Source organism: Tauraco erythrolophus, chromosome 5, assembly GCF_009769465.1.
Source record: "Tauraco erythrolophus isolate bTauEry1 chromosome 5, bTauEry1.pri, whole genome shotgun sequence".
Taxonomy (NCBI): domain Eukaryota; kingdom Metazoa; phylum Chordata; class Aves; order Musophagiformes; family Musophagidae; genus Tauraco; species Tauraco erythrolophus.
Window position 1 is genome coordinate 51,933,406 of NC_141469.1, and position 144,179 is coordinate 52,077,584.

Consider the following 144,179-nt stretch of genomic DNA (forward strand, 5'->3'; position numbering starts at 1 on the left):
CAACTAAGCAGGAATGACTGAAACAGAAATGAGAGGAATCATGCACTGTGGCTAGGAAATCCTGGCTGAAGTTATATCTGAGTTTATCTGATGACTCTCTTGTTTTCAGTGTTCAAATGTAATTTAAATGGGGAAGTTCAGGTACCTAAACATAATGCCTTCGGAAATGACGGCAGTTGCTGGAGTCATCTAAATGTGTTGGCAGCTTTGACACAGGATTTATGGCAGGATTCGTGCCCTGCTGGAGCAGCAGCTGCAAGCCAGACGGGCTTCTCAGAGCATCGCAAATGACATTAGACAGCTCTTCTTATACTCAGGCACCTGAATCTCTCTAAATGTTCCTTTCTTGGAAATAAGTGTTTTAGAATCCATTCAACACTGCGTCTAAGTTACAGGAATGGTGGAGTTGCGTAATCAAATATAGAGCAGAAAATGACTGAAAGAAGGCGCCTCAGGCAGTCTTAACATGTCTCCTTGCAAGTATGCATCTTGAAATGGTCCTTAGAATATCAGACCATTTTTCCTACAAAACCCACCTCACATCCAGTCTTCGAAAGGCAGCTACTTCTGCAAACCTTTCCATCTTTTAATTACTGTGTACCTTTCAGACTCTGCAGTGAGTACGAAATTATTAATTTCCTCATAGAAAATTATTAATGAATACTAATGAACATCACTTCACAGTGCCTCTCCCTAAAAAAATCACCTCAATTCCCAGTTTACTGTGGTAGCTGTGATGTCAAAATCTTTAAAGTGAAAACAGGGACAGGTAGTGTGGACAAACCACCTTGATGTTGCACCTGTGTTGTGTCCATATGGGTCTTGCTGAGAATACACTGGAGTCCATACATTAACAGAAGGCTTGTCTGATTAACATGTTTCACAGTTGTATGCTGTATGGTCTCGCAACTTAATGAAGGTTTCAAAAGGTGTGTTATGTCACCTTATCCTAGAGAGGGGTTCTAACAGAAGGGGATGATAGAGTTCAAGTCATTAAGTTTACATTTGCAGCGTAAGCAAATCAGGAGTGGGAAGACAAAGTAGTGCGATGTAAGAGCTAGGATGGAGATAAATGATTCAGGTGAGAAGAGGTGGGCAGGGAAAGGGGAGGACAGGAGATGGATGGCTGTGGGAACACTTCCTTCCCAGCTCCGCAGCCTGGACACGTTGAAGCACTTCATGGTGACACACACTGAAATGCTACAGAGAGAGTGCTTTTAAGTGCAGAACAGAACTGTGTTTTGCCTCTGATTTGATCCTAGAATCTCTGTTTCCAATATTAAATTGATTAGTCCTAAAAGCTCCGCCTTAGGTCCAAAATGTCTGTTAGACTTAAAAGGCAGGGCGAGCCTCAGGGAAACTGGAGATGGTGGGGTGTGGTGTCTCAGCAGCAGCAATGAACCAGCAGAGAGGAGGAAGCTGAAGTGCCCACTCCTGGCAAAGCGGGAGATCCTGCCTGGATGGATGCCCCTGTGATGTCCCCGCTGCCACTGGCACAGGGCACTGAGAAGTTCTGCAAGGCTCTGGGTGAACCTTGAGATGCCACAACATCAAGTCCAGGGGAATAGACAAGGTCAGTACGCACAAGGCTTAAACCCTTTGCAGACTCAGTTCCCAGTCCTCTAGGGCAACATTCAGCTGCCTCAACTATAAGCCTATCCTTTTCGCCTGTAAACCACTGTCTCCTTCACAATATGTCTTGCCAGTATCTTCAAGGAATGAAGTGCGTCCCTTGGGGTGAAAAGAAAGTGTTGTAGAGACCAAGCTATGAAGTATGTGCATAAAGGCAGTTGAATGAAGGCTGTACAGGAACTCTTAATTTTCCCATTTCCTAATTTCTTCACTTAAATTTTTTGTAATGTGGTATTTGAAAGAAAAAAAACAACAACAACAAAAAACACATTTCCTATTTTCACTCAAAAAAATTCCAGACAAACCGCAGAAAGAAATTAATTCCATGATGTGACTCAGTTTTGACTCTTACCAGTGGGGTTCGGACCTTTTTAGATCCATAGCAAATCCTCTGCCCTCTTTCTGTTTTTACATTAAGGTGAAGGATTTTGTCTGCCATCTACACATCTCTGAGGCAGGAAAAGATTTGATTTCCTGTCCAGGAGGGCAATACGGTCTAATGGCCAGAGAATCCCTGTATCTCTTCATCTCCCCCATCTTCCCTATCACCTCTGCACACGTACTGCACTGTCCCTGCCAGTTTCTGTCCTCTCCCTTGCTGTTCCTGATTAAATTGCTTTAATAATTTTTGTTGCTTGTGTGAGGAAAGATTTTATGCCACATGTTGAGAAAAGACTGTTTGTTAGATTTCTGTTTTCTCTACAACGTTACGGTGTTGGCTTGGCGAAAGGCACACAGTGTTTGCTCCAGAAGGACATTTCCTGTGGCAAATTTAATATTGAATTAACAGGGGGCTAAACCCACACAGAGACTGAAGCTTCCCAACACTCAGTGTTGTAATGACTGATCAAATCCCAGGCTTTCCCTGAGACCCAGAACAAGGGTCCAAATTGTTTCCACAGCGCATTATGCTTTTAGACCGTGACGGCAGCCCTGGAGTGGTCCTCCAGACCCTTGGAAGGAAGGGCCACCTCTTCTGTCTGACATTAGCACACTGGGACATGGTCAGCTGGAGACTTTGCAGGGTGTCAGGGCCATTTACACCACCCTTAAGTGTGCATTAGCGAGAGGCAGACAGACACACCACAGATTGATCCTGGGAAAATTCATGCTGCTTCTTGCTTTTAAAAAATGACAATATTGTAGATATATTTCCTTGTGGTTTTTATCAGGCTCCCCTTTAGGAGAGCTGAACTCTTTAAAGCTACTGAGCTTTAAAGCTCAGTAGGGTGTTTGGTATCTTCCTTTTTCTCTCCTCCCTTAGCAATTTTTCATATGGTCATGTATTTCAGTGATTGCCGGGGCTCTCCAGGGCTACTGCCAAGAGGATCTAGGACCTAAACCACCTCCCAGTGCTCGCCTCAGTGTCACAGTATATGCAAAAGGATAGTTGCAGCTGCAAGGTTTGGCATGCACATCTGTGAGCAGTTGCGGGGAACCGCACTTATTGCATCCTTGAGGTTAGGACCTGAGCCAGCTTCCTCTCCAGGGCTTGAGCCCTCACCATGGGGCTGCACATCCCCCTGTGTCCAACTACAGCCCTTCTGATGGACGAGGCTGAGAGGAGCCTGCTCCAGCCACCCTTTGCTTGTGATTAGCATGGGAGGTGTGGACACGTGTGTCTCACCCCAAACAGGATGGGGATTTGAAGCTAATGCCTCACTGCCCCAGTGGTGCCAGTAAAGTTGCTTTCCTTGCTGTCATTTATGGGTCGTTTACTTAAACCTAGCAAGACAAGGTAGGAGAGGCTCTGCAGAAACTCTTTTTGGGACTTTACTGTGAATTAGGGCTGGTTCTGGGAAACTTCTGGTTATTTGTACATGGCCACCAGGAACTGTGGCACTGGCGAGAGCTGAACGTGGCTTTTGACATTCATCAGCAGGCTTCAAACTGATAGATAAATATGTAATAAGAACCAGTGGCAGGGAAATTGATGGTCAACGTGGTAAGTCTTGAAATGTGCAGATTTTTAAAGGTGAAAGTGATTTTAACTACTAGAAAACCTTGTCAGAGGATCGGTGAAACCAATAATAAGATTTTAATTTTTATTTTTAATCAGGAGTACCTGTTTTCTGAAAGAGATACTCCAGTTCAAATACGAACTGACTTGAAAATGTCTGTTAGTTTGGTCTGGTAGGTTCCACAAGACACCAGACCAGATGGTCACAACTGATCCTTGTTTCCTTATGATTACTTGGGAAAGAGATACTGGCTATTTCAGTGTCTCTGGGGAGTTAGATCAGTTCTTCTTTGCACCTTAAATGTTATTGTGTGAACTCAAATTGGGATTTGAATATAAGTGTGTAATGTTGTGCTTGTATCTTTCTGGAAATTCTTCAGCACTTCTTTCTGAACATCCTTCCCATAAGGGAGATGGATATCAGCTACCACCAATTACATGTAAATTTTTTTCAGTTCTTGCTAGTCAAAGCTCATCTCAATTGACGACAATAGATGAGAATTTCTCCTCTTGCCCCAACTAATCTGGCTTGTTTCCTCAAGCTCATTTCCAGTTTACTGAAACTCTGTTCCGTAACATCTTTCTTCCTCCAAAAGGAAGTCACAAAAATTAATATTGAAGACCTCATAACTTTCTTAGGCAAAAAAAGTACAGACAGATTTCTAAATCTGATGTGCTCTCCCACTTTGTATTTCTTCCCTTAGATTGTACTGGGAGTAGAGGCGAATGCGTTACAGCTACATTTGCTACAGACCAGCTGATCAGGCATCCGTGTGTTATCATGCGAACCTGTGAGGAATTTCCTGAGTATGAAAGATATCATATCAACTCACATTTATTATTTTGGTGAAATGTGAGTGTGATATTTTTAGATGCCTTTTTTTCAGTAATGCAGTCTTGGAGTTTATCATATGAAATGCAATTTTTATTTGCAAGTGGATAGCTAAAATAAGTTTTATTTTCCTTTTCTCTTTCTCCTTCAGTTTAAATAATTGGTTATTGCACATGCACAATCTGTGTTACTTAGAAAAATTGGACTGTACAGTATTTGTACTTTCATCTATAGAATTAAAGCAAAACCTGAGATCTTTGTGAGACCTTTTTCATGGCACTTATAGATAGCTGAACCATATTTGTTAATCTCTTGTTAAATTCCCCAGACAACACCTTCCCTCAGAAACTGACCTACCTATTTTCACATCAGCCAGTCAAGTTTTCTTATCTACGTGCAGTACAGATCCAGGCCACGTGATAATTTCCGTAGAGACATACGCAATACTTTTTCTCCACAGGAATGCTATTTACTTGAATCAAATGTTTAAAAAACAAATTGTAGCACATGTTAAAGCACAGTTTAGGAACTAAATTAAACCCACTATCTGTCTAGCCCAAACTTCTGGTTTAATAAATGGCCATCATGGCTTATTGAAAACAAGTGAAAATCTCCAGCAGGTAGTAATGACATAATGAACTGATCATAGTAGTTCTCACTATTTAGTGTTGGTATACGTTGCAATGCAGGACTCAGAACAGGAAGGAATGCCTGAATGATTTAATTATTTTTTTTTTGTAATCATGAAATCACATTCAGAAATGTGCCAAGTTCCATCTTAAAACCAGTTTCCTCTTTCCCACCAACTCAGTAGTTGATGGAGGCTGTTGGAGAACCTCTCTGCCGAGGATCAGCTTCCCTCACCTCTTTTAGCATCTCCACTGGCCATGTCTGCCTTAACGAGTTGGTGTGAAGCAATAGTACAGTTTGAAGTGAAATACTCTGATTGTTCCCATTTACTTTATGTCACTTTGTTTCCTAAAGGGAATCAAAAGCATAATAAGGAAATGATGCATAAGAAGGAACTTAAATCTGTTAGAAATGTGTTCTAACACTTGTGTATCATTGGTCCAAGGTACATGTATTCAATACAGCGTCATGAGATCCCCTAGGAGGTAAGTCCTTGAGAGTTCCTGTGACAGTTGATAGCATGTGCTAGAGCACAATGACCAAGAGCCACATGCACTCTACTTGGTGCTGACTGCCAGATGTGGAGTCTTCATTGCAATTGGACTCTCTCTGTCACCTTTGCCAACCAGACATTGCACCTAAGAGAACACCTAGTCCGCATCATGCCATAATGCTATGTGGGGTAAAATGGCATGTAGGCACATTTTGAATCAACCAATTCCTATTGGTTCGTTGTCCAGTGATGGGGCAGGCTGGAGACGTAGCCTGTTGTGTACAGTGAGATGTTTGTGCGTTATGATTGCCAGCCCTCAAGCTAGATAACCAGAGACACACCATGGATGAGATGCACAGTAAACACTAGTAGGATTCACCTGCTGTGCTCAGAGGTTCCGTCCACTGCCTTGTAGCACTGAAAGCAATACGAGATTCTTGAATTTTTCATCAGTGTAGACCCTGAAAAAAAAAAAAAAAAGGATCAATATTGCCATGGAGGCATCTCTCTGGCCTCCCTATGTAGACCCAGATCTCCACTTCCTCTCCTTCCCTGGACAATCATAAACAACCCTTCCCTCCACGTCCCACCCTGACTTCCCTGGCATGCAGAAGAGGTTGCAGAAGACAGTTTTGTCACCTGTGGCATAGAAAGAACATACCAGTCCCAGGAGCATTGCCCTCTTCAGAGTCAGGCTTTCCCCCTCCTCACAAGAAATGAGTTTATCCCAGTAATCCCACAGAGAAGCCTGTCCTTGACCACCTGAGGCTGCATTATGGGTAGCTGCTGGCAAGGGCATCGTAGCAAGTGTCCTTGCAGGACTGCTGGGTCTGTGTCTCTCTCCTCTACGATGAAGAGGAGGCTGCAAAAAACCTTCTCCTAACCCTCTGTGTCCGGTCCCCATACTGGAGCAGTTACAAGGCAGGTACATCTGGGACTCCATCCTGGAGAGAGCACTGCTGGAGTGGGAAGTATTTCAAAGAAGGAGAGAGAGAGGAGAGAGGCTAGGGAAACTGAGGTAGAAAAGGCGCCTGTTCCTGCATGTCTGGCAGCAGCTCCTGCCCGCTTGGTGACAGACCAGCAAAAGCCTGGAGAGGAGGTGGAGAGTAGGTGCAAGGGGCAGCTCTTCCTCTGTTTCTCAGTTTACAGCCCACGTTGCCCTTCTAAATCCCCTCCCTGACCTTAGGAGCTACAGACTACAGTGGCGCCCAGCAAATCAAGTTTTTCTGCTTTAGCATTTATATTTGACTGTAGGATTTCCCCAATTCAGATTTTCAGCCTTTGTTTAACGCTATGTAACTTCCTTGCTTGCGTGTCACGGTGGGGGGCACTGGCAGGGAGTCAGGGCAGGTTGGGTGGCCCATGGGCTGGGTCTGACATGAGGTAGGACAGCTACTCTTATTCCCCGAACATTTTCAGTCTTTGTATATGGGGTGGGTGCACAGGGTGTGGTCCAGGCAATTTTGGGAAGCTAGTTCTTGATCTTTGCTTTACTGTTACAGTTTTCTTCCTTACCTGTTCCTCTTTCTTTCATGCAGCTGGAGAACCTTTAGCTGTGTCTTTTAATATCCTTTGCAGGTCTGACTCAGCTTGACTTTTGGCAATACTCTTTACAGAACACATTTTTTTTTTGCTGATCAAATGCTTCTGCGATACTTCTGAGCTCTCTGCTGCTCTTAATATGACTTCTGAGATGCTGACTCAATTTGCTTAGTCTGGAGCCCTTCCTGAAAGATTTTCTTCTGCTTGGGATAAAAGTCGAAGATACTACGGCGCCTTTGGCTCTAATGCATTTCTTCCCATTCATGTCTTCTATTTCTTCAGCTGGTAGAATTCATTTCATTATACAAAAGTACCCTTTAGAAACGGAAAAACTTTAAAGTCTTCCACTGAATTTAAGCTGAATCAGGTTGCAATCACAAACCATTTTATAACCAGACAATATATAGGATACTTTAGATTTTCTGACATCTTCTCTATAATCTAAGCACCTTTCCTGCATGAAACATGAGGATCTTCCTGGATCTCCTTCCCCTTCTTGCCCCATTGTGAACGATTCAGACTCCCCCATGTTTTGCTCCCCAGGGATGTCCTGTGATTTCTCTTTGCTTTCCTCAGAAAATCCTGATCATGCACCTGACCATGAAACCTGGTGAAAAGCCTGCTGTCCTTCCTTCTGGCTGTAAACCAGGAGCATTTGATCTCTCATCCGTAAGTAGGAAATCAGCGTCACGCTGTAACGTGTTTCCCAGCTGCATGGGACAGCTGAAACCCATACTTGCATGCTGACCTGAGCTCGCTGGTCTGGGAGCAATGAGCTACATGAACCATCTTTTTTCTTTCCACAGGACTCCGACCCAAACATATCCTTATCCAGGCTTTTCCTGCTTTTTCCTGTGATCCAGTCAATTGGTTGCATGTATGGCAAGGCACAGCCCTTCCCACCCAAGGCAGGACTGGAGCTGTGGCTGGGGACCAGCGCTCTAGCTGTAAGACAATGCTGAGGGGGGCAGGACATTTTTATCTCATTTCCTGATGCGTCTACTAAGTCTCGACGGAAGATTGTGATTCTGAGGATGATGTCTCATCATTAGCAAATTAGATGCTGTAATCTGCTTCTAAATGAATCTTCTTAGGGGGCATTACTCAGGGTCAGATTAAAATTAAGTGAGGGAAAGACTGATTAAAATGTAAGGTGAGCTTCCGTTCTCTGTTTCTAGTGGTTGCAACACAAAACACTTGAAAGGGCAAAGATATTTTTAAACCACCCTTTTGTGGCCTGTCCCAGAACTGTCCCTAAATTATGATGCCTCACAGATCCTGTAGTGATGCGTATCTCCTCCTCTCTTCTGGGTTCTTCACGCTGACGGGGGACTTTAACGGCCACTGAAGACACTTGTCCTGGGGCAGCAATCAGCACCAAGAGTCCTTTCCATCCTTTTCTAGCCACACTAGCATTATCATGCGGGGTCATGGGAACTCGGGCTCACCAAGGATTTTGACTATGCTAGTGGTGTTTCTTTTAAAATACAGAATCCCAAGTTAGAAGATGCATTGTTGAGGGAGAAAACAAAGCTAATTCAAAGTCTTCTTGGCCTAGTTGTTTATTTATTCAGTTTTGCTCTGATTTCTGAGAGGGAAATAACAAAAACCAGCAAACAAGAGCCTGTGAGAGGCCGGTTGCACTTTATCAGGGACCCGGCTTATCCAGGGGCGTCTCATGGACGCTTTTGCGCTCCTTGACCCAGATCAACCTTTATTTACCTTTTGTAATCTCAGATTAATTCTGACTGGATTCAGATGACTGGGAGGCCACGCTGATGCCATTAGGGTAATATGGAGTTCTGCAAATGGACCAATAAAAAAATATTTGCTTTTAATTTTGACTGAAATAAATTACTTAGCAAGCCACTGTATTTCAAAGCTTTGTTACGGCAGATCAAAACTGTCCTCTTAATTAACTGCCATGTTAATTAATTAGACGTGTGTGAGCTGATGTTTAGCTGCAGTCAAAGAGCAGCATATTTATTTTTCTCATGCTTTACAAGCGGCATTAACATTTATAGTTTCTTGTCTCATGTCTGCTGCCTCATTTCATGAGCGAACATGAAGGTTGTTTACGACAAATAGTGTTTAAAACTATTCTGACGTGGTCTGCTTTCTGCTCCCTCCCTGTCCAGTGGCACTAGGCTTGTGGTCTTCTTCTGCTTCATGCCCACTGTCTGTCCATACGGCCCCAGTGCCACCAGGACAGCCTTACTGCAAGTGCCAAAGGGAGCGTCCCCAAATGCCTGAATAGAGCCTCCTTTACCTGAATTGATTACTCCAAGGCACTGATTCCCACCTCAGTACTAAACTCTGTACTTTGGTTTTTGCTTCTTCTGTTCCAGCTGCTAAAGCTCCTTATACTTTCGGTAACTGTAGGGGACGTTGCCTTTCCTCACCGCCGGCCGGTCTGCATGGGGCTCTCCCAGCTGATTACTACTGCCTTATTTAGAGCCCTCCTAATCTAATTAGGTGTCTCTCTGGAGCATACTAACAACAAAGGCCACACATCCAGAACTATTATTTGATGAACAGAACAAAGCCCGTTTGGTGATTTTTCCATTGAGGGCTTCTAATAGCTGAGCTCCATGTTTGCTGGGTGATATATTAGGTTTTCATGCCAGTGAGGCATGATCCAATTCATACCAGAGTCCATAAAAAGGCCCCTGCTGACATTTGGCTGGGGCTCAAGATCTACATCTTTATCAGAAAGCTTTGTTGTCTGCCAATTTTTTTTTGAGCCTAATGCACATGTTCGGGCAAAAGCAGGGACAACTGCAAGAAACATGCTAATGAAACCAGGCAAGTATATCAATAATCCAGCTTCAATCTTTTTACCTGAGCATTTGACACAACGGATTTTAGCCCTTTCTCTGAAATCTTTGAAAGATAGGTTTAAAATCTGGGTAATTTTCTAGACATCATGACGGCATTACTGTTTATTTCCAGGCTAGAAGATAATGCAGTTACAATTAAGAAAAGACAAACACTTGAAAATTTTCTGGTTTGTCACTTGGTCTGATAATGAAGTGAGATGTTAAAAAACAAAAGTAAGATCTTCCCAAGAAATGGCGATAGTTATTCAAGATGCAACGTTTTCTTCGCAAAGCCTGCTGGAAGTATATATCTCCATTGGAGAGTGCCCAATAGCTCCTGATATTTTTGTTGTCTTTCTTTTGAGTGTGGATTTGAGTTTTATTAAAAGTTTACTGCATCATAATCATGTCCATATCTACATAAAGTGCATATCATAAGATGGGATCAAATATATAACTAGTAGATGTAGATAAGTGTGTACATTGTAAGCTTCTCTATAAGACAATTTGAAGTGGGAAAAAAAAAAAGCAGGGATATCAACTATCAGGACAGGATGAGGACAGGTTCAAATGAGCCTGTGCTTATGAAAGTGGTGAATAAATCAAGAGAGACAAAACAAGCTGAACTCAAAGCACAGAAAAGTCGTTCTTCTTCATAATTTTAATCGCAAAACAAATGGGCTGCAAATCTAGTCCAGGATGCGCAGTTACGTCCTGCCAGCTATATGCAAAATGGCTATGGCTTTGTGAAAAGGCAATTGGAGAAAATATGTAGAAAGCTTTCATGATCAGGTAATAAATGGTCCAGGATGAATTAATTAGCTCTAGTAAATGATTGGAAGAAGTTACAGGTTGGTTTGCCTCTGATTTCCACTGGTATGAAGTAGGAGTAACTCCATGAATGTCAGTGAGCTAAATTAGTGAGAATAGGAGAAGAATTAACACCTCTAGAATGTTTCCCAGTTTCAAAGTCCTACTACATTTCAGCAGTGGTTTGGGATCCAGTGAGATCAAATGTGCTGTACAAATGTAAATGTGTCTTATTATTAAATGTCTGCTAATTTTATTCAGGAAAATAACCCTTGCTGCTCTGAGTTCAGCAGCGATTTGCATAATCTCAGGTAAGTGAAACAGAAATGTCTTTTAAGAATGAAGCTAAACCTTAAAGAGTTTAAAACTAGAAAGGACATGAAACTGTTCAAATTCATCTGAATTGTCAGGTGCTTTTCTTTATATTTCATCTTTCCAGGGGCATCTTACTCCAGCTAGGTGAAAGGAATGGAGGAGGGGAGAAGTTAGAAAACACAAACAAAAAACAAGCAGAACATTTGAAGGAGAAGTGGCATAAATGAAGATTGAAGAACTAAAAAATAAAAAACCACCTGTGAGAACAAGCATTACTCACTGAGTGTTTTAATATGTCACAGGGAAATTACGTTCACAGTGTCATAGATAGATGGTGATTTTTTTTTAAGGAAAAAAAAAAAAGAATCCTTGAACTCCATTCCAATGCCATCATTTTTGTTTTGGCATGTTTTCTGTCCTTTAGGATGTAGATGCCCCTTGACCATCCCACTAGGTTCTGCCTCTTTGTCTGAAATGTACTGACTAGCAGCAAGCACGAATGTGCGAAGGTCCGAACACAGGAAAAAATAAAAGCTCAAAATCAAGGATGGTACTCTCCTTGGCTCCACTGAAGCCATAATTTCCTCCAGGGAGTAAGATTATTGAACACAGCACAACCCTCCATGTACCCTGGGTGCTCCTGCCATCAACCAGTTGCTTCATATTGGTTCCTCCAAATTTAAAAATGGCAAAGAGCATTTATGAAAAGCTAGAAAGTATTGCCTGGCTTCAAATTGTTCTTCAATGGTCTTCAGGTCAAAAAAGGCGTTTGAGGTCCAGGTGAAGAAGGGTGCCACTGTCTCAAGGCTCTAAATATGAATGGCTGCTCTTTTAGGTTACCTTTTCCATCACTGACAAAAGCCTTCTTGAAACAAAATACTGAGCTTTCCCTTTTGCCTGTATTGTTTTAAAAGGCAAATGCAGATTACAATAGGAAGCTGTCTACTGTCACTTAGATACAACAAGTCCATCCTAAAAACCTTAGACAACTTGCTTCCTTACTCCAACTAGAAATATGTTCTAGGGCATTTGAAGATGAGAGCTTGCTTTTTAATTTCCACTCAAAATTATTCATCGTCACTTTCCTCTCATTTGTCCTTGTGTCAGTGTTGACATTTTACTTAAATAATTCTCTTTACTGACTATCTGCTGATAAGACATTTAACAGATATATACAGAGCAATTGTAACTCCATTTTCTAGTCTAAACCACCCATACTCTCTTATTCTGTTCTTGTAGGATGAGTGCTCCCCTTCTCTCTTCTTTTTGACAACCCTTCTTTGGCCTTCTCCCACTTGAAATTCACATTTTTGATGATGGGCTTGTACAAAGTAGTGCAGATCAGATCCTAACAGTCACTTGTACAACAGCATGAACACGTCTCCAACTACAAGAAATATTGAGCTGATGCACCCCACGATTACATCTGTCTTCTTCTGCCTCCATCACACTGATTGATCGCATTTATCCTGTGATTGCCTAAACATCCGGACTTCACATTCCTCAGTCTCTTCACCCTGACAGTTTTGGTTTTGTGTGCCCAGACATTGCATCAGGGATGACATGAGGTGTTAAGTATACAGTGTGTGATCACTGAATGAAGTCTGTTCATACAAGTCACCTGCCAGTGGTGAAAGTTGAATCCAGCCTAAGGAGAAGCTGACCATGGAATACTGCATTTCCTTTTTGTGGCTGTACCTCTCGTAAAGATCACAGACAGTTCCCATTTTCTGGAGCTGTATGTGGAGGAATCCCATACCAGAAGACAAAGTTTCTGCGCTGGCCGCTTCAGTCCTCCTTCCAGCCAGTGCAGAGGTCTTTCCCAGTGCTTTTCCTGGGGTTGCACAGCAAGTTCTATCCATGGGGCTCCTTTGCAAACTCTTCCTTGATCATTTTGGCTGCTGCTGTGCTAGACATGTAGCTTCATCAGAATAATATCCACCTCCTGCACTCCCATGCACACTTCCTCAGTGAAAACCTCCTGTCCATCTAGATCTCAGTAGTTTTGTCCCTGGCCTGTGTTTGTGGCTTTGGATCTTAATGTAACTCAAAGAGGAGGTTTGTTATTCTGACTGAAAAAGATCTGTTAAGGGAAACTGTAGAGGTCAGCCAGGCTTCATTTAACTTTTACAAGGGCAAAACTGCAAACCTGGGGGAAGAAGTACAATTCCTTTACTCAGAATGCTATTACCAAGCCACATGTACCTAGACAGGAACCACAGTAATACCATGAAGAATTCAACATGTTGTAGCATCAGGCTCTACTGCTGGTTTTAGAAGTTGTGCTGGCACTCAAGCTGCCTGGGTAGAAGTCTGGGACTTCGGGGATGAAAATTGTCACTACACTAAGAAATAGGAAGAGGTCCTTGACTGTAAGATGCTGGCAACAAGGAGGTTGCTTGTACAGCTATCGCTAAATCCTGCTGCATGACGTAATGTTCACAAAGATTGGCAAGTGCCTCATTTATGTTGCCTATGTTCACAGTGTTTAAAAACCCTGCATGTGCAGAGGCTGCATGGTTTCCTTGTCAAAATCCAAGGCAGTGCCCCGGGAACTGCAAGTGATAGATACTTGGTAGTTCAAATATGTTCGAGAAGATTTCCTGTTATCATCCTTCCTTGCCCCGGCTGTTCTGCTACTATGTTCTTACAACACAAGAGGTTTAGGCTCTTCAAAAATAAGGAGACCGTTATTATACTTTGGTAAATGTCCAGCATTGTTTCTAGAAATGTTACTTAGAGTGAGCCTCAGGAGTCTAGTCCAATCCTAGTGGAAGTCAAGGGGAAGTCAGATCTAGTTGACGCAGTGGTGCAAAATCAAGTTAGTAACTTGAAGTTAACAGTACACATGGTGAAGCTTGCAATATGTTGATGAAGAAGATAAGCTTAAGTTTCTTCATCATAAATCACAGTAGATGATAACCTAACTAGACCACAGCAGCAGTCCAAAGCACAAATCTCAAAGGAATAGCTGCTATCTGTTTGTATAATGTCTTATTTACCCAGCCATTATAAAGACAGTAATGATAAAATGGAAATGATAATGCTTTCCACATGAAGCAATGCCAAACATGAGTTTTAGGGAAGATAATGAGCTTGATGGGAAGGCAATTTTGAAAGGAGATTATAGATGGAAAGATCCATCTGTGGGGTCTAAAGTACCTTCCAGATCAGAAATGGTTCACTGGTGTGGACTTTATCTGATCAGATGTAGATGGTTACAGTGAAAACATCTGTATCTGAGCTGGTTGTTAAGCATTTTCGTTGGAAGAAAAGAAACACTTTGAGTGTATGATTGATTTAATCCTAAAGCAAATGTCTACAATGTTTCTGATGAATTACTCCCTAAAAATCCCTGGTTTACTCTGTCAGCTCTTAGGGGTTCCTAAACTGGTAGCCAGGAGGAACACATCTGTACTGTAGATATAAAGTTACATGAGACGAGCTTACTCCGGTGCCTGCAGCTCTTTGACAGTTCAGGAAACCTGGAATAGTTATTGCTATTCAACAAATAATCTCCTGCACTATCTACCTTGTGAACCATAAGGTTGTAGGACTTGTGCAGGATCTTTCCACTGGTTTTGCATCTTCTGCAAAGGGACAGGTGTGCTGCAAGTCATCAGATGCCACGACCTAATTTATTAGTGCATTGTACCCAACAGTCTTTCCTATCCTTCATCCAGATAGTAGTGGAAATTTTATATTAGAGCAAAAAAACAGACAACATGGAAAAGGCAAAAAGGAGTTTATGCTGCTTAAAATAAAAACAGATCAGTAGTATTTTGCTTATAAGACATCATGTGCATTCTTTCAAAGGATCTCATGCTTTTTTAAAACAGCAAATTAAGTGTAATTTCACATAGGGGAACTGAGGTTAAAGACATGATTTTCATGCTAGGTTGCCAGCTTGAGTACTGCATGGAGAAGAAGTGTGGCACTGGAGCCACAGAGGTGTATTCCTCAGTTGTGGTGTCAGTGTGAATCTACCCTAAAACTTGCAGGAAAAGATCAAGTTATTTTCCTACAGCAGAAATCACAGAAACAATTGTGCTCTTTCAGCAGACCACAGTCGACTGTTATACTGCAGTCCAAAAATCGAGGTATCGCAAGTATCGCAACTACTTGGGATTTGCAGTGCCCGTCTGCGCAGGAAGTAGCAAAGGGGAAAGAACACATATCTCCTGCCAAGAACAACGTAATTGAGGCATAACAGGAAATGTAAAGCACCAGAAGAGGAATCCATACTGAAAAATACTGGCTATGCTCAATGAGGGCCCAAACGGTACATGTACATAAATGATTTTATTGCACAGAAAAAGAAGCTGCTACTCTGAAGAAAAGTAGAGCTTAAGGGAAAACAAAATGGTATTTTTTCCTCTCTTTCACTTCTTACAGATGCAGCAGGTAATGAAAGATATTTCTCTTTAGGTAAGAATGTTGCTTTCTTTCCTTCCTGACTACTTTTCCTTTCCTCCTGGACTTCCATCCCATTTCAGGGTATTTTTCTTCAAAACACACTGTTATTGGAGAAGTGCCTCTTGAATCTCTAAGCGTAGAGGGGGAAGTGTTTTTTCTTTCCTACAGGTAAAATGGCACCACCTGAAAGCAATGCCACTGATTAACAGTGGGATGCTGCCCTTGCAAGAATAAATTTGAAAGGGAGTCTTGAGACAACCGTTTCAGCTCAGAGTAGATGTGGTGAGCGAACAGCTCTCCTCCCAGCTGAACACCACTCAGTTGTCTGGGGTGGACTAGCAGCAGAAGTAGGTGCTTGCAGATAGTGTGTATGGTACCAAATCTCACCACAAAAAAAAAAATAAAAAAATCCACACCCAGAGAGAAAAAGAATTACTCTAAGCAAAAAGGTGTTAAGAGGATGCTAGGGTGGCGTCCCCTGTACCAGAAAAGCAGTGACCTACACTCGGTGCTAACAGTGTGCTAGATCATACACGATCAAAATTTGTCTTTCCCAGGCTCTGAGATGTGAGAAGACAAACTGACTCCTGCAGCTTTAGCTGGAGGAGGAGAGGTCCATACTCACATGTCCAAAGGCAGGACTGAGATCCCACCATAAGGATTTTTCCAACTGCTCCCTCAGGCCCAGAAGGTGAGAACGACCTTGTTTTCTGTGCTCTACCTACTGAGGAAGCAAGCCCAAAACTGAGGGTTCACAAATGATCAACTAAAACCAGACAAACAAACACTGGTCTACCAGTAGCTATAAAAACATAGGGTTCCTATTATTTGTTATCCTCTCTTTTTCTGCTCTTCGAGGCTTATAGTATATGCATGGCCCCCATTTGAGCTTTTATCTACAGCCATTAGGAACTTTTCTTTTTTAAATGAATGCTGAGATTCACACATAATGACAAGAGCTGAGGAAAACATCAAATATCATGAGACATGTGAAAAACATCTTAAGTTGGCAGTACTGCACATAAAAAGAGACAGCTCTTGCCTTGAAGAGCTACAGTCCAAACATGAGACAAAGAGTGGTAGAAAGTAGCATTACCACAAGTTTACAGATACAGCAAGATTAAGGAAAAAAATTTGTCAAAGGTAAAACTGAGTACAAATCTGCTGCGGCTCTGTAGAACCCTAGATATAGAGATACATTTCTTCTTCATTATACAGCCTTAATTGTCATAGGGAAAATAAAATATTTTGCATGTTGCCAGAGGATTATGTTTTCCTTCCTAAACCAGGCAAATTAGGCTATTGTTGTGACAAATCATACTAACATATTGCTTCAGCGGGTCATAAGCTTCACAAACAGAATTTGTTGCATTACAGGATATTAGCATTTTTCAGTGAAACCAATGTTATACCACCCAGCAAAAGTAATTTTGAAATAGATTTAGTGAGTATTTCTCGGATTATTGGTATGGGTGTATGTATGGGTGCAAAACCAAGCAAAATCCCATGCCTCTCAGTTCCTCAAAGCATCAGGAAGGTGACAGACTGCGACTGTTCTCCTCGCATTGCTCTGCAGAGTATTCTCTAAGCACTGACCAGAGCATTGCACATAATAAGCCACTTTTACCCATTTTCACTACAGGGTTAATTCGCTTCAGTTTGCCAGATTATTTTAATCAGAAACCTAGCCAGTTCTCAGCTGTACCTTATTTTGACAGTCAATGACAACAGAGTGTTCCTTCAAGTTGTGGGAACATTGATTATGGTGGTTATAGAGATGAGATAAAGCTATATGTACTTGTTCTCTATTATTTAATGAGTCATTGAAATTAATAACTGTCATGTTCTTATCTTGCATTACAGTTGAGAAACACATTGGTTGTAGCCAACAGTAAGTTGAAAAGCTGGTTGTTTTGTTAATAGATCTGTTGCACTTGTGAGCTGTACAGTCATCGCTCAGTCCCCAGAATTTTACTTTGTGTTCTTTAAAAATCTCCTGATATCCAGAGGTTATTTTTTAATTACTTGATCATACCCTGTTTCACGTTAATGGAAGTGCATGCCTCTGTGTTAGTATTAACATAATTCAATTAATCGTATTTAAATTTATTTGCCGGTATTTGCATGGAATAATGAATTGATTAGCACGGCAGCATATGCCATCTTCATCAATGACTGGCATAAAAAATAAAACCAATACTGAAGTGAGACTTCAAAGCTTTAATTCATATAAAACCTCTGAACATTTTATTGATCAATGATCTTACAGTAGAACTACTGAATCAAATACAACCTAACAGTAAGTACACTGTAGCCCTTCATGGCACTTACCACTGTGACTTTTGGTGCAGTCTGATGCTCTTCCATTTAAGCTTTTATTCTGAGCATCAGACTATAAGTATGTGAACCAAAACTACGTAATAATTACTTCATGCTGCTTTTTCTTTATTCATATTGAAAAAATTGCTTCTGAAGTTTGGGGTGATTGTGCAAGAGCCTGTGCTGGTAGGACATGATGTGTGAAATGCAAACGTCTTCCTCTCTGCCAGAAGCTTGGCCCAGGTGACACTGAGTCTGCTTTGCTGGCTTCGTTCAGGGGAATTTGACCTTTTTAAACACACCATTGCCTCATCTTTCCTTCTAGCACTGTCCTGCATGAGCAGGACTCATGGCTTCATGCTAAATTCCCTGATAAAAGCATGCGGGGAAAGACTTGAAGGTGATAGAGAACTTTTAAGTCCTTTCTGAGGTTGGGTTTGTCTTTCTTCTTAGACCTAGTGGCTAAGTACCTCTGAAAATAGTTTCTTCAGTTGTACCGTAACAAATCTGCCACAGGTGAACAGGTAGTTACACACCAGTGTTCACTTGCCCTCCCAATTTGTGTGGCCCAGAGCTATTCCCACCTCCCCGTCCCCCACACACAGAGCAATACTCTGGTCAGTCTGGTAATCTCATTGCTACGAAGGAGGCCAAAGAATGTGCTTCCCTCAAGAAGTCAATTCGATTGATTTTTCTTTTCGTGTTTATTGATTACAAACCTGAAAGAACATTGCTTTTGTCATGGTTGCCTCAATAAGCGAAGATGAAAGGGAGACATAATAACAGTCTTCAGATATGTAAGGAGTAGATGGAAGGAGGACAGAGCAAACTCTTCTTTTCATCCGTGTGGACAGGGCAAGATGTTTAGGGCCTTAAACTACAATAAGAGCAATTTATGTTAGGCAAGAGGAAAACTGTTCTCAGCAATGAAACGTTGGAAAACATTGCTAAAGGAGGCAAGGGATCCCTAGCAATGTGCCTGGACAAACTTCTCCAGTGAATTGTCCAGGGGAAGCTGAAAGTGTCTTAGGACAGTGAGGCAGTGTAAACGACCTCTCAGGTTTCTTCCCAAGCCCTGGTGCCCAGTGGGAGATGGGCTCCATCCTTGGACTCTCCTGAGGTTTCACTACAAGTTAACGTCAAAATGAACGTGGCTTGCTTTCATCACCTGTAGCTAGATTTATTTTGCCAAGGTGTTACAACCAGCTGCTACATCAAGCAGCAGCGCTGGTGGCAGTCAGGCAGCATGACAAACAGGCAAGGAGGTGGCTGAAAGAATTTCTACCCTCTCTTTTCACTTCCTGGGACAATCCGCTCCTTCCGCAGCACCCATCCTTTCACTGTGTGTTCTACCTCCCACAAACCCAAGATCGTGCCCCCTGCCACCCGTCTACAGCTGCAACGCCCCTGCTCTGCTCCCCGTCGCGGTGGGCATCCTGCCATGCTCTCACACCCCTGTGTCCTGCCATGTACCCTCACTGCTGGGGGCTGCTGACGTTTTTGAGGTACCAGCACTACGTGTAGCAGGTAACTGTACTGCACTGGTCAATAGTACAGGATAAGAAAAAAGTAATACCCCTAGATGACTCCGTGTTTAACAAAAATTTTAAAAAATTAACAAAAATTAATTAAGCAGTACTAGTCAGAAGAACTTTCTACAAAGGAGGCTTTTGCCCACAATATAAAACTCTGAAGAGCATCCTACCATGTGGCGTTTTGCCACTGACTTGCATGGATGCAGGACAAGGAATCTAATGGAAGTCATTACCTTTGTGGTCTAAAAGACAAGAGAAATGCTGCTTTTCCACACTGGACTGTCCTGGCTCTCTGAGGCAGTACGCGCGACACCAGAACACTCTCGGTATTTTTCACTCTGTATCACTGCTGGGAGGACCTCCGGACCCACGTGCTTGGTGGCATCAGTGCAGCTTTGTGCATATCAGCTGGCAGCTGGGTGCCTGCTCCTTTCCTGACACAGCATGGTGCTTTCCCACACCTGCAGCATCTGGGCTAATATTTTTCTGTGTTAGACCATGCATTGGATGTTTTCGTATTCAAGGTGTTCCGGTTCTGGCACTGGAAGTAGCTCAAACTGGGACGGTGTAGTGGCTGTTGTCAGACGTCTCAACACCGTGTGTTGAAATGACATCTCGTCATCACATGCAGACAGGAAGCAGCAAGCGGGCAAGAGAGAAAGTATAACAAAAGGGATTTCTCTGCCTCTCAAGGGAACAGTCCATGTGCAAAATCCTGGCTGCTAAAAAGGTAGACAGCAGTGTTAGATGTGACAGCTTCGGGTTTTTAGTGCCATCTCCTTATCTGAATTTTCATTACATATCTATTAACTAGTATAATGTAAGTGAATGCAAACGTCACTTGAATATTTTCATAGGTTTCCATCGATTAGCTTTTTCTAAATAGTATAGTATTTCTACGTCTGCTTCCACCTGTATGCAGCTAGATTTTAGTTACCTCTATCACACTGGAAGCACATTGTATTTTGTCTCTGTTTCTCAATGGATATGTTTTTTAAAAACTAGGTATGATAAAAATGTGAATTAAAAATCACTGCTTTTTTACTTTACAAGTGGAATAAAAATTGTCAACATCCCCCTCCATTTCTGTTTCACCTCTGGATGTAAATTCACACATTCCTCTTTCGCTCTTAAAAAATTTCCATAAATTTACTTTGTGGCAGTTATAGTAAACTGTAGCACTTCAGAGAAGACCTTCTGTGTTTTCTTTTAACATGGATCCTGTTCCCAGTAAGATTTATGCATAAGCAAAAAAGAAAATAATGCTAGGTTTTTTGGTTAAAATTCCCCCAGATTTTAAGCACTAAACGGATTATAACCTGAAAACTTCTGAAAAATGAAAATCTCATGAGTTTTATTGAACTTACCGCCTTCCAAAAAATGTTGGCATTTTTTGAAGCAGACATTTTTGCAAAAAAGAAAATCATATGTAAAACTCCGTTTTCCTGACAAAAAAGATTTGGATGTTATGCTTGTCACCTGCTTACCCAGTTCCTCAGCCGCATTAGAAAATTATTCCCTTTAGTCAGAGGTACTGAGGGTTTCAGAGAGGAATAAACAAGCCCGTTGCAGAAAACACTCCACAGGCTGGAACTCAAGACTTGTCTCTGAAGAATGCTTTGTGCTGTTCTGTTGCTCTCTCTTGTATCTCTACTCTATATTTCCTTCATTTTATTTCAAGATTTATTTGGAGAGGGTTTTTGTGTCCCAAATAGAAGATATTTTTTTTTCTCGTACAGAATAGTTTGTGTGGGTATGCAGCAATTTCAGTCACAGCTGGAAGACAGAAACTGTAATTTTGTTTTACACAGAGACGTTTAGACACGATGAACACACCACGCTGGCGTGGGGCTGTGGAGAACATCTGCTGCAGCAGCAGTTCAGTGCACTAAGGGCGAACTGCGAAGCAAACTGGTTCTGGTGTAGAGGACCCAACGTTTGTGATATATGACTTTATTTATGTTTTACTTCAGGCTAGCCCTAGTCTGATCCATTCCCCTTTTTGTATGGTAGGACTTTATGAGCGTGCTCCTGATCTGCATTGTCTGGTTTAGGTTGATCCCAGAAGAATCCAGCTTGTGCTTTTCAACACTGCTAAACAGCGACGTGCAGTGCAAAACACCCTCCTGATTCAAATGGAAACACTACTGCCACTGCACCTCATGCTGCCTCAGGGTACACCTCAATACAGGAGTAATGAGCTCATCAGAAGAGTTCGATGGCAAGTATAGCCATTTTATTAATTTAAGCTATCCTGGTAAAAGTTCTTTTTCTTCCAAAACAAGCTGTGACGCTGTTACTAGTGTTCACTAGTACGTCTGTTTTGGTTGTTATAGTACAGCTATGTTAGTGACCCCTTTCTTATATATGGAAGGAGTGATCCTCATTGAAGAGTGATTTGGCTTCATCTCCAGCCTCCAGTGACACCCATGGGAAGTCGATATGAGGTAGGTGCCTAAGTACTCTCGTAGATCTCAGACGTGGACCCTTTGGCTGGTGTTAGGTGGTGGCAGGCAGTGGTTAGAGAATTGAAGATGTGACCACCCTAAACTGGGGCTTTCCAGACTGGTGAAAAGTGAAATGAACTCCACATCTCCCACGTTCATGGTGGCAACTTTCAGCCAAGTAGCAGCAACTTTTTACACTGTGATTACTTGATCCTTTGTGTTCATGGGGCTGCGGCTGCATTTCATGGGGTCATCCACAGTGGGAGACCCCGGTATCAGCTAGCGAAAACTCTCAGCTGAGACTGAGGGCGATTGCTCCACCTACCAGTGAATTAAATCAAAATGCAGTAAGACCAATTTCATTTCACATGAGAATGTCTACACAGGATTTTAACAAGGATTAATTCTCTTTTTATCAATTTACAGGTCTGGTGAGTTTGGCTAACGCAAACCCAATACCTCTATGACTCTATGCACACAGGCTTTTCTTCATCCTCTTCAGTCAGAGTGTAACCATGCTAATTTCCTCCACTTTCTCTGGCAGCGGGGAAATGCAGCCATGCTGCCACAAATTAAATGAATCCTTCATAGATAAGACAGTCATTGCAGCTTCCTGCATGAAGCCCAAAATTTTCATCCTATTTAATAATCAGACACTGTAAAATGGCATTTTAAATGTATTCACAGCTTTCAAACATCTGGTGCACTCTGCTGATGTGCAGCAGATGACTAACTTGTATTTATTTTGGTGCCTAATGCCACAGCCTGACTATTTAAGAGAGAATATATGAGAAAGAACATCCCAAACAAAGGCTTATTGGTGAACTTACCTGCCACTGCCCTTTACTGGTCTGTTGAAACACCATGTGTATGTTTGCATAGCTTGATCTGCTCAGCAGCAATCAAAGCCACCACTATCCTGCTATCATTAGTTTTTGCCTCATTTATGCAAAAATCCATTTACATGGGTAAGCAATAGGAATCTTACCTTTTCCTATGTTTCAAAACTGACAGCAAAGGAGAGAAAGTTTTGTCAGAACTGTTTAGTCATTTTGGAACACGAGCTATTCCTCTTAAGTTTTGGCTATGCCATTTAAATATTACATTATCTTTTTCAGTCTCAGTCTAAACATGAAATTTCTGATGCTTTAGAGTTTCTGCAAAAATAGTAGCACCATGTCTTCTCCCTTTATTTTAATAACTTCTATAATTGACTGCTTGAATGTGTGTGTATTTCAAATATATATTTTAACCTGAAAAGGAATCTCCAGGAGCAGGTACCAGTTTTGTGGAAGTTTGCATTTGGAGGTTAGTATGAAATTGTTTGTTCATACCAGTGAATGCAATCCTGGCATTCATGCCATACGGAATGGTGAACACGGATAGCTTCCATAACAATAAGAAACTCAGAACTTACCATTCATGTCTTCACTGTTAAAAAGAAGCTCAGAAAAAAAAAAAGCCCAAAACACCCGAAAAGTGGTTGTGTGGTAACTGAGATCATATGAACAGTCATACAGTTTGAGACCAAAAAATTTTATCTCCAGCAATGGTCAGTTTGAGATCAAAAAATCTTATCTCCAGCAACGGTCACTCTTGTTACTAAAACATATTATTTTAGTTTGACAAGATTTGTTTTCCATAAACCAATGTTGATTTTAAACAGTTTTATTTCTATCCTTAAAATCAAGTCCTATACTCACAAGTCAACGTTTTGTTTTGCTTCCAAATAGCTCTGATACACTTGCAATATCCAAGTTTCCTGCTACAGGTTTTTTAAATACTGACATGCCCTTGACTTTCTTCCAGTCTTCTGGAACTGCTGGAAGTTTTCCAGTATGCTGAAAATTAGCATTTCTGCTCCTTGGTTCTCTTCAGTTAGCTGTCTTAAAAATCACAGGTGCAGGTTATCCAGACCTGCTGATTTTAAATGTTTAATCTTTGTAGCTGCTGTTTAACGTCTTCTAGCTCCATGCCTGGAATCACAGTCCACAGAGAGAGCTGTTATATGATCAGATTTAAAGTAGCACAAATTTGCACACACACTGGACCACAATGCTTTATTGAACATAGCCCAGTTTGGAGATAAAAGGCTTAGCACTGTTTCTGAGAGCTTAGACTGGGCTGGTACACTGATCTACAGCATATATATATATCTCAAAATCTAGCTTGCCTTTCATTTTTGTAAATAAATAAGCTTTTTGCTGTGAGAACTGAAAAAAGTCCTGTGAATGTGAAATGGATGTGTGCCTGAAGCTGAAGGCAGCCTTGGACAACTTTGGACAACTTTGGTCTGTTGTAGTAAGATGTGAACTGTGATGATAAGCGACACTAATCCTTATCTCAGCACGGAGGTGCAAGATGAACTTGCTCTGGAAGAGGAGAGCCCACTTGACTTTTGTCAGAGTGTTAATATACCTATCCTGGTAGTACTTTCCACAAAGCCATGTAAGAGTTATGTCCCCAATGTATCTAACACAAAGGACTTTGAGCCGACATAGCTGAACAATTTCAAATGTCTTGATCTGGAGAAGGAACCTCACTGTCATATACCCTCTTTGATGGTGGTGTGCTTCCACCTTCTCCTCCTGCTTGCCTTAGCAGGTATGGTTTCCTCCAAGACATGGTGAGGACATTGGTAACCTGGCACATGGCTGTCTTTGTCTCCCCAGTCAGAGTGTCAGGTCCCTATCTGCAAGATAACACAGAAGTCAGCACATGTCCTGAACAAGAATCACATCCAGCTTTCCAGACAGAGCCAAATATCTTCTGTTCTGCCCCTACTCGAACAAACATACCAACAATCCAGCATGTCGACAGCTAACAGCCCCCCTGCCCAACACACACAGTTTTATTTGCAAGCAAATAAAGGGAGTTTAGTAAGTATAGGTGTTTAAGCATTATTCTAGACAGTCAACACTTTGTTGACGCCACAATTTGTGATGAGAAAAAAAAATAAGATGAATCTGGGTCACAGTTCAGGAACCGCTAAATATTATGTAATGTTGATGCTATTCTAGTTTAATGTGGTTTAACCTCAAATACTTAATGCTGGGCATTATGTGTTGTGTACAAAAACCAAAAAATGTCTCCTTTTAACATTCAAGACAAGACATCTGACTTAAAAATTTCCCAGCATGCAGGTCTTGCTGTAACATTTGCCTTTGAAGTGAAACAAAACTGCAGCTGATAAGGAATGTTTTGATCCAGCAGTTTCTCATGAGAAAATGCAGATTCCTAAACATGGAAAATTTTCATGGAAACACATGGGGCAAGAAGATAATCTAGGGCCAGTATAGAAATTCTGGGTCAGAGGGAGACCCCCTGGTTGAAGTGCTGAAGTGGTTGCAGTGCTAGCCAGAAGGAGAGGGATGAATGTCTTTCAGGTAGTATCCTCAAGTGTATCTCGGGCAATGAAATACAGTGAGGCAGAGCCAGCACAGTCAAGTGCTTGTTCAGTACTTGAGAAGGGCAGTTAAAGTACTAGATGGAAAGTTTTTCAACACAGAACTGGCTTTAGGTGTTGCTGATCAGCAGTGGGTAAATCTCTGGGTCTGACAATTGAATTCTGGTGTGAGTATCATTGAGCATTTCCTGTGAATGAGCTGTTGGCCTTATCTTGGCTAGGGAAACTTATCACGTCAAGTCATGTTTGCCACCTGCAACAAAGCAGTAATGCATTCCTTGTCCATGCTTGCAAGTCATTCAACAACCCCTCATATCAAAGAGGCTGCATATTATGGAGCTGAAGATCACCAGCTGGAATCAGTGGAATGAGACTGAAGGTGTTCGTGGAGAGACCTAAAAATTAACATCACCAAGGATGCTGTGGGAAGAGGGGTGGGAAGAAGCATCTTATGATTTTTCCTTGCCATGTCTCATCAAAGCAAGGTTGTCCTGCAGCCAGGCTTCCGTCACACATGCTGGTTCACCTCACTTGTAGCCACGGAGGTATTTGAGCCCCAGAGGCATAGCTAGGGCTGCACCAGAGCAAATTAGTCCAGCTGAGAGTCTAGCAGATGGCTGAATGACCTCTGTAGATGAGCTTGCTTCTGTCCTGCCAGCTCTGGGTGCAGACACAGCTAGTGCATCAAAGGGCATCTGTTTATTGAGTCCTTTCTGACAAATGCTATAGCCATGGAAAAATCCATCTTCAAAGCTCCCCTCCAAGCTTTGTATCAAAGGTAGTTGGAATAGGAAGCACTCAAGGCTGCATGTTTGCAAGATCTTGTTTCGAACAAGTCTAAGACTCCATAAAAACAGGGATAAACCACATTGGTAACATTTCTCACAGTTGGCTCTTATCCACACGGGGTCTTATTGCTGAACAAACTTCAAACAAGGGTACAAATAAATGTCCGTTCACATTCAAAAATCCCTCAGTCACAGCAAACTCATTTCCTGAGACACCTCTAAACCCTGAGACATTCCTGAATATCATCCCTAATCTGAGCAGCACGAGTTGGCTCACAGCGAGGTCTCCAGGTGGACAGAGAGGTAGATGCAGCTCCATCTCCAGCCCCACCAAACTTGTCCTGTATCTGAACGACGGGCCCTCAGATGAGTTTAAAACACTGAACCGCTTCTGGAGGTCAAAAAGTCAGCCCTCATTTTTAGGAAGAGTTGACCCCTTTGGTCTCTGGGCCTTACAATGCAAGAGCAAAAGTATTGTCTTCTTGACAGCTTCCTTTCCTCTCTTTTTTCTGGGAGGATACTTGTTTAGGAACACAATGTTTGTTTTCTCACCTCTTCAAACAATGCAGTCAGCCTTTTTCTTTAGGTAAAGCCTCTCTAATTGCAAACAGTTAACATCAATCATGGCAATTGTGTTAGAAGTTACCTGCCCTTTACCCGGCATTGGGAAGGTCTGTCCCGTTGAGCCCCGTACCAGGTTGGAGTGTTGACCATCCATAAAACCTCTTGCCTTGTTTGTTTACATCACAGAGGGGACTAAGTAATTCTGCAAACATTTCAAAGGTGAGGAATATCTCTTTTATTTACTTAAGTCATGATTACTGCACCGCAACGCTTCACTGTCCAAAACAACTACACCTGAAAATATGTATCTAATTTGATATATGTTCATAATAAAGTGTATTTAACTACAAAGATATGTATGTCTGAAGGTATAATTGCTACTGGAAGAACATCTGAGCCTTATTGCCACAGGGTCCGGAGACGCAGAAAATGCTCAGCAGTCCAGTGACATAATAGTGATTAATAATACCTGGATTTCTAAAGTATCCTTAACATACTTTGAGGGGGTTGCTCGGAAGGGTCTTCCTTTGAAAATTAGGGCTCCTTTTCAGACACGCAGACAGGAAAAGAGAAGAATATGTCTAAAAACTTGGTGCACTCTGCATAAAACGCGTTCATTTATTTATACTAATCATAAATGGTATCAACAATAATTCTATTCAATTCACACAGGATCAAGTAGAGGAATCTGATGTAGGGGATTTTGAAACAGCAAGAAAAATGAATGAGAATAAGCTGTGTGTCTGTCAGAGACCTGAAGGTGTTCCAAATAACAGAATCCTGTCAAATCTAGAACTCCTAATGGGTCAGGCAATAGTGATCTGGTTGAATTCATCAGCAAAGGAAATCATACTGTGATTGCATGTCTAGAACAGTTACAGAGTCTACACACTTTTCTAAAAAATCTTAAGTTCTCATGTCAGGACCACAGCTCTACAAACAAAGAATTACTGTTTTGGAAAGTTTTTCCCATGGAGGAGGAAAGGCTTTTCGATTCTGAAAATTTTATGGATGTCCAGTTTGGTTATGCTTAAGGCTTGCAGTTTTCAATTTGCATAGCAATATTTATGCCCAAGCTATTCTGAATTAATTTTGAGTCAGACTTTGTAAAGCACTGTATCAAATGTTGTTGCTGTTTTTAATTCAAATTACCGCTACCATGTTTTCTTCAGTTGCTAATTTACCAAAAGAATTAAGAGTTACCGAAGAAAAGCTATCAAGTTTTCCAAGAGAGATTTGATCTTTATGAGAAAATGCATGCATAAGTTCCATTCTTATTAAACACTGCTGAGCATCCAAAGATAATGAAAATTAGGCAATGTCTCTCTGATTTCAAATGTGTAACTCAGAGGCAAAGGGCGCTTTGAGGATGTATCACACAGACACTGGATCCTTGAGCTTGACATTAATCGCATTTTTTATGTCATGCTTCACGCTTGCTGTACTGTCACATTATTTGCGTTATGCAGTAAGCCCCAGTCATAAACAAATATATCCGAAAATCTATATGGCGAAGGCTCGAGAACTGCTTGAAGAAATAATTCACGCTACAACACTTAGATGCATTGGAAATCTGCTAGTAATTGTCGGAAGTGTTTTGAACTTTGCAGCAAATTCACTTCTCTCCCACCTTTTCCTTAGTAATCACTTCCCTTCGGTTGAAACTCTTACTATTTTAGAGAAGCCTGCAAAAAACATTCTGCAAAGCCATGTTACAAAGTTTTCCTCCGAAACTAGGTCTGCTGGAGACACACAACATATGCAGAGGGAAAGTTAATAAATTACAGTGTATCTGAATCCAAATACGATAGTGCCTGAAGAAGCTGTGAATGCCGAAGGATCTTCCTTGGCGCGTTATGACGCTAGATGCGGTCAAATCAGAAGGTCAGTGCCTTCTCCAGACAAGTGGAGGAGAAAGGTAACTTCAAATTTAAGTTTCTATATAAAATTTTCTGCAGGAAATATACGCTGCAAAATCAAGCTGCCCCAGGTGTGTGACAGCTTCACTGGCAGGAAAATGTAGGAATTTGGAAGCTAACCAAGCTTTTCTCAGGTCCTATGTTGGAACAGACATGGATCTTGGGGCTTGCCGCCCTCCTTTCCAGATTCAGAGGGCCAGAGCCCAGCCTTGTGTAGCATCTCATGGATTTACCTGTGTTTTGAGAAGGGCTTTTGGAAGGAGTCTCTCCTCGCTAGTTTCTATCTAGGAATTACGGAAAGTCTTTCAAAATGTGACCTTGCTGGTGCAGGAGTTAAAAAAAAAGTGATGAAACACCCTGCGTGGCTCACACGCACAATTACTGCCACCTTTCCATGTATGCATCTATGTTCCAGGCAGCAGCCACCAGTCCTACTCATTAAAAAGTTCCCATAAAATTTAAATCAATTTGAGCAGATGAGCTCTGAGCAATACTCCTGCCCACAGGCTCCGCCATCACATCTGCAGGAATAGACGTAATTATTAGCTTCCTTTATTCCAACCTTGCACCAGGGGTATGAGAGGCCAGGACAAACGATCATCAAGTCATTTACAGGGCAGCACTGCTTTCCAAGCTCGAGTGAGCTTGCAGCAGCTCTTTGCAGGGTCATCAAACCTGGCAGAAACTCAGCTGTTTATGCTAATATTTGAGGTTGCAGTGAGATTCCCATGGGGAAGCTCCCGCAACTCTGTCCTATGATATTAACAATGAAACAACGCTGCCAAAGTGCATCAACGAGCAGAGCGTCTGCTAGGATCATTATTTCTATAATCTGACATTAGTTTTAGTAAACTTCGTCTGCCTAATGTGCCCACTGGGATTTTGCAGAGGTTAAATCCTTCTCACACACAACTGCGGCCTTGGGTTTTGTTTGCAATTTAGAAAAATGGAACTAATATCATAGTTTCTTAATTAACAGCCTCCTAAAAATGAGAACAGGAATTACACCAGCTACAGATCTATATTAATATGATCATAATTTATATTATGTTACTAAATTATTTTTTGTTTTTTTTATCTGATTTGTGTGCTATCGCTTTAAAATGCGTACTGTGTGTTATTAGTATGCAACTTAATCTTTAGCACATTATCCGTAAGATTTAAACACAATGCATGTTCTCTTAATTTTGGTTATAGCTTCTGTGACATTTATACACTTTCCCTTTTTTCCTATGCTGATAAGTTAAAAATGCCCCCGAGCATTTTGCAGTTTATGCCTGTGTGTTTGTTTCCATGGAATTATATATCTCATGTTGCAAGGAAACATATTTACCTGGAGACTTAATAGCTGGGGTGTTTATGTTGCAGATATCAATAAAACCAAATCTCTCTGTTTCCCTTTTACATTAAAAAAAAAAAAAAAAAAGTAATTCTCTTGCTGTTAATGAACATTATTAGCGGTGTTTTCAGTCCCTCAATTTAATAGTCACCTCCTGTGTTTACAACTCTTTCTTCACAGAACGAGGGCACAAAGCATCTCATATAGGGAAAGCCTATGACAGATTGCCCCTTCGCTAATGGGGGCTCCAGATATATGACTGAAACATTTCCATCAGAGATGGATTGCCTAGACCTAAATTTTTCCCACTTCAAAGCCTGAGGGTGACCAGATCAATTCACAAATATATCTTCCTTCTTTCATTTCCTTACTGTGTCATCATCACATGAAACTTTTAAAGGGTTAGATCAGAAATAATTAGGAAATTCTTATTTATAATGGAGTACAGAAGCCAAAAAAAAAAAAAAAAAGAAAAAAAAGAAAAGATGAAAGAGACCAAAAAGAAACTGAGGGAAGTCTCCTTTGCTTAATAGATAGGAAACAGGTCAAACAAAGAAGGCAATTCATGTGTGTCTGGGAGAAATTTCCTAGGGTTAGCAGAGATGCAGATTTGCTAGGAATACTGGGAATAGAGGGATTTAATTTCTCCTACTTGGATGTACACTCCAAGTCAGGATGGGGAGCAGCCTCTCACATTCAGCTTACAGCAGCATCCTGCCCTGAATGCCTGCAGTTGTTCGTATTTATCAGGAGACAAAATAAACTGGGAAAAGTTGTCACCACTTTTGGCTTGTGAAAGTTTTAGCTGCCAGTGAGACCGGAGTGTGGGGCTGGAGAGGCAGATGGGAGGCTGGGAATGAGAAAGCAGAAGCTGGAAATAAGAAAAAGCACAATAAAGTTAGGCAGCAGGTGGAGGAGAGGAATGGGTAGGTCTCAGATATCAAGCAACATGAACGACACAGCTCAGGTCTTGCCCCACCACAGAGCACAGCTCTCTGAGACTGAGCCGGAAAGGAACATCTTCCTGCAGCAGGAGCCGCGGAGACCTGGAGTAACGCAAGAGAGAGCTGAGTGACCCTGTGAGCCTCCCTGTGAGTCATGGACAGTATTAAAGGTGGAGATCTAAGACTATAATTTTAGGCTCTGAATATTTGTCACTTTCTACAGCTAACCAAGCACAGTCATGTGCCTCTCATTTAGCTCATATCCAGTCTTTAATCAGCGCTGACTAGTGCCAGAGACATCAAAGTCCCACATATTACAGCCTTCCCCTGGGTCATAGGTAACGCTTCATTTATAGGTAATGCTCCATTTCTTTAATACCATGTGGGGGAGGAATTCAGCACAACTTTTTCTGGGGCCCTGAAGTCTAAGCATCGTGCTGAAGACAATGCTTCCACAGGGGCTGAATTTTTGACCTGTGTCATCGATGGCTGAGAAATCCGCACCCACAGTTTTGGGAGGATTTTAACTAACTGCAGTTTAACCTTTCTGTGCTAGCTGAGTGCGAAAACCGCAGCGCTGGTTACAGCAAGAGACACTGGTCATAGGCTGTTTCTTTCTCTAGCAAACCCAAAAAACAAATTGCTTTTCAAAAATTTGTATTTTGCCACAGACTATATTCTCAGAGAACAATGATATGTTTGAAGAAGTAGCAAAATTATATATAACTTATACATAAATATAATATATATATATGCAATGCGCAGCCCTGTAAAGGCATACTGTGAAGGAATTTAGGCCCAGTACGTAGTTTTGTAAAAATAACTGGAACATTATTATGGTCTATTTGCAAACGTAATACTCTACAAGCAAAAAATACTTGTTGCACATTTTCTGCATACTATTTCTATGTGTAATAATGAATGTCACTTCTGCGGTCATTCTGTGTATTTAAGCTCCTAATTGCAGTATTAGCTGGATCCAAAATTTTTGCTGGAATATCGATGTCAAAGACGAGTCAATAACACACAGCTCTCAGCAACACAGTCGTGCTCGCGAACGCCGCTGGGCTGGCAAAATTGTTCTTGGTATTGCTGCTTCTGTTTAGAAAACTGGAATAAAGTCTAGTGGGAAATCACTTTATTTTGGTGCAAGCAGTGGTTCTTCATGAGAATTTGCAAGCACTTCTCTACCAAAAAACTCCACTTCTATCGTAGACAAAGACTTTGCAGTCAATTTTTTTTTTTTTTTTGCAGAGATGTCTTACAATTCTGCATTGTACTTGCATGTCTTCACTCTAATGACATTCTAGTTAAAAGTAAAAACATTCCCCGCTGCCTGGTTTGATTTAGCACAGAAATTAGATACAGTTTGTTTAAAAAAGAACTTTTAATTGTAGCTCAAAATACAGTAAAATGGCATAAAAACTGATGTCACGGTCCAAAAATACGATTCTATTTTGAACATCTAAACGATATCTTGTCTTATAAATGTTCAGATTACCATAAAAGCAAAAAAGAATCAGAAGAACAGTGAAACTGCTCTTTTATAGATTGGGCAAAATCTATAATAATTTGCTTAACAAAAAGATGCCGTCTAAAGATATGCTTGCTGTTGAAGTTGAGATACTGTTGCATATTTGGCTAAAAAGGAGTTAGCAAACATTTTCCTTTTTATCCAGCTGCAGTCAATCAAATAGTGCAAGAAAGCTCAGAATGAATATTGAATTAAAGTAGTCTGTGGCAAACATAACATATAAGTCGAGCCTTTTCAGAAACATCATACCTGAGAACGTACTAATATCTACCAGCAATTTGTGCACAAAGGGTTCGTTTCCATGGTCCTTGCAAGACAGGTTTACTGCTGCTGCTGTTGAACTTAATGACATCAGTACAAATAGGTCATACAACCTGAGGTGACAGCTTTCTGGCAATACCCCTTGCAAAGGGGGTCATGGGAACAAGGCATGAACAGCACCAAGGCTCTGCTCCCAGCCTGACAGTGAGCTGGTGCAGATGCAAGAGTTTTGGGCGTATGTAGGAGCACGCTCAAGAGCTAATGCCAGGAGGAAATCCCTTTTTGAAACCTGCAACAGTGACTGTCTGCCGTGCAGAGGTTCCTGAGGTCAGACTGTTGTTACAGCTGTAGTAAAGGTAAACCCATAGTATTTTTGACTGCTTGGGGAGACATCCCCACTGTCTTCCTTTCTGCTGCCCCAAAGTGCATCCTGCTTGGGAATGTTCCCTGTGTCTCCTTTAGTATGTCTGTGAAAGAGGAGCTGCAGTTTATCGCAAACATCTTTGTTAGAAGGAAATTAAAAAATCTATGTGGAACCACAGCCTAGCTGAAGGAACTGAAAACTTTATCAGGGGCAGCAGCCAGAAGTTGTCAGCTCTAGGAGACAACGAAGACCTAGAAAACAAATGCATGGGCTGCAGTCCTTGATGCATCTTGTTGACAGTGGTGTTAAATTAAGTAACCCTGTTCTTCAACTCCCTTTTTTCTATTATAGCAATGCTTCATCTAGGCTAGTTCCCTGCCTGGATGTATGATGTGTCCACACACACCTTTGCCTGGCACAATGGAGGAGAGAGAGTCAAGCACAAATAAGTCACAGACAGGCCAGCACAACCACTTTCAGAACATATGGTGTTGGGGCATCACAGAACTGTAGGGATGCAGAAAGCTCTGGTACCTACTACTGCTGCTGGTCCAGCTCACCAACACCCGGCTACACCCTGTCTCACTGGGTTACAAGTAATCCTAGAGGATTAAGCACAGCAGTGTGCACCAGTAGTGGAATTCACCTACAAATACAGATGCTAGGCTTGCGGACTTCGTCAAGAGATACTTGTCACTTCACACCACCATTAGTGGAAGGATGACTGTTCGGGCAAGGTATTAGTGGGAAACGGAGTGAGACGGTGTCTGCAACCCACAGCCTTCGTGCTATGTTGGTTTTGATGCAAAGAAAGGAAAGAGGCTTCAGGGAGGAATACGTACCAGCCAGCTAATAAGGACCAGAGACATACTGGAAATGTGACATGCACTGGGGAAGCTCAGTAACTGCTTCGAGAGGCTAATACTTAGCTCTTATGATGCCCTTAACAGCTACTGAGCACAAAGCATTTTGCAAAGGAGGTCAGTGCACTTTATAGCTGGAGACACTGTGACACAGAGAAGCTTCACTGAAGTTCTTCAATGGGGCAGTGCAGGGGGCTCCCAAATCCCAGTGCCATATGGCAGCTGTCGGGTCCTTGTTTCCCCACTGAGCAAGGAGACCTGCAGACCTCTTAAAGGCTGTGCCATTCACAGCTGAAAATGGCAAAGTGATATGAAATGCAGACAGTAGTGGTACAAGATCTAGGCAGATCTGTGTTTGTGACTGAGTCTCCATGTTTAAATATTTTGTTAGTTCTAATTTGGATTTATTTACAGAGGAAACTCATTGATTGTATTCATCCATCTGATTGTTTTTTAGGTAGGAAATGCCTGTTAACCTTTAAGATCAAGCAACGTATGCAACTTTCACATAATTTCAGCCACCTAAAAGTAAGATATCTGTCTAAACCAGTTGTCTAGATTTCCTCTGAGGAAGAGAAAGACATCTCCAGAGGATGATTCATCCCACCTACATCAGGTTGGTTGACTGTCACTCCAGAGATGTCTGCGTTTCCGTGCTGGATATAGACAGCACTTAGTCACCTAGTTTAGATCCAGGTAAATCTCAGCCTCAGCTGGCTCATTTCAAATAGGGATTCTGTCTTCATTAAAGAACTAAGAGAAGGAAAACGCAATGACCTATCAATCAATAACATTCTATCCAATGTAGCTGACCACACAGCAGTGTGACATGAATACGAATGAATGGGTATTTGACATGATGATCCAGGACCCTGTTATCGCTTTGAACATAGGCTGCAGTTTTCGACTTTATTGGCGGCTGATAGTATCAGCCAAACATAACCCAAGGGCTGTGATGTGTTGCTAGTTCTGGATATCTCCAGTGTTTGTTTGCAGAAGGATTTCTGAAGTGTTTGGAAAGGAACTCGAGATGCTAATGTTCTTCCAGTCTTTCAAGGGTCAAAATGACACATGCTTCATCATATGATCGTGTTAGAGAAACTGAGAAATCATCTGTGAAAGAAGATGAAAGAGGAATTCTAAATATTACTTACAACATTTTCTGCATATTTCTGCTTATCAGCTGTACAGTGGTTGTGCAGTGAGAATTACTGGCATTATTATGAGATTGAGGTTCTACAGATAATAATGCCCCAAGATTTAACCCCAGGTTAAGACTCTGACTCAGACTCAGCAAACAGCACCTGTTAAATTTGCCTTTGAAAGGAGCTACCCTACCGTGTTATTTTGACTTCTTGCCACTGTCATAAATCCAGTGCACATTGTCGTAGGCTAATTAGTGGACGTTTGCCACAGCCACATCCTAATTGCTATACTAATTTCATCCCCAAAGCCCCAAACAAATGATCCACTTCTGACACATGAACTCGAGCAAAAGCTGGGAGGGAAGAGCCGTCCGCTCTCTGAGGTGTAGCGAGACGAGCGAGCAGTTCCTGGGCTGACATCTGTGTTAACAATGGGCCATATGTGGGCTGCACAGAGAGAGCTGGTAACACATCAGAGACTGCATTTAACAGATTGTACCTATAACCGACATCTTGTATAACATTTAATATAAAGATAAATAAAGGCAGCGGCAGCAGCCTGGACTGGGCTCAGGACAGTTGGCCAGCTGACGTGAGGCAGGGGAAATAGCTCCGTGATGACTGAGATACCTACTCCTAGGAGGGGCTGGCTGCTGCCTTGCATTGTTTAAACCGCCCTGGCTATTTAGGTGTCCATCTACAATGGGGAAATCATCTATAAGGACCTTCACACCTGGCTTCAGATATAGCCATGGTGGCATTTACTTTGGTATTTAAAGGCCGGCTCCTGCTGAATAAAAAGGTTTGCTTTTCCACGGAGCTGGCTTCGGCAGCAAGGCAGCGTAAGTTCCTTCCCGCGGCTCGTTCTCATTGCTTTTCCTCCCTCGGTTTGGCAGTAGACCTGTTTGCAAAGCCACACTGTAAAATGGATCATGGACCAGATTAGAGGTGAAAAAGAACCTTTTTCGCAGTTCCTCAATATAGATGTGGCAGCAAAACAAAGAGCTATCAAGTTAAAGTGCCACAGCAGGGGACAGAATGAGGGAGACAAGGGTCAGGACCTTCCTAAGCCTATTTCACAACCAGTGCCTTGAAAACCGATGTGACAAATGCAGGCCTGGAGGACTCAGGAGTGGTTCAGGATGGAGGCAGACACAAAAACCATGCTATCAGCTGTGAAAGCCGAGTCCCAGCGGACGCACATGCCCGCAGCAAGAAAGGCCGTATGCCTAGAGGGGTAACGGGCTCCTAAGATGCAAAACTGACATTTACATCCGCATTATTTCCAACAAGGAGCAGATGGCAAGGGGACACTCAGTAATTTCTTGTGTGAACCCCAAAGAATCCCAAACCTCAGTTTCAGCTGGATAAGTTCCTGTCCAAAACTGGTCCTGTCCACTGCCAGGTGACAACGGCTCCCTCCTGAAAGGCAGCTGCCCATCAGTGGGTGATGGCTCTATAGGCAGTTAATTAAGGAACCTGAGGCAGGGAAGGGAGGCTTGGAGATACAAATGTCTGGAAGATTTAAGATAGGCAGAAGCGAAAGCAGGGCTTTTCCACTGCAGGTGCAAAGAGCTGGTGAGCTCTGAGAACACACCTTGGTGCAGCTGCTGGAGGTCACCTCCTAATAGTAGCGTCCTCTGAGTGCGGGAAGCTGTACGCGAGCAGGAGCCTGGCTTTAAGCAGGATCGGCAGCTAGGATTAGTGGTTTGCCAGCAGTGCTTTGGAATTCGGAAGCAGAAACAACACACAAGAGGGAACCAGCTGAACATATCAGCACAAAACCAGATGTGGTCTTTAGAATATATTTTTTACACTGATGCAGTTGTTTATATTGAATATTAGACAGATATGTACAGAAAAATGTGCAGAAACGTCCAGATAAATAATCCACACCTGGGTAATGCATCATTTCAATATCAACTCCCTAAAAGAACAGAGATAAAATAGCAAAAGGATCCCAGAAAACACATCCTAAAGCTCATTTGACTGAATTTGAGCATACTAAACTGATATGGCTCCACTAAATCTGCTTAAACTCAGAACAGGAGGGGAAAAAAAAGGAGAAGTAGCCATCTTATTTAATAGAATATTGCCTCTTAAGGTCCAAATTCACAAGCCTTCTAAAGCTAGATGATTTCATTAATATCAGCAGGCTTTACAACACCTATCTCACAGGGACAAATACCGTTTTTATTCCTGGGCATCTTCATGAACTGATTTTTTTTTTCTGGTTATCCAGCCTGGACAAACAAAGTCATCAAAATGCAAATTCATCAAGGCATAATCCCAGGCCTTCCCAGGATGCCGGGCAGCCAGCAGCCATTGGGGAGGTGGTTGAAAGTGTCTGCAAAAGCTCACTTATGCTATGTAACAGGCTACATACGGAAACTTCCAAAGGTGACTGCACCATCTCAGTTTGAAAACTCTTACCAAAAAGACTGAAAAACACTTCTGCAGGTGAAAAATATTGAGGAGTGGATGATAAACATAACGGGCATGACCTTCCTAATGAGAGGCACTCTCGACTGCCCTTTACTCTCCCAGTGGTGCGTATGTTTTTCCTGCCATTTATCAGCACGAAGTGGGGCTTGGGGATTACAATAAACACTGCATTAGTAAATATACATAGCTGAAAAAAAACGCCCCAAAGGCATCTGACGGTACAAGATAACTGTATGAAAATGGAATAAGACTGATAGGAAAGTAATCTCTCAGAGACTTTTGGTTACCAAGAACTGTGAAGATAGATTGTAATGGAAACATAAACATGTACATACCTGCTGCACGGTCCCCTGAGACACTGCAGCATTGCCTTGGTAAGGGTTACCCAGCCCATACAGAAGGGCAACAATGTCTACAGCATTTTAATTTAGTAGGGGTCACTCAAAAAGTTGCAAGGGCAGAAGTGAGAGGTGACGGAGAAGCTCTGGAGGTACTTCATCCGTCTACGGCAAACTGCAAGCCTTGCTTTCCCGGAGCTGGGAGTTACCTGCTGAAAGACCAAGGTGTCAACTAAAAAGTGCTTTTGGTCTCCAAGAAGTTCAGTTGCCCATGCTGTCCTGGGAATTGAACAAAATTGAGCAGAAACTGAGACAAGCTTTGTGGAGCAGCAGACAGGCAGACCAAGCTTCTTCGTCTTTCTATGAAAAATAGTAAATGGGTCACATGTGCAGCCTGATTACTATTTTAAGAACAGACTTCTCTGAAATGCTTTGACTCTAATAAATGACAGTCGGTTTTAAGGCTCTGGACACTGATATCCTTGTTCCAGCGAGGTGGCAGGGTTGTGACAAATCCGCCGTGCTCTGTACAAGGAGACGGGCAGAGCGGGCATTGAGGATGGGACCGGGAGAGAGCGGGAGGCTCATATGATGCTCCCCTGACAAAGGCTGAGTGCTTCAGGCCAGACATGTGAGAGAAGCGCTGGCAGGAGTCAAGAGGCCTCTTGCTCATAAAGTACAACTCAGGTTAGTAATGAGTTTTAAAGCTGAATAACGGGGAACCAACACATTTCTGCACGCTAGACAAAGATGTAGTCAAAATGGGACCTAAAGAACTTTTAAGATTCCTTGCAAGGCTAAAAAGGGTCCAAGCAATTGCTGTAACACCTAAATAATGATATATTGAAACAGGTTAAAGAAAGACACTTTGAGAGGAGATGTGACAAACAAGATGTGATAAAACAAACAAGCTTTTCAGTTTATCTATTCAGGGAACACAGACAAGACAAGCACCCTGTTCTCCACATCACACTTTTGACATACATCATTGCGATCAAGGTGGATTTTTGCTTTTCTTTTAGTTTTCTTCTTACTTGATTCACAAACTCGTAGCTGAAATAGTGCAGTTTAAAAAAAATACCAAAGGAGTCAACTGGATCTCATGTGGCTTTAATCACCTCAGAAGAAAAACGCCTGACAAACCCCCTCTCTAGCTATTCATTTAGATTTCAGATACAGCAAAGCACTGTGAGAAAACACAGAAGGACTCTTTATGAACAGCAAAGCAAAGTTAGTTCTTGTCACGAGATACAGAGCCTGGATATGTTTTCAGCAACCAAGGCATTAATATCCTGTTGGGAGCAGGCAGAGAGGGCAAGGACGAGGCTCTCCCGGTTTGCAGCCCAAAGCTGCCATGCGTGGGAAGGCCAGAGAAGGATGGGAAGAGCAGCGAGCTGGGAAAGGAGAATGCTTTTGAGGAAGCCACATCAGCTGTTTCTCCACAATTATTTTGATACGTTAAACCCGTTTGAAAAAAAAAACAAACCAGCTATAAAACGAAATGAGACAAAACGACACTTGAAAAGACCTAAGATGCTGCATGGAGTCAGATCTCAACAGTGGCCTGTGCAAACAAAGCAGCAAGTGATAAAGGCAAGAACCATATTTGGCAGTTCATAAAGACAAATCTCTTTTCTTCGTAAGATTGCAGGCTATAAACTAAGAAAAAATGCTATCAAGAAGATTAGAGCCTTTATTTTCCACTTAAGCTTCTACTGATAAGACAGTTTTTACAATAGTGTGCTACGCATGTGATAATACAAGATGTCTTTAAAAATGGTATATATTTCAAGCTTCAATGATGATTATATCTCAGCTCTTGACATCTAATGCTGGAAAACTCTTTAATTAACTAGGATGGCAATGTTGATTTAAGATCACAGACACAATGGGATTTAGTGAGTATTTTACAAAATTGGATTAAAAGGGAATAAGAGATACCTCCCACTTTAGTAAGACTGAATGGATTCAGTTTGAAGGCTCATATTCCAAGGGGGATGAGACAAAGGTGTCCACTTTATCTGCATTAACTTTAGTGTCAACCCTGCTAAAAATAGCAGAAGTTTCTGCAGTTAAACTGCATGGAAGACATTATAATCCTACCATCTACAGATGAAGTCTTAAGACATATGCCTATCAAATACCACCAGTTTTCTCCACTCACTCACCCTTACATGTCACTATGAGGATGCAGAAGACTGGAAATTAATAAAACGAAATGCGATGGGACGTCCCAAAATCTCAAGGCTTTTAGAAAATAGGTCCAGCTGGATTATACCTTACTGTATAAACCAACAGTTTAGACCAGCAGATTTCACACTTTATTTTATTAATAAACAGGAGGCTCAGAAAATTCACAGCTACGTTTTGTCGATTAAAATTAAGGTACAGCAGAGTGCTGAGTATATATTTTTGCACGGCAGTCATATGACATTCCTGACAGCCACTCTTCAGAAATGCTGTTTTAGATGAATGCACAAGGCAGAAATTTAACCACTTTTCACTTTTAAAAAGCTTAACAAACTTTTATGCCAATGATTAGCCAGCTTTTACAACAGCATTGGTAAATCGATACACGTTTCAAACTCTCATAATTTCTCAAAGCCTTCAGGAATCACAGAGGAGTTAATTCTGGAGCTGTCTGGCTTGCTGGGACTGCCAGTTTATATGCAACAGCAATCCCCCAGACTAAGATCTATCAATCTGCAATTTAGAAAAAAGAAAGTATAACCTTATAGAAGAAGTCGTTATCACAGGATGTATCAGGAGGGATTCTAGCTGGCATTGATTGGCTGTATCAAAAGGGTATTTGCCTCTCTTCTCATTAGATATGTTGTGCCATAGATAAGCTATTTTATAGTTTTTAGTTTTTATAGATTATATAGTTTATAATCCCACAGATCATTTATGCTGTAAAGATTTAGTCACCGCCCTAACAACTAAACTATTTGAAGCCATCAAACTAGCTAATTTCCAAATGCATTTTAATTCAGATACAGAAATAACATTAAGTCCTTCATTAGGGCACCAGTCGTTCAATAACATTGCTTAATCTTACCAATATTATCGATCTATTCAATGTTTACTCCAGTAAGCGGTCCTGTGGATGTGTAAAAGCAATCTTTTGAATTGACTGTTCAAAGGAGCAGGTCCATAAATGTTAAATCACTTCAAGGATTTCAAACTGAAGTGAGCTTTCCAAATACAGGGTTTTATATATTTCTCCAAGCTTGTCATTCTTACCTCCAAATCTGCATCCATTGTCTCCAAAGTCTGTGGGTCTCTCTCTTCCCTCACCCTCAACCTCACCAATGTCACCCACTGCAAGCTGGTTCCAGCAGATGATGAGGAGAGATGACATTACCTGTCCTATCATACTGCCACAGTACTATAGTGACAACTGAAGAGAAGAACATGTGAAGCAGGCTGCAAACGCAGAGAAGACTCATTTTGGCATAAGCTCAAATACTTTGGACAAAGGCAGAAAAAAGACCTGAGAGAATCCTCCACTGCTTAAGAAACTTTATTTTTTTTTCCATAATGCAAACAGAATATGGATGAGAGAACTTACAGCATTCAGTGCAATACATTGGACAGAGGTTGAAAAAGAAAATGTGGTTATCATCATGATTATTAGAAACAAATTAAGTGGTAAGGTTAAAACCAATTTACCTTTGTTTTCTACTTACTGTAGCTATTTATAGCCAGGCAAAGTACACGGACAATATTGTTGCCACTCTGATTTTGAGATGTGTAACATTCAGCTAATGCTCGTGAAAATGAGGCACATGATGCCGGGCCATGCGGAGTTTGGCTTCATGTGATCAGGGATGTGCAGGACATAAAGGCAGGCCACTAACTGAAAGAGTACTAATCAAGAAGAACAGGGAGAAACCTGTCACAACAACAACATCACATGTTCCTTGATAATATTTCAGTGGAAACCTCTTGTAGCATACTGTGTGCTGCCTTTGCAACTTTGAGAAATTAAACTGTAAATGCTCCAAGCATTTATATAAAAAAATTCAAACTCCCTTTTTTTCTCTTACAAAAATGAAACCCAAAGACACCTAGAAATTCTGAGTGCATTGAACATTTAAGTATTTAAGTTATTTTTTCCCTCTTCCCAGAATTAATTTGATGAGGCTAGCACCTAGTGAGAAACATGATTTAAAAACGATGTTTGATTTTGAAATTGTTGGTGTGCTGACAAAAATGTATTCCCTTTTGCAGCAGAGGAAGGATTCACCCATCAAAAGAGCCTGGCTGTCAGAGATGAAAGAGAGTAAAGAAATGGAGAGAGCCATTTTAAACATATAAGACAAGACTTTCATCTCATGCTGGACCATATGGGACAGTGCTATTAACCTTGGAAAAAATCTGTCAGGACTGAAAAAGAAAAGATGATGAAGGAAAAAAAAAAAAGGAATAATTTACCTTCAATAACTTTTCTGATCTGTACGGACACATTTCAAGAAGTCTACGTTTATGTTTTTCCACGGGTGAGGGTTTTACCATGTGTTCCCTACATCCTCCTGTACATCCAGAAGTGTTGGTATGGGTTTTCTGACAGTCTGTAGGTCCTTCCCCCACCTGCCTGCTAGAGTGCTGTCTGTGGGTACCCAGCTGGTGAATGCATGGGTGATGACCCTGCTTGGGTTACCTATATAGCGTTCTTTCACCTTAGCAGCGTGTGACAGTGACTGACAAAGCAGCGTTAAAGACAGACGTTTCTGTAGCTTGTATTATTTCTGCCTGAAGAGCAGCTCCACTCCAGCTCTGTAGCTACCGAAGCAAGTGCTCCCAGATCCTCCCTGTCAATCGTCTCATCGGTGCTTAAAGAACTCCCTCTGTGGGATTCTGCAACCTCTTCTCCACAATGCATTTGTAGACTAAATTCTCTTTACTCTTTGCGAGTGCTTTCCTAACATTTAAGCTATTTCTTTTTCTTTTTTGCTGAGAACTAAATGGATTACTTTTTATCTTGCCCTTGAGGGACATGAAAAACAATTGCTCACAATCCTCTTCGTAAGAACCTTTTCCATGTCTAAGCTCCCCGTCAGTTTTCTCTTTTCCATACCAAACGAGCCAGTTCTTTCAATCCTTCCTTTTGTGTCACAGGACATACTTTAAAGTCTCATTTCTGTTGCTCTGACTGACCCCTAATAGGTGACAGTCCAGAGAGGGCATACACAGTTTTGACACCTCAGCGGTGCCGGCCAGGGCAGAAGCGTTACCTGGTCGCACACAGAACCTGCTGTGACACCTCCAGGAGCTATAAGTGAGGATTTTAGAGCAAGGCAAGTGGCTTTGTGCTTGCCCTTTGAGGGATGCTCCCCATTCCCAGGCCCCGTGCCCAGCCCGGCCGGACCCCGCGTCCCGGACCACGCTGCCTCCGCGGCTCGCCCGGCCCCACAGCCCCGACCCCTCCTCGCAGCACTCGCCGGTGCCCAGCACGGCAGAAGCGCTGCCCCGGGAGGAGGGCGATCTCTTCCCCATGGCAGCACCGTGTGCGTATTCGGCCACCGCGCTTTTCCTTTTTAAAATTACTATATTTTGGGAGGGTGTTCGGGCTGTTTACGGTATGCCCCACCGCGGCAAACTAGGAGACTCTCCCTCCCCAGGGAGGCGGCGGGGGCGGGAGGGGGAGCTTCTCACCTGCGCCCATCCCCGTGGCGGCGGGGCGGGGCGGGGCGGGGGCGCGGAGGGCGCCGCGGGGGGCCGCGCGGCGCGGGGCGGGCGGCGGAGGCGGAGCCGGCGGCGGCGCGGTGGGGCCGGGCTGTACTCCGCAGCCCTCCCGCGGGGGCTCGGGCATCTCTGCGCGCCGGGCGGTGCGAGCGGCAGCCGCGCCGCGCCGGGCTCGGGGGGTGGCGGCGGCATGGAGGGCGCGTACCTCGCCTGGGAGCTGGCGCACGCCGTGCTGCTGCTGAGCCTCGTCCCCGCAGGTGGGAGCCGCGGGTGCGGGCGGGCGCGGAACCCCGCGGGGGCGGCGGGGCCGGGGTAGGCGCGGACGGCTGCGGGGAAAAAACTTCGGCGCCGGCGGGCCCCGTCCGCGGGGGGCGGCGGGGGCAGCGCCGTGCCCGAGGGTCGCGGCGGCAGCCCGCCGTTTGCGCTGGCATCGCTCCGCGCCGCCTTTGCGGGACGCCCCGCCGGAGGGAAAAAAAAAAAAAAAAAAGTCCTTTGTTTGCAGTGCGCGGTTATCCGGGGCTGGGAGAGGGGCAGGCAGGGAGCACCCCCCGCCCCCCCATCTGCCCGGGCCGGGCTGTTTTGACAATAAACTATCTGGTAATCAGTACAAAATGTCCCCGCGGTGAAGTACTCGTTGAACAATAGGCAAGGGACGAGCCGCCGCCGTCAGGTGTCCGGCGCTCCCCAGCAGAGGTGAAGCCTCCCCGGGGAGGGGCTGATCGGCCCCGCTGCGCCCCGGCGGGTCGGCGCCCCGCGGTCCGGAGGGGCCGGGCAGGCGGCTCACCCCGGGACAAGGCGTGAGAGCCGGTCTGCCCCGGCACTGCCCATCCTCCGCGTTGGAGCGGAGGGCGAGCGGTGCCGCTCAGGCCTCCGGGAGGTCTGTTAGCCCAAAAACTTTGGTGTACTCGATGATAAATTCAAAGGTTCTCTTCCTCCTCCTTGATAAAAGCGGGTTTCCTTGCCTAACCTGGCAGCCCTGGCGCACAGAGCTAGGGATTTTAGCTACAGCATCTGGCCGCGGCGCTGGGTAAGTTTGCAGATGGCTTTCGGAGCCAGCGTGCAGCTCCTTGCCCGGTTTGTAGGCTGAAGAGGCACTTGGAGGTCTGCAGGGGCAGGTGCCCTGAGGAGGTCGCTGCTGGTGTTCGAGGAGTTGCACCCGGGGAGGAATTTGGCTCTGTGCACCGAAGTCTGAAAGCGGGTAACGCGAAAGGTTATTTTGCTATTTCAGAGCAAGCTGAGGCTCCGGGGAAGCGATGCGCGGCGTTAGGTGTTCCACGTCTTGCTGCCACCAACAGAGAGGAGCCTTGTGGAGCACCCGGTGTGAGAGCGGCTGGGGAGAGCTCCACAAGCCTCTGCCCGTGCGGCTGGGAGCAAATAAAGCTAAAATACCAGGAACTAACAGCAGCGACAGTTTGCGCTTCTTCGTTGTGAACTCTTCACTTTGGGATGTGGGAGAGGGCAGTAGTTGATTTGCGAACGTTTTTGTTAATAGTTTGGTTTGGGTAACGTTTTGGGTTTGCTTCCTTTTGTTTATTGATAATCTGAACTAGAGTGTGATACCTGACAATTTAGACTTTTCTGTTTAGAAACACCCACGTACGTCTGCAAAATACCAGTGCTGTGGCCACAGGGATGGGAAAACTCTCCTACCAACGGGTTACTCCTTGAAGGAAATAAAAAAAAAAGTTGTAATGATTAATACCCACCCGCTTTCTTTACTTCGTGTATTTCTTGCCTGTGCTTGAAGGTTATCCTTCATCATATGGTTAGACTGTCCTTAAGGAAAGCTTGGGAAACAGGTCAGACTGGCAACATCTTCTGGGAGTCATGAGATGCAGGCTTCAAAGTACTGGAGAGACAAGGAGGGAACCTTTCTCGTGATCCTTCCTCTGGTTCTGGGTTCAGACACTTGTGGGAGACATTTCACCTCAGGGGCACATCAGACAAACTTGTGTAGACAAAGATGCACTGTGTAGTAGGCATAAATGACTTGCTGTTGCAAAAGGCAACTGTCTTTGGGTACGTACGCGCATCATCTGTGTATCACACGGATGTAGAAATATTTGGGGCTAGTTTTGTGCTGGAGGAGGTATTGGAGTGATTGCTCGTGTCCTGGCAGGGGCACAGGGGACATGAGAAGTGACAGGCAGGACAGAGCTGATCTGCTGTGCTGGATTGCTCTGGAGCTAGCGTGACCCTGGGTTACTTTTGAGTTTGCCCCGGTGCAGATGCTTGGACTGGATGATCTCCCACAGTCCCTATTCAGACCTATCCTGTTGTTTCTCGATATACAGATTTATATTAAGTATCTTTCTTTGGCCTTTAGTCAAGAGCTTCTTCCTTTGGTTGCAAATAGGGAAGGAGGGTGTAGAAAACAGAGCTTAATGTAGCTTCTCCAAGAGTAAACCGTTCATCTCCTCTGTCCACAGCCCCTTCCTACTTTTTGTTCTTCTTGCTCCATAATGTATGCTTCCACTTTTCCTTCTTTTGGGGATTTTCTAGTCCTCAGTTTATGCAATATTCTGGAACAATCTTCTCTCTGTGCCTCTCCTGTCCTCCCCCAAGGCTCACCCTGTCCCCCACCCCCCAGTGCTCTGCCAGAGTCTCCGTGGCATTTCCATCCCGTGGTCATGGAAGACTGGACAGGGTTCCTTTCAGCATCCATCAATATAGCCTTTTTTTTTTTTTTAGGTCGGCTGCAGAGTAATAGGATGCTCTCCCTGTGCCCAGAGGGAAGAATGTCTGTTTTCATAATGCTTCCTGCTACCTGTCAGCTGGGAGGGAGGGGGCTTGAAGGAGGAAGATTGAACTTGATGAGGATTCTGATTGCTGTCACTCAGTCGCTGCCTTGACCCCGGCAAACCGCCTGAATACCCTGCCCCCCCTACTCCCCTGTTCCCATCTCTGCTCTTTCCTTCCCCTTGTCCTCCCTCCCCTGCAGCAGTGCAGATCCTCCTGTGCAGAAACGGGGCCCAAGGCCACTGCCAGGAGCAGAATGGAAATGTCAAAGATTGCTCAATACTCGACTCTTTTTCCTTCTGTTACAACTGGGAACCCTCTCCCGGCAAGTGCGTAAGTGATTTTTCTTCAGGCTTTATAATAAAGAATGTGATAAATTTGGCAAGGAGTGAGACTCCCATTTGCATTCTGTTTAAGTACCATTCATAGAGACTGGAGGCATTTCCATGTGGTTATTTTGCAAGGGAGAGCCTCTCGTCGACAGATGACTGCAGCTGTAGTACCGTTGTGTTACGCTGGCTCTCCATGGGCTTTCCAGCTCACTTCAGCCCTCCCAGAAACCTATCGTTGATTGTCCAAACAGTGACGCTGCTTTGCAGGTGCTTGGATTGATCAAAAGATCCTGAGTCACCTGCAGAAGGGACATGTTGCACCAGGACACAGGTGGAATCAGAAAGGATATGTCTTTAGCACGTGTAAACACGAGCTGGGACAGGTCTTAGGGGGAACATCTGAGTCATGTTCCAGTCAGTAGGAGTTTTTTGTAGTGAAACTTGTCCTCTTCTCTCTCTGGTCTGTGTGAGAGACTCTAATGATACGTCTATATTCTTTGGATTTCTGTCTGAACTGTAATTCGTTGTTAGTGCAAGCTATTCAAAAGATTTTTAAAGCATATCTGAAGCTGTCAGACTGAATACCAAATATTACGCATTCGTAGTTTGAAGGAAAGCTGCTTTCTAGCCTGAACTTTTAGTAAACACTCTGGTGTCATCTGAAGGTAAGGAATAACAAATTCTGGATTAAACAAGAACCACACAGCGTCAGAGAGTTTCAACAACCTGTGTATTTATCTACAATACACGACCACTGATCTTATCTCTTATCAATCTTGTAGAATAGAGGCAGTAATTGCTCAAGGTTAAGCCACTTTTCAGCTTTTTCTCTCTGTCCACGAAGATGAATGCCATTGCAGACATCAAGCGTTGCACATTGTCTTGCTGTATGTGTGTGACACATGATTTTACAGATGTTGTTTTCTTTTTCATCTAGTACAAACATCTTCCAGGATTTTGACTCATTTCCTTAAGTCTCTTTCAGCTATTCAGAGAATGGCTAGAGGAAATGAGGTCTAATATCCTAATGCATTGCATTTACTGTAAGTACCCTCTCACTTTAAGTGTAAAACTTTGACTTTTTGTAATTTCTGAATGTCCTTCTGAATATTCCCTTGCACAAGAAACAACTTGCAGTTGTTTCTGTCTTCTGAGCTTGAAGAAATTCACCTCCCCCCCGATGAGCCCCTTCAGCCTTAATAGATTAAGGTGTTCATTGTAACCTTAGGTGAAGGGGGAGAGCTGATGCTAAAGGCTTCTAATGAAGGTGGTGATCCAGAGTTCAGTGTGTTACATCTTTTGGACATTTATTATAAAAAATATGCATATACAAATTACTAGGACTTGACATAAAAAGAATTTTAAAATTTTTACTACTCTTCTGTATTATTTTACTGCAGAAGTATTGTGCTTGGCTTTTTCAGTGACTTTTAGGAAACTAGAAGGGCCTTTTCCGAAAGGACCCTCTTTAACAATGAATCCTGCAAACAGTCATAAAGGAACGTAATTTTACACGTGTGAGTAATCTCCTTGGCTGGTTGCCAAGCCTAATGGCAACTGAAGTGTATTGTTTGTCCACCGGCCAAGACTGGCGTAAGGGGAGTGTAAACATCTGTGTTTGAAGGGAGAAAGCGACTCCTATTTTCTAGGGTATACCAATTAGAAAGCACAGTAAATGTTAATCTCTCTGCCGATTTACTCTTGGGGATTACATTGATTTATTCTGAAAACATAGGGTTTCAGATATACCTTTAAATGGATTTTTAATGATCTTTTTCGTGTTGCAACGCAATTTTTTTTTTTGTGCACCACGTAAGGCTCTTGGTTTTAGTATCTTTATATTATCTCTTACAGGCATGTAAATAACAGAAGAGTTTCTAATGTTGCTACCATGCTACACAACTCCCAGGCTGCTCCATATGGATCATTCCTTGAAATTGTAACTGAAAAAGAAGCATCATTTAGTAAAATTATCAGCTACAGGGGGTTCTGCCATTGAGGGGGCTGACAGCGTTAAATGTCTGTGATTTTAAATGTCATCTGACAGCTGAGTCTGTAATTATGTAACATAATCATTAAATATCTGATAGGGAGAAGAATTTGCTGGTCAACTGGGCACTGACGGTTGTAAATCTAGATGCATGGGCTAATTTAAGTTAAGAAGAGATGAAAACCATGTCAGGGAAATTTAAGTCAGAGATACGCATCTCTTAGAGGTTCTTTGGAAGCCTGGCAAATGCCAGGTTAGTCCTACATCTCATTTCTTTTCCCATCATTAATTGTCTTAAGTAGTACTCCTCCGCTCATGCTGGGTGAACGTGTTCCTCATGACGTGGAGTGGACTTTCTTTTAAAGAAAGGTTTTGTGTAAAAGCCACATGGGGAAAATAAATCAAACTTGTTGGATATATATAATCTGTTGTTCAGAGCCTGCATCTTCCAGAGGAGGAAAAAGGTCTGAATGAGCTGTGTAATAGAAGTGGTTTGGATATTCACATACCTAGGCCATGCAGAATTAACTAGGTTCTTACTGAAGGATAGCATGAGATTAAAAACTTGCACTTGGCTCTCTTAATCTGTTTTTTGTTATGCAGTTAATGGCTGCACCAACGTCACGTGTTGAAGGTTTTGTCTGCAGCCCTCAGAACTGGAAATTTCATTCTTTGCTGAATGAAATCTGACTTTCTCACGTGCTCACTTGCGTCCCACAGCTGGGTTTCTAAGAGACGCAGCAAGTCTTAGGAAGCTTCCACAGAACTGTAAAGAGTAAGGCTGGAGGAGACCTGCAGAGGTCATCTGGTCTGTCCCCTGGTCTCCCTCGGGTCAGATGGAGCAGATCTTCCCAGGTAGACTTTTTTTCTAACCTGCTCTAAGGCGGACTTGTGATGCAAAGTCTACCACCCATTTTTTCTAGTACATAACTAGTTGTTAAAGGTCAAAAAGCCTGTCCTCATGCCTAACCTAATCTCCCTTGCTGGTCACTTAATTCCGTCCTTTTTTTTTGACCCTGCTCTGGTGGATATAGTGAAGTGCTGATCACCATCCTCTTTATAATAACATTTTACACATGGACAACAAGTAAAATAACATCTTTGAGTTCTCTGTTCTATGATAAAACTTTTTCAGCCTTTTCTTTTGGTGCATCTTTCATAACTCCTTCTCCTCTTGTTCCTCTCAGCCCTCTTCAACTTGTTTGCATTTCCTCCAGATACGATGTGTAAAACTGATGTCTGACTCCAGATAAGAAATGTAGTGCTGCCAGGTTTAACAAAATAGTTACCTCCTCATGTGCTGTGTGCTTCAATTTGATTCAAAGCATTGTAAATCTGATTTTAATCATGATTTAAATCAGCCAACAGTAAGCCTCATTTTAACTGTTTTGCATTTGTACTTAATCATTTTGTAAAGAAAGGTTTAACCTCCTTTATTACCATTGAGATAGAGTTTTAATTACATATAGCCTTTGCACTTAATGTTATACTACTTTGATTAATCACTGTGCCTGTATTTAAGCAATTATGTAGCTTGTTACACATACACTTGTTCTGATTCTTCATGTGTATGTTTTAGTATGAAAATAGAAAGTGTTGACATTTCTTGTATTAGATAAGTGATTTTTTTACTGATGATTTGCATCGATTACAATGAAGGAAACAAGAATTCTGAAAAGTTCTTCCGTTAGATAAATAGCACCACATAGAAGCCAGCCAATTCAGAAGAAACAACTCATTGAGAAATGTTTTGAAATAAAGAATTAATGTCTGAAAGGCCTATCTGTAGTCAAAACTGGTGGTTTCTAATCACTACACTGTAAAAATTTTAGAACTAGTCCATCTCATCCTCTCTTTATTCTTAGAATGGCAATGGAAACACTCTTTTTTTTTTTTTTTTTTCTTTTCCCAATTCCTGATCAATAGCTCCTCTTTGAATGAACTGGTTGCTTAATTGAGTTGTTCTGAATGAACTGAAATAAATAAAATATTTTCTCTGCACCTGCTAGGAAACTCCAGATTCCAAAGGCTGGCTTATCGCTGCGGCACAACCTGCCTAGAGGTGCTCAGTGACTGACTTCCATGAATTCAGTAGTTTGATCATCTTTAAAAAGTTGACAGCAAATGTATGACTTGAATAGTCTCCTTCTCTGGAGATGTTCAAAACCTGCCTGGATGCGTTCTTGTGTGATCTAATCTAGGTGGTCCTGCTCCGACAGGGGGATTGGACTAGATGATCCTTTGAGGTCCCTTCCAATCCCTAACATTCTGTGATTCTGTGAATTATTGCCTTAAATTTGCCTTTAATTTTTTTCATGATTAGAGGAGTTGCAAGTTTAAATTTGTTATGTTTTCAAAATTGCTGTTGAATATTTTTACTTTTTAAAAGGAAAATGTGCATTATAAAAATGCTACATTTTTACTTTTATTGTAATATTAAATGAAATATGCAGTTTAATAGGGTATTTTTACCTGAAGTGGTTCTATTTGTATGCTTTAGATGCTCTTCTGGACTAGGACCTGGTACTGAGTCATTCATTTTCTGCTGGTCAGTGACTGCCCGATTCTTTACTTTTGCTGCCTAACTCCTTGTTTGCTATTTTATACAGCATGGAAATGCTTTGTATGCCTGGATGAGCATAACTTTTTAGCTTTGAAAAGCGGTTATGTTATCTTCCACAAAATAAAAGCTTCCTCCTAGTAGTGTTCATTGTAACACAAGCTGTTGAAGTTTCCTATTCCATAGCACGTCTGACTTCCAGGTATTATACATACAGTTGCTGACTTTGCAGTAATGCTGATATCACCGTACCTAGGATTTGAGGTATGCAGCACAATAAAAGGTCAAATGGAAGCAGCAGAGGTACACTCTGTATTTCTGATCTTCTCCCATAAGCTAGGTACCATCAGAAGTGATGCTGAAATGGGATTCTCTGCTTAGGCAGGTACTGAGACTGCGCTCATGTGATGGCCTCGTGTATCTCTCCTGGGGTAGGAAGGGAAACCACTTTTTCAGTAAGCAGCTACCTATATATATATGCCATGTATATGCAATTTGTGATAGGGCTTATTAATAAACTAGAAAATAAAGTACAATTTGCAAGCAAAAAATACAAGCGGGACTTCTGCGGACATTGGGGACTAAGTTCAACAGCTGAGTTATGTATCTCCTTGCCAGAAGATGGGAAATGAAACTGGATTGTCAGAAGTATATCCAAGTCTCAGTATTCAGGGCGCTTCCAAGACAACATCAGTGACAGATCTTTCTAGATGTTAGTGTGATTAACCGAGGCGAGATTTGTTCACCCTGGGAAGTTCTGAAGAACCTGCCGATGAATCCTCCACAAGTTGTCCTAGTCACAGTTTCAGAAGGCGTGTGCAAAGATACTTCTTTAATACTGGGTCTCCCATTAAAATAATAGATTTAGTGTAGTCTGTAAAACAACACTTCTTTACAAGATTTTTTTTACCAACATCTTAGTTGCAAAGTTTGTGTGCTACTTAGACGAGGGAAATCTAACTTATTGCAGGTTTATTAAAAAATCACTGAATAGTTAAAGTTAATTTGTATGGGCAAATATGGAAATACTCCAAAACCTGCTTCTTAAATGGATTTGTGTGGATGCATGACGTGATGCAATGACTTGTATTTCAGTAATAGAGCTATATAAATACTTTAGCGGTCTTATTACTAAAACCAGCATTTTTCTCATGAATCTGTCCATTCTTTCAGTGAGGGAAAAGAGAATGCAAAGTAATATGGACATAAAAGATAGCTGTGTCTTTTCTGAAACAATTAGTGAACATGTTTATTAATCTGAAAGTCTTGTTTATTGCTGTAATCTTCTAGGAAAAAGTACTGAACTAAATATCTAGAGAAAGTAAAAGGCAGTGCTCCTCTTTGTGGTATTTAATGTGGTCCATCATAAGAGCAATGATAACATAATTATGCAATTATTGGTATATTTTCCCCTCTGGAGACCTTATGTAGATGATTACCAGTGCACCTTTTAATGAAATTGCTACTATTTGATAAAATTACTGCCAAGACTTGAAATAATTAGCATTCGCATTGCCAAAAGTCTTACATCTCCTTCCTCAGTTGAGCCTTTTCCAAACAGGCGTTAATTCAGATTGCAAAGCGATTCACTTTTCTCTAGTTTTCTCATTTCTCTTCGTTAAAACTACCTTTTCACTGCATTTCAGAAAACACGCTTTCAAGCCCATGTTGCTCATTATAAGGAACATTCGTTCAAAATGGAAGTTGAAAGACACTGTACCTTTTAATGTAAATGTCAGCAAAGAGAAGTGTGAAGAAAAAGCCATTAAAGGAATAGACTGGATGAATGACAGCTGAGTTTGAATACACCATGCATTACTGTGCTTTTTCATTCCTTTTAATCGTTCCCCATACTTGCTTTATAATTTATTTATTTATGTGTCTAAGAGCTGCTAAAACTAACAGCTGGTTAATAAGTAATTTTGGAAACTAGAGGGAAGAAGGCAGTAATTCAGTAGGAGTAAGGATCAGTCTAAATGTTGTATAAATCTCAACTCTGACAAGCACTGTGGCAAACAATTGCTCTTTTTTTTGCAAATCGTACTTTTATGTGTGTATGTACATATATATTCATCTGTCCTCTGATTTTCTTCAAATGAGATTTACCGGGTAGTTATTTTAAGCTTAGCCCATTCTTCCAGTTTAAAAACAAATCTGATAGGTCAGTCATGCTTTGGATCTGATTTTGTTCATTAGCCCATTGCTTTTAGATTCCTTCTGTTGTGGAAAGTGTGAATATAAGACTATAGTGCGTCAACGTGATGTAGTAAAATGAATTAATCACCTACAATAGGTTGCTGCTCATAGGTCTTCAAGATGAGTGACTGGACTGCTGTAGTGTATATGGTGCTCCTTCAAAAAACAAAACCAAAAACCCCAAAATAACAGGAAAAGCCCCAAAGCTATATGACTTAATAGAAAAAGAGGGTTCAGAAAGGTATCATATCCAACCATGGGAAGAAGCATGGTGTTTGATCCTGCTGTGGCCGTTTAATCTGTGTGCTAAACTAGAATTGTATTTAGCTACATCGCTGCTTTGACAAATGGCTCTATGAGCTGTGTGAGCGGCGTAAGGCATGCCAATCAGAGAGGGCAAGCTGCGTGGTAGGCAGGAGAAGTGACCTGTTTGCATGGCTGGAGTTTCTTCACCCTGACAAGGGAAAACACAGCAGGGAAAGAGAAAGGTGCGCCTCTGTCTCTGGAAAGTGTAGTTACTTCCCTCAGCCTCCTGCCTTGCGGGAGTTTTGCACTTGCGTGTATAGGGCAGCTCTCACGTTTGTTTTGGAGGTCATGAGCAGAAGCTGGTCTTCTAAGCCTGCTTCTGAAATAAGGAAGCAAAGTACGATTAGCTGCATTGCTAATTGCAAGACGATGTGCAGGAGGACCTGCTGGCTTCCACCCACCAGCAGAGGATCAGCCCGGGTGCTCATGCTTGTCCTGCCTGAAGATCCTGTGAACGTCTGTCTTGGAGAGTGGGATGTGCGGGGGCTTGAGAGCTGGCTGGATTTGTCTTCTTGCCACCTGCCTCTGATGCTGGCTGTTCCTGCTTAATCGCATCTCATTCGTAGGGGTGCATAACCTCTCTTCAGGTGTAGCTGGGTGAGGTGTTCCATCGCCTGAGCTGTTTTCTCTGCAAGGGGTAAAAACCAAATGCCTTTTATTTGTCCTGTGGAGTGCCCTTCTAGGGTGCGAGGGCTTTAGTGAGGCAGGTCTGTGTACAAGCAATCCCAAACTATGGAGCTGAAACCTTCCCATGGGGTGTCACTGCAAAGGGGGGTGTCTCACAGCGACAGCCAAGGTCCAGCTGCCTCTGTGGTTCCCTGTGCTCATGCCTCCACAGATGATAAAGACAACCTTTGTTCCAGCCTCCTTCCACTTCCTCTCTTGGGTTTGCCATGGGTGGGAATCAGCTGGCTGGCTCCACACTTGCTCTTTGTGTTGGGGATACCCGTTTCTCCTTCATGCTGCCTGCAGATGGAGTCTGTCTGGCTGTGCCTTTGAGTGCCGGGCTGGCGAGCTCCTGCCTTCTGCCCTCCACACTGCCCTTCCTCTGCCCCCTTCCCGTTCAGGGTGAAGGGTCTACGGGGAGGGAAGGCTGGGTGAGAAGACAGTTGTTGCCCTCATGCAGCTGGGTAAATGTCAAAGCCCCCGCTAATCCTCTCCCCCGTTTTTCTGCTTAGAAACGTACATTCTCCGAGGATCCAAAAACTTCGGAGCAAGCGCAAGCACAGGAACTCTGCATTTCTACTTGGAAGACAACACAGCGATGACTAGTCTGTTGGTCAGCGGATGGCACTGACTCTGTCAGATGGGTTAGAAACAAACCACTTAGTTCTGCGGGGAAGCCTAATCAGTCTAGACCCTGTAATATGTGCCCGTTGACAAGTTATTTTTCAGTGTCCAAGATGAAGTCGAGGCAGAGGAGCCGGTCAGTATTTCTATCAGAAAGGATTTGTGGCATTCATATGTGCTGTGAGTCTGTGACGCTTGCAGGGACAATCACGTCTTTGGTCTTTTTTGGTTTGTGTCTTCGAAGAAGATGCAAGCATGGGTGTTGGCATGGATGGTTTCTTTTGCCAAGTAAGAGGCTACACTGCTAGACTTCTTTTCCCCCACAGCGTAGCTGAAATGGGATCTGATGTAGCCTTCAGGTCAAATAATTTAAAATTGACATTTGCTGTTGCTAAACTTTTAATCTAGCATAAGGGAGAGTGTCTGTTTAGTGAAGTGCAACAAAAAAGTAAGCATGTGCTAGTATCTCTCCTTTGAAAAATCTGGGGGATTTCGTACATCAGAGTAAATTGAAGTTGTTTCAGTGTGGTTAACATGCGAGTTTGATGCTTTATTTGTTTCCTTGGGGCATAAAATGGCAGGATAAAGAAAATATAATTGAAAAGGTCCTAAATTCATCTCCATCATAGCATATGTCAAGTGTCATAGCGTCTTTAACAAATGAGAGACGGAGTTGGAAGGGCGATACTCTTCAATTAGACCAACTAATACTGTAAAGAGGATCAGGCAGTCTTCTGGCTAGGACTTCTGCACTTGTGTAGAAGAGATGTTTTTACTTCTGCTTTTCTTTTAGACCTTGCAGGAGACTTGTGTGCTTGAAAACATGTTCATTTTTCCAGCAGTGCTGGGTATGCTGAAAGAGAATATTACTTCCCTGCAAGCCATGTCTTGCTGATATCCCCAGACCATTGCATCTACAACAGTGCCACTACTTTAACTGATAAAGCATATCTCTTGTTTCTGCTCTCTTATGTTGTTGTAGATGAGAAACTGAAAAGTGCGGTAAGGTCTGTGTGATAGCCCTTGAAATGAACCCACTGCCCAGAATGAACAAACACTGAAAAGAAAGTAGTCTCTCCAGTTGTATCCAATCACCACAATCTCACACAAAAGTCGTGAACGTTTTGTCCCTTGAAGTTTAGCTCCTTGGTGCATTTGTCATAGAAGAACGTTAACTGGTTTAGAAATCGTGGTCATGATCAGGTCACGGTCAGGTCATTGTTTTCGTCGTGCGGTGTTTGTGCAGCTTACATGGGGACCGCTGATGACTGTGAAGGTTATGGAGAACCGCAAAGGGAAGAGGTAGAAGCTCAGATGAGCCTGCCCTGCCCTTACAGCATGTCCCAGCCCTGAGAGAGGCAGGGAGAGGGATTTGACCTTGCTGGGTAGCTGTGAACGTGCTGGCAGGTCGCTGCCAGTCCCTTGGGCTTGGCAGAAAGGCTGGTACTGGGTGTGAGCAGGTTGTGGCCGTACTGTGAAGCTGCTGTTGTGCCCCTGTCTTGGGAGATGTTGGAGATAAGTTTAATGTGGAAGAGGGTGAGATAAGGCACAGGGGATTTTTTGTTTTGTTGTGTTTTGTTTTTCTCTGAAAGCAATCTGTTGTGCTATAGAGCTGCCACAAACTTCTTGTTCCTTTTAATGTTTAGATAAGAGTTAAAAGAGGAAACAGCCACAGAGGGACTAACCTGCTCGCCTAAGGTTGTGCAGGAAATCTGTCGCAGAGCTGGGAATAAAATCCGCACTGCTTGATTCCTCATCTTATTCCATGGCAGTCCCACGTCCTTTGTTTTTTTGGCAGCTGGAGATGGTCTTCAGTTACTTGTGAGCGTGTTGTGGACTTGCACCTGACGTGCTTTTCCGTGCTACAGCGGTGTTGTGGCTGAGGCTGAGCTTTTGCTCCCCCATAAAACATTTTTTTTCTTCAGGATGGTGCACTCCTTAGCCAAAGCTTTTTTTGTTTGCACATCCCTTAATTGTTACAGGAACATTCTGCTGTCCTTAATCATATCCCTGCAATTTGACCTGCATTTCCTATCGGTATTATCTAGAGCTGCTTCATTTTCTAATTCCTACAGCCCGGTTTTCCAGATGTTCCTTCTGCATGCAGAAGTCACAACTGCTGTACTCACCCCCTTTCCTCTCTCTGCCTTAATTTTTACGGCTTAGGAAGCTGCTTGTAATATATTCATATATTCTGCTTCTTTTTTCAGTTACACAGCCTTGTTCACAACTGATCCCAGCATTGTAGATTTGAGCTTAGATTTGTTATATTACAAGGAGAAGCTAGGATAGTGGAAGTGACTCTTTTCAGCTGTGGGACACAAATTTAAAACATCCAAAATGAGTCTTGGGCTGTCCAACTCTGAGCTTTGCAAATTTATTTCTTTTTTAATTTGTTGTTAATTATTAAATATTTGCCATTATCAACATATTTTGTTAGCATAAATAATTTCCTGCTAGTTGCCTTTGATAACAATCCTAGAGGGTTATCCAGAGCCCCAGTGTGGTACTCTGGCTATCCAGTGTGTGGAGAGTGTTGGATGTTTTGCAGTGAGATCCACAGCTCTTGACCAACAGTGGGATCATCTGCCTCTACTAGCCTGCAGGAACTATGAGGGCAGAGGATGGGCTTCCTCGCTTCCCCTTGTTCTGTGGGGTACCTGTGGTCAGGTGGGCTTCATGGAGGTGGTAACACTTAGCTGAATAGTGAGGTAGTGGTCCACCTCCTTTTCCAAGGTGTAAGGAGGTAGAGAGAGGATGGTTATGCTCATGATTTGTGTTATTGGAGTGTGCAAGAGCAACAGCGGGCTGGGAGGAGCCCTGTCATGCCTTAGATGTGGTACAGATGGAGCAGTCTTGGATGTGAGGCCTTAGCAGCCTGAGAAAAGATCAAGAGATAGCAGATGGACACTTGCTGTGGGGATTAGTACATTGGATTACAAGTTGTTGGTTAAAATCTCAGATTTCTGTTACTTAATTGTTCCTCCAAAATGGAGAAAGAAAGTAATTTCTATCTTTCTAAGCACCATTTTAATTCATATCGATAAGACAGGCGACATTTAGATGCTTAATACTAAGCACATCTGATAGTTCTTGCACTTACAACCTGTTCTTATACTGCCATACTTTTCTTGAAGACATGTTATTTTCGGAAGGCAACAGAAAAAACCCACTTTAGATTGTGGGAATCCTTTGCACAAGGCATTAACTCAATTTGTAAACTGTTTCGCTGAGAATTTGTAGGCTGCGTAAAGGAACTGTAACAAGATTGTGTTGAAATATGAGTGATGGTTTCAACTGGAATATGGTGGCTTTTGTTGTGGAGTGCCACAGTGTGCTTGTTCCGTCTACGCCTTTCTTTCCCCAGCTTTGGTACGTGACATATTTCTTGTGACTCTAGATGGAGGCACATGCTCTGCTGTGTTGTTTGCCACCTTTAAAAACTTTCCACCAACTTGCTAGATAGAATCATAGAATGGTTTGGGTTGGAAGGGACCTTCAAGATCATTTAGTTCCAACCCCCCTGCCATGGGCAGAGATACCTGCCACTAGACCAGGTTGCTCAAAGCCGCATCCAGCCTGGCCTTGAACAGCTTCAGGGATGGGGCATCTACAACTCCTCTGGGCAACCTGCTCCACTGCCTCACCACCCTCACTGTAAAAAAATTATTTCTGAAATCTAATCTAAATCTACCATCTTTCAGTTTAAAGCCATTACCCCTTGTCCTATCACTACATGCCCTTGTAAAAAGTCCCACTCCAGCTTTCTTGTAGGCCCCCTTTAGATACTGGAAGGCTGCTGAAAGGTTTCTCCGGTGTCTCCTCTTCTCCAGGCTGAACAATCCCAACACTATCAGCCTGTCTTCATAGGAGAGGTGCTCCAGCCCTCTTGGCCCTCCCCTGGACTCGCTCCAACAGCTCCATGTCCTTCTTATGTTGGGGATCCCAGAGCTGACCACAGTACTCCAGGTGGGGTCTTATAAGAGCAGAGTAGAGGGGCAGAATCACCTCCCTCAACCTGCTGGCCACGCTTCTTTGGATGCAGCCCAGAGACAGCTGGATTTTTGTGCTGCCAGCGCACATTGCTGGCGCATGTTGAGCTTCTCCTCAACCAACACTCCCAAGTCCTTCTCCTCAGGGCTACTTTCAATCCATTCTCCACCCAGCATGTACTTGTGCTTGGGATTGCCCTGACCCATGTTCAGGACCTTGCATTTGGCCTTGTTGAACTTCATGAGGTTCATACAGGCCTACCTCTCCAGCCTGTCAAGGTCCATCTGGATGGCATCCCTTCTCTCCAGCATGTCAACAGCACCACACAACTTGGTGTCATCAACAAACTTGCCGAGGGTGCACTCGATCCCACTGTCCACGTCGCCAACAAAGATATTAAACAGTGCCGGCCTCATTACCGACCCCCGAGGAACACCACTTGTCACTGGTCTCCAGTGTTCTGATAGTCCATAGTCCAATAGTAAGTGTTACAAAATTTTGAATTCCTATCCTAAGTGGGTATGATGAGTGCTAGATGAAAGAGTAGGTAAAAGTCACAAACATTGCATAGATGTATGAAATGATGTTTTCCTTAATCTTTCTGGCAATTACTAGTTCTAGAATGCTTGTTTATATGTTCAGTCATGTGAGTTTGCCTAGAGGACTAGTGGACTTTGTAGAAAATTTCTGGTGGTGCTGGATAAGCAGGTGCTGGTGGACTGCCTGTTGGGTTTAGCACTGGTAAATAAAATCTTCATCCAAGGGAGATGGGGAAAGAACCAACGCTCCCTAAAAAACCCAGTAATTAGACTCTGCAGGTGGTCTGACCGTCCTTTGCTTCCTACTCTGTGGTGGATTAGTCGGGAAGAGGAGCAGTTACCTGACCTGGTCTTAATCCAGTATATGAGAACAAGTAAAGCTGTGCGATGAGTGAATTAAGTCTGGAGTATATAACCTCATCCCAACTAATTATCCGATTGTTTTGCTTGAACGTCTGTCGTTATCTGTGCGGGTAGAGAGATTCAGCTCTGAAAGGAGCCGCAGAGTGTGTTTTTGCATGCGAGTGGTGTTGGTTTTTGAGAAATGTTCCCCCCAGGCTCAGGCACGGCTATTATACATCCAGTCCAGCCGTTCAATACTGTGCTATGCATTAGAGGGCCATGGGGCAATGGCTATTTGTAGGACTAAAGAGCCAGTCTTCAGAAGGGGGAGGGTTTGTTGCCGCAGCACCCGTCAGCATTTGCACACATCGCAGCAGTGCGTGTGGTTTGACAGATCCACGCTCATTTAGTAGGTCAGTTATGACATTAATCTATGCGCTGCTACCTCTGATCTGTCCCTTTCCTCTGCAAACCTGTTGATGGTGCCCTACATTTGGCCTTCACACGCCCTTGTGCCCTGGGGTTGGGTGGTTAAGTGGGTTTGGGAAGGAGGAGGACTCCAAGGGCTGGTTTTGTCTGGGCAGTTTGGAGCCTACGGTTATCCCGTGTGTCGTTAATCTGCTGTATAAATACCTGGGAGAGAAGCGGAGGGAGCATTTCAGCAAGCCGGGCTGGCTCGGTGTTTCCTCACGGGCACGTAAATGACTTTACTCTCTGTGTAGCTCTGAGGGTCTTGGAAGGAAGTCAGCCCTTGCTGCAGCCAAGAGCGTGTCTCCACCGAGGCACGGGCAGGGAGCGTCCCCTGTCCGTGCGCACGCGTATGTGGTGCACCGGGAGTTTCCGTTGGACGTGAGCATGTTTCTATTTGCACGGCCAGGGTGTCCTGTTGGGTTTTCTTCTTGTTGTTGAGAGAAGAGTGTCAGGTAGGGGCTGCCTTGGTTGGCTGTGTGCTTCCAGAGAGTTTCTCTGAGGTCTTTGCCCTCTGCCTTCTCAGGTGCTGAAAGTTGCTTTCTCTGATCTGAGGGTTTGCAAATCAGAGATCTCCTGGTTTCTCCTGACTGTGCTGTCATACCTCGCTCTGTCCTGGGCAAAGGGTTTTTGCAGCTGTCCTGTCTACAGAGGTGCTGCTGGCTGGGACCTGTGCTCCTGAGCCTTGGGTTTTCGCTCCCTGTGATGAGCTGCTCTGGCATGACTCAGGCTCACACCTGCTCTTTGAGGTAGCAGTTTTGAAATCGAAAGTGTTTTTTTTCCTACCTTTTTCCAGCAATTATTATTTCTAGGATGGTTGTTTATGTGTTCAGTCATGGAAGTGTATATGCAGGGTTAGCGGACCTCATGTGGAAAATTTCTCGTGGCGCTGGAAAAATGACTGCCTGTTGGGTTTAGCACTGATAAATAAATTTTAATCCGAGGGAGATGCGGAGAGAGCAAGGGCTGTCTCCAAAACCCAGGCTGTAAACAAAATAATTAGACTCTGCAGGTGGTCTGACCATCCTTTGCTTCCTGCTCGGTGGTGGATTTGTTGGGAAGAGAAGCAGTTACCTGACTTGGTGTTAATCAAGTATATACCTTAAGAACAACTAAAGCTGTGAGATGAGTGAATTAAGTCTGGAGTATATAATCTCATCCCAACTAATTATCCGATTGTTTTGCTTGAACGTCTGTCGTTATCTGTGTGGGTAGGGAAATTCGGCTCTGAAAGGAGCCGCAGAGTGTGTTTTTGAATGCGAGTAGTATTTTCAGTGGTGTGACTCTGCTACTACATATGGATGTTGTACAATCTTGTACAACTGTGCTTCACATGAGAGGGATGTTAGCTAACAGCACAGTTATTGTACGCTAAGGGTTACTCGTAGGAATAAAGAGCTACTCTGAAAGGGGAAAGGTTTGTTTCTGCAAGACCACCACAGTATTTGCTTATGTTCTTCTGATGTTCAAGTAGGTCCATAGTGGTGAGAATTTCTACATGTTTTTGTTTATGAATGCCATTTTGTAGACTCACCGAGACTTTCACATGAGGGATGTGCTAACTCAGCAACCCTCTGCTTGACTTATCTTAACAGTAGAGCCAGAGAAGCCTGAATGTGCTTCTTTTTCCAAGTATGCAGTTTAAGGCGGGAAGTAGCTGGGAATTGTGAATTGAGGCTGCTAATTTTACACAGCTTTATTTTTTGACAACTTTTTAAAAGTTGTGTTGCGGCATGTTCAGTGAAGGAAAAGCTAAGTGGTCATTTAGAGCAGCTTTGGTGGCTAGGAGATTGGTACCTCTGGGAAAATAATTTGGTAGCGCTGGGATGGAAGCTTGAAGAATATTTTGCATTAAATGTTTTTGGAGGTAAGAAATGATGAATTAGCACTTCAGTTAAAGAAATAAGTATGGAAAACATGTACTGATGCCTTCATTAAACTGGACACTTCTAGTCTAAGAGTGTGAGTGGAGCTTCTGAATACATGAGAAAGCAGTTAAAAAAAGATAACTGTTGAGCAAGGAAACTTTAGTTCTTGGCAACATACTGGGTAAATGACAAAGAATGATTAAAAGTGCTGCCATGTAGAATCAGGCTCATATGTTCTTGAATTTAATTTTTAAATAGCTTGGGTCTGTTCCTGTTCAAAAGCCAAACCATTGCAGAAACTGGTGCATCTGAAACTAGTTTAGAATGGTTTTCTAAAGGCCAGTTTCCTTCTGCAGTGGTTATTTGCTCTGTGTGCTGAAAGTCTTATAAGCCAAAAGGTGTCTGTAGAATTGCACACTGCCATTGCAGCTAAGTATTATTAAGAAATAACTCCCAAAATATTAACTGCATATATACAACTATAAATACAAATTTTGCTGCAGAAAAAAAAAGAGTGTTGTATTGATGGGCATTGTATTTTGTACTTTTTTTTTTTTTCCAGGTGGTTCACTGCCTCATGAAGAATCTTCACTGGTTGTGAATAAAGGGGAGGAATTAAGGCTGAAGTGCAACGAGAATGGACCTGTGACTTGGAGTTTCCAGAACTCGGACCCATCAGCAAAAGCAAGGAGTTCCAATGAGAAAGAGTGGTACACAAAAAACGCAACAGTCAGAGACATAGGCAGATACATATGCGAAAGCAAAGGGAGTATTGTCACCTCTTTTTATGTTTTTGTTAAAGGTAAATATCAACGAAGGCATTATTTTGACTTTCCCCTCCCCCTTCCCAGTCCCCAAATAATAGGACAGTAAGTGCTGGAGGAGGGAATGAATTTGAGGTACAGAGGAAGAACAGAGCCTGATAGAAGAAATCTTCCCTGTCCGATAGAAAGAAAACTCACTCCCAGCTTTACTTGCAATGGCCTTTGTCATGAATAAAGTTCTGGATGACTTTCTCTTTACATCCCTGTTCTTTTGTGGTGAGACATACCTGAGCTCTCTTTCTAGAAGCTAGCCAAGTGACCTGAATCAGTTGTATGAGTCACTTGTACTGTGAGGAAGCAAGCAGTATGTAGAAAGGTCTTTTCAATTCCGTGTCGTCCATCAGAATGGAGTCATGTAAGGTTTGGCCCCAAGCTCTTGATTTATTGAGGCAGTTAGCTAAAGGATTTGGCTTTTTGAGGCCGCTCTCTCAGGCTTAAGCCAGCAGACAGCAATGATTCCTCTGCCTCCAGCTCCTGATCTGCCTTGTGACTGATCAGAAATGTCTCAAATGGGGAAAAAAAAAAGTGCCTCTGCTCTGACACTTTTTCCCAATCCTTGATTACTCCTCTTCTTTGTCCAGTGTTTTCTTCAGATTTCTTCTCTTCTTTTGTTGGCTCCCTATCTGTAGCTTCATCAGCTGCTCTCAAGCTGGCAGTTTACCATACTTGGCATTCCCTTTTCCTTTCCAAGGAAGACAGTTATTTTGGTTCTCCTTTGCATAGCTCTGGTGGTCTTTCTTCCCTGTTGATGGAAAAAAGTCCTACAGTATTCACTTTCTTGGAAATAGAGTTCCTTGTCCGAGAGGGGTTGTCTCAAAGTGCCTCCTCCGAACCCTGCCAATTCTTTGAGAATAATTGCAAGGTTGTTCTCTGAGACAGGGAGATACCAGCACAGCATGGCAAAGAGTGTTTTCCCAAGGGAAGATATCTGACACAGTGGCCACACAATTTAAAGAGTGCTCGTCTAACTGCTCCTGAGTTGTCCAAATAGCCATGCAGTGGCCATGGATGAGTTTTCCTGACCTTCTTCTGTGTTTCTCTGAGACTATGACTAAAGGAAACATGACACGTATTTTACCTATATGTGACAAACATTGTTAACTTTATCTACCATGACTGTTTTCCTGAAGGTCATGGTAATTATCCCAGACAGCTGTGATCATAGAGATGTTTGTGCCTTCCATTACATGAGTGACTCCTTTGCCTTGGGATAGCAGGCAACCCTCCTACTGAGCATGATTACCAGAGCATCAGAGAAGATGTGTCACCCTCATGCAACGTGTTGTTAATTTCTTTGTCTTAATTGTGTGAAAAATTTGTAAACTTCATTTCTACAAGTTTCTCACAGTAAAATAAGTATGTTTGTGAGGTTGGCCATCATTTGCAATAGGCTGTAGCTTAATGACATCTTACATCACCTTGAAGATGCTACCATGAGCTTACCTACTTGTGGGGTTGTAAAGCTGGGCATGAAGGGACAATGGGACCAAGAACCTCGATCCTGTGCAGTCCCAAGCAGTGCATAAAGTGGTGGCAGCTGTTTATCTCTTACGTCCGTCTGGATCTACTAAAAACAATTTTTCTATGCTTCTGTGACCGAGGATGACACAGTGTTGACAGACTACAGGCGCTTACCTCTTACACCTTTCTGGTTTGGCAGAAAGTACCTGTGTTGTGTCTATAGAGCAGTTTGTGTCCCTATCCAGGCAAGTTTAGTGAACATCAAGCTAGTTCAGACACCTACATAAGAGAGAAAAATCTCTTGATTTTGATCTCAAGTCTTTTCAGATGCGAGCAATGGTAAGCACCACCACATCTTGTTTTGGAAGCCTGAGGTGTGCCCAGAAAGCAAGTGCTACCCAGGATATACCTGGAGTAGAAAGACATGAAGGGAAGAATATGACCATGAGCAACTTGCTTTGTGCCTGGATTCCCTACAGGAAATCCATTTGTGTCTTCTTACCATGATCTCTCCCTTCCAGAGAGGGTATGGAAGATGGGAGGGGAGCACCTCAGCAATTCTGCTTACCCCAGCCAAGGCCTTCAGCAGTTTCAGCAGTTAGTGAAACAGGTCTTTGTTCCTTTCTTCTGTTTTCAAAAACGTCTTTTTTATCCTGAGGAGCCATACTTTCTGTATAGTGATGATAACTTGGCTCTGTCTAGTGGACTGAGAGGAAACCAATTAGTTAAGTCGCTGTCAGCAGGGACATTTAAATGAGCGCTTCCAAGTCTATGCTTTTCCAGCTTAGGAGTGACAGCTGTTTGTAGCATTTCTTTAAGTATGTCCATGTGCAAAATGTCACACTTTGATTCTGTTCAGACGTGCTTTACTTTTTCATTTGTTAGTGGTCTCTATCCCCTGGTTCTAGACTGATACGTCAAAGCTTAGTTAGTGGGTCTTCGTGGGCAGCGTTATCAAATGGGGTTAAAATTTCACCCTCACTCTAAGCCAGAAACCAGCCAGTAACTTCTCTGTTCAGTCATGTGCAACCTTTGACTTAGCATTTCCTATTGCTTACTTAAATGTACCATACTTCATTTTTAGCCTGGTACCTCTTGTCTTAAACCAAATGGATGTTGTCTATCATCTTAACCAAATCCTCCCAATCTTCCTTGTTAAGTTATGGTTTGTTGATCTCTAATTGTTCAAGTTGTATGAAGCCAGTTTGCAAAACATGAAAGAAAACTTTTCCCTCTGTTTCTGCATTTCTAATTCATGCAACTCTGTAGGGAGGTCAGATGGGAGCTGAAATAAACTTTTACAGAGTGTTTGTCCCTGCACCGGTCTTGGTTTTGTGTTTGCTATTAATGGCCAGGTTCTTAGCATTTCAAGGTCATCGCCTATCATGGGCTTTGACTTTGGTTGTAAAAGTATTTAAAGTACTGTATGTTTGTGTGCTGGGGTTGGCTGAGATTAAATGCTTTAGAAAAGTTACCTTGTGAAAGATTACATGACGATTTTTCAATCAGATATGCTGTTTATATGCCCAATTTTTTCTAAGGAGGCTAAAAATAACCCCTGCTTTCAGGGAAGGGAGAGAGAGAGAGAAGTTGTTTGGTGCTTCCTCTGGTAGCAATGTGTGTTCATTTAGATTATGTATTTTACAGAAGTGAAAACCATAATTTAGGTGCCTTTCAACTTCCATTTGCTCATAAATTTCTTCAAAATCCTCCTGTGGGCATGAAACCTTACAGCCCTGCCACTAGCTAAAAGCAAATTACTTTTAATGGTCTCTGAAAACCTGTTTACTGTTGTTGGGGGTGGAGGGTGGAGGTTTTTGGACCAAAACAAGGCAAAAAAAGCAGCTCAATCTCAAAATAAAAAAAGAGTAAGATTGTTTTTAGTGCACATGATTCTTTAGTGTGTCTGGTATTGAATGCTACTGCACATCTCCTGTTGTGCTGCCCTCTTAAGACAAAATCTAATGTCCCTTGCTAAACATGAATTGGGTAATACTTGGTTTTACGGCCTGAACATAAAACTTTCTCTGATGTAAGTGCCCAGTTGCAGAGTTAGGGTCATCAGAAGTTCCCTGTGCAGTGTCAGCTTCTCTGACAGGTCTTTGCGTTTCTTCACAGATCCAAATGTGCTCTTCCTTGTTGATTCTCTGATCTATGGAAAAGAAGACAGTGACATCCTGCTAGTGTGCCCACTAACAGATCCAGATGTTTCAAATTTCACGCTGAGAAAATGCGATGGCAAGCCTCTCCCCAAAAATATGACGTTCATTCCCAATCCGCAGAAAGGCATCGTTATAAAGAATGCCCAGAGGTCATTTAAGGGCTGCTACCAGTGCTTGGCCAAGCAAAACGGAGTTGAGAAAATATCGGAGCACATTTTCCTGAATGTGAGACCAGGTAACACAGGATTTTTGCCTTTTTATAGAGTACCTGATTTTACCCTTCATCTCGCAGGAGGTGATGGGAAGTGCTGTGAAGCCTCACCTTGAGTCTCACCTAGTCATGGTGAGGCTGGAGGTGGTGGTCTCCTCTGGAGGCTTTTGGAGTCTTCTACTCAAAGCCAGAGGTGCTTACGCACCAGAGGATTGCTCTGTGGTGCCTGTGGCTGCTGCAGGCTGTCCAAGGGAAGGTGGTGGGCTTAGAAGCTTGTTCTGGGCAAGTTGTGTCAGGGCACATGTTGATCTTGTGACACCTGGCGTGTGGCTGTGCTGAGCAGGTTTGGCCACGCTCACTTTTATTTTCTGTTCCTGGTGATTTCCAGTTTTTTTTTTCCCCATTCTAAGAAATGTGCTTTTAAACTCTGAGGGCAAACCAGCGCCCTGAGGTTTGGACAGGTTTGTGCAGGCAAGGTGGATATTTGGGTGCCTGACTCAATTGTCTGTTGCCCACAAGTGACAGCAGGAAGAACTGATTGATGGCATTGAAGGATTCAGTGGAGAGGTAGAGCCTGAGGGAGCAGAGGGCCCTTGTCTATCTCTATCTTTGTGAATGAAGATGATCACAACAGCAACCATGTGGTCAGATCATGATGAGGAGTGCATTGTGACTGAGCTGCCAGGTGCACCACTTTCCTCTGCAAACCTGTTGATGATGCCCTGCATTTGACCTTCATGCACCCATGTGCCCTAAGGTTGGATGGTTAAGTGGGTTTGGGAAGGAGGAGAACCCCAAGGGCTATCCTGTGGTGGTGTGGACACGTTGGTGTTTGCTTCACAGCGTGGGCTATGTGACCTGCCTGATGCCATGCTCCTTGGTGGTGGGCAGGAGGTGGACAGCAGAGGCCATTTCAAGTCTGCTGTTTGCTGTGGCAAATTGAAAACCCCTTTTTCCTGGTGATTTGGAAACTCTGATATAGTGAATTTTAATGAGTACGATTTTTTAATTAATGAAAAGAGAACAAAAGTTTAATCAGTACAGGCATCTCTGGCATTCTCCTTTGATGACAAAAATCAAGTCCATTCTTGCTGTCTGTGGTGTTTGTTCTATAACAAGGTTTTTTTCCAACTGTTTTTTCAGTGATGGCCAAAGAAAGAAAGCAGTTGATTGACATAACTTCTCTGACATAGAAGAATGCAAGTTGTAGTACTGGACTATTTCATTTTTTTACGGGATAAAAGTCTGTACTTGCTCGATACAGTATTGACTTCAGATGGGAGGGTGCTAACCTGGCATCCATCACCAGCAGCCTGCTGAAGGTGGGCAGCCCTAGGTGACCGTCAGGACCTGGGCACTCTGCCTTCAGTCTCTGTCTGGCGTAAAGCATGCAGTAAGCGGAAGCATCTGCTGAAGGCCATCAGCAGCAAAGCAGCTTTGTCATCCTCAGTGTTGTAATTGCTGTGCTGTAGTGCTCAGTCCTTATCGAGTTCACCAGGTGAAACTCCCACCATCTCCTTGGCTGAAGACTTGAGCATGTTGGACACGCTTTGGTGGGCAATGTTTTAGTAATCGTAACCGTGGCACTCAGATCCCCAAGCCTGAGTTTCTGGTGCAGAAAAACAGAAGAGGCATCCATGAAGCAAGGAGCTGTGCAGGTGTACTCAGACCTGCACCAGCCCTGCAACGATAGCACCGGGAGTGTTTATGCCCAGCCCTCCTCTGAACAATGAGAGGTTTTGTGGATTTACAGGGCTTTTTTCGGTTGTCCGTAGATGTTGCTGACGGGTGAGAACGCAGCATGCCTTCTGCACTGGCTTCCTCCTGTCTCTTGGGTACTGCTGAATGCCGGGAGGGAATTTTATGTGAGCGTTTATATCTGAAGAGAGCAAACGTGTTTCTTTGTTCTCTTCTATAGAACATGAGGAAAACATTATTGTTAAAGTATGAATGGCTGAAAAGCGTGGCATTTTCCTAAGTTTCGTATAATTTACCTAAGACAACTACAAAGCCTGTGCGAGAGGCAGGAAGAGAGTCTGGAAGGCCTTATCTGATATGTGTTGCATTCACAGTTTGAAAGTGAGTCTTCCTGCGTAAAAACCCTAGTGGGAAGTTCACTGGAGTCTCATAAATAAGGAAGATTTGAAGAAAGGATGAAGAAAACAGAAAAACAAACTGTGGGGGAACAGAGGAAGAGCTGAAGAGCTTTGTGGAGGCAAGAGACTTATAGTCCTGAAATATACTTGACTATTGATGAAAGACACCCCGAAGCAGAACGGGGGTACAGCCGACCCACGGCTGCTTGTAACCACCTACCTCTTGGGTGATGATCTTGTCCATAGTCTTGGCTCCAGCCACCTCTGTCAACCATCACCGTGAGCAGAGGTTGGGATGCGTTCAGAGGCAGGTGTGCTGAAGTCCTTGAGCTGTAGCTGTCCTTCCTAGGCTGTCCGTCAGGGGCTTTTCAGGGGCTGTAGGACAGTACTTTGTGTCAGCTGTAGTAATTTGTAATTAAAAGTTGCAGTTAATGCTAGGCTGCAGTTCTTCAGTGGCTGAACCTCACTATGTTTTAGGTTCCAGAGTGCAACTTTTAAATCACTGTCATGGAATGAATCATCTCATTGACGATTCAACGTCTTTCAAGTTTCTTCATGCAAGTCGCTATGCTCTAACAAGTGTTATCTGACTTTGAAAGTAATTTGAAGGGAGGTTGAAGCAGAAATGTGCTTGTTGTAAAGGAACAACTGTGTAATATGTTAAAGAAATTTGAATACCTCTTGGAGGCCTGAAATTTTATTGGGAAGTTAATGACTGTTGATTTTCATCCCTCCTTGGAAGCTCTGAAGCTAATGAAAAGTAATGCACTTTTAAATTGTTTTCCAGTTCACAAAACTCTTCCTGTCATCACCTTATCTAAAAGCTATGAGCTTCTCAAAGAAGGGGAAGAGTTTGAAGTTACATGCATAATCACGGACGTGGATAGCAGCGTACGAGCTAGTTGGATTTCTCACAAAAGTGGGGTGAGTTCCTTTAATTGTATCATATACGCACAGTATACAAACTCTCTGTAGGTGTTCACATGCTTGTCTTGGATACCTGATGCTGGATCAGTTTGGATTTGCTGCATTTCCAAAGGTCCCACATCTCGCAGACTGGTGAGGGGCTGGCAACAGCTGTCCCATGCCCATGAGGATGGCTGGGAGGAGAAGCATCCGCACAGGCTTTTCTTCTCAAGCAGAAATGAAAGTTAGGCTCTTCAATGTGAGGTTTAGGTGACCTCTGATGGGCTGCCTAAATACGGAAGCACGGAGTGCCTACACATCACATTGCAATCAATGGGAGCTGCAAATATCAACACATGGACTGCAAATTACATATTCTAGTCGTTATCATTAACAGTAAAATACCTTCTAATTAGCATGGGATTGTATGTGACAGGAATAGTAGTAAGCGTTCGCAGGAATGATTAATTCATTTAAATTACATGGTGTGCCTCGCTAACTGGGAAACTTCTGAAAAATGAACCAGTGAACTGGCTTCTGTCTGTAGCAATAGATGATCTAAGTTACTGCCTGGCATCACCAAATTAAATCGTTGGCAGGCTAAGTGCTCCAGGAGAGTTCGTTACTGGCAGCGCAGCTATGCTGTAGACGAGGGGCAGAGAAATCCCCTCCCTGGGTCAGCCAGCCTGTGCCAGCTCTGCCTTTGAAACGAGCAGCAGGCACTGGGTTGTTTTTGAGGACGCTTCGTGATCTTCTGGGTATACCCTGAGATTTAAATTAATTAAAAGCCCTTGTGAAGACCTGTTAGTAACTCTTCCCCTACCCGCCCCGTATATACGGTCCCATGGTAGTTGGCTGATCTTTTGCTGCTAATGGTAGTGAGCAGAATACATAATTTGCAGTCTACATGTGTATGGAAAAAAAGACTTCTGTGACGCTGTGATGTTTGGATAAACTGCATTTCCTCAGGCAGATAGTGAGCGGGAGGCCCGTTCCCTGGGGCTGGGTATGCCATGCTTAGCTAATCTGCTGGCTCTGGCAGAGCAGCTCTCGCTAAGTGCTTGCTGCTCCAGAAATCCCACCTCGCATCTCCGAAAGTTGAGGAGGTCTAAATGACACGAAGGCAGCGTGGGACATGCAGATGGGGCTTTTGGTCCTGTGCCAAGGTCAACTGCAAGTCCTTCATCTGAGAACTTCATTTCTTCTCTGTTTCCCCTCCCTTTTCTTTGTTACAGTGTGATGAAATTGGGGCCTTTCCTCAAGTTTTTGTGCTTTTTCACTTTTCATTTTATGGATAAAAGCCATGAAGAAATATTTTTGACCAAATAAGTTTGACCTTTCTGTCCTTTCTGGTAAATAGCAGGGGATACTATCTTTTTAATGTTGACTATTAAATTAAATTTTGTACCGAAACAGAATTCATAAAATTCATGTTGAAATTGATGCAAAATGATGTTTTGTCCTGAATAGGTGAGAGGAAAAAAAACTTAAAATGCTTTTTCCTTATATGACTGAAGTTATTACCAATTTTGAAAATTAGGAGACTTGTTATAAGCAGGCACATCCGTACAAAAAAACCTTCTGTTTGTGATTGTTATAGCTCAAGAGGAATCAAAATTGTGTTGAGAAGATTAAATTTATCTAGAAACTCTTGGAACATCCAAGAATTGAAATCATTCTACTAGAAAATCATAACAAGTCTAGGTTTGCATTCGGATTAATCAATGTAAATTTATCAGTCTTTCCAACCACACCGAGCATTCTCCCAGAAACTAAAGTCGACATTTCAAAGCATTTATTTTTTTCTATGTATACATAGGCATAGAGTCATGATGTACTTAATGCTTTGAAAAGAGAATGAAGTTTCCAGTTGCCTTTAAGGTTAATAAATCTGGATTGCTGTGGACCAAGAATCAGAGTGGGTACCACATGAAGGATGCCATGTAAAGCCTGCTGCTGGCAGGTCCCTCTGCAGCATGTCTGCAATGAGGAGATGCTGTGGACTCGGGGCATAGAGCAACCCAGTTTAAAATGAAGCTGCAGCACCTTAAATTCTCTCGTCATTTACTGGGAAGCATTGCAATCATTAGAGAGTGCAGTAATTTATAGGCACCACTTGAGTGGTGAACCATGCTTCAGAGCTGCAACGACTTTTTACAGTAGCTGTAGCTTCTGAGCATTGGGAAAGTCAAGACCCAGTGGTCATTTTGCATCTAACCTTACAGCTAGAAGCATTGTTAATGCAAATAAAACCTTCTGACGGTTCCTCACCTTTGTCAGCATTGGAAATTTACCCAGAGCATGCTGGGTCTGACCTTGAGCACAACACCCTTTTCTCCATATGATTGAAATATTTGAAGAAATTAGGTGTCGTGGACCGCTGGTATCTCATCTTCAGGAATCACAACCCAGAAGGCCATTGTGATTCCCCTCGTATATCAGAAGGTTTGTTTCACTCCAAAGGTCTATACCACAATCAAAGACTTCTAACAGAGAGCTACAAAACACCGCTCTCCAGGGGCTGCTACCACTCCACACTCTAGGAGAGAAATGCCCCACTCCCTCTTGGGAGTGCCCCACCTTTAAACCTCCCATAGGTCACGTGGTCTCCAGCTGACCACCGTGACTCACAGCACCTGTCTCAACAAGGCACAGGTGCTTCCCATATAGCAGCCAGGAAACTTCCCCGACAATTAGGGTTTCAGCTTTGTGGCTTGAGCTGGTCTCATGTTTGTCTCTCTTGGGGCAGGTGAACACACCTGAGTGCACGCGCGCACACACACACGAATTCTTGCCTTGCAGTGGAACTTGAGGAGGAAAAAAATAAAGAATAAGGGGAGGGGAGAGGACTTAGGAGAGGACATTATCTCCCAAAGACAGCTGATCGCACACTTGTTTTGCATGGAGAGATGCTAGTGGCAGGTTTGTCGTGCTGGCTTATTATTCCGGTTTAAAGTTATGAATATTAATATAGCAAAGTTATAATTACTTCTATTTTTAATTTATCTGGGAAAGATGCTGCATACACAGTGTTTTAGATGTTAATTGTTTTTTACCGACAGATTGTTACAAGCAAAAGCAGAAATTTGGGTGATTATGGATACGAAAGGAAATTAACATTGAACATCCGTTCAGTGGGAGTTAATGATTCTGGAGAATTCACATGCCAAGCAGAAAACCCTTTCGGAAAAACCAATGTCACAGTAACCTTGAAAGCACTAGGTAAATAGTTCTTGTAGAAATCTTAACATTTCTAAGAGTGGGAGATCCCTTCCTTCTCTCTCCTTCCCCTCAAACCTCAATGAGTAAAGTTGCTTTATTAAACGTTTATTGCTGACTGGTACCATATGGGATGCCTCAGGAAGTTATTGGTGTGTATGACTACTTCAATTTTTCTAACCCTTTGCGCGTTATTGGAATGCGATATTAGAACAACCACCCAACAGTGTTTCCATCTCTCTGGTTTGTCTCATCCCTCCTGGTTTAAATTTAAATTTAATCCAGTCTTAACGAAGCAAGTAATTTACCTTTGCCTGGTACTGTCTCTACGCATAAGTAATTTGGCAGCACAAGCACAAAGCGTATCCTTAATACCTGCCTTCCGAGCACGGGAAATTTTGCTGACATCAGCGTGCCAATGTTTTTTATGTAGAAGCTATACATGTACCTCTATTTAAAATAATGCCGTGAGGAGCACTGCAGTGTGCATAGACAGAGTTCACCCCCGTGGTAAACTCACTCTCCTTTTTGGATCGTGTCCCTTAACAGGGAGCGAACTCCCTCTCTCCTCTTGTTTAATAATAGACTCATTTAGAGTGTGCTATATATTAACGTGGGTGACACGCGGTGCCTTTTGAATTTTAAAGCTGCCAAAACCTGCTAATTTGATAAATTAAGGACAATTAAGGACATGTTGGTATAGTTAAGAAGATCATTCTGAAGAAGCCTGTGTAGTTGGCTGCAACCGTTTTCAGTTCCTTATCGTTCAAGGGTGTAGTAACTGAGGGAAGCATAGCCTTGGATCCTTTTTCCTTTTCAAGTCTGTTTTTCTGTTGCACAGAGACTCCTGCAACGTTGCTTGTTTTGCTTTCCCTGGTAACTTATAGAAAACAGAAGTGTTTGACCTACGCAGGTCAGATCTTCAGCAGAGCAGCAGAGGTTCAAGTGCCCTTAACCTTGCTCCGCCGTTCGAGGGGATAGGGCTCATAATGACGCGGATATTTTCCTCATTTTTTTACAGGACAGACTAAATCGTATGTAAAAGAGTGAAACTGTGTGAAGTATGAAAGAAAACCTTTTCTCCAAGGGGAACAATATGAAAGCTTTTGTTATAAGAGGAGGGAAATTCTTAACTACAGAAATTCTTATGACTATTATGTATGCAAATGTGGCTTTAAAAGGATTGACTTTGGAAGGTCTGGAGACTAAAGTAAAGCACGGCATTATAAAAAAAGCTGGAATCTTTCTTTTTCAAGATACTTTTCTCTCCCTACCCTCTCAAATTTGACTTAAAATACAATAAACACTGTCTCCTGGATCCCTTTCACCATTCCTTGTCAAAGTGACTATATTTACCTGAACTATGCTAGCTCCCAGGGTCCTGGGATGTGGTGTATGACATGTACAGGAGAAATCCTGGGATTGTATCAGATCCTAAATCGCTGCGGCTTTAACATTAGCCAAAAGATTTACAAGAAATAATGGGTATTTTTGGTAAATTTCTGAATTACTTTTTTCAACAGTTAATTTATCTAACCGTAAGCAGTTTCTAGAACTGTGTTTTGGGGACTGATAGTGCAATCATAAAATTTTATTTGCAGGCTTTCAGGTACGATTTTGAATCTAGGCTGCATAAGAGATCCTGTGTTTATACAGAAAATAGAAAAAGACTCTATGAAGGAACTAAATGTCTTCAGTTTCCAGATTTACAACCTTTTTCTCTTTTCTAACGATGGAGAATGTTTTAGAGTATACCTGCCTGCTGTGAGTTTACTTCATCCTTTCTTCTCCGAAGCAGCTGTCAAGTGCTCTGGCAGCTCCATATGCTTTCATGAAGTGCCGCTGGCTTTGGTTTCCTGAGCTCAGGTGCCCAGCTGGCCACAGCAGTTTGATTACTAGAAAGTGGGAAGAAGCAGGGATCTGAGATTGACTTTTGGTCTAAATTCAAGCTCCTTCAGTAAATGTGTTTCCTTGTAATTGCAATCTGCCTGTCAAACTGATAAATCCCTTATGAATTTGTGTAATAGGACTGAAAAATTTGTCTTTTCAAAGTGAATAATCCTGAAGCTGATGAGTTTATTAATGAAATTAAAACCACTACAGTAAGGATGTTCCACGTGATATTTTGAAACGGAACTGCACAGTGATAAATGATATCTGCCAAATAAAAGATTAAGACCCAGCAGTAGATGAACAAAAATGCCTTAGTTTAAGACAATTGGTATCCAGGCCTGTGGACTTAGCACATTTTTCTCTAATTACAGTTTTTAATAGCTTCATTCGTAATGTTGTTCTTAATTACACTTGACAAAGAAACCTTAAATATTCTAATATATTGTAATAAATGATCAGTTTGTCTTGCTTTTTTCTTAGTGTTTCTTTCGTACCAGACAGTTAGCGACTCTAATTTTCTGAAAAACATAAATACTTGAGTAGAATCAAACACGTGCTTGCATTTTTCCAAAAGCAAATAGAGGGTATTTATCACCAGAAGATGGAATTATTTCTGTTAGGGCACTCAAGGCTGCTCTAAGTCCTGTGCCTCATTGCTATATATAGCTAATGGCCTTGGTTTTGGCAGATGAGGGTTCAAGTTCTGCTTTGCAGATAAGGTTTCCTGTTTCACAGTTAGATGTTTGATCACTGATCTTGAAGTAGTCTAAGTGTGGTTAGAGCACTGACTATCTTCTAAATCACCCTGAAATTGTTTTTCTTCTCTTATGGCCATCAGCTAAAGGATTTGTCCGTTTGTTTGCGACAATGAATACCACAATAGATATAAACGCAGGACAAAATGGAAATTTAACAGTTGAATATGAGGCATATCCAAAACCAAAGGAAGAAGTCTGGATGTACATGAATGAAACATTACAGAATTCATCGGACCATTATGTCAAGTTCAAGACTGTGGGCAATAACAGGTAATATGAATGACTTTAAGGGCTACTGATTTCACTTTGGAACAGCAAACTAGAGTCTGCTCTGGAAAGAGAAAAGTGGAGATGGCAAGAAAATTGTGATTACAAAAGATCTTATAGTATGCATGGCTTACTGCAGTAACTTTTGCAAAGTCTGCTGACCTAGATTTGGAATAACGTTGAGCTATCCCCATCATCTGAGGACCAGTGTGCCACATACCCACAGCTCACCTGTAAGATGCCATTCCTGCCCAACAAGCAAAAATAAGAATTTAAAGTTGTTTGTGTGCGAAGACTCCCTCCACCACCACAGCAGAAGCCAATGCTGTGGACAAAAGTTTATGCTTTTACTTCTGCTCTGCACTGCTCTCTCCTAAGCCCCAGTCCTCCAAATACCCAGTGAGGCATCTAAGATGTGTGGCCTGGGTTGTGTATCTGGATTCCCTCCTCATTGAGAAAAGGAGCAGGTGATGGTGCATGCACAGGGTGCTGAGCTGTGATGCGGGCACACAGCTGGGTGTTAGGAGTGGCGGAACTTTTGGATGCTGTAGTACCAGGGCAGTCCTAATGCAAGATAAGAGTGTCTGCAGGGACAGTGTCTGCAGAAGAAGACGGCACGCTATTAATTCACTCCTAAGCTTCCATGCAGCAATTCCCTGTTTGCTTCAAGTTGTGAGCATCAGTAATGCTTAATTTTTTTCTTTGCAGTTATACAAGTGAACTTCACCTTACTCGATTAAAAGGAACAGAAGGAGGCATTTACACATTTTTTGTGTCCAATTCTGATGCCAGTTCCTCTGTAACATTTAACGTCTATGTGAAAAGTAAGTAAAGTGAACAGTCTGAAATATTTCATTATCACAGTCATTGTATTTTATACAACATAATGTATGCACAAGATGTCACAGAGTGGTTCAGCATACGAGAGGCTTTCTGAAGTGAAGCACATGCTGGAAAACTATTTAAATGTCAAGATATGCCAGTCCGAGGGCTGGAACACCTCTTCTATGAAGACAGGCTGAGAGAGTTGAGGCTGTTCAGCCTGGAGAAGAGAAGGCTCTGGGGTGATCTTATTGCAGTTCCAGTACTTAAAGGGGGCCTACAGGAAAGTAGGGGAGGGACTTTTTATAAGGGCATGTAGTAATAAGACAAGGGGCAATGGCTTTAAACTGAAGAGGGGAGATTTAGATTAGATATAAGGAAGAAATTTTTCACTCAAAGGGCGGTGAGGCACTGGAACAGGTTGCCCAGGGAAGTTGTGGATGCCCCATCCCTGGAAGTGTTCAAGGCCAGGTTGGATGAGGCTTTGGGCAACCTGGTGTAGTGTAGGGTTTCCCTGCCCATGACAGGGAGTTGGAACTAGATGATCTTTGAGGTCCCTTCCAACCCGAACCATTCTATGATAAAGTGTAGAGTACTTACACAAATCCACCTACTAACCAGCATGACCTTCCATTCTAGCAAACGTATTTCATACGTTACCGGAGAGCAGATAGATAGTTTATACAGGAAAAAAACTGTAGCACCTGGAAAGACGATCTCAAAAATAAGTAGGTACTATAAACCTTTGATAATTTAAGGTGGAGCAGGATATACAAGGATTATAATTTGCATTTTGGCAACAAAGTTAAGCTATTCATTGTCTTTAATTTGTTTGAGGTGGTTGCAGGGTTTGAAAACATCAGGGGAATTACTCATTTATGCCTTTTGGCATCTAATACTTCTGTACAATAATATAGATATCCATTGGTTTAGAGAAATTTGCATAGCTTTACAAACATGCGTGCTGTCACCTTTGGGACATGCTTGTTAAAAAAGAGCATCGGTCTCAGTTCCAAACAGTGTTCTTCAAGACAAAAACTAAGCTTCAAAATGAGTTCAATGAAACCTTCAGGAAACCCTGTCCTTTCTAGCAGAGCCATCCTGTTAGAGCATTCCATATTCTTAGCAGACAAATATTGGCAGCTGCTAAAGGCCAAGCTTAAGGAAAATTAAACCAGGAGGGGACTGCAGGCAACTGGAGAAACTAAGGCGAGACAGATGATGATGCCTTCCAGCTCAGCAGGAGGAATTGTACAGAAAGTGAGCAAATGTGCTGCAAACGCAGTTCTGTGTTGCTGCTGTGCTTTAGCAGCAATGTGTCCTTGTCCAGGCATAGGTTTATGCAGAGGACTGTTGAGACTTCCACAAATACACAAAATCCTAGGTATTAATTTCTGAATTCTTCTCATTTATCACTGAAGGTCAACATTTGTAGCGTCATTATTAGCAATGCCATAGTCTAGGTCTAGAAATGTCACTTGGGCTCCTTTCAGAACATGGCATTTCTTCCTTCATCTGTGAATGTCATCATTTGTATTCTTCTGTCTTTTCCATTTCCTACCTTATGATTTCTGAGATGAGGGCACTGGCGACCTCAGATGGCCTTTGCCACCTTGAACGAGTGTGGGTTACAGTCACGAATGATAGTTTACCACTTTACAGATTAGTGCAGCAAATTGTTGATCCGGAAGTTTATTTATGGGAAGAAATGGGAGAAATTGTAAGTTGCCTGTGGAGCCGTCAGTTCACATGAGATTGGATGGTGATTTCTGACTTGCAGCATCATACGTGTACTTGGAGGAAGGGACTGTGAGTGCTGACTGCCATGGGCAGTTCATGGTCCTCTCAACTCTTCCAGGGCTCTGCAGGCTGCTTGGGAGCAGTCTGGGCACAACTCACTTAAAACCCCACAGTTTTGTCACCATCAGGTGTCAGTTCTTGGTGCAGCGCTCCATGTTGCCACTTTGAGGAATCTGCTACTTGATAAAAGCTGAAAACCCCTGTGGGGTTAGGAAGAGCATGGTGAAGCAGGATGGCCGAGGCAGGAGGGAGCATGGGCAGCTTAGTTCTTCTGAATGGCTTGTCTGTGCAACCAGCAGCATCCAAGTCTTTTTCCCTCTTGCTTCAGCTACTGGTCTTGTAAGTAGGAACATCAGCCTTGAGATGCCATGAGGACATTTAAGCTGTCTCATGGAGCCCAGGTTACCATGCACTGCAGCCCTTGGTGGACTGCAACCACTGCTGAAGCAGATGGATTTGACACCCTTGACTCTTTAGAAATTTGGCTTTGTGACTAAGCTCCTGCAAATATTTTTTCATTTTGAAACGGGAGGTGAATGGATTGATCTTTTTAGGTGTTTGTTTTTAAGAAAAATAACCTCCTGTTTTCAGTGGCTTGTAAGATGCTCGTCATTTAAGTATGAACCACAAACTGCACGGTACCGTGTTATTTGACATAGTGAGTCATGTGTGGGTGGGTCAGATCCTGATCTAATGGTGTGGCCTGCTCTGGCATTTTTGTCAGTGGGGATTTTGCATAAATTGCTGGGATGTAGCTTGTGATGTTTACATGTCTGGCTTGGGCGAGTAATCAGCAGAAGGTAATCAAACAGGTAAAACAGGATTCATAATCAGAACGTCTTCATGTAAACAAAAATCGATGCTGAAGCATTTGCTGAAAGATGTGAAAAAACTCTGTGCAGAAATGCTTGCCTTGGATTTAAGCACATTTAGCAATTGTGTATGCTGATCTGAAACAATACTAAATTGCTTAAAAAAAATAATGTGGTCAGTCTTATAAATGTGACATAAAGTAAGGAAGGAAGGAGCTCTGAAATTCGGAGCCAAAAAGAAAATTGCAACTTGATAGCAGCATGCTGAACTGAGTTACAACTAAGAAATTGTAGAAATCTCCAGAGTGGCAAGGTACATTGTGTCTAGTGATTAGCGGAGGAATCTTCCAACTAGTATTTGAGTTAGTGCAAAATAATATCTGGGCTTACTTATGGTCAACAAAATATTACCTATGCAGTTGGAGCTCATGCTGCAAAAGAAAACTGGTCGTGGTGTTACAGATCACACGAAGCCAAGTTCAGCGATTTTTCTGCCATTGGACTATGCAGTGAACGAACAAGGAGTCACTGTGATTTTATAAAAAGATTTGTTCCAATTCAGAAAATGTGTCTTCAGGAGGAAAGCTCTCTCTTTGGCTGCAAGGACAGACAATACTCTTAAATGTTACTGTTTAGATGTTTACTTTGTTAATGATGAAGAAAAGGAAATTGGCAATAGAAAGCAATTAAATGCACGAGAGCATTGAGACAAAATAAGAGTGACCTCTTAGAAATCCTCTTTACTACATTCAGAATCGACATCAATAAAAGCTGAAAAGTAGTTAATAAACTTAGTGAAATTAGAAGTTCAAGACGTCCAATGACTATTATGGAAGGCAATATGTATATGCCAAATAATGTAATGAAACATTAAATATTTAAAGGGTTAAAGCTGAAGCAGTAAGCAAAGTCTAGTCATTAGGAGCCTGTCTGATACCAGGGGTAATTAGGCAGTGAAAGTCATAAAATCTGGCACAGTAAGTCTCTTTTAAAAAGAAGACGCCCGGTGACAGCTTGGCATCTGTTTGCCAAAGCCAGTCCATCTTTGCTCCGGCATCTCCTGGAGCACCTGGGTTGGTGGGTGAGGAAGATGTGGCGGCTGCCAGAAAGGGGTGCAGGTGCGGAGACACATGCGTGGCCTGAGCCGGCAAAAGGCACAGCCCGGGGGGGCGGCAGTAGCGGCCGCCTCCGTCCCCTGGGGTACGGGCTGCAGGGAGCTCTTTGCTGCCGCAGGTGAAACACATCCCGTGATTTGTCTGAGCCGGGGAGGCTTGGGAGCCCTCCGTGCCGGTGGGGAGAGGCTGATCACGCTGATCGCCACATCAAAGCGCTTCACCGGGGGTAGAACTGCTCTCGGGTCAGCTGTTCTCACAAGGCTGCTGCAGCTGAGCTTCCCGCGGCACCAGGGCTGGACCGCTCTGCCCGGGCTGCTGGAGGCGTTGGCCCTGAACGGCCCCTCCTATGAGTCTACGTGGGCTCGTGGCCGTATAGACATGCTTTTATTGCCCTAGGTTTTTACAGTGGAAAAAGCCTGGCTAACGTGGGCTCTTTCATTTCCCTTATTCAAAGTGTTAGATGCAGCCCAGATCTGGCACAGTATTTTTTCCGGGGCTTAATGATGATTTTCCTCTTATATTTGTGTTGTGGTTTAGCCCAGCTGGCAACTAAATGCCACGCAACCCCCACCCCCGGGAATGGAGAAGAGAATTAAAGGGGAAAAGGGAAGGAGGCTTGTGGGTTGAGATAAGTACAGTTTAATACTAACAATAATATAAAATTAAAATTAAAATTATTATTATTATAATATATGAGTTTATGTATAAAATTATAATAATATATACAAACAAGTGACACACAGTGGTAATTGCTCACCTCTTGGTGACCAACACCTGTCCTGTCCTGGCAAACAATTCCAAAACAGGTAAGTCCCAACAGTGCAATCTCAGACGAGTGAGAGGCTGGGGAAGAGAGCGAGAGTGAGAGAGCCCTGCAAGAGTCCAAGAGAGAGACCTCGGAAGAGTGGGAGAGCCAGACTTCCCGGTCAACCCATTTTATACTGGGCATGACATTGCATGATATGGAATACTCCATTGGCCAATTTGACCCTCAATCCTGGGACTAAGTGCAAATCCTTAGGGGAATTGTGGACCCTCTGTCCCGGCCATGCTCCCTCTCCAGCATGTTGTGCTCCTGCACACTGGCAAAAACATGAGAAGCTGAAAAGTCCTTGATGTCTCAGCACCAACTGTAAACATCAGTGCATTATCAACGTTTTTCTCATAATGAATGCCAGACCAAAACCAAAACACAGAGCTCTTCTCGCTGCTAAAAAGAAAAATGTCCCCGTTGAAACCAGGACATTTCTCTCATTTCTTGAATTGCATTGTGTTGTAACATTGCCTGGAACAGAGCATACACCTAAACAAATTGCTTACATATGGGTAGTAGATTAACTAATTACAATTTCACAATCCGACCATTTTGATAGGAGTTTCGGAAATGTGAATTATGTGTATCCATGAGCACTACAGCTAAGCGAGATGCTGTGCCCTCTCAAAAGGTTCCTCACCAAATGAGTAATGCTGAAAATCCGTCTCAACATTTTGCAAACAATGTATGGTCCTTGGAGGTTTGCATAAAACACAACATGCGGATTTAGAAATGAAAGAACATTGGGTTCCTGTAATGTGAGTCATGAGGAGCTGCTATGTGATTGGGAATATACATGTGCTTATTGCCTCTAATTTAATCAGCAAGTAGAATATTCATTAAAAACTCATGTCGTGCAGTCTTTGTACGTGGATTTTGTCTGAAATAAATCTGTGTTTTCCCACTGTAGTCTATACAGCCTCACAACTTTCTAGAATATTAGCTGCTTATCTTACATTTTAGTAAAGTTATGTTAACAGATAATGGACTCCTAACTTGTACCTGTCAGGTGAGCAGCATCATTGGAATATAGTCAGGTTTTTCCATTAACTTTTTTTGGGGATAATTTTGCAAGGAAGCTAAGATGCTTATGGGAAATAAAGCCTCTAATTCAATTTTCTCTAGGAAATAAATCTTGCTGTGTTGGAGGTGCCCTCAGCTGAAGGCCTGTGCCTTCAGGACTAAGGACTGAAGACTGTAAAGTCCATCTGATGGCTCTGGTTTCCTGCCATACTTGAAACAGCAGCTGCTGATCCGAGTGCAGGACCAGCTCCGGTGCAGGACGCAGTGGGAGGCATCAGCTGGTCGAATGTGCTTTCTAAACTACCAAAGCAATCACAAATTATCATTTGGAAGGCTAATACATTCAGCCAAATATAGCTTCCTCTATGTGCAACGTTTCAGAGAGTCAGGCAGTTGGCATTTCGGTAGTGTTATCTTACGGAGATGTATGTCCTCTGTGGGGACAGGGAGGTCTGCTCTGGTTGCCTTGCACTGTAGTTCCTTTTCTGGCCGCAGTGGTAGTATTTAATACAGAAGGGCAGAAGTAAGAGATGTGGTTTGACAGATTTAGTACACTTGTAACTGTGAAGAAACTGTCCTTTTTACAGACGACTAAAAGCCATGCTGTGCAGGAACGGGAACTGCACTGTTGTTCCAAGCACACACACTTCTTTGAGTTGTTTAAGCTCTGGGCTTTGATGGTTTAGGATTTTCATCAAAACCAAATACTCGGTGAGAGCAAGGTAATCTTCTGAAATCCGGCCCAAGCATTCCATTTAAGAGCTGATATTTTCACAGATGGTCAGTGCTTGCACCAGGTCAGACCTGGACACCCTTGAACATGTGAAACTCTTTTCACCTGAGTAATTCCACGGACGATCATGCACACAAGTTGCTGGGGTGAAGAGCATTGCAAGTGCTGTGTTCCTCTAATGTGTGACTCTCGTTTGTATTTATTGCAGCAAAACCAGAAATTCTTACTTTGGATATACTTAGCAATGGCATTCTCCAGTGCGTAGCAGCTGGATTCCCAGCCCCTACCATATATTGGTATTTTTGCCCAGGAACTGAGCAGAGGTGAGTTAAGTAACTAGACTCTACAAAGATTGTTCTAGAGGCAACACATCCAATTTATAATTAAAATTAAGAACATAAAATGACTGGCTAACAGTTATGTTTAAACGTTACATCACTGTTTTCATAATTTTTGGCATTGCATTATTTGCAGTGGTTTGAGGGAAAGTCAGGGGGTACGTTTCATTATTCCCCTTTGCATTCCGTCCTTGAAAGGGGGAATAACCACATTTTCTGTTGCAGAAAAGTAAAAGCCAAAGTTTCTCCCTGCTGCAAGGTAGCTAAGGTTTGTATCAGTTGGCCCCGAATGACACACGTTCCGTATGCAATTTCACAGAATGACAGTCAAAGAATCACTTGTGAATATGGCTGTAGTCTTTTGGTTTATTGTGTACTGATATAATTTTCAAGACATAAAGTAATTAGATTTCTATTCACATGAAGCAGATGACAAGTAAACAAGTGCGGAGTTGTTGTGAGTAAAACCTGATGTCTAGTTGCCATGTTTCTAAAAATGAAGCAGCATTTGTGAAACATGTTTTAAGGTTTTAGTTGACTGCCACTGTGGTTGTAGATCTCGTACTAGCAAGTCATGAGTCTCCCACCTGCATAATTTGTTTGATGCCTAAAATATTATTTCCCTTATTTTTTAAATAATACTTTTTTTGTTATCTTAACTGTGCTCATTTACTGTAGTAAATATGTGACCTATGAAGGAGAGGCGCATCTTGAGAGAACAGAACTGTCTGGCTGCGTATAAGCTTGATGGTGTTGTATGTGCATCATGGAATTTTTTTGTGCCGTAATAAAATGATGTTTGGTGAAAGTTTTCAAGATTAGGTAGTAGACCACAACTGCTCGAAGCTGAAGCTGGAGATGAAGGTTGAACGGTACAAAACCTGTAGTGGACTTACAGACCTGTAGGTATCTCTAGCCAAAAGTGGACGAAAGACCTCATGGTGTCTAGTTGGGTCGGCTTGGTATATATCGGTTTCACTCACTGTGTAGAAGACAGTGTAATGTAAGTGGGATGAGTTTGAGGATAAAATCTTCAGCTGAAATCCTTTGCAGAGCAGTGTTGTTTAGTTATCTGATGTCTGGCAGTGGACTGTCTGCCTCAACAGCAGGACTTGTTGTCCGTTTCAGTAGCAATCCACGGCAGGTAACTGTCAGTGTTGTTTCTCCCAGGTGTTTTGATTCACCAACAATATCCCCCATGGACGTCAAAGTCAGTTACACAAATTCATCAGTGCCATCGTTTGAACGAATCCTGGTTGAAAGCACCATTAACGCCAGGCATGTTCAGGAGCACCGGCACCGTTGCTGCGAGGCCTCCAGCAATGGGGACAGGAGCTCTGCTTTCTTCAACTTGCCATTAAAGGTAACGGCTGGAGTGAATGAGACCATAAAACACGGGTGCCATTCAGCACTTTCCTGCATAAGAGGACTCATATTTTAAGGGTGTTACCTTTGCCATAAGAAAGTTTACAATACTGTGACTGATCGTACGATAACATATTACGCTAAATGTCCTGCCTGCCACACCATTGCTTTAATTTTTAAATAAATGTTGCGGTATCATCTTTTATGGCTTCAGATCTGCAGCACAGGAGGTAGCTGGTTTTCTTCTGTCTGTGCAGCACAGTGGCAAACCACCTGCAGCGTTACATTGGCTTTCCTTCTCTCTCTCCCTTTTTTTGTCCCTGTCTTTTTTTGTGTTGACTATTTAGGCCATCTTTTTTTTTTTTTTTCAAGGAAAACCTGCATTTTTGTAATGTTTTTACAACATTCAGGAAATGCTGTCCTGAACTTGACTGGAGCCTAAGGGCCCTGCTGTTGTAAAAGAAGAGACAACAACACACTGCAAAAGGGCTTATGAGTTTTGTAGCAGTTTTTGTGGGTTTGTGGGGGAAAAAAAAAGTACTAGAACATAGATGACTCGAAATGTGTTTGTAAATCTGTGCTCTTCTTTGCAAATCAAATGTTCTGCTGCTTCTTTTTCTCTGTTATACCCAGATATAACGTATAAACAAATAAGCCAGATTTGGGGCAGATTGGTTTACTGGAATGGTATTCCTTCGCTACTCGGCACAACCTCTACTTTTAAGCCTGTGCTGTAGAAATCATACTTGGGGGGAAAAAAGGAGAAGAAATTAGGACTTCGGAAAAAGGCTTGACTGAGACCGTGCAAACCCCTTGCATTAATTGATCATGGTGTCATGCCTCCTGAATTAATGAAGCTGAGACTCCTGAGGCAACAAACTGAATGGTTTCTGTGCCAGCTCTGTCCTCACAGCTCATTCAGGAAAGCCATTCTGATGTACCTGGCACATATCTGGGAAAGTCAAAACTCCAAACCATGTTTCACAAGGAAGAACCAAGGAAAGGTTTCCACCTGCACCTTTTTGATCTAGTTTTTCCTGTTCAGTATTTAAGCAGAATTTCTCTTGTTTCTTTCCAGAACAAATCCGTACCCATACCCTTTTCACCCTTTACTAATCGCGTTTGGAGTCGCTGCAGGACTGATGTGCATCATAGTCATGATCCTGGTGTACATATATTTACAGGTAAAATCAGAAGCCCCTCTGCCTGAGTTAGGAACGTGCGTGAGCTGCCTGTGGAGGCTTCGGTAGTGACAGCCGTTCTCTTTCCTTTCCAGAAACCCAAATACGAAGTTCAGTGGAAAGTTGTTGAAGAAATAAATGGAAACAACTATGTTTACATAGACCCAACGCAACTTCCTTATGATCACAAATGGGAATTTCCTAGAAACCGTTTGAGTTTTGGTTAGTTTAGATTTATTTAACTTCATCTGCGAGGTGAAATCTTCAGGTCTCATGTGAGACTTTGGTCAAACACAGCAGGATTTTGTCGAAAAGACGATGTGCGATAATGCAAGTACTGGTAATTGCTCATGCTTACCTTGGGACAAAAAGAAAGCAGGCGTATCTACAATAGCTTCTTTGATATCGTAAAGCAAAATGTTGAATCCTTCAGGAAGAAGTGCTCCAAGTCATTACACAGTATTTTGTTTTGCTTTATTAGGTAAAACTCTTGGTGCTGGAGCTTTTGGAAAAGTTGTTGAAGCCACTGCTTATGGTCTATTTAAATCTGATGCTGCTATGACAGTAGCAGTAAAGATGTTGAAACGTAAGTTACTGTAATATACTGTACAATTTTTTTCTCACTTCTTTCTGCTCAGTGTGTTACATGCTGAATATTGTACTTTGCCTTGCAGCAAGTGCCCATTTGACAGAAAGAGAAGCGTTTGATGTCAGAGCTTAAAGTGCTGAGTTACCTTGGAAACCACATCAATATCGTGAATCTGCTTGGAGCTTGCACTATTGGAGGTGGGGTTATCAACAGATTATTGATTATTTCTGTTCCTTTTTATTGCCAGAAAGAGAAACCTTGTGAAGAAGAATCCCGTGCTGCTAAGTATAGAAATCTTTAATACATTACTTGCTTAAGCAGGTTGCGAATCATGATGACTATCACCTGTGAATTACTGAATCTAAATTTTAGGCTCATCCTAAAAGCAGTAAGGAGACCACTGTAACTGCAGCTAAAAAGGAAGGTTGCTGTTATTCTCTTTCATGTGAGCATTATGGACTTTCTTCTTGAATGTACAACATAAGTTTTTTCCTCAACTGCACTGTTTCTTATGAATGAGAAAAGAGACGTGAACTGGTTCCTTGTTGGTTTCCAAGGTGAAGTCAACAGGCCTGTCTTGTGTAGTCTTCCAGCTTTCTGTTTAAACTGTAACATATCTGTTAAGGCACCACTGAAGTTACAAATGCTAAGCAGCAGAAAGTTGAGAAAAAGAGTTTTCCAAATAAATTGTTGCACACCCAAATTTTTCACATTTAATGTTAACTTAATAAGTTTGTGCTCATATGTAGTAAAGCTACAAAACAGCTGAAGTGTCAATACAGAGAAGATACAGTCCTGTATTTTTAATTTATGTGTATTTTAATATGAAAGGTGGTGCTGCTTCTTACACAAATCTTTGCTTTCTAAGTTTTTGCTTCATTTTTCAAAGAAAGGAGCTTACAAAAATTCATACTTTTAGACGGAGGCAAAACACTTCTCACTTTCATATTTAATGATTTAACAATAGGATCAAACAATTTTGTTTAAGCAGTTGACAAAGTAGACTCACTGGCCTGAGTGCATGTCTGTCTCAGCTGAAAAAATGTGGCGTCTGTAAGAAATCCTGCCACAAACGCTGCTTTTGCTATTACGCAAGCTATAATTTTTAACTGCAGAAAATGGAAACTACACTAGTGAGGTTAGGAAACTGTGGTACAGAATAACCTCACAGATGAAATAACGCGCAGCGCAATTAACATATTCAAGGGCCATAGCGGAGTCATTCACTCAGAAAACATATATTTGATCTATAAACATCCGTGCTGGAGATGGACTTGATTCTCCTTTCCGATTTCATTTAATATTCTAAGACCTTGTGCAATGTAGTTTTCTGCTCGCAGCAGGCTGTTCTGTTTGAATGATTTTTCCTATTATACTGCAGAATATAACACTCTACATCATTTCCAAAACATTACTGAAGGAGTGTGAAGCTCTGCTGTAAACAGAAGTTGAATCAAAAGGATTAATGTTTGAAGCTTGAATTACTCTAACGTTTGGAACAAATAACTTCCTTCAGGAAGTGAGCAAAATCAAACAGAGTTGTCTGGCCAGAACATTATCACATGAAGAAAGAGAAAAAGACTTATTTGTTTAATTTTTCTAAAATCCAGTGCTATTGAGGTGGAGGGGGGAAATTAATTGGGAGTGACACAGCTTTAGCTGGACAATAGTGCTGATCTGTGAAAGGGAAGATGCCGGGTTACTTTTTCTATAACTTTTCAAGTCTAGACAGTGCCAGGCAGTGTGATTTTAATAGCCCAGCCTGTGGTGCTTGGCTGAATGCTATCTTTATGTGAGCTTTTCTGCTATGAAAACAATACTCACCTGCTTTCTAAACCTCACGTACATCTACAGGTCCCACTCTGGTCATTACAGAATAGTGCTTGCTGCTATGGTGATCTGTTAAATTTCTGAGACGAAACGAGATTCATTTATTTGTCCAAAACATGAAGACATGCAGAAACAGCAGTTTACGAGAACTTGTACATCAGGCAGAGCCTGCAGCGTAAGTATGACTGCTGAAATGTACTTGTGGTTTTAGAAGATTGAGAAGGAGGACATACCAAAGTTTATTAGGGATAAGAAATGCCTTCATGCAGTGGGTTTTGAAGGTTCTTTGCTGTGCAAGGAACAATTTAATTAAAGAGATGATTTGTACAGTGGGTGGTTTATTCTAACAGAGAGCAATTGATTGTATGCACTCTGTTTTACTTCTTTATCAAATTTCCTGTAGTTATTTCATGCAACTCCTTGGCTCCAGTCTTTGTACGTATTTCTGTTTATCATTCCTGTTAAACATTGGCAGTGCTCATTTAGCAGCTTGAATGACAATTCCCCTAGTGTTGGGGGTGTTAGTACTCTGAGCTCTCCTAAGATCTGCCTTCAGAAACGACTCACTACAAATCAAAGCAGCGCCTTACAGCATCAGAGGCAAGCTGCTGCCGATAGCTTGCTAGATTTGTGATGACACGACCCATGTCACGATTCTTGAGATTGCTCTTGTACTTTCAGTTTTCTTCAGTTACTTCATCTGTATATTTTTAGCTGCTCTGTTTTAGATACAGGTGCAGAGCTCTTTCCGAGTATATTTCCCAGCAGATTTCCTGCTTTCTTCTTCCCTTTGCAAAGTGAAGGAGACATAACTTATCAAAACCTTATCAAAAACATAATACTTGCCCGTTTTTATTCTTAGTCTGTTTATTGCCCCAGTGGGCCCATTGCTTTGTGTTGGCAGATGCAAAAGAACCAGACAGACCCTTAGGAGATGGTAAAGTCCTTTGTCCCAGCAAGAATTAGCACTGGTGAAGCTGCTTGTGCCGTGGCAATATGTGTATCGCTGGTGATGCCCCAGAGAGATTGAGACCACCAAACTGATGAACAAAAAGCTGTGATTTGCTGTTGTAGGCGTGCCCTCTTTTCAGCGCAGGAATCATCACTGCTTGAGCACATTTTGTAAATTGAGATATTAATGGTGTAGTGTTTACCAAATTCTCCTATTAGTATTTACTGTAAAGTAGCAGCTGCTAAATGCATCAGATGTGTTTGTGGTGGTGACTAAAGCTATTGGTGATCTTATCACTCCTTTCCATGTTAGCTCTGTGACTGCATTTATTGTTCACAAAGTAAACAGATATTTCAGGCTAAGTATATGAGTTCTAATGGCAACGAAGTGAAAAACGCCAAAGTTTCTCAGCTCTAAAGGTGCCCAACTCTATATTTATAAACCATATAGTATGAAAATCTGTCTATTTGAATTATATGTAGAAATAAGAAAACTTAAACATAAAACAATCTAGTAGATGGCTGTCCCAAGCCTCGGCTGATTCTTCAAAATATTTTTGGATCCCCTTTGGAACTTGGGAATCTCTGAATTTAGCATTTTTTAGCATTTGTCTTCTGCATTTCAGTTGCTGCTTCAGTTGCTGAAATATCCTGGTAGAAGTTGACCTAAGCAGAAGGAAGCGCTAGCAGGTCCTGTGAAATGTCTGGATGTTAATTTATAGAGACTGAAGTCTATAAACAGTATACATGTGAAACAGTTTATTAGATAACCTGAGCCAAACTCCAAACTTTAAGATGTATCGTTGGCTGTACTGACGAATCTTCCTTTGTGTACAGGCCTTTTCTCATTCTTTTTTACACACGCATGAGTTTCCAACCTACTGATCATTTGTAAAGCATTATATTCAGAAGGTTGGCGTAATTGTAGCTTTTTGTTTGGATGGCTTCTGAGGCCTTTTTCACTAAGTGATGTTTTATTTCATGTGCTGCCTCTATAGTGATGTTGCCAATGAATACATGGACATGAAACCAGGAGTGTCATATGCAGTCCCACCAAAAGCTGATAAAAACGACCAGTGAAGTCTGGTGAGTACAGTGACAGGAACTCTGCTTGCTGGTGGGAGTGCAGAGAGGAGGGCTTTATGAATTTTTTCAGTTTTATCATACTTTTCTCTCATGGATGTTGACAATTAAAACCCATTAATTGGTATGTGAAGGCTTAAGAAAGACTGATAGGCTGAATTACAGTGTCTTGTTTTTTCCCCACAATTAAGTGGAGTGACGGGCTATTTATGTGGCTCTAGTCTGGTACTTATTAAGATCACTGTTTCGTATCACATAAGACAAGTCTGTTTCTAAATGATTGTACTTGATCCACTCAAAAGCTGTTGTTGTTTATTTGTGTAGGGTCCTACACCGATCAGGATGTTACCCTTTCTATGTTGGAAGATGATGAACTTGCTCTAGATGTCGAAGATCTACTAAGCTTTTCTTACCAGGTGGCAAAGGGCATGAGCTTCCTTGCCTCTAAAAATGTAAGTTAAGAATTTATCAGAGCTGGACAGAATCAGTAGATTTCTGATTTCCTTTGGCATCACTTTCAATGTCTTAATGTGATCCACATATTTAAATACTGAAATACTTCCATGTTCTTTTCAACAAGCGCTGCAAACTGGTATGCTCCTTCTCGTACCTGAAGCTTTGACGAAGGCTGGAGTTCTGTATTGTGCTCGTTGTCTAAAAGTGGTAGCTTATATCTCATAAAACAGAATATAGGATTGCAAAGTCATCAACGTGAAGCAGTATTATTGTGTATCCACAGTTCAGGCTAGTAGAATCAGTGGCCTTGTTCCTGAACAGAAGCTCGGCATAGAAATGTCAAGAGAGGAGACAGGGAGGAATTGCAGCAAAGTATGTTTTCTGCAGCATGAGACTCCACTGATTAGTAATGTCATGTGTTGGGAGACAACAGGCACAGCTGAACCCTGCCTAGCTTGGGTAGTGCCTCTTATGGGTTTGATCTTTAGCCCTTCGTTTCCTGGAGCATCCAGGTCGTTTCATGAGTAGCGATGGCTTTGGAGAAACTGAAGGAAACATAGGAACCCTGAGGAGTTATTTCTTCATACTTCTCTGGCATGTGGGAATTAAATGGAATTCATGAAAGAACCAGAAACCTAACATGTGAATGCCTTAAAAAGCAACTAAATCTCAAGAGTTTAAGATTTATTCTCTGTGGCACTGCTGGAGAGTTTACAAGCTAAAGAACAGTATGAAGACAGTTGCAAAGCTGTCTCTTTGCCTGAGTTTTAATCAGTGCTGCATTTGCTGCTTCTCTCATGCAGAATACTGCCTTAAATGGGAGCTATCACATCATGTGCTTTTTTTTTAGCAGTATGGCTTAATGCACAGGATAAGTCTTGGTTTTTAATTTTCTGGAAAGATAAAATCAGCCTAGAGACCCATAAAGAATCTTCGTTGGCCACCTTAAGCATAACAGACATTTCTCTGGGTTTCATAGGAGAGGTATTGCATAACAGAAAGGGATTATAAAGAACAGAAGTCTTAAGCGCAGCATAATTATTATCTTCCTATGGTTATTCTTACATTTTATTGGAAGAATGCCATTTAACTTGTAAACATTGTAGCTAATATAGACATAGGATAATACAGGTGCACCTTGGATAAAGCGCAAAACCAAAGTTATGCAATTTAAGAAAATAAGGTAATCCTAGGATCCTGTGTTACTAGTGGGCAATGTCACTCTAATTCTACTCAAAAGGAAATCCACATTAAAACTTGCTCTTGCACTTGTTTTTTTTCTCCACTGTTCCTCCCAAACTCTTTAGTTTATTTTTCATCTATCAGCAGCTTTAAAACAGGCCTGACAGGCAAACATATTATATACAGATTTTAATGGGTTTTACCAGGCTCCTGCATCCTTCACTATTCAGGACATCCGGTGCTTAGCACACAAATTCTTTATTTCTTCTTATTTTCTTATAGAATAGCCCCAGAATTCACTATGCATCTTTCCCAGTGACTGTTTTCTTTATAGTCTTTCCATGGATGCAAACAGACACTGCGGCATTGAGTAGCAAAGGCAATAATGAAAGTAACAGCACCTCACTGTGAGGTCAGGAAGTAACACGCAGTATCGCTTTGGCAGTGCAGAAACAATGGCTTTGTCAGAGAATTAAGTTGCACTGTGCTAACACATTACTCTGCTCGGTCCTCTGCAGTCATTGTGTACATGCACGCTCTTAGCTCCAGCTAGTAAATGCAGACTAGTGTGGGCTGATGGATGCTTCAGATTGCCTCACACCCTTGGGGAAGGAGGATCCACGCAGATGAGGAGCACAGAGTACCCAGCTGCTCTTCTGCAACTAGTTGGTTGCTGTATCAAGGCTCAGAGGCATAAAAGTACCTCTGCGCACGAGTCGGAATAGGAGTCTGTCCAGGGGGGATAATTCCCTTATGAAGCACATGGTGCCTTAATCACAAGACAGGCTTCCTCCAATGGATGATGTCTTTACTTAATGCAAACTGCACTGCTTCTGGAGAAACGAGGCAGGGGCTTGCTGGATGCTTGGCTGTTCCTTCACTTTACTGCTTCAATGCAGTTAGGCTCTCAGCTTTACATACGCAAAGTGAAGAATATGGGATTAGGAGGTGAATGAGAGTCCTTTGAGAAAGTAATTGTCATTAAAAATGGTTCCTCCTGTAAGTATGCAAAAAGGACAGAGATTAAGTTGCTTATGCAACCTGCAGTTATAATTTTCTGAGTTTGATTTGCATAACTCGATGTTTTAATTCATTTTTTGTAGGGAACTCGTAAAGTTTTGTATTTCAAGGAAAAACTGAAGAGCAAAATTTAACCATCTTCAGCTGTTTTTTGGAAAGCTGTGGCCTGTGTACTATATACCATCAATACAGTGGGACCTTAACGCTCCCCTTTCCAGATGGAAAAATAGAACATTTTGTTAGAGAACTACCTCCATTCTCTAACAAATGCATGTGGGCTCCACAGTTGCACACAAAGAAAACACGACTGCCAGGAAACTCAGGCATGCTTCTGGAGCTGCAGTTACAAACACAGGCACACTTCTCAAGTGATTAAGTGGAATATAAGCTAGCTGGGTCACTGAACGTGTGACTGTTCATTGAAAGATACTGGCATGTGAAAATTTCCAGTATTTTCAGATACTTAGATCTGCTTATAAAACTCTCCTAGATACTTAATAGTTCAGGTGTTCTAGAGGAATATTTTTGGAATGGAATTCAGTTTCCTGACTTGAGTGCTTTGAATTTGCTACCGTAATTTTCCCGTTTTCCAGCTTGTCAGCACTTTTCCCTCAACCACAATAGTTACTTAATAGAAGATTGGAATTAGTTTAGAAACAAACAATGTTTTCCCCTTGTTTGTCCTGTGTTAAGAAACAAGCCAGTGATTATTTTTTTTTATAAGAAATCAGAGAAAAAGTACATTAAACATTAGCTGCAAACATGAAACACTAGAAAATTCAAAGTGACTGCAAATGTTTTTTTTTTCTAAAATAAATGCATAGACAACCTTAACTACGTGGACCAATGTCATGATAGTAAAGATACTATGCTGGAGTGTTTAATCATCTGAGTAAGCTTATTAACAGATGGCTTCATTATGACTTTCAGCTTGCCGTGAAATGCATAATGCAGAGAGTTACATAGCTAAGTAGACATGTAACCAAGCAACAGCCTGTTAAGGATATTATAAAATAGCTTTGTTTGTTTGTCTGTTTGTGTTTAGTGCATTCATAGGGATCTGGCCGCAAGAAATATTCTTCTAACTCATGGTCGAATAACAAAAATCTGTGACTTTGGCCTGGCAAGAGATATAAGGAATGACTCAAATTATGTGGTCAAAGGAAACGTGAGTATATGATACTTTATCCACCTGTTTTAAGTTAGAGGAGTCCTGTTGTCTTGACTTGCAAAGACAAGTCTTTCTTAGATGAAAATCTAGCTTTCCCAGTTCTGCTATATATCCATGCTGGTCAGGAATGTTAGGAGGGATAATTCCTGGCAGAGATGTGTGTGCGAGCAAAACCCTTGGTATAAACATGTTGTTATACTGGAAGAACCATGCTGGTATCTGAATGTATGTTGTAGTGGAGGAGACGTTTTTGCTGCACCAACATAACACCCAGTCTTTCTGTTATATTTGAATACTGAAAGTTACAGCTCTGTGAGTAACTGCAAGTTTTGCCATTGGAATATTCTGGTAGCCCAATCCTAAATATAATTAATTTGAAACTTTTTCTCTTGGCATTGCTGCATTTATCCATTACTGAAATAGTTTATTTTAAAGATATCTAAATAATCCAGGGTTTGCATCCTGTTCTTTGCAATAAAGCATCACTCAGACAACAGAAACTGGATTCTGAAGTGTGAATTTATCGATGAGGGCATAGTGGGAGGCAAAAAAGCCTTGGTTTTATCTGATTCCATATACAGATTTTAACCTCGTATGTGTAACATACAGCTTTAACTTGCAGCTGTAATTCAAACCCTGTAACAGGTTTGGAACAGACACTATATTTTGATAAGAAATGTTTAAAAGCTCCTATGTAGAAGAGTACTGATTACACTGGTATGGACTAGACTTCTGCAGGGGTACAAAGACGCTTTGAAGTGGTGCAGATTACCTTGGCAGTACTGGAAGTCTCCTTTAGAGTGCTAGTACAGTAAAAGAAGCCCTACTAAAAAGGGAAAGAAAACCCAGTCTGTCTGTGGTTAAGCTGGAGGAGTGTTCTACAAGGTATAGGTTTGCACTGCCTGGATTAATGTTGTAACTCTGCATCAGATACGTGCAGCCATCCAGTACCTTCAGAGTACACATTTACACTTGCACCATTTTTCAAAGGAGACGACAAGATCCACGTTCAACAAGGCAGCCCTCCTGCCCAGCCCCACTGAGTGCTCCAGAGGCTGGACATTAGTTAGAGATTTGACAACACACGAACTGAAGGTTGCCCGTCTGGGCTTTGGGCAAGCTGATAAAGAGAGAAAATCCCACACCTGAGCATCTCTTACCAACATGGGTTGCCGTGCTCAGTTAACCTATCAGTCTATGACACCTCAGGTAACTGAGATACTTCTGCTGCTTTGCTGTCACCCAGCAGTCCCTGGTCTCTCAGATACCTACAGCATCCCTATTTTAGGCCACAGGAGAGATGTATTTATTGTTTGTCTTCAAAAGCAATGTTGGTACCTGTCGTGGTTTTTTTTTTTGGACTGAGGGTCGAGACAAGAACCGAGAGGGAGCACCCACCAAACATGGTCTCGGGCAAAACATGACTCAGACTTTCTTAATAAAACAAAACAATTTATTAACAGTTACTAAACAAAAGACAAAAGGGAACGAAACCGGTTACTTGAGAGGAGAAAGAGAAAACAAGGCCCGATCTTAAAACAACACCTCCCCACCCCCTATTTTCCTTTCGTTCCTGGCTCTGTCTTCCCCCCAGCGGCGCAGGGAGACAGGGAATGGGGGAGTACAGGTCAGTTCATCCATGTTGTTCACTGCCGCTCCTTCTTAAAGGAGGAGGAGTCTTTACACCATTTTTCCCTTGCTTCGGTGGATCCCCTACTCACAAAGTCCCCAAACTTTTCCAAAGTAAGTCCTGCCCGCAGGATTGCAAATCCTTCCCCATGGATCGCACCAGTTCGGGCTTCACCAGTTTCGGCCTCTTAGGGAGCTGCTGCCACTCGCGTCTGCGTGGGTCGTCCCACGGTCTCCAGATGCCTCCACGACCTCGTCGTGCATTCCATGCCCCATTATCAACAGTACCTGGTCGCGCATCCCCTGCTCCACGACCTCTCCTGGGCTCAGGCATCTCCTTCCCGACGTGGGTTTCTCCACGGGCCACGAGTGGGTCGCTGCTCCGCCGAGTACACCCTGGCTGCAGGGGGGCCGCCTGCCATCTCACACCGATTTGCAAGGGAAACCTCAGCTCCAGCACACTCCTCCTGCTCCATCTTTGCTGACCCGGTCGTTGTGGTTGTCTTCTCTTAGATATTAATCCTCTCTGGGGGAGCTCGGCCCGGCGGGCACCCCGGGAGTGGGGCGCTTACCGAGTCCCCCATGCGGCTCCCCGGCGCCATCTTGAGCACATGGCGCCGGCCCGGGCCCGAGCGGCCGCTCGGCCGGGAGCCGGGAGCGAGGGCCGCGCCCTCCTGCTCTCTCCTCGCTCCTAAGCAAAAAGCCCCTTTCCCGCCCCTTTGTCTCAACTTAAATAGGGCAATTCGCAGAGGCGCCGATTTGGCTCAACCTCCCCCGGGGGGGATGGGACTCAGGTCTGGTGGCACAGGGAGCAAATCCCCTCCCCTGCCACCAGAACACCCCCCCCCACATCAAACTATCACATTCCACCCCTCGCCTCTGCGAATTCCCTATTTAGGCACAACTTCACTTAAAACATTGAACAAGAACACACATTTCACAAACAATCCACCCCTAGTCCCTTCACCAAACACAACAATCAAAGTTTCCCAAGGTCCCTCTGTTTTCACCACTCTGGAGTCCATGTTTTGCCCGTTACCTCTCCCAATCACTATTCCTATCTCGAATTCCTCAGCCCCACGTTGGGCGCCAAAATTGTCTTGAGCACATGGGCCGGCCCGGGCCCGAGCGGCCGCTCGGCCGGGAGCGAGGGCAGCGCCCTCCTGCTCTCTCCTCGCTCCTGGGCAAAAAGCCCTTTCCCGCTCCTTTGTCCCAACTTAAATAGGGCCATTCGCAGAGGCGCCGATTTGGCTCAACCTCCCCCGGGGGGATGGGACTCAGGTCTGGTGGCACAGGGAGCAAATCCCCTCCCCTGCCACCAGAACACCCCCCCACACAAACTATCACAGTACCGGCCACTGAGTGCCTAGAAATTGAGGTTAGGGAACAACAGGAACAGAAATAATTCAGGAATGGCTGTCCTGGCAAAATACTGAGTGGTGTTTAGTGTAAGAAAGCTGCTTTCAGGCTCAGGGTCAGGTCAGGAGCTGCTTGATCAGTCAAGGCTCCTGGGAGTGAAGGGAAGTGCAGACCAGCAGCTTAGGAGGGAAGTGGGCAGTAAGTAATTAAGTTTTACATGTCTAGACTACCCTTTAAGTTTCCTGAGTTGCCTGAGAATAGGATTTTACGTAGCTCGAAAGGGTCAGAGGAGGATAGGCTGCAGCTGCCTGGGGAGAGAGGAAGCAGTGGCTGCAGGAGGCGTCTAGTTGCATCTGGCCTGATCTTAAAGCAGATCAGGAGCACCAGGGCATCGCGAGCTGTGGACACTGCTGGGAGCAGTGCTGCTGACAGCAGCTGGGAGCTTGGCCAAAAAGAGTGTTTGCTGTCTTGTGTTGTTCAGCAAATAAACAACTCGGGTGGTCTCTCTGGTGAGCCAGCCCATGGCAAACGCTGCCTTTCCTCCACGTCCTTTCTCTTCCTTTCCGTTTACTTCCCTTTCTGCTGTGTCTCCTTTCCTTACAAGACACCAAGGCTCTTCTCTAAAGTATGGTTGAAATACATCTTTGGCCACGGTGTTGCAAGAGCACTTAAAAGGAAGAGGTCTGGCTTCTCCCACAGCAGGACAAACTCTTAGGACAGAAGCCTGACCAGCTCCTATGGTCAGACAAGGAAAGGACAAAGGAGAGGAAGGCGGAAGCAAATCCAAAGGCTTTCTGTGTCTGCTTTAATTAGCATTCCCGAGGGATGTCTGTCCCCACACTAACTTAGGAAAAATGTCAATCTATATTTCTTTCATGTGAATTTTCATTTTTTTTCTGATACACTGAGGAGCTAAAGCAGATGTCTTAAGTGTTGACTAAAGCCTTGAAGCACCTTGACCGTGAGAATCTCACCTGTGTGCCTATGGTAACCAGTCCACTGAAGCAGACTTGCATGTTTGCATAAGGAACCATGCTATGGTCATGTGTATCATTTTGCTCTGACTTCCTGCCATCCCTTCTAAACAAGACAGAAAGAATCACACAGTATAAAGAAAATCTGAGTGCAAGGAACTGCACCAGTTGATTAGACCCACAGAAAGATGGATCAATAACCATGCAGCACTTGGAGACTCTCAAATGCTGAGATTTCCATTTTTGGTTGGATACTTCTATTTCTTGATTTAATGAGTATTTAAAGCACTAAGAAGTAGAAAACTTTGTATGCCTTGTGTCCATTTTCTGAATTTATTCTCTTTTCCCTGGAAAGGCTCGTCTTCCTGTGAAGTGGATGGCACCTGAAAGTATTTTCAATTGTGTCTACACCTTTGAGAGTGATGTCTGGTCATACGGGATATTGCTTTGGGAGCTTTTTTCTTTAGGTAAGCTCCTTCAAGATCTGTACTTCAGGGGACTTCTGCTTCATTCTTTTTGCTGCAGATGCAGAAATCATGCTGCTCATGTGCTCTGTCAACAGGAAGCAGCCCGTATCCAGGAATGCCTGTGGACTCCAAGTTCTATAAAATGATCAAGGAGGGATACAGGATGTTCAGTCCTGAGTGTGCACCACCTGAAATGTAAGCACCCAGCACCTCAAATCAGCAAGCATCAACAGCGATGCAAAGGAAGGGAAGCTTCCATTCTTGCTTTAAGGCTTGTTGCACTGCCCCATTGTCTTTTTTTTTTAAGTTCTTTTCACTTTTTAAATAATTCATGCAATCTAACTAGCCGAACACATGCCTATGTTGTTACAAGCAATGAAATGCATTCATGCCTTGTACCATCTGATCACTTTGTCATGGCATCTGCTCCCTGTCAATAAGTTATTGACAGATCACAGAACGTAATGAAATTCTGATTTTTCGTTCAGATAAAGCAGTCAGTGAGATGTATGATGTACCACCAGACTCTACAGCATCTGCATTTGTGCTGTACTTCTTGACAGCAAGAGGATTGGCTACTGATCTTCTTTATGAGCCATCCCTAATTCCCTGTTTTGTAAATGGATTGAAACTTAGCAAGCTGTCAAGGAAAACTGTTCAGAGACTCCCATTAGTATTGAGTCCTTTGTTGTCACAAGCAAAGGTGTTACCAGCACTATTTCTATTCTTAAAAGTCATTTAAAGAAGGTAAACTGTGAGACTGGTTCACAGTTTTCTGTCAAAAAATAATGGAGATGAGATAAGAACTGTCAGGTTTTGCTCCTCAGTGATACTTAATTTCAGTATCTTTGCAGGTATGACATAATGAAGAGTTGGGGATGCTGATCCTTTACAGAGACCCACGTTTAAACAAATCGTACAGCTGATAGAGCAGCAGCTTTCCGATAATGCCCCCCGGGTAAGTTATGGATCATCAGTTTTTTGGACTCAAAGCAATTTCAAGCAAGACATTAGACTACAGCTGTGAGGAGCAAAGAGCCTGGGTGCTTCATTAATTTTCCAGTAGTATTTCTGTAGCTTTGCACTGTAAGTTTGGGTGGTAGAAATGTTGCCTGGGCTACCCACTTCTGCTTTATTGTGCCATTAGACAGTAGCTCTCTAAGCCTGTGCCTGAAACAGGTACCAGCTGGAGAAGACTCTGTGCATCGTTGGTGTCTCACTCAAAATAGACCTGGCACAACAATTTTGGTGTTACAAAATGCGATGGTACTGCATAAATTCATTTTATCTTAAACTACAAAAAAATCTATTCCAATGGGAAAAATCTGAGAAGCGAAGTATATTTAGCTTTTTATTATTATTTTATATTTCAACCAGAAAAACTTTTCTGGAATGAAAAGGTTGAGCTTTCGGTGCTCTTCTGCCTCTTCTCACTTACTTACCCTAGCTCTATTTGTATAACCTTGGAGGTATGTCGTGACAAACCGTATTCACCGTTGTTTTGAGCTTTTTCTGAGAGGGTAACTGGACAAAACAGTCCAAAAAAAGTAGAGGCACATCAGACACTTGGATTTCTCTCGCGATAAGATTATGTGTTACTGGGGTTTAAAAAAGTAAGTTTAAAACCTTGTTTATAAATAAGTCTTCCTTTTACCTTCTGGATGCCTTGTTTGAGCACTAAATACGTGGCTTCCTGACAATTTGAGAAAAGAGGAAACTGAAAGCTGCTGGTGTTCGATTACATCCTGTAGCGTATTTTTGGCAGATACAGGCATTACTAAAACAAAAGCAAGAATGTGAAGGAAATATTAGTGAGGTTTCTGGGGAGTTTAGTAATAACCTGAGCTGTATTTTTCAAGCTCAGTTGAAATTTGGTGTGCAGTTGGAAGCTGCACTGCTGTCAATAACGGAGATTGAGGTTCCTGACTCTACAAAAGAGCAGTTAAGCCCAGGACCTTTTGAAACTCTCTTTAGATGTGCAAAGAAACACCTGAGCTGGAACCCTTCCATGGCAGTGTGTAGTGCACAGTGGGAAAAGCCTAGGAAAGGAGAGCTCTCCAAGTAGGTGTGAAGGGAGCGGTCTGCAGAGTATTGACACTGGTCTTTGGCTTCTGCAGGTTTATGCGAACTTCTCAACTCCACCTTCTGGTCAGGGAAACGCTCCAGATCATTCGGTGAGGATTAACTCAGTGGGTAGCAGTGCTTCATCTACTCAGCCTCTCCTGGTACGCGAAGATGTTTGAGTGGCATCTGGAAGAAGAAGAGGCCAGATGATTAGCTGTTTGTATTGTGCAGGGGGTGAGAGAGGGACGACTTCAATAATTTCTCTTACTTTTACTCACTACTACCACTGTGTAGCTGAAACATTGTTGTAATACTGTCCTTTACCACACATTGTTACACATAAACTTAATCTGCTGAGCACGGTTACAGGCAACATTGCAATGTTAACTGAAGCTGTATATATTTTGCTATATTGTGTGTATTTGCAGTAGAGAGCCAGATCTGAAGAAAAAAAAAAAACAACCAACAAAAGAAATCCTGAGCCAGGGTGTGGAACAAGATGACTACAGATCAAACCAAATCTGCAGTGATCCTTTTCTGGATCCGTGCCTGGAGAGCGTACAGTCATTTTCTTTAATCTGTTTTGCTGAATTTAAGAAATAAATGAATATGAAGCTAGTGGCTTTGCAAACCCCTTTCCACATCCAGCCAAGCCTGAGATGCTTTCCCAGGCGGGTATCATAGGTTGGAGGCCCACAAGGGTGCTTTGTGTACCTGGGCAAGAGAGGTGAAGGAACTGAGACCTTTCCAAAGTTGATCTGCACAGCAGCAAACCCTCCTGGAAGCTCAGGGGTTTGCACCAGAGGAGGGAGAAGAGCGTGGATCTTCATCGGTATTTCCCACCCATGCTGCCAGCCTTGCAGACCGGTCGCGAGGTTTCCATGAGTATATGCACTACTTCCCACTGGCCTCTTCCTCGCCAGGGACGGAGCTTCCCGTCACTAGGTCTCGCCCTGCCACAGAGCCTGAACCTCTCCCTGAACCTCTTCCGTGCCCCCCTGCCTTGGGAGCCTGAGGGCTTTGGTGCTTGTTTTGCTAATAGTTACGTCCAAAAGTGTTCACCAAAGATAGGTGGGCCTTGCCAAGTTGGTGAAAATAGAGGAGGAGGGCTGCTTCCAGTAAACTCTGTCTCTGGAGGAGAGGCCGTTTAACCAGCCATCTTATCTAAGCGAGAGCAGAGGCAAAAAATTCTCTCCTGGGGGCCCTTTCTTTATCTTGTCCTACCCAGGTGAATCTTTCCCACAGGCAGGCTTGGATAGGGCTAACTGGAAAGGGCAATTTTCCCCCGCCCCGAGTCGTTTCATCTTTCTACAGTAGTCCAGAGATCAGATCATAAGGAAGAAGAGCCTAACTGGGAAGCACTGAATTTATAAATGGGATAAAAGAAAGAGTCTTTTTATCTTATTTTCTTGTTTGACAGTCCTGAGGCTTGGGGTCAGTATCTGTTGAGCTCAGGGTTGTGCTCTAACCCCGTTCTTCCCATTGGAAGCACTGCTAGTTTTCTTCCTTTGTTTCTGTCCCCTAGAAATTAGCAAAGGCATTGAGAGAAGCATTTGTCAGAGGCAGACCTATTTATTTACAATGCACTTAAGCACTCTGTAACTTATACTTTACCAGGATTTTGATTGAGTTTACATGCAATTTAAATGTGTAACTAACTGCCCAAATGCAAGGTAATTGTAAATACACACACTGGTAGTATATTTTGGGTTATGTGGAATACCACGCTCCTTCTATGACTGTGCATTTGGTTTATCGTTACAGGAACCTGACTTTCAGAGTTAAGTCAAAAATTAGCCATTTGCACTGAATTTACTTAGGCTGTTGCACCTTTCCAAAGTTAGCCAGTTGTTTGGAGGCACTCTTTACGCATACTTCTTGTTGAGCGTTTTCAGTTTAATGCTATAAAAGCTCTTTTGTAACGTGTTGGCTTTCAGAGCAACAGTAGACAAACTAGTTGTCATAATTATAGATGTCTCGGTACTTTACGGACACTTAGCTGAAAGAGGTTTGGGTTTTTTCGTTCTCGAAATTTATATTTTTATAATTTGGGGGGTTTTGAAACTTATTTTGCGATGGCTTGGTGTTTTGAATGGGTTTATGCATTGTTTTTGTAAATATGGAAATGTAGCAATAATGTCCTTTTGACTATTCTCAGTCCTTGAGTCTCAAAAATATTTTTTTATATATATATATGCAAAAAGTATATGTATAAATATGTAAGTGTTTGAAAGTTTATGAAACACTTATGGATATGTTGCTCAGTTGTAGAATTGCAGTTCAGAAAAGTTCAAATAAATCTGTAAATATGTATTCAAATGCTACTGACGTGTACTATGTTAAGATGGTATATTTTCATGTAAGTCTTAATAAATTCTTGGGTTGAAGCAAAATCTCAGTGTCTGGCCACACAGAGGTCAAGTTTGGCATTCTGAAACATTTTTGCAAATGTGTGCCAGAAAACCCTAATGTTTATTTGTTAAGAAAGTTCTTTACCAGTGAGTATATGGGACAAATACATGGAAAAAATTACAACTAGAAGATGGATCCTGTAGACTGCTAGTGCAGTCTATATGTCATGAATAATATTATTTAGAACTGAACAAAAATATCTCAGTGTTATTAAGGGTATGGTTCCAGAGGCAGTTGGAGCCACTCGAAAGCTGCAATGATGCAGAACGTTCCCCCTTCACTCGGACGCACGCACATGGGCACGCTCTTGTCCCCTCCTACACGCTGGCACTGGAGCGTGCACTGCTCCAGCCGAATGCAATGCCACAGGGGAGGCTCCATGAGATACCAGGTGCTGCGTGGGTTTGGGGGGTCGTAAGGAGAAAACATAACGCTTCCCTTGCTGAGCAGGTACCTCACATCTTAGTGGGAAACCCTCTGCTTTAATTACTTCAGGTTTGAAACCTGACTTAACCTGCTCACGCTTGTGAGCTTGCATAAGGGTTTGCATCAGCATGGTTGGTGGTGGTTTAATAGTAGGTACAGGGCATATAAGCAAAATTATTCTACCAAAACCACCTATAACTCATATGAGACAGAGACCTCCACTGTTGTGGGCCTGAAACATTTCTGTTCTGTCAACAGACCTCCTTGAAGAGCTCCCCTCCTTCAGAGCTTTCTTCCTTTTTTTTTTTTTTTGTTTTTTGCTTCCACCCAGGTCTTGGCTCTGTTCATTAAAACTAATTAAGGAAATTAAAAACTAATTTTGTCAGGAGGTGCCAGTTTGCCACAATTAGCATTGTTATAATTTTCTAATAATGCTTCAGAAGAGACCAAGATTGTGGCTGATTTCGAACCATTTTTTCCCCTGTCTTGTCTACCCTCACCCCCATTCAAGAAAAGTAGACTTCATACTGAGGCATCCCAGTAGCTGAATTGGTGCAAGTAATGTGTGAATTCTCATTTAGCGTAGCCAAAGGAGCTATTTTAGTATTTGTTCAGTTAGCACACCATTAATTTTATTTTCCTGAAATGGTTCCCTTTCTGAAGCAACCTAGAATACAGCATCTCTGCTCTCTGGAAAAAAAAAAAAAAAATCTTTCTCCTATTTTCTTATTACAAGGCTTGCAATGATTACCGCCTCCATTCCTGTTCATGGTCACACAGACCATTTCCTCCTGAATTATTTTCTTGTGCCAGTTCTTAGCAGTAGCTTACATGGAAAAGCACATCAGGAAGGCATTTAATAAGTATTTTAGCTGTCCTTCAAAGCATTATTGTACCCAGATATAAAGAGAAAACACTACCATGTTACCAGCACGGACCGTCAGGACCATGGACCATCGTGGACCAAATATCTCAAGGGAGGGTGCAAAGAGGATGGAGCCAGGCTCTTTTCAGCGGTGCCCAGCAATAGGACCAGAGACAATGGGCTGTCCTGGTTTCAGCTGGGACAGAGTTAGCTCTTCTTTTTAACAGCCGGAAGAGCTCTGTGTTTGGGTTTTAGTCTGAGACTTGCTCTGAGAAGAACGCTGACAGCGCGCTCATGTTTATAGTTGGCACTGAGACCTCAGGGACTTTTCATCTTGCCGTGTTCTTGCCAGTGTGCAGGAGCACAACAGGATAGGGGGGAGCATGGGCGGGACAGAGGGTCCACAACTCTCCTTATGATTTGTGCTTAGACTTAGGATTGAGGGCCAAACTGGCCAATTAGTATTCCATATCATGCAGCGTCATGCCAGTATAAAAGCGAGGGACAGCTGGAAAGAAGGGCCTTTGCTCTTCCGGGACTCTCACTTTCAGACTCTCAGAGTGCTCTCTCTGTCTCGCTCTCTATTTTCAGGCCTCTTGCTCGTCTGGGATAGCGATATCGGGCCTTATCTGTTCTGGGATCATTAGTTCGGGACGAGACAGGCCTCCGTCAAGGGGTGGTGAGCAATTACACCATACATAGAATCATAGAATCATAGAAACATCATAGAAACACAAATATATCATATTTTGTATATTTATCATTGTACATATATGTATATATTCATATAGTAGTAGTAGTAGTATTAAATTGTTCTTATCTCAACCCACGGGTCTCTTTTTCTTTTCTCCTTTAATTCCCTTCCTCACCCTGGGGGACTGTGGGAGGGTGAGTGAATGGCTGTGTAGAGTTTAGTTGCTGAAGTGGCCTAAACCACGACATGGGGACAAACTGAAACACAGGACGTTCCCTCTAAACAGCAGGGAACACTTTTTTTTACTAGGAGGGTGACTGAGCACTGGCACAGGCTGTCCAGAGTGGTTGTGGAGTCTCCATCCTTGGAGATACTGAAAACTCATGTATACACAGTCCTGGGCTGTAGGTGGTCCTGCTTGAGCAAGGGGGTTGGACCAGATGACCTCCAGAGGTGCCTTCCAATCTCAACCCCCTTCTGTGGTCCTGCAATCCGCAAGGGCACTTTGAACAATCTCAGCTGTAACATTCACTTTGCCAGAAGTAGAAAAGCAAATCCCGCCCTTATACTGAACACTCGAGAGTGACTCTTCCTCTGTTCTCTTTACCAGCTAGAGAAGAAAATACTTGTAGGGTCTCCGGAGGAGAGGAAGATCGTGAACACACTATGGTATATGTGGAGTTAGTAAACAATATCATATGCATCATGACCACCAGATGTTTTTGTTTCTGGTTCTCCTTCACAGCTGTACACCATATAGGTTTTTGGGGAGGTTGTCTCATGATGTGCCTGGCCACGTCACCAGGGAACGACTAGTCACAACCTGGACCAAAGTGTTCACAGCGATCACTGGAGAGGTTGGACAACAGGATCCTTAATTCTACTGCATTGTGGGCTGAAGCGCGAGAGAGAAACGTTTCCCTCTTCCTGTATGTGGATTAGGAAACTTCCTGCTTGTCCTGTGGGGAGGTCTGAGTCTCAACAGAAGGCAAGGAGCAGTTACATAGACCTTTTAGCTCCTGGTTTAGAACTGAAGCTACAACAAAACCATGAAAACCTGCTCTGCAGTTCGCTTTTGGTTTCCAGAAACTTCTGTAACTATGAAAATAGTTACAGATGACCTTCACTTGCCGTGTTTCCTGAGCACTAAGTTCTTAAAAGATTATGCTGTAACAAGTGAGTTTATGTCCAAAATTGCTTTGAGGCTATGTGTCATGGTTTTTGGACTGAGGGTCGAGACAAGAACCGAGAGGGAGCACCCACCAACCATGGTCCCGGGCAAAACATGACTCAGGCTTTCTCATAAAACAAAACAATTTATTAACAGTTACTTAACAGGAGACATAGGGAACGAAACCGGTTACTTGAGAGGAGAAAGAGGAAAACAAGGCCAGATCTTTAAAACAACACCTCCCCACCCCGTTTCCTTTCGTTCCTGGCTCAACCTCCCCCCCCGGCGGTGCAGGGGGACCGGGAATGGGGAGTGCAGGTCAGTTCATCCATGTTGTAACTGCCGCTCCTTTCTTAAAGGAGGAGGAGTCTTTACACCATTTTTCCCTTGCTTCGGTGGATCCCTACTCATGAAGAAAAAAGTCCCCAAACTTTTCCAACGTGAATCCTGCCCGCAGGATTGCAATCCTTCCCCATGGATTGTACCAGTTCGGGCTTTACCAGTCTCGGCCTCTTAGGGAGCTGCTGCCACTCGTGGCCCTTGGAGAAACCCCCCCACATATGAAACTATCACACTATGTTTTCTGAAAGATTGTCCATATTTCCTTAATTGATTATCTGTCACACTTCTTGGTGACAACTGCTATCTGTCAGCTGCCAACCAGGCAGCAGAGATGATTTACCAGCAGCGACAGCTCCAGTGACTTGATTTGTCTGTCTGTGCCCTGCAAATTGTTTTAGCTCGGTTGTGACAGGCAGTAGAAACCAGCTGACCCCGAAGGGCACGTTGGGCTTTGAGCCTGCGCTCCTCGCTGGGCAATGTCAGCAGCATCAGGTAAGGGTCAGCATCAGGCTGCCATGCGGGAAGGCACAGCATGTAGCTTCCCCTATAGGTCAGTACACATCAGTGTGTAGTGCAGGTTGCCCCAGTGCTTTCTCCAGCTGCAGAAAGTGTGAAATAATCTTTGGCTTCTCCCAAATACCTGTATTTTGGAGGTACCAGCACTAGTGGCTGGCTACATTTCTTCTGAGAATTATTACTGCATGTGCTTTTGGCTGGTCTCAGTATTGTTACTGGGCAGGGGCCCTTGCTCTTTATGTGTGGTTGTGGGGGGTTTTTGGGGGGGGGTCAGAAAAGAAGCTGGCTTAGCAACAAGTTTGAGCAATCACTTTTGGTGACTGGAATGACATGGACGTTTGACTGGCTTGCTCAGGAGTGGGAGGAGAGCTGCTGAGCAGGGCAGCTGACCCGGCTATAGCTGCCTGGTGGGCTGAGGGTGAAAGGAGTGAAAGACATTCCTTATGCCTCCAGCCCATTCAGTGCATTAAAAGACAATTTAAAAAGGGCAATAGCAACCTCTCAAATGCTGGTTTTGGTATTTCCTCTTTTGAGTTAAAATAGCCAACGAATTCAAACTCATTTGTGAGATGAAAACATTTTTGTATTTTCCCCTTCAGTCGTTTTTCATTCACAAGATGTTTGCATTTTTCTTCTTTTGCTGGGACCAAACATTAGCTAGTCATGTTGTTCCAGAAATTAGAATTGTTTGGAAATTTCCAGAGTTGTTATGCAACAAGTTCTTGTGCTTGAGGGTAGGAAGGCTCTACAGAGGGATCTGGACAGGCTGGATTGATGGGCCGAGGCCAATTGTATGAGGTTCAACAAGGCCAAGTGTCGGGTCCTGCACTTGGGTCACAACAACCCCACGCAACACTACAGGCTTGGGGAAGAGTGGCTGAAAAGCTGCCCGGTGGGAAAGGACCTGAGGATATTGGTCAACAGCTGACTATGAGCTGGCAGTCTCCACAGGTGGCCAAGAAGGCAAATAGCATCCTGGGTTATATCAGAAATAGTGTGGCCAACAGCACTACGGAAGTGATTGTCCCTTTATGGGACCTCAGCTGGTGAGGTTGTGCCTCGAATCTGTGTTCAGTTGGGGTCCCTCATACAAGAAAGACATTGAGGTGCTGGAGTGTGTCCAAAGAAGGGGCCACAAAGCTGGTGAAAGTCTGGAGCACAAGTGTTGTGAGGAGTGGCTGAGGGAACTGGGGTTGTTTAGCCTGAAGAAAAGGAGGCTGTAAAGGGAGACCTTATTGCTCTCTACAACTACCTGAAAGGAGGTTGTAGCGAGGTGGGTGTCTGCCTGTCTCTTCTTCCCAAGTCACAAGCGATAGGACAAGAGGAAACGGCCTCAAGTTGCGCCAAGAGAGGTTTAGATTGGAGATTAGGAAAAATTTCTTCACTGAAGGGTTGTCAAGCATTGAACAGGCTGCCCAGGGAAGTGGTTGAGTCACCACCCCAGAGGTATTTAAAAGACCTCCATCTACACTCGATGTAGATGTGGTGCTTAGGGACATGGTTTAGTGGTGAACTTGGCATCTTAGGTTGACGTGATGATCTTCAAGGTCTTTTCCAACCTAAATGATTCTCTGATTCTAATATGTTTTGGGTACAACTCACTCTGGTTGACAGGATGTTTCTGAACCAAAGCACAAAGGAAAAACTTCTCCTTGGACTAGAAACACAGATCTAAAATGGCAATTGCTCCACCAAAAGCAGTAAGTAGTTGCACATCCCCCTGCCTGCCTGAGGATAGCCTTCAGTTACTGCATTGCAAAGAGCAGCATAAGTTTGACAAGCCTCTCGTGTTTGAGTACTAGCATGTGGCCAAGCCTGGCAGCAGCTGAGGAGGAAACCTTGGTTTTTATCTGTTCATAACTCAGTCCTGCAAAGGTTGTCCTCACTCATCCTGATGTAACAAGAGGCTTGGTTTTGAGGGGAAGGGAGGGAAATTACTGGTGTAATACATTTTAGCTATTCATTCTGAGAGAACTGAGACACTAAACGGGGGGAAAATTTTAAGTATATTTTAGAATACCTTCTCTTTCAATAATAGAAATAAATGCTTGTAGAGTATGTTTATCAACATCCTTGAACTATCTTGATGAAACCAATTAAGTATGATAATTGCTTCAAGTTTTATTCTTTTCTTTTGGAGGTTCTGACATTTTGGGGCATGGAGAAAGCAGAAATATACATATACCTCTCATATACAAATATAAACAGTACCAGTAAAAACCCGCCAAGGAAATTAATAGAATCTCGGATTATAATTACTTTTCAAGAGCTCATGGTAAGCCACTGGAGATTTCAGAAGCCTGGGGCATTGTCCTGGAGTGTCTGAGGCCAGGTGATGGAGATCCATCGCGTAGAAGTAGAGCTCGGGTTACAAGGAGGTAGCTCCAGCAGCAGGCCAGAGGACATGGTTGACTGGCGCCTTTCTGCATCCCCTCCGGCCATCGACTGTCAGCTCATTAGAGATCTTCCTGGATTTCTCAGGCTCCTTTTGAATGGCAGCAGTTGTTGGGTTTTCACTTGTAAAGTTGCAGCAAAAAGAGCCAAGCTGATTTTGGCCACTTAAGTGGAAAAACCAAACCAACCCAAACAATATTTTTAATCATAAAAATATTATAGCAAATCCCTCCAGCGACTGCACATGACACTGCACTGCTGCACTCCAGGGAAGCATCAGCAGGACCCAGGGCAGCAGGAAGTAGTGGGACCCCAGAACAGGGACGAGCATCCCCAGCAGCGCTTGGCTCTGAGCTCACCAGCCAGCTCTTCTTGGGCCACGTATGGTGCATCAAGGGTCAAGGAGGTCGTCTGCACTGTATCTCACGGCCCCTGGTAGAGAAGCCACCAGCGCTTGGCAAGGGACACGAATTTCCCTAGGAGCGGTAGGAGTTCACCCAGAGGATTTGCCTCCCAGGTGGCCTCGTTACTCTGCTCATTAATCCCAGTAGGAAGCGTATTATCCTGCTTCCTTACAGCCTCTGTCCCCAAGATTCTGGGGAAAAAATAATTTATGACCTTTATGCTTCTTTGTCTTTTTTGATTTCTTTTTTTACTGCTCCTTAATAAAGTTGCCTCACACGCCTGGCCCACTTGCCGTGTTTAAATTTCTGATTCTCTATGAAGGGCTAGTGGTACAACATTGGGGAAGGTCCTGGTTTTGGGCAAACTGCTCGAGGCCTATCCTCCAGCAGCGGGGAGGCTCCAGGCTGCCTCCTGGGTTGTGCGTGCACGGGTCTGTCTGCACAGGGCATCTGCAGAAAGCACTGTCCCTGCAGGCAAAAACGCTGCTGCAGGCAGGCAGTGCGGTTTGACACAAGCCCCTCTGGCCTCCCCTTAAAACTCTTTAGGAACAAATCTCCTTTAATTCAATATTCCTCAACTATTGTGCAATTACGTAGGCTCTCCAGGCCGGTGTGATGGTCATGCGTGCCCATCACACCCTGGCACTTTTCTAATCACAAGTAATAGATGGATTTACCTCTTTGGGATCAGACCGATGCTGTCGGGGCGCTGAGCTAGCAACGCCTGTGTGAATCACCATATGACAGTGGTTTGGACCTGCTCTTGTCAGCTATTCAAAGCAAAGAGCCTTTAGAACATTCAGTTTCTGAAGGGAAGGAGGGGAGGGAGAGGAAGGCTGAAGGACAACCATGCTTTGTCACATTTTTGAACGGCAGAAAATTATTTAGATCTAACTACTTCACACCTGCTATCTTTACCACACTTTACCCGTAGTTCAGAGTTGGAGAGAGAAAATAAGGTCCTGATAGAAGTTCAAAGTATTTTGCATTGTATAGTGCAGGTACGTTAGTGATGGAATTTCAAAGGTGAAGAAAATATCTGTTAACCTGTTGGAAAGTAAGCATTTCAAACCCTTCATTGTCAACATCTCGTATCTGGACAGTCCAAGGAGCCACTTATATCACATGAGGTGTACCTTAAGCCAATTATATTACAAGAGAAATATCTTCAGAAATAACACCACAGGATATTTCCAGCTGATGCCTGCAAGTGTTTTAGCACGACACGCCGACCGGTATCGCCAGCCCAAAGAGCATGTACAGATTCGCCAGTCTTGTCAAGATTTTTCTTCTGACACCGAAAGTCTCTCTGGAGCAGAGCCTAATTTTCACCCGAGCCCACAGATACGCGCAAAGTAGGACGGCGGATGAGTATCAACGCACCCTGCTTGCCCACCCAAGCCGTCTCCTCAATGGAAGAGCAGATATGAAGAAGTGCAGCTTTGTACTTGGGTGGCGGCCGGTGTGAAAGCAAAGAAGACAGGACATAAAACCGGGACCCCACTGCACCGTGCCATGAGATCGTTTCAGTCATGTGACGAGCTATCTAGATTGTTTGGCACCCGAACTGTAATCTGTGGTTACGTACAAGCCTAACCGCAGCGATACCTGCAAATATGGTTAAAGCTGATCTACAACATATCAGCTGGAGAAGAAAACGTCTCTGCTCCTTTGCACGAGGAACTTGAACAAAAACTGTTTTGTTCTCCCGTGACAAAAAAAACAGCCTCTGGGGCTCAGTGGAAGCTTTAGAAAGCAGGCTAAAAACAGCTTTCCTATACTGAAGCGTTATTATTCTCTGGAATGGCTCTTTCTGCAGTTATAACAACTAAAGAGTGACCGTCAGAGAGAGAATTATTTTTAAGTTAAAGAGAGTAATTTTCTGGTGGCAGATTAAACTTGAATTACACCGACTGGCACACATTTGTCTAGGCTCAAATTTGTATCAAATAGAATGCGCAACACATCAAGAGGCGGAAGAAGAGGAGGGAGGAAAACCAAGTTTTGAGACATCGAGCTGACTGACTTCCCGACGAGGGCAGCGAGGATCCTTTGCGAGGGGCAGACAGCTGACCAGCCACACACTATCCAGTACTGGGGCAACCAATTGTGACTCCTGCGAAGTCCAGTGAAGGATGAAGGTCATTCCCTCTCCATGGGGGAGGGGGGGCAGAATTTTTGCAAACCCCTGTGGAAGGGAAGCCACGGTAGCAGCAGTTTGCAGGAGTGAAGGAGCCCTGCAATAAGGCTGAGTTGCAAGAGCCGTACTGAGAACGGGTCTGTGGTGTCAGACACCCACAAAGACAAAGTGTGAGGAGATACAGCCTCAAAGCTTATAATCCATATATGACAGGTTACAGCTATCACGGGATGGGGAGCATACTCAGAGGAAGGGAAAAGGCTTTCCCAGCATCTGGAAGAAAGTCAGGGTTCCCACACCTTGGGCACTGCTGGCTCAGCCTCTGCTGATAGCTGCCACTGTCCTTCAGGGTGATCATTGTGAAGGGTCAACCAGCATGAGCAAATGAAGGGGCAAAGGCAAGGCTGCAGTCGGTGTCTATACATCCAACACAGCTGCAAATGGTCACTAGGAGCTTCAGATTCAAGAGCTGCTGCAAGGGCTCAAGTTCTTCCCCGTCTGCATCCTATGCTCTTAGCACTGGGCTTGGCACCCGTCTGCCCGTGCTTTGTGCTTTGTGCTCGTTCTTGTCCCCCGTAACTCATGACAGTGGCAGAAAACTAATGGAAACAGGAGATTGCGCATTTGGCTGCTAACTCCAGCAATCTATGGCTCATGATGCCAAAAATAGGGAAGTTTTAGAGATGGGCACCCTCTCAAATGTTGGATCTTTGGATAATTACCCTTAGCTGCATCTCTTGAGAGCCCTCGTGGCTGGGAAGGTGGGCTGGTCACACCATATGACACCAAGACACTTATCTAGCGACATCTGAGATTCCAGCCATTTCCCTGGAAATGAATGCTGGCATTGAGCATTGCATCTTGGGCAACAGCCTAATCAATTGCTCCAGGGAGGCTGGAAACAAGTCATCCATCACACGCACCTCGGGAACAGCTGCCTCATGGTGGGGATGTGTCTTCTTAACCCAAGGCAGCGACTGACGGTTGGTACCCAGCAGCACGAGGCTGGATATTTCTTTTAACTTTCCATCCTGCCCAATGTCACAGTGGATATTTGTGATGAATATCTCCATGGACTTTCTTTTCTAAGAGACTGAAAGTAAGCAAAGCCTTCTGCAAATGAAAACAAGTCCATGTTTTCCCTACTTCCCTGAGCAGTTTTGTGCAGGCTTAATGCTATGGTAATGAGGTTCCAGGTCATTTCTTATTTTGGGTACCATCTGCTGCAGTGGGAAATAGCAACCAAATGTATTTTATAAACACCATATGAATACGATTCATTTTGTCTAATAATGTCCAAATCCTCTCTCTCAGCTAAGTATGTGTTGAACTTGAAAAGACCATTCCAGAACACGAGCACAGTTTCAGAAAGTCTATCACTTCCAGGCAGACATACTCAATATAATTCTCTTGCAATAGATTTTAGCATTTTATCCCAAGTGTAGAAAATGGGCTGTACAGGGCTGCTATGACAGCCAGCTAAAATCTATGCATTATGACTTATGCATATTATGACATGACTATGCATGACAGACTTACAGAGGAGACTTTACAAGAAGAAGAAACACTTCAGAATTCACATTATTCTTCCTTCTAGCCTTTGCGTAGCATTTTTCATCCTAGTGTCCAGGTTATTTCTGAGAAGTCTGCAAGAGAACTGTTTTACCAACTGCCCACAGACGCAACTTGCTAAACTAATTGGTACCTCTGAGGATGCTTGCAGTTACTAGAATGGCTCCTGCAAAGCATCTTCTCATGACGTCCCCACCAGTGTTTTCCAGCATCTGCTGCCCTTCTCCTCCATGCCTGCCCCAGAAGTATGTGGGAAGAAGTATATAGAAAGAATAAAAGTAGATCAGCTAGATGTGCTGAGGGCTCAAAAGGCACGTTTTCTGTACTATTTCGTCTATGCAGACTGAAGAAAACAAATTCAGAGCAGCGTTCACACAGCTCTTGAGACAGCCTGCCACGGGTATCGCCATCAGACAGCTCTACCCCTGAAGGAATTGCTCTGGGGTCAAGGAGACACAGCAATTTGGGATAATGTCCAGCTAATTTTGGCTCGAATGGAAAAAATATCTTCCTGGCAAATAAACAGTTGACTTTAACTACTGGCAGCAGCGTATTAATGTACCTTCCAGTTTTGTTTTTTCTGCCACTGTAATTAATTGACTCCTTTGTAAAATTCTACATCATGAATAATGAAATAAATTAAATAAAACCAGGCCTAATACTGATGCCTGTGCTGTTCCACTAAGGGCTTTATTGAAACAGAGGTAGTTCCCACTACGTTTGTTTAAAAAGGTTTCGATTCATGAGGGAACGCTTGGACACAACACAACTCGCACCTGGTCCTTTAGCAGGTAGGATTTTGTGCTGCGTGGTATGAAGAAACAGCTGAAATCAAGAAGTATCATGTCTCTCACTCCCACTTTTCTCCTAACCCAAATTTGCCTGTTGTTCAGGGAACAGCAACCCATGGCTGTGACTGGAGGCAGATCATCTAAAGAATTTTTAAACCATATTTCATTATATTCAAAGATTTGAAATCATGTAGATGATGACTGCAAAATCACTTCTTAAATCAGGTGGTAATAACTGCATAGATTGCCTCAACTGCATAGATGCCTCTATCTTAATTTTTTTTTAAGCTTGTCTCCAGGATTTAGTGTTTTTATCGAAATCTTTCCCATGGTCCTCAGAGAACTGGGCAGAGGCAGCACAATGAGGAGGCAGAAGGCAATGACCAGCACCGCACCATGGTGCAGCCAAGCTGGGAAAGGTGCTTGCAGGAGCAGGGGTGTGAGCGGCTCCTCCTCACCTCCCACCCGGAATCTCACGGGGTCATTTTCAGAGTGCTGACCTCTTCCACCTGCAGCACATAGATTCTGGTTTTGATGCTGTTATCTTCAGTCGCATGCCATGACCAAACTATACCTTTCGGTGTGTTTCCTTCTCCTTTTCCACCCAAGTTCCCGTTTAGAAACAGATTTTAAGTAGCCTCTCACTAACCAAATTGGCCACTTCTTTCTTACATTTTCCCTCTCCAGTGCAATATGGCCTTGCTTTCATTTCAGTGTCTTATTTCAAAAAAAAAAAAAATCCTAGAACAAGGTCGTTTTCCCTCTTTTAGTGTCAGACATGACTTCATTCTAATTGCAACGCTCTCAATGAGGTTCTAATAAGTGGGGTTGAGTAGAAGGAAGCCCGTTCACACTGCCAGCTGTATCTCATCACAGTCTCTTTCCAAGCCCTAAATTGCCTCCTACCTCAGGCTTGGCCACAGAGAAAATACACCTGAATAAGGGAGAAGTCAACTAGAAAGCACTAACCCATGGCTATGCAAAAGATAAAGCACTTTGTCCGTTGTTTAAAAAAAATGTAGCTGGCAAACCCAAGATGGAGTTATCAGAATTCACTAAAAAAATCAACGGTCAGTGGTGCAATCTGATTTCCAGACAGCCTCCTCCTCAGGGCAGTAATGGCCATAGCTGGAGGCTGAGCTTCGCCTGGTGATGTGCCCTCTCTGCTTGATGTGACGGTGGCTGTCCTCTCTGGGTGGGTTTTGCTCACCAGCAGGATGTGCTCCTTGATGCTCTTGTTGCGCAGCATCAGACCAGAGGTGGGAAAGCCTCTTTTGCAGAGAGCTTCGCGCTTGGATTTGAGCAGTGAAAACACATCTAAGCCCTTAGAAAGCTGGTCTGGACAAGGTTGTAACTGAGGTCTTCACCAAGCCTTGGTCATGTTGGTATTGAAACAGGTGTGAACAGTCAGTTCAATGACTTTTGAAAAACCTCAGGCACAGTATCTCTAACATCCAAAAGTGAAGCAGATCAGCTAACCATCTGCAGCTTTGTCCTACTTTCTATTGCCGGATTTTCCCCTTTTCTTTGGGAAAAAAATCACAGAAGACAATTTTTTCTCTTTTTATTTTTGTGTGATACTTTTTTATCCCTAGAATATATATTTAGATTGTTCCCATTTTGGAGGTCAGGTTTAGAATCATAGAATCATAGAATCGTTAGGGCTGGAAGGGACCTTCAAAGGTCATCTAGTCCAACCCCCCTGCAAGGAACAGGGATATCTCCAACTAGATCAGGTTGCTCAGGGCCTCATCCAACCTGGCCTTGAACGTCTCCAGGGATGGAGCATCCACCACCTCTCTGGGCAACCTGTTCCAGTGTTCTACAACTCTTGTGGTAAAAAATTTTTCCTAATATCCAACCTGAATCTACCTCCCTCTATTTTAAAAACCATTACCCTTGTCCTATCACAACAGGCCCTCCTGAACAGCCTCTCCCCATCTTTCCTGTAGGCCCCTTGAGGTACTGGAAGACCGCTATAAGGTCACCCTGGAGCCTCCTCTTCTCCAGGCTGAAGAGCCCCAACTCTTTCAGCCTGTCCTCATAGGAAAGGTGCTCCAGCCCTCTTATCATCCTCGTGGCCCTCCTCTGGACCCTCTCCAACTGGGTCCATGTCCTTCTTATGTTGGGGGCTCCAGAACTGGACGCAGTACTCCAGGTGAGGTCTCACGAGGGCAGAGTAGAGGGGAAGAATCACCTCTCTCGACCTGCTGGCCACGTTCCTCTTGATGCAGCCCAGGATGCGGTTGGCCTTCTGGGCCGCAAGAGCACATTGCCGGCTCATATTGAGCTTCTCGTCCACCAGTACTCCCAAGTCCTTCTCCTCAGGGCTGACATAGTCTGTTTGACATAGTTTGACATAGTCTATTACTTTCCAAATCATTACCCCAACAGGTTTTCAAATGCACTTCAGCCTAGCCAAGATCACAGCTTATATTTAATTACTTATATTTTTTTAACTTACTTACATTTATTTGAGTATTATTTGTTTGTTTGTTTGTTTGTTTGTTTGTTTTATTTATGTACTTATATTTATTTAGTGAAACAGGCATGCACTTTAAAAACATACATAAAATACTGTCATGCCAGGGCAAAGAAGCAGAATCAACATTTAAAAACGAGATTTGAAAGACAGCACATGTTTTTGCATGTGTCTATGCAAATGTGTATTCTTTGAGAGTGTAATTTGCTCGTTTTGGCAGGGTGTGATGCTAATTGCAGTGTGCTGAACATGGACTTTGTATGTGGATTTTCCCCTCCTGAGTATAAGACCATTTACGCTGCATGTATTTTAAAGTACAATTAGATGCCTGCAGAAGGTTTACAGTAATTCACTTTCAATTTAGAGCTGTTTTTTGAACCAGAACAAATAGATGAACATCTGTTGCCCTGAAAATGATACAAAATGTAGTCACCAGGCAAAAATCAAACATCTCTGAAAATGATTATTTTGGCTACACAATCAAGCAAGCAATTATTGCATTATCTACAAAGTATGATCATACATTATTAATATATTTTCAGAGAAAAAGGTTTTTTTAAATGCAGTTTTTTCTGGCTTTAGGATACTCAAGACCCAAATGTAATTCTAACTGATCGAAAATATTCACGGCTTGTCATTTCCCAGTTTAAGATGCAGTTTGGTTGGGCCTGAGAGACAGTAAGGAAGGAGGAGGAAGAACAGAAGGATATGGACATTTGTGTAAATGATTACAGACATCCTTCCTATGTGTCATGCATATCCCAGGCCAGAGAGCCAATTTTCCAGTGGAAAAGGACTTAATGAATGCAAACAGTATAGCGCGCTGTGCTATGTGCAGGACATTATATTCACAAGTTCAGATATACAACCGGGCAGGCATTTTTCACTGAGCACCAGTTTCATGCGATGCAGAGAAAACATTTCCAGAACTGGGAAGAGAGCCCAAGTGAGGTGCTCACTGAGCTCTGATGTTCTGGGCTGCAGTGACTTTATAAACTAATTCCCATCTTTGAAAGCATCTTAAAGTGGGATTAATTTCAGTTAATTTTGGCTGTCTGAGAGTTAGGCATCCTGGCCAAGCTGCTGCCCCAGTTTATTTCTGCAGCTGACAGCGAGACTGTTTCACCTGTCTCGGATGCTCACCTTGTGACGGGATGAATCACTCAAGCCTACAAAGCTGGCATTTATACCGCTGCAGCTATGGGAGGTGAATCCTTTAATCATTAACAGCTTCAGTCAGTTTGTAAATGACTTCTGGAATGGAAACGAGGCTTCCAATTAATTTTGGGAAGCGAGTGTTACCTCAGTCCTGATGTGATCGAGCTGTACAGTCTTGCTGAGCTGCAGGCCATAATCTAATGCCACCAGCTGGAAGAGAGATTCACAGCCCAGTTTTGGGGCAGGAGCTCTCCAGGTCCTACTCTGCTTCCTTTTTTAAAAGATGCTTGAAAGTGCATCCTAAAATGTCAGCGGGAAATACTTGTGCCTTATGGACGAATAGCCCAGACTGCATGAGGACTCACCAGCCAAGATCGCTTTAAAGATAAAGAACAAATGAGCAAGACCTATCTGGGAAAGATCTGTCTAAAACTTGTGCCGGTGCCAGAAAGTCTACTAGAAAGAAGTTAATGTAGAGTATGTGCATGTGTGTGTGTGTGTGTGTATGTGTGTGTGAAAACATTGGCAGGCAGGCCTCACAATAATTAGTTATACCAATTACCACTAATGGGTGGCAGTACCAAACGCCGTGGGATAAATTCATCCTTGGCATGAGGAGGGGTAATTAATCCTAAATGCACCCTTGTGATATAGGTAAGTATTATTACTATTACCCCAGTTTGACAGACAGAGATAGGTGGTGTTTTGCCCTCGGCAATTCAGCTTTCCAGAAGACGGATGAACACAATTTATGGTGGAGGATTACACTATGCTCTTCTGACGAGATTTCTTGTAACATCGCAATGCTATCCCGTAACAAGATGCACTGGATAGGTGGAGATTTTGGAAAGCAGATTCCCAGCTAGAAAATTCAGCCAGTAGGTCCACGTTGGAGTGATCTGGAAAACCTTTAAATATACAACATGACAGCATATGTGCTGGCACAAATGCCTCGATAAGGAAAACTTGCTCTTCAGCAACGGAAACTTTCTGAGTGTCTTTTTTCCTTTGAAAAGTCACACTTTTGGTACATATACAACAGTTCTGCTCAGCCTTTGAGGTTTTCTATAAAATGGTCCCTGCTGGGGCTATAGGGCTTTCCCTGCAGCATGTAAATCATACTAATGCAGGGCTTGAACCTGTCCTCCTCCCCAGTTCATTTGCTGGTAAGGATGGAGACTCAGTGACTGTCGTCTCAACGTGCCCAACAAAAAGTGCTGCTGTGTGTTGGTAAGTCTCCAAAGCAAGGGAAAGTTTTAAAGCCATGCCTTCAAAGATGTGCTGTCCATAGCATGAGGAGACTTAAACCATACACCATATGTTTAGCACATAATGGTTTCAACACATAGCAAGTTACAGCTGGACAGACAGACTGTATGTTGAAGGAGTTTCCTCCATAGTGATCTGTAAAGCCCACAGCTATCTGCATTTCCTATATGTTTTCATTCAGTGCAAATAATTTTAGATTCTAAAAATAATCTGCTAGGACACAGAAACCTAACTTTCTTGGCTGAAAATGAAGCTTGGGAACAAACAAGATCAAACAATTTAAATTGGCTGGAATTTAAGCAATACTTTTGATATATGTTTCTAATGGTAGGATGTTGTGGAAAAAAGCATCTTGTTACAAGACAAAACCACAAACAGCTTGAATTATGGCTGAACAATCTTTATTACACATGAACTATTTTTCTTTAATATCTTTCTGCTCATATTTCAGCTTTTAACAATCTGAGTTAAATACATTATAACTAAACTTAAAATTCCTTAAATTTTAAACCTCCTTAAATTTTAAAATTACTTAAAATGTCAAAAATACAAACTGCTGGTTTCTTTTCTCTGAAAACTGTTACTGGGACCATTTTAAAGACCTCAGAGGCTAATAGTGTTTCAATGCTTTCTTAATTTTGAAACCCAGATATAGGATACTAGTTCTTTGAGCTAATGTATAGAAAAAGCCTTACAAAAATTTAATAAAGAGGCACACCAAGAGACAGCTTAACGCGATGTTCTTGTAAGCATGTTCCCTTCTGTGGAACAGTGTGATGGTCTTCATGTACAAAGCAGAAAAAGTTCCAAATTAGTCTTCAGGGAAAACTAAGAAGCTGGAAGCATTTAGGTTAAGTATTAAAATTCACTAAAATAAAATGCCCTTTTATATATGTAGGTAACCTAGTAATCTAAACCCTGGCATTATACGATTGGCCCATGTCTAAAAAAAAAGCCCTTGCCCCCTGAGATTTCCTCTCTACCCAGAAGGGCCAGAGCTCAGAGCCACAAATTCAGGCTGGGGCGGACTGAAGTGCTAAGCAAGTGCTATCGGAGATGCCACCTGCTGGCACCTTTCCCATTAAACCTGGCCCAGTAGTTCCCAGCTGAAGTGCCCAGGCTGGCCACGAGGAGCTGGGCAGATGCTGGTGCCCAGGGACCACATTGCTTAAGGTTTGCTGGATAAAACTCGTGCCTTGAATGTTTCCTTAAATAAGCAGAAGGCCAGTGCAAACCAGGCTTTATGTGCCAGGATAGACAACCCGATAGGAAGCAGTGATGGTACCAGCCATGGTACCACCGCCCAGGGCAAGGTGAAAGACCCCTGTGCTGAGAGCCTGGGCACCAAAAGGCAGCTGGGCTCTGGCTCCTGTGGTCCCCTCTCTGAGCTCCCTCAAACCATGGGGAGCAGAGCCACTCAAGTGACATTTCTGTCCCTTTCTGAGCCCCCGTCGTCATGTGGGGAACATTTTGCAGCCTGCAACATCAAAGACTCCAACAGTGTTGGCTTTTCATCCACACCCAGAAAGAGTCGGGATGGAACCACTCAAATGTCCTCAGAAACCGTTGGGAACAAAAGAGTTTAGAGTCATTGCTTCTCTCACGGAGGCAGCGGTTGCCTCTCTGGGTAAAGCTTGAGCTGTGCTGTGCATTGAAGAAAGAATAGATGTCTAAAAAGTCTGGTAATGAGAATTACAAGAGATTTCAAACTGAAAATCCCGTGAAAAATAATGTAGGAAGCGGCCAGTCTCTTCTCAAAATTACATACTGCCGCCGAGAAAAACACTGCCACGCTGCGCTCAACACGCTGTATTGGTGTGTGTACCCAAGGGGAGAAGGAGATGAGACCCCCCCACCGCCACCACCCAGGCAGTTTCAGTTTAGCCCCGTTGCAAAACGTAGGTGGTTTACTATATTTTCGTCTCGGCAGAAAGGAAGCAAAAGGGATGCTCAGGAAGCCCAGGCGCTGGTGCGGCTGGAGCACAGGAAGCGCTGCCCCCCCCACACCCCCACCTCGCCCCGGCCCCGGCCCGCAGCCCCTGCTGCCATGCCAAGCCCAGCCGCTTATCTGCGGCACGGCCGGCTTCCTCGCACCGCGCCTGGCGTGCGGCAACCTGCCGCTGTTGAGTTGCCTAACGAAGCGGTTGCGTAAGAGAATCGTAAGAAAGGGTCAAATAATTAACAGCGAAAAACCACCACTGCCTGTTTTGACAATCCGAACCCGGACAATAGTTAAGGGGTGGTGGGGCGGGGGGGAGTGGGGGGGTGGAAGGGGGAAAGTCAGCAGAGAGAGAATCTGTTTCCTGAAACACTGCGGGGCGGATTGAAGTCGTGTGTCACTTTTCCCAGCCAAAGACTCGGCCTTAATTAGCCCAGACCAAACCAGCTGGGGCTTAATCATTTGCCTATTTTAGGAGTCATTTTCTAATCTTCAGGGACGGGCTTTTATCTAATGATGGGTTATCTTTCCCGAGCCCAGGATAATACTCAGCTCCTTGCCGTTGTGATCCCTCGCACATCTTCTGGGTCCTGGCCCAGCGCAGCCCGACATGGCCACGTGCCGTCCCTCACCACGGGACCAAAGTGATGCTCAGCTGGTCCGCTGATACTATATTGCAGCAAGGGGACCCAAGCATGACTTGGTCAAGTACAACTCTGTACCAAGTAAGAGATACAGAAACTTGCCCAGAGATGGAATAAGCAGCAGAAGACATCAGGAGGGTCGTTTGCCTCTGAAGTAACTGTAGATATGAGCTGTCCCTGCACCTGCTGAGAGCGTGTACGAGCACAGGGGACATTTTGCAGGCAAGCTGACTTCACAGTTAAAGCACCATGGTGGGGTCAGCAGGCAAAGGTTCCCTTTCGTGTCTTCACTCAAGTGACAGAACTGAGGACAATTAGTCGTAGGGCAGTTAGAAACCCTGGGACAGAAGATATGTTGGAAATAAGAAGATACCTCATATGTATGCATTCATAAAGACTTGTCCACTACCACGTTACACAAACTTCCATTTGCAAAGCAAAAAACTATTTCTCCTTGCAGAAAGTAGTGTAGCTCCTTCAACAAGGAGCTTTCGCTCACACCGTTATTGATAATCCCTGCCAACTTGCAGCAGAAAGGAGAAATGCTCTTTTCTAGTGATGAAGTCCAAGTCTTTGGATGGGATGGTCAATGGGGTCCATTGGTAGCAACTCAAAAAGGCTCTACCTGGGAATCCAAAAGCACGTGTCAGTCAAGAGCCTCCTGACATCACAGTCACACCTCCCATAACATTTGTCATCTGAGGCTCTGGCAGAGGACCAGAGTACATTTGGGAGCTTTCTTCACTCTTTTGGGAAGGGTAGGGAGAACTCCACAGAAAACAAATGCAGGATGCTGCCCTTGCCTCAGTGCGAGGGGGAAGCTGTGCTGAGGTCTGGCCAGTGATGCTGGGCAGGATGAGTACACTGTCCTGGGTATCCTAAGGTAGCACTCAGGCATATAAAGAAAATGTTCTGTTATTATTCATCATCCATAATAAAATGGCATTAAGTCAGAACCTGCTATTAACTCTTTAGCATCCGTACTTAGATTCTTCCAGCACAAGTTACACACTAATGTAAAATGCATTATGCTTTTATGGTAAAACCCCAATGACTGCACCAAGAGGTTAATTAAACTGGAGAGAAGAAAATAAAGAGGCTTTTAGAATGAATTATTCAGGAGATCATTAAAAATCAGGCACACATGAGAAGCATGATACTTAGAAATCCTAAATGTAAACACACATTCCTGGCTTAGTGTAAGATTAAGAAAATAAATAGAAGTTATCTATGCATTGCTACTATCTGTTGTTAAACAGCAGAGTTAGCCTGCATGCCTTCAATAACCGCTTTTAATTGTGAACATTTTTGGTGCACAAGACCAAGGAGGGTGAGATGACTGCTCTAATGGGAGCAGTACAAGACCCCAGAAGACTCCCTCACCCTGTGCTGACCACTTGGGTCTCTGCTCCCTTCCTTGCAGACCTGCTCCTCCCCACTTCAGGTAACACAGTTTGGGGTACAGCGAGTGCAGTCTGGATCCCAGCTCTAATGACACTGAGTCACCAAGTGCCATGATTCTTCGGGCACTGCCTGTCAGAGTGGTCGTGGGGCATAAGCAGTCACTGCCAGCCTTTTCCCACCACTGACCCCTTGGTTGTGTGGACTCGGATGTTCGTGCAGCCCGATGCCACTGGCTGCTCCGCGACTGAGAAAAAACCAAGTCTAGAAGCCCAGATTATCTAGGGGGAGGCAAAGAAAGCAGCAGGCAGCCTCCCCACTGCCTTGGCCCCAGCCTGGGCTCGGGGTCATGCGGCGTGGCTGTGACAATGGAGCCATTTCTCTTTCTTCTCACTCGTCTCTCTGCTCTCAGGGTTGGTTTTGACCAAAGTTGGCCAGCTTGACTCTGCACCAGCCCCTTCAGTGTGTGAGTCACTGCCTGAGCTGTCGGATGTATGAGAAGTCTCAAACACAGATGCTTTTACTCCGAGAAGACTTCGCTTGACGGATGCTGGGGAGATCAGCAGATTCACCGAGACTGGCCCTGAGGTATTTTCTGAACACTGGAGGCTTTATTCATCTCCTCTTGTGAAGCTACGATGCTGCCACTGAGGTTTACAGCTGTACAATTGCTGTTTTACACTTTGAAGAAACAACAGATGCCTGAATTGATGTGAACTTTTTGCACCTGAGTGTCATAATTAGCAAATCTACTCTGGGGCAATGAAAAGTGAGTTTATAGTATGTATAAATTATACTTATGCCTCATTTGCGGTCCCTTCACACAGTCAGAAAGATATCAAAAGGTACATGAACATTAGGCCTCCAGTCTTGATTACATCTATTTGAGTCAGGCAGGAGATAGAAGGAATTGGCAACAATAAAACGTGGTGCTTATCTCTGACTCTGTGAGACCCTTTGTCTTGAGCTGTCTTCAGGTGAAACCTGCAGATTATTTTTAAAGGCATAATAGAGGGGGAACACAAATAATCCTATATCACTGTCCCAGCCTGACACCATACTCTGCAACCTTTCTCTCTGCATTTAACAGGACAATTTGACAATATAAACTCTCGCATGCTATTTCTTTCCGTTATTAACCAGATGAAACCAATTATTTCTTTACCTTAAAAGCAATTCTCTTCTATTTCCACTGAGAAATGGCTATTGTGGAAATGAAGAGATCCTGCTTTCTCCAAGTCAGCTCAGATATTCGAAGAAAAATACTGTAAAATGTTTACTTGAATTCTTCTGAACAGACTGGATTTCAGGTTGAAGAGCAATCAGAGAGCAGGGCTTGGAGATCCACAAGATGTTAGGAACTCGTGTCCCAAAGCAGCAGTTCAAAATGACAAATGCTTTGCAAGTTCAGGCATCTATGTGAAGTCTCTGCCATTGTGAGGGAGGCATTCTTGAAGGGTCAGCTGGTGTCACGAGATGTTTGCTATGATCCTCCCTCTTAAACGGAATAATGTGGGCACTTCCTCAGACTGGATTTGGTCTGGATAAAAAGCCAGAGGGATAAGTTTCCAGGGGAAGCCTGAACCCAGTGTCTCCGATAGGTTTTAGAGTTTAGCCTTCACTGATTTATAATAATGTTTTGTCATGTTTCACAAAATCTATACTCCACAGAAGAATAACTGCCTACTACTAGAGAAAAACTGTTTCTCCATCAAGCCATAGACATGACCTCTGAGTTTCAAAGTCTTTTTCTCTGATGACCTTTTCTGGTTTCATCAAGACGAATCTTGTGCTTGAAGCCAGCTGATGCATAGTCCCTTCTACGATGACCGGTATTGTTGTCTGGGAGGCAAACCACTAAGTGCCAAATAATCTCCTTGGAAAACGTGCTCTTTGTGCCTGAGGTCAGACTGCTAATGGAGACCACACCGCTGCTGCGGAGCTGGCAGGCTCCAGTCACTGCTCCGTAATCAACCGTCCCATTAAGGATCCAGCCACCATGCGAGCCACCTAGGCAACCTGAGCGGTGCCCATGGCATGGGCATGGAGGGTGTTAGGGAGAACTTATGGAGAGGTGTTTCGGTGGCCGCTGCCTGGGGTCCTCTCAGGTGAGCTGGGCAAGGGGGAACACAGCACTGCCAAGAACTTTCCAGGTCTGCAAGTGAAAGCAGTGAACAGGGAGGAAAGGGGACTGAGCTCTGGGTGAGCTCTCCCCACAGCCCTTGCTTTGCGCTATCAAAGCTGCTGATTCGCCCCACCAAAGCTGTTGTTTTGCCTCGCCAAGACCTGCACCTCAGAGTTATTTCTAAAAAGGAGCCTGGCTCCTCTGCCAACCTCCCTGTGTCCTGCCCAATGTGACACAGACCACTCCTTCTGCTCTTGCTGCACTTGTCCCGCCTGCCATTCCACCCTGCCTCATCCCAACCCACAGCTTCCCAAATGCATCCCACTTTTACACGGCTCCCCCACAAATTCTCTGGCAGGTGTGAACTGCTGATTCACATGCACCACCCTGCTCCTAGAAAGCATTTCCTCCAGGCCATGAACAGCCAGGAAGGTCACATACGTAATTCTAGGAGCATTATTAGATCTCTGCCGTCTCAGTTGCCACTAGCTTTTACACATCTTAATCGAGAAATCTTTGCCTGGTGTGGCAGATACCTTCAGTCCATGCAATGCTTCTGCCTTAATCCATGGGACTGTGGTCTTAAGACTCCTTGGTCTAGCAAGGGCAGGGCACAAAGCGCTCCAGGAAAATATGCCCTGGGATTTATTTTTTGAAGGGTGCAGCCATCTACATTCCCTGCTATTGTGGCTTTAAATACAGATGTCTCACAAATGTGCAGAATTTTTTCGCTCTTCCTCCGAAAGAAAAAAGGGAAGTGACACGACATGTGCTGCGAGCCAGGGTTTGTTTTCCAGGAGAGACAGGGACATGTGCCAGGACAAGGTGTCACCATTTAACCAACTTTCCTGAATATTCAGATGAAGCTGGTGGCACATCAGCTCCCTGCTTACTCTTGGCATCGAGCTGTCTTCCTCGGTAGCTCTCAGTCTTCTGTTCATTGGCTGCCGAGTTGCCTAAGCTCCTTTGTCCCCTCAAGACGGTGTGAGCCACACTCACACTAGTTTTTTTTTTCTGTTGAGACTTAAAATGAGATCTTAAAAGAGTTAGAAAACCTTTTAGCTATTCTTTTTCACTAGCACCTACTGTTAGCACGGTGCAGTAGTTAAGCTAAAGGTTTTACACCTCCTTGCACCACCAATACCACAATGGCTGTGAGGATGATGGAGTGTGATGGAGCAAAGGTTGAAATTCAGTCCCTGAAACAGAGTTTTGTTCTTTCTCCTTGTGGGAAGACAATCATTCCAGCTTGCAGGCAAAGTGAGAAGGACTTATCTCGCTCTTCCGAAGTGTGGGTTTCCAATAGTGGTGGTTCAGTCAAGTCAGTGCAGAGCAGTGGATGCTGGATGCACTTGAACATGTTGGAATGCAGCATAGCTGGCTCTAAGCTGTCTCGGTGTGCTGCATGGTGGCCACAGCTGCACAAGCAACAAAGCACAAAGCTAATGTGGTTCCATCAGGGAGAGGTGTCTGCAGCCACTGAGAGGCTGAGGATGCACCTTCTCCTGAAACAGCTCTGCTGGAGTGACAGTCTGTGGCTTTGCCAGAGCCAGGCTGCTGTGCCACCACAGCAGCTCTCCCCAGAGGTGATAGTCGGGCTCTTCTCTCTGACAGCTTTGTGATGGTGTGAAATAGCAGCAAGTGCTGAAGACCGCACAAGGCAGGCTGCTTGACATCGGATTTGGAAGACCCATCACAGTGCCAATTCTCTGGGAATCCTTTTTAAACTGGGATATCAGCCTCATCTCCGGTGTGTGATGAGTTATAGAAATTAATGCTAGGAATAAAAAAAGCTGACAGCTCACCCAGTCCATTTTTCTACCCCCATGAACGATCTGTGATTCCTAATCTGTTTCTGGGAGATATTTGCTCACCTGTCCTTAAAACCCTCGAGGATGGCAGTTCCACAGCCTCCCACATTAATGCTGCAGTACTTCACTGCATGGGTAGAAAGAAAGAAATAAAGTTTAACCTCCGTTTCCTTTGCTGGTGTTTCTTGTCCAAATCCAAGGCATTTGGAAAGTAGTTTTATTTTGGTACCTTTTGCAATGATTTTTGTTTGGCAATTCTTTGTCATTCAACTAAGGTAAGCGAAAAGTTCTCTGTGAAGAAGTACAGTTCATAGCCAGTGTGTGCATAGAGCAGTATGGTCAGTACAATCTGGAGGCAGTGGGCTCACTGCATTTCAAACTGGCTGTGAAAGAGTTTCCTGCCGTTCCTGCATTAAGCTGGCTGCTTCGGGTTTGCTGTTCAGACTGGTGATCAGTCTAAGATTCATTTTGGGAAAAAAAAAGTATGTGACCACTGTTGTGGATACCCCATCCCTGGAATTGTTCAAGGCCAGGTTGGATGAGGATTTAAGCAGCCTGGTCTAGTGAAAGGTGTCCCTACCCATGGCAGGGGGTTTGGAACTAGATGATCTTTAAGGTCTCTTCCAACACAAGCCATTCTATGATTCTATGAACCCCTCCTGTGCAGCAACACTCCTTGCTCAGCTGCCGGGTTGGTGATGTGTGGGGAGCACAGGGGAAGGGGAAGAAGATCCTGCCACTGGCTACAGTGGCTGCTCCTTGTCTAAAAGAGACAGTTGTGAAGAGCGTATGAGTCCAAGGAGCCCTGGGGCTGCAGAAATGCCTTGAAGGAGCCTGTAGCTGAGGCTTGTCTCTCCCCAGACTGTCGCCAAAGTGAATCTAGAACAGCTTTGAAAGAAATTTCACTTACCTTGGTATAATCCAGTTCTTAGAATACCAAATGTCTTTCTTGGTGTTAAATAAATGATTCCTCCACAGCGCTGTGTGGGCTTGTAGGAGAGACATGGAGGTCTGATACCATTGGATATTTGTAACAACAATGAAAAAGGATGTCCAGTGCACTGTAGAACAAAAGAGAGCAGCTTCACCTCTTCTATTCCAGTATTTATAACTAAATCAGATGTATTTGAGTCACATGAAAGCAACTTGCTAAGCAAGATGTAGCATCTACAGAGAAATAGCACACAATCTTATCCATAGGGTCAACATCACAATGCACAAAGAACTCCCCTCAGAAAATATGTTGTTATAAATCTGGCATTTCTGACCTTTTGCATGCATGAGTATGACATCTTTGCCATTTAAATATGGAGGGGTTGTGTACATGAGAGTAAGCCATCTTTTCAAAGCATGAAGGCAGTAGGTTTTCTTGAGTGACATCATCTCTTTTCGGTAAGGAGGGCAAATATTTCCTTTCTTCCTCTAGACTCTCTCAGAATTTGTTCTGAGAAGGTGAACTCCCAGACTGGAAAATAACATCCTCAAACTCACTGAAATTCAACATTCTTTTAAGCTACTGAAAACAGATATTAAAAATACAGTTCTTGAACAGCCCAAGCAAAAGTTCATACTATGGGCCATAATTGTAATTTAGAGAATGGAATCAAGTCTTGACAGTGGAAAAAATCACCTTAAAACATAAGTATCACTTTAATTGCTAATTATCGCATGTAGTCAATGCAGGTGTGTTACTGATACAAAACTTCACTTATAAGTAAATTCACTAATAAAGGCTGTGAAATCATAAGAATGGTTTCAAAGCAGGAAATTAAGAAGCAACATCTGTGTCCTTTTTATCAGTCCAGAAATGTTTTAATGCTCCCACAACACCTTTCCAGGTCCTCTTTTTCCTAGGAACTGTAGGTCCAAGAAAAAAAGTCAGAAAATTTAATCCATATATTAGGAGATTCACAATAAAATTAAAATTTTTTACATTACTTATGATGGTGGATGTCTGCACTGTAGAACACTAGAGTAAATTGATTTTTAATAACCAGCTACTGATTACCTCCCCTGCTTTATATACCCGTGTGATAGGAACATTAAAACAGCAGTATCCTGCTGCATTTCAACCTTATGCTCTGCGGAAGCACAGCTTGCAGTTGTAGCTTTTTGAGAAGTACTGCACAAAATTAAGCCTCTTGGCTGTTTGTTGTACATAAACCCCCAAAGTAACTGGTAAAATAGCTCTTAGTCAGCTTGAGAGAGGGAGCTGAGAGAAAAGCAGTATCTTAATCAATATTCCAGTGCATGTTTTAATTAGTATACAACTTCGCAAATAACACATGAAATGTTTTTGAAAATGTTTGAAATAGAAACTTTTGAGTAGTAAACATTGCTGTTTTCTCCATGACAACCTTCTCCTCCTCCTTCTCCTCCTATTTGCTGAGATCACAAATGTTAAATACAAGATCTTAATACAATATTTATATTTCTGTCATTTAGCACAGAAATACAGGCTCTTCCAGGCACTGAGCTTCAGACAACTGAGCTTCTGAGTCTCAGACAACACCCCTATCCAAGGATCCTTCTTATGTACCTTACTCGAGGACATCTTTCTTACAGGAGCTGTGCTGCTCCTTCAATGGACCTCCAGTGGAGGTATTGATGGAGAATTGACAGTGCTGAATAAGCTGTAAGGCAAAGGTGCTTGTGTTGGGATTTTGCTAGGGCAATTAAATTTTCTGAATTCTTGAAAAGAGGAAAGAAAGTGGAGAGATGCTGTCTTGGCCCAACGTGTTAAGGACCACACTCAGGTTCATGTGCGCCACAAGACAGGGCGAGCGTCTATGCCTGAAAGCGTGAGGCAGGCACACAGAAAACCCCACTTGACCCCTCTGCTGCTTGTGAGTCAGAAATCTGCAGCAGAGCCCTGCAAAAGTGCTAAACCCTGTCCTGCATATTTGTACAGACATTTTTTGATGTGCTGATGCTAATAGCTAAAAGAGCAGAAGACATTCATGTTAACAGGATGTTAGAAAGGTTCTGCTCTACTTGGGTCTGGGCCAGTAATAGTGACGGTGAATAAGCTGTGTGCTCCAGGAAAGCTACTGAGCATCTTCGATTCATGCTTGTCCTCTTTGGAGGATGCCTTACATTTGGCTATATTTGTCAATCCCTATTTTAAAAATAGCCGGTTTCCTTCCTGGCTGGGACACACTAATGACATTTATTGGCTGTCCTGCATGTTTTACATTCCGTTTCTCTACTCGCTTTCTCATTGAGTAAATGGGTACGTATAGAGTGGCAGGGTGATCAGTTCCAGAGAAGGGCATGCTTGTGTTCCTGGGAACACATTTATTCATGCGTCAATACCTTCACTTGCATATGAATAATACTTATTAGTATAAATAAAAGACTTTACAAATATCTATACAAACAAACAATTACATGAAAGCAGGTAAAAAGGATGCAAGCATGGCTGATTGAATCGTGAGTCCTCAGAAAAACAATTTTCCATCAATCACCCAACTCCATCCATTCAATACTTTGAGAAGCGTTCAGAAGGCTGCTCTCGGGTGCGCCAGGCACCATGTGGTACAACTCCATTTAGCTGCTCAGTATCACCAGAGCGTTCAAGCCTTGGTGCCTCCATGCAAAGTTGGAGCCATGCAGCATGATACCAGCATCACCGGCCGTGGGCCTGGTGGGATCTCCTACAGTGAGCTCCTAACTGTCCGGTTAGGGAACTCTGTGGTTTCTCTTGGCTGGAAGACTTGCTCAGCCAGAGTGTGTATAAAAGCTTTATTCTAATTTCCCATATGCTGCGCTCAGTCAGAAGTGACTATTAAAAGCACTCATCTTGATTCTTCTGCACTGTGGCTACTGTGAGCTCTTTTACCCCCAGATAAAGGGTGCACAGTATGCTCCTGTTCTTACCCAGCTGTTAATTGTTGTATTACTTCTGAGAGGGGAAGATAGTTGAGAAGAAGGATGAGCAGAACGATAGTACTGAGGTTTGTAGTGAGAGGCCACTTCAATTTTGGTGAACTTGCAGAGGGACACAAGTTTGGTGCCCTAATCCAGAGAGCTTGTAGCCAATTCGAGTTCAGCCCAGGCACAAACTGCGCCTAAAATTTGAGACAAGAGGAAGCAGACTTAGCTGTTCCTTAAGCTTTTGCATGTAGTCTTAACATTTTTCTAAAGAAAAATTTTCATTGTAAATTAAAGATTCCCACTAATTTAAGATCTGGGAATAGTCAGACCCTACCCTTAGTAGAGCAGTGTGGATTTGCACCATTCCAACCTCAGATTTCTCATTAAAAATCTGACCCCTACCAAGAAATATAAGAATCCACAGTGTGGATATTGTTTGCTTGTTTGTAGCATTTTAGGATCAAAAGGGAATTGTGATGGATTCAGTACAATTTGAATTAAAAAGCCAGATGAATCCTCACAGGCCTTTCAGACTGATAGCTAATCCCTGTGAAAAGGGCTATGAAATTAAATCATAGTTTCAGGGCTAGTTCCGTTTGCTTACTTAACCCAAAAGCCTTGTTAATGCCTATTAAAATGAAATCCAGTGAACAACAGGCTCTCGTGTTTATGGGCTGTCAAGTTAATTTCCATATAGCTGCGCTGCCTTCCTCGTCATTGTTGGCCAAGGGTTAATCTACTGCAGGAAAAAGTGTGACAAAATACATCACTTTAATCCCTTTCTTCTGTAAAGATGAAGCAGTAGAAAAGGAAAAGTAACAACTGGGAAAATGTTAAGATCCGGAATTTTTAATGTAAACTTGTCAGCTGTTCCTGACGTCCGCAGTAATAAACACTCGACAATAAACAGTGAAGACTTTTCTTAAACCTCTATAACTTAATAACTCTGAGAGTAAAAAAAAAATTGTTCAAAGGCTTTTTCTGAATGCATTTGCATTTCCAGGCTTTGTTGTGTTGTCTACCTAAATGAAGCGGTTGCTCTTTTGTCACTTAACCCTTCACAGCCCAATCCTCAGCACCGAAAGAGAGTCTCACTGCTGAGTTTGGCAGAAGTTGTTGGAAACTCTGATATCCTGCCTGGTAAAATCTTGGTCTTTTGGTCAAAATCACCCCAGCCTTCTCAGTCTGCATTTCATCCTCCATTTATTTCTTTCACCCCTCTAGTCTTTTCTCCAGCGCTCCTGTACTTTGTGCTGAACTGAGGCTCCCAATAAACCAGTATTTCCCAAACTCCTGGCTTTCCTTATCCCCTCCATAATCCCCACGTTACATGTCCCAGCCATCCTCCCCCATAACGAATCTTGTTATATTCCTTGTAGCCTCAGCTCCTAAGCGGTTCCTGTTTTCCTAGCCCGTGTCCTACCGAATAAAAGGCAAAGGACCTCTACACCAACATTTGCTTTTTCTATTATTAACCGAGACAGCCTGCTAATGCTTGGGCATCAAATAAACCAAATGAATGAATGAGACATTCAGAGGCCCAGATGTTTTCAGAATAAGATGGGGCGTTCAGTTCACACAATTGTTCTGCTTTTTTTTGTTGTTTTCCTGCGTGGTTCTTTCCTGTGGAGCGTAGGATATATTAACTTGCAGCCGCAGAGTACTTGAAACGCATCTACTGGATCAGCCTCGTACATCAGTGAAAGATGGCTAACAGTCTTCCTTTTCCTGTGCAGCTGTTGTTTGCAGAAAAGGATAATTTTTAAGATGATTTATTTACCTTGGACTTTTTTTTTTTTGCCTTCTTCTCTTAATCAGTGAACATCAGCATGCTAATTGTTAGTGGTAGCTTTGAAACAATGAATAAACCTCATTGATACAATTAGATTTTAATAGAAAAACATCCTTGACTTGCAGGTGGAAAGCTGAGGACTTTTTTCCTCAGGAATGTTGATAACACAGGGTTCCCAGTTAAAAAAAAAAAAAAGAGTAACAGAAGTCCATATATCCAGTTAGAAGAAACCCACCAAGTCTGAACTTGGTCTTTTAATATAAGCAGTAAAATTTACATATGGTTTTCTTAGTTTTAATAAATGCCTACCCACTGTAAATTATTGCTCATGCTCTCTTTAGACTGCCTACCGTGCTAAGAGTGTGGTCTTCACCAGTAAGGTTTCTTAGCTGCAGAAGGTGCTCTTGGGAATCCCCTGAGCCATTCAGCAAGGGCACAAAACCCATCAGGATAGGTACCATTCCAGCTCCTCCACAGACACCACTGTCCCTTCCCACCAGATTAAACTTCTTTTTGCCTTCACGGGTCAGGTAAACTTCGCCTGTTACTGTACGTACAACATCTCGCCGAAGTGCTGCCTCCATCCACGGCACAAAGTGCAGGGGCAGTTCTGGAGGGAGTCAGGTCAGAAACAGCCTTGTGTCCTGACAATACCGCCCCTATTTTTCCATTTACTGATGCTTCCGACAAAGCTCATCTTTCCCATTCACTGTTTTTTTTTTTTTAATTTTTTTTTTTTCTCTTTTTGTCTTACTGGTGGAGGCTGCCTCTCTGTGGCAAGAGCTTGTATGCAAGAAGCTTCTGCAAAAATCTCCCTGCCTGCAGCCTCTGAAACGCGCAAGGGCATCAGTATGCTCCTAGGACAGTTTTCAGGAACTTGCAGCAAAACATTGGAGAGCACCAAAGAAACTCCTTGTGGCACTTTGAGGAGCTGAGGGCTTGTTCATCACCTAGTTATTAAACGAGGAGAACTGCCCCACATTGTGTTTGCCACAAGGGCACAGCACACGTAGTCTTGGTAATTATGAAGAGGGATGGAGATGCACGTGGCATTGCAAGCAAACAGAAGAGAGTGGGGTGGATGTCAGAGTTCAGGCTTTGCAGGACTTTGGTCGAGAGCAGAGGATTGGCTATGGCCTGTGTGCAGGGTGGGGAGGGAGGCAGGAACACCACACGACCACCAGCCAAACCTCCTCCAGAAACATCAGAGGCTCCCCTGTGGGGCAAGCGTTGGTCTGCAGACTCTGACCTATGGAGTGAAAATGCAAAAGCCAGGCTGAGGCACCTATGCTCTCTTTTTGTGGAGGGGAAAAGTGAGGTGCCTTAGAAGTGCAACCCAAACCCGACTGTACATAGAATGGGGATTGACATTTGGGAGATGAACTTTCATTTTAGCAATTAAAGTCCCATCAAGCTTGCTTTGAGCACTTCAGTCTTTCTTTGGCTGTAGCCCTGAAATGGGGTTATGAAATTGATGAAAATCAGTCTGAGATCACAAAAACATTGATGCTTTGGAGAGGGATGGGGCCTTCTTTCTCCCTCCACCGGTGCACATTTCACCAGCTGAAGATTTCAGAGCAACTAGACCAGCAAAAGGTCAACATCTTGCTATTGCAATAGAAATCCTCTCCACCAACAAAAGCTTTCTTGGCTTTTAACGTACATCTTCCTTAGAAGGATGAGTTTGGCTGTAAACAGATATGAATCAACTTTCCACTGAAGCAACTTGCGTGGGAAAGTGCCCAGACATCAAGATGGAAGCGCTTCTCAGGAAACGTGCCCGTTCTGACATCTCACTTTGTCAGTGCCGCACCACTTCTTGCCCGCCAGCCTGAGGGGCTTCAGAGAAGATCAGGCCGCCATGACTCGCTGCTCCCAGGCGGGCGATGCTCTCTGTCTTTAGCACGCTAACTTCAATTATCAAACTACAGAGACTGATAATTATCGGAGGGGTGGGAGAGTTGCCCAGTCAAACAGAACATATCACTGCTTCGGCTTTTTAATGCTCTTGGTTGATCATTGTTGGCATGATACAGCAAACCCGCCAACTTCTCCCACCGGGCAGTTTTTGTAATTTCAAAAGGAAGAAAAAAATGGTAATAATGAATAACTGTTGCTCTGTGGCCCCTGAACGGCAGGACTGTCTGCAGCACAGCCGACACGAGGACTTGGCAGGAGCTGCTGGGACCCTTTATCTGTTTCCCCCTCTCGGAAGAAGGAAAGCTGCTTTTTTTCCCTTTCCTGTTTCTTTGCTTGGAGAAATCTCTTACTTCCCCTGAGATTTACATCGTGACCTATGTAAATCTTTGAACTGCTCTCTTTAGCATTTTGCTCGGGGAGGCTTCTTGCTGAGAAACAAGGCTTCAGGAGCATGGGATAACGTTACTTATTTATCCGACTTTAGTAACCTATGAGGCAGTGTTCATCAAAGAACTGCTTATGTTTGTCGGTGCTACAGTCCCGTAGTGTTACTCACAATATGGTGATTTTCCTTAATTGAATCTCTTGATATTGTTTAACACAATGGTCTAAATATGCTAATGCCATCTTTCTGTTTCCACTTGTTTCTTAAAACAAAATTTGGTCAGAACCGGATATTGCTTTTGGTATACTTCTTAACGTATATCTTATACAAAAAGAATTGATGTTTGTGAATATCTGCATTCTGTGCAGGCCAGTAGTGATTGCATTGTAATTCCATGATCAAAGACAGTTTAATAATGTTTAAATTATTCACTGCTAGGATGTAAAAAATTCAGGAGAGGAAATGGAGGAAGAATATTTCTGGATTCAGAACATGCACATGCACAAACACGCACAGATACATACATGCAACTTGTGGTCCTTGGTTAATTTAGTTCATCTATAAATATTCGGGTTTTTTTTTTCTTTAAACCAGGGCATAAATGACAAATACGTAAGAATAAAAATGCAGTTCTTTCACAAAGAAACAGCTTTGTCATCAGCCTGTGACCATGGAGCATCTCTACTTCAGGTCTCGTGTGGGTCTGACCATCAACAGAGACAGAAAGTAAAGAAAGGGGATTTTGGAGAAAGGGCAACAAGGATTCCTGCTTACACCTGAAAGCCCTGTGAAAGGAAGGTGCAAGCAAAGGAAGGGTGCACATCAGTTACAAGCAACTAAGAAGAGTAAAGCCCCGCAAAGAGAAAAACCTAATTGCTCTTTTCTGTTAACGAGGATTCTTCACATCTGTACAGCTGATCCTGGGAATCACACAAGTGTTTTGAGAAGCACCTAATGCTGGGTGACGTCTCTGGGCTTGGAGGTGCTCAGTGGTCAGCGTCTTCTTCATCTCACCCCCGGACCCACATCCCCATGCTGAGGCTGCAGGTGCTGCTGCCCAAGGGCCGGCTGCCTTCCCCTTCCTTCCCCTGCTCCCACTCCCCTCCTCCCACAGAGGCAGAGCAGCAGGAGATGGGGAATATGGCCTCAGCCCAAAATGGGCCTCACTAGCATGGCACTATAATTAAGGGTGGGCTTTGCCTTGAGGAGATGCCAATAACTCCTCAATCACTTGGCACTATCTCTGAAGTGAAGGCATGCCATGAGTGCTGCCGGAGAGAGACATTTTCTCAGCAAGTCCTAAGTTAATTCTGATGTTCAGGTAAGTTCTTTAACTTCCTCTATTTAAGCCCTCTGGGAGTTTTGTTGTTGTTCTCAGGCTCTCTGGCTCCTGTTCCTGTCAATAAGAGAAGGAGAAATGAACTCTTTCTGAAAAACTTTTGCTTTGGCATTGTATTGGTTGTCATTAATAACTTCTTCTTTACCATTCTTGTGACAGTTGTACCTGGTCAACTTGAGGAAGGACTGGATATCTGAACCATGTTCATCTTGCCTAACGTTAGACATTGAGCATGGTGGTAGGTGCCTGCATCTGAACTTGGTGCCTGTCTGCCCATTCTGCCTTGTGTTGTCAGCTGAGATCTCGTAACCCATCTAGCCAAATCTAGTCAACTACTTTAGGCAAGAGTAATTACTCTATATTTCATTGACTCTGCTGACTCTAAAAGGTCATCATGCTGAAATGTAGACGTGCCTCAGAGGCACTTAATGTCAGGTAAGAGTCATCTCTCCCTTGTTACTCTACTGCATTATAACAATCACCTGATTGCTGACCCAAAACAATTTAAAATCAGAGATTCTAGTCTGCCATATTTACTTGTAAATATTTACTACTGAATATTTACATACTTACTAAACTTTATTTAAATCCCTGACAATTGTTTGTTTGCTTAAAAATGCTGAAGTGTGGTGCAAAACTCACCAAGCAGCTTAAGCTTGCGATGTAGGAGGAGCTGTGGCGCTCTCTCACGCTGGTTCCCCAGTTTCAGCGGTTCTGCGGTGCTGCTCAGTTCCGCCAGACACAGTCGTGTCATTTTAAATCTCAAAAATATGTTACAGCACGTGGGAAAGTTGTGAGGGACTCCTAGGGCTTGTGTTTATCTCCTTGCTGCAGAGTGGCAGCTGAAAAGCTCCAGGAGAATGGCAGTGAAACTCGCTACCAATAATTCTTTGTTAATTCAGGGAGACTCAGAGCCCTGGTTACAGGTGCTTATTCAGAAACAATCACTTCACTCCAGCGCTCCCGGAGAAGGGAGCACCCACTGCATGGGGCTGCAGTAGCATGGTAATTCTCTATTAGCTGTTGACGTTGTTTGAAAGACAAAAGGCGTCATTTCCAATGTGCTGGCAGCCTTTTTACTAAAAATGAGCAGTGATCTGATACCATATCCTCTCTCTCACTATCTAACCGGTACCCCGTGGAGAACAAGGGCACGAGACTATACCTCGCATAGTCCACTCATTGTTTCCTTTTCGTGGGAAACGAGACTTGTCCATTGGCCAAACAGCATTCGAACATCCCATGTGACCTAACCAGACTTCCTCGTGTCACATGGCCATGACCCAGCCTTCAGGCGCAGAGAAAAGGGAACAGTCCCCTACCTGGGAAACACATCCAGAGGAGCGAATTGCCATCTGGGTTAGAACGGCTCCTGGCTCTGCGCAGAGACATGTGATGTAGGGAATGAAAATTGTGCCTCGGTGAGAAAAGGGAAAGAGCTGACCCACTGCAGCTGGTGGGGCTGTAAGGATCTCAACTGGATCTGACAGAATTTGTTTGCAAACCGCACTTTTGTTTTCAAGAAACACTGTGGTTTTTTTGCAAACCAAACACTTTTCCCAGGAGACTCTGGCCGCAACCGTGATGAGACCAGACTCTTAGTGCCTGGTAGGAACAGCAGACAGGTCAAACACACCCCGCCGCTTTGCAGAGGTAGGAATTTGATACCGGATAGCGTGAGCAGTGGTTGTGTTATCACTGTCATCTCAATGGCTTGTTGCAGATGCTGCTCGAGTTTTGACTGATGTCTTCACTAATCATTTCAGAATAAAAGAAATCTCATTCATCTCTTCATCTAACCACTGGAAAGAAAAACGTTTGCACTCACTTCTTTCTGGAAAATAAATCCATCGGTTAGTCCAGCCAGCAGTGGTGGTAAGGCTCCTTACTGCTACCTGCCTCTGTTGTGTTACAGAAAAATAACGCTGGCATATCAGGCTATGGTACTGGTGTAGATTTTTCATGATGAATCAATTCTTGTTTATGAGCAAAGGTGCTAGTAATTGCTGGGGAACACTCACGATTTGTTCCAGTGCAAGGACCTTATTCTTTACAAGAGGAATGAGTACTGGTGGTGTCTTGGTCTGAGTATAGGGCTCTTCCCTCCCAAAAGCTGTCACCTGGTAGGGAGGAAACTGCCATTCAAGACATGAAACTAAGCTACAAACAGGGGGAAAAGCAGTGGGGGTTTACTGAAAGGCAGGTAGTGCCACACTAGCCCAGTACCTTCCTTTGACAAGACAACTGATTTTCCCAGCAGATTTGCTCTGTTTCGATTTCAGTGAAGCATCTGACGTAGTGCCATATGAGAAATATCAAATAAGAGAGGAGCTGTACCAGAACTGTGACCTGCATAAGGAGCCTGCTAAAGGGGAGATGAAACACAGGCTGCTGAGAGGGTGGAAGCATGAGACTACAGAGCAGTCACTAGAAGGATTCATCCAGGACTGGTCTTTAATGAGAGGCTGTGTGCTCCGGCAGTGTACGACAGCCACTGGAGTACGTCCCGGTAAGTAGTATCAACAGAGATGGGAGGTAGAGAGAGGGAGGGATTTGGGACTGGCTAGCACTGGGTCCACCAAGGCACCTGCTGTGCCACAGGTTCCTGCGCCACCCACTCTGGGCAGAACGTACAGTGACCATTACCCACACTGTCAGACCATTGCAGACATCTCATATGCTGATATGGATACCTCTTCCACTTTGGATACCATAAGAGCTTCCAGCTTTGCCGGCATGGGGGGATACCAGCGAGTCAAGAGCTGATGATGCTGCTGGCTGCAGAGGTCTCCCTGCCACAGGCTTGCCCAGCAGGTGTGTCTAGGAAGATGAAGTGGGACCTGCTGTCATCTTTTTTGAAGGTTAGGAGCGCTCAGGTGACACATCTGGCATTACACAGTCACATTATAAATGAAGACAACTCGCCCCATAGAAGGTCCAAGAGGTTTCCGTGTGTGTGTGCTGTATACAGTGGGCAGAAATGTAGATTTTACATTGATAAATTATGTTTCCCCTCAAGTGTGTCGCAGAGCAAAGATAGGAAGGAATAAGGAGGAAAACACATTGGTTTTGTTCATATTCTTGCAATAATCCATGCACTTGTCCAGGAATTGCCGGCAGCTCTTCATCAGGGTTTTACAGATAAAAGCCTGTGGTTTAACCTCATTTTCTGGTCTTTAACTTTGCTTTCTGATCTTTCTTCAGAAACAGGTTAAGATTAGGTTAAGGAAAAAGCATAGGAGGATATAGCAATACCTTCTGTACCTCACTCTAGCCAGAAACATCAGGAATCCACAAAAAAACCAAACCTGTAAGGCAGACTTCTTATGTCCCAATAACCTGTGAAACTGCAGCCTCTGAAGAAAAGCCTGGATTAGATGGATGCTTTCATGTACCAGTGAATGCTGTCAGGTAGTTACTGGCACAGCTTTATATTATCAAGGTCATTAGCACCTCTGTGGTACCTAATTTCTCCCAAGGGGTGACCCACAGCAGCTGGGCAGCCCGCACTCTTGGGTGCACCGAGGGAGGGAGGGAGGTCCCCAGTGGACAGATGCACAAAACACCGCTTTATTTTTCTTATTTTTGTGTTCTGCTAACATCTTCTGTCTGCGAGGCATTTGGCTGTCTGAAAGCACATCCATTCCCACGGTACTAAAACGTCCTAAAAGCTGCTGTGAGCCCAAGGTTTTTACAAACACCTTTTATTTTAAGATGTCAAATGAGTGATCTATTTTTTCTAAAATAGTAATCTCCACTTAATAAAATTCTTGATTGCTGGGTAGCTGACAGAAACAAAAGCTAAGTCAAATCTAAGATATTTTATTTAAATAGGTTATGCCTTTTGGTAGAACAGCAGAGGAGGAAGCAGACATCTTATTTACATCACTGGATCTTCCATTCACCAGCAACGTTAACAGTAGTTCATACTCCTACAAGAGCTCCCCTTTCCAGTGCCACCACTTCTGTTTCATATTCCCTCTTTCACCCTAGGATGCCCGGTTCCTGCCCAGCAGCTGGACACAATGCAGCCCCAAAAGGCAGCAGCCTCTGCTGTGCTCTGCCTGGGTCTGCAATTTACTTATTTATTGGCTGCCCAGTACCTACTTATTGCCCAACTGGTAGATCAAACCTTACCAAGAACAGCTGATTTCACTCCATGAATTGTCTCTCTATGGAGATACTCTTTTGGGTCTCTATCCTCCACTCAGTGACTGATTTTCATGGAACATACAGGAATTTCATATCTTTGAGATTGCTAGCCTTCCATCAAACCTGGCCAGCAGGTTCAGAAGTTATTAGTGGGAGACAGACAGTGTGATCACGCACACTTTGTTTCTTAGGAAACCAGCCTAAAAATAAACCATCTCAGTGGAAATCTGAGGATACCCACCTCCTGCCAGATTGCTTTCGAAATCCTGTTGGACTTGTAATTTCCAGGTGCCTACACAGAGGCATTAGTGATAAATGCCTCTCTTTATCTAACATGGATATTCATATATTTAGGTAACTGTATCCCTCCTATCATTGGACCCTTTCAGCTCTCCATTTATGATCATCCCTCTTTTTGGATGACAGCTTGTGTATATCATTTATTTCTTCATCACTTCCAAAGTGGATCACTGAAACCTGCTCTAGCTGGAGCTGAGTATAAAAGGCAGCCCTTTGAGGTCCTCCCTTGTTTAGGATAGAGCTGCCTATCATTTGCAGATCATATTGGATAACGTATACTACCATATATACAAATGAAACACATCACCAGTAGCCAAATGTTGCGCAGTCAAACCTAGTTTTGAAATAGGGAATCATTCTGGCACTAAACTTCTCATTCTTCTAAAATTATTGATTAAACTTCTCATTTTTTTTTAAATTGTTGAATAATAGACCCAGAACAGAAATCTACATAAACCCTTTCTGTTGCCTGAAACAAGTAATTTGATGATGAAATAAAACTGTTCCTACGTTTAGCTAACCTGTTCTCCAGCCAGTCTGTCAAACGACACAGTTTTATTCCATCTCTAGAAAAACTGTTATCTTGTACAGAGTGAACTGAAGAGTTCAGTGTTCATGAACGTAGGAAATGTGCATGTGTAGGTACATGTTACATATATCACTCTTCCTGACCCAGATGGCCACTAGTATTTATGAGCAACCTGGAACTGCCCATAATATTTTTCACTTGACCCCGTAGTCTTGTTTTTCTGAGCACCCTGCACTCAGATCTCTCATCGCTTACTGTATTCTGGGTTTTCTGCAGCCCTTCAGATTATTTCTACCCTACTTGAGGTGGCCACCCAAGCTCTGCACTAGCTACACCACCTGCAAGGCACGAGCAGCCCTCCTGCTGCCCCGATGCTGCACCAGCGAAGCCTTGGCTGAGGCAGCGTCCAGCTCTGCCACTGCTCTTGGAGTAAGGAGTAAACAAAGGAGGCAACTTGGGGCAGAGCAGAAGGCATGTCAAAGAGGTCCCACAAACCCCACGGGGCAGGAGGGACTGTAAGATTTGTGCTTACTTTGTACAGAGAAAAAGCAGTGGAGGAAGCACATCCACTAACGGGCAAATGTTACCGCAAAGACAGCACTGGTCAAATGCCTCTGATTTTTTCCAAGGCAAGACAAAAAGAAGCTGCCTAAATTTGCAAGAAACAGCCTGAAGCTAGACTTGAGAGCAAACTATCTGAGTGAAAATGAGTAACCACAGGGGAAAGGCTGGCCAGACAGAGCATGAAAATCCTACCTTTGGAATAGGGTTGTTCTGGATGTTTTTAGGGATGGGATAGACCAACATTTACTGCATCTAGCCTGGGTATAACTGACCCCTTAGATATTGGAGAGGGCTGGATAAATAAAAGGATCTTTGCTCAGCTCCGTCCCTGTATTTTCTATCCTAAGGAAGAAACAAATACAGAAAGCTGGACCTACCATCATTTGTGTACCGATATGGGCAGTCATTGTGCTCAGGCAGTCCTTTCACATCTAAAAGTTTCTAAAGACTGAAAAGAAAAGGAAGAAAAAAAAGCAAGTAATACAGAGAACAAAAAGGAGCCCGAGAAACAGTGATAAAATCTTTAAAGTATGGAATGGGGATACGTTTGGGAAATTAAGAGTGAACGGAAAGAACTGATGTCCCCTGTCCTCCTGACACTAGATGGCTCTGCAAACCCGAGGAAAGTTTCCCTGGCTGGACACGCTTCCTTCTCAGGAAAATAAAAGTAGCAAACGGACACACCGGATGAAGATGCTTTCAGTCTGTCTCTATTAGAGGAGCAACACTGCAATCGCAGATCTCTCCTAGATTAAGGAGTTTAATTACGCTAATCTATTTTGATTGCATGTGCTTTGTGCTTCATAATAGCCTTTAAAACATTTTATTGAAGGTTATTGGATACATTGCATGAAAAGTATACATTGCATTACTATATATGCAATATAAAGTTAGATTAGTTAAAATAAAAAAGAAAATAAGGTGGCTCTTCTTTTGTCCATCAGCCGCTGTTTGGTAGAGGGGCGCTGCGCTGAAGCCGGTTGCTCCCATTTGTGCAGGGACCTGGGCAGAGAAGCTCAGGGCAGTGAGTGGTTTCCGAACAGATGCAAGATGAAGTTTATGTCTCAGAACCAGTTTCTCAAAACCTGTTTGTTTTCAGCAAGCGGCAAGCCCTAAATTAATAGTTTCTGTATTTTTTTTTTTTCCCCACGTGTAATCATCTTCTCTCTCCTGCTTATTTTTAACAGAGTTGAAGTGCGCTGATGGCTCGGATCTTGTGGCACAGTCCTCATAGTACCAGCAGAATCAAATATTTTAGTAAGAATCACTAACATAATATCAGGTCTGACCAGTTTTACAGAAGGTGGGAGCAAGCAGTGAGCCAATGAGGTACAGGAATACCAGCAGAACTGAACAGTTTGAGGAACTTTAATAACCTATGATACAAAAATTAAAAAAAAAAAAGGCAAGTAATGCAAGTCCATAAATAAACATGTTAATTGTGAAAAAATTGTATGCTTTTTATTTTTTATTATTTTTATTTTTGTAAGTGCTTTTATTTATATCAGGGAGGTAGGAGCTCCACTGAAGTCAGAGTTTTCTAGTTTCTGTTGTAAAGCATCAGTGCTCGTAAAACTATTAGCATGAAGGCAAATTGGTTTTGGAAGAATTTGGATTCACTCGGCACAGAGATTGCCCTTCTTATCTGAGCATGTTATATGAAGCACTAAAAACTTCCTCAGATTTTTGTCACTTTCCAGTTATCTTTCTGTATTTTTGTTGGTCTCCTGGTAGGGGACTATGGCTTTACCAGTCTACGCAAAGCACTTTTGCTAGGGAAGGTCACCTTCCTTTTCTGCTGTTCTTCCTTTGTCACCTCACTCTGAAAGCTGTTGCTGGCTTCCTGTCTCTCATTTCATGATATAAAAGCTCTATTTTCTGATTATCTACTGTTATCTGTATGTATCTCGGTCTTGTATTTTATGAAGAGGAATTACACAGGCTTGCATAAATGCCTTCTTTCTCCTAATGCAAATATTTGCCAATAACACGAATGATATGCTTGAGTGATATCTGAACTTGTTATTTACATTGTAATTTACAAACAAAAGTTTTCTCATTGCACTCCTTAGACACCTGGTTCAGACAGAAACATTTCTTCAGACTGTGAAGTTTAACATCTCTATGGTTACCATATCCAGGTTGAGTTTCTCTTAGTTTTGTGCCTATTACCTCTTGCGTTCTGCAATAATTGGTTAGTGATGATTAGTTAGCTTAATT

General features: G+C 43.2%; 1 protein-coding gene across 1 annotated transcript; it reads left to right on the forward strand.

Moving 5' to 3' along the window:
- The first annotated feature begins 43,538 nt into the window (after positions 1 to 43,538).
- Positions 43,539 to 100,725, forward strand: KIT (KIT proto-oncogene, receptor tyrosine kinase). The gene is given in 30 exon segments (XM_086611739.1): positions 43,539 to 43,605; positions 62,534 to 62,773; positions 66,375 to 66,653; positions 69,513 to 69,649; positions 72,694 to 72,853; positions 75,582 to 75,771; positions 76,477 to 76,592; positions 83,096 to 83,210; positions 84,396 to 84,588; position 84,668; positions 85,669 to 85,692; positions 85,695 to 85,774; positions 85,867 to 85,993; positions 86,253 to 86,357; positions 86,446 to 86,474; positions 86,476 to 86,557; positions 88,215 to 88,237; positions 88,239 to 88,270; positions 88,272 to 88,309; positions 88,312 to 88,341; positions 88,344 to 88,365; positions 90,140 to 90,204; positions 90,207 to 90,227; positions 90,549 to 90,676; positions 93,928 to 94,050; positions 98,371 to 98,482; positions 98,578 to 98,677; positions 99,337 to 99,358; positions 99,360 to 99,440; positions 100,600 to 100,725. Coding segments are annotated over 30 exon segments (2,868 nt in total).
- Positions 100,726 to 144,179: the final 43,454 nt, after the last annotated feature.